The sequence below is a fragment of the Bufo gargarizans genome, chromosome 4 (assembly GCF_014858855.1).
Source record: "Bufo gargarizans isolate SCDJY-AF-19 chromosome 4, ASM1485885v1, whole genome shotgun sequence".
Taxonomy (NCBI): domain Eukaryota; kingdom Metazoa; phylum Chordata; class Amphibia; order Anura; family Bufonidae; genus Bufo; species Bufo gargarizans.
Window position 1 is genome coordinate 270,387,180 of NC_058083.1, and position 134,273 is coordinate 270,521,452.

General features: G+C 43.3%; 2 protein-coding genes across 11 annotated transcripts in view; both read right to left on the reverse strand.

Annotated features, from left to right (window-relative positions):
* Window positions 1-1,323: 1,323 nt before the first annotated feature.
* On the reverse strand, window positions 1,324-66,044 carry SNX14 (sorting nexin 14). Of its 5 annotated transcripts, none has more exons than XM_044288667.1 (29): window positions 65,875-66,044; window positions 64,355-64,475; window positions 61,400-61,473; window positions 61,245-61,323; window positions 60,498-60,541; window positions 57,054-57,141; window positions 53,187-53,271; window positions 50,511-50,667; window positions 49,391-49,466; window positions 48,237-48,281; window positions 48,061-48,141; window positions 46,883-46,997; window positions 45,263-45,418; window positions 44,489-44,613; window positions 43,878-43,936; window positions 42,967-42,993; window positions 39,326-39,458; window positions 37,335-37,542; window positions 37,124-37,207; window positions 35,210-35,310; window positions 34,220-34,331; window positions 25,316-25,356; window positions 25,119-25,238; window positions 24,905-25,028; window positions 20,694-20,858; window positions 8,818-8,913; window positions 4,922-5,013; window positions 4,512-4,568; window positions 1,324-2,151 (listed from the first exon to the last, which is right to left on the reverse strand). In XM_044288667.1, exons 1-29 carry the CDS (start codon window positions 66,009-66,011, stop codon window positions 2,113-2,115), a joined length of 2,841 nt encoding a protein of 946 aa, XP_044144602.1. In that variant the 5' UTR covers window positions 66,012-66,044; the 3' UTR covers window positions 1,324-2,112. The 5 variants fall into 5 exon arrangements, with proteins under 5 accessions (XP_044144602.1, XP_044144601.1, XP_044144604.1 ...); XM_044288666.1 differs by having other exon boundaries at window positions 61,400-61,476; XM_044288669.1 differs by lacking the exon at window positions 42,967-42,993.
* A 61,718-nt stretch (window positions 66,045-127,762) lies between these two features.
* The window catches only part of LOC122933637 (synaptotagmin binding cytoplasmic RNA interacting protein), a 39,457-nt gene continuing 32,946 nt past the window's right edge, over window positions 127,763-134,273 (reverse strand). For 3 of the 6 annotated variants that reach the window (XM_044288537.1, XM_044288535.1, XM_044288533.1), the window contains exon 12: window positions 127,763-131,581. In XM_044288537.1, coding sequence (XP_044144472.1) covers window positions 131,543-131,581 — 39 coding nt within the window. In that variant the 3' untranslated portion in view covers window positions 127,763-131,542. Of the gene's footprint in view, window positions 131,585-134,273 lie in introns of all 6 variants that reach the window. The other 3 variants (XM_044288536.1, XM_044288534.1, XM_044288532.1) reach the window with 1 other exon arrangement.

A 134,273-nucleotide genomic window follows, 5' to 3' on the forward strand; every position in this document is an offset into this window, starting at 1 on the left:
AATGCACCCCAAGGATTAGATCAGGGATGCCCAACCTGCGGCCCTCCAGCTGTTGCAAAACTACAACTCCCAGCATGCCTGGACAGCCTACAGCTATTGGGGCATCTTGGGGCCGCAGGTTGAGCAACTCAGGATTAGATAAACCAGATAAACTTTACAATAATAAGAGGCAATCCAACATCATCTTAAGGGACACAATGCATCACAATCAATATTGAATACAACTAAATGCATCACCGATTATGTAGTAAAATATTCCACAAGCAGGCCACCACTTCAGCCTATTCAGTCAGGCTAGGAGTCTCACATAATCGTCCTAGGCGGAGGGCACCCTCGCTCCTTAGGAGAGACCTCTAAACCCGATCTCTGGAATTACCTTGCTTTTTATAACCTAGTAAAAAAAAAACTCAAGCCCATATCTGTACACAAGCCTGATGGTTTTCATCAATCAGTGGTGGTATATCTGAGTTAAGTTTGCCAGGTCAAAAGAGCTATGAGATGCTGGCCAGGTGCCCAGAACTGTCTGAGCTACATCCTTAACCATCAAAACACACAATAAATATTGCCTGGAGACAGGTTGGTATGTCTTATCTATTTTCTGGGAATAAATCTATTTGGTCTCCTTATCTTGTCCGAAGGAAACATGTCAGGTTATACACAAAGCAAGCATTCCAGGATAGAGATACTGTAAACCACATTATGGTAGACTGAAATAAGATGGCCGATAAACTATATACCGTATTTTTTGCTTTATAAGACGCACCTGATAAGACGCACCTAGGTTTTTGAGGAGGAAAATAAGAAAGAAAAAATGTGCTTTTGCTAGGTTTTGAACTAATGGTGGTCTGTGGACGACACCCTGTGATGGGGGGGTGGATGGATCTGTGGACAACACCCTGTGATGGCGGGTGGATCTGTGGACGACACCCTGTGATGGCGGGTGGATCTGTGGACGACACCCTGTGATGGCGGGTGGATCTGTGGACGACACCCTGTGATGGCGGGTGGATCTGTGGACGACACCCTGTGATGGTGGGTGGATCTGTGGATGACACACTGATGGGGGGGGATCTGTGCATGACACAATGATGGGGGGGATCTGTGCATGACACACTGATGGGGGGGATCTGTGCATGACACACTGATGGGGGGGATCTGTGCATGACACACTGATGGGGGGGATCTGTGCATGACACACTGATGGGGGGGGATCTGTGCATGACACACTGATGGGGGGGGAGATCAGTTGATCACTGACATCAGTCTAAAAGGAGCTTGTCTTTATGAGAAAACTTAACAAGTATTATAGCCAGACAAAACAAATTACTTGTTAAAAGATTTATTCGTTTGAGGAGTGTTAATATACAGTGCAAATATTTACAACCTAATGTACAGGAACAATTCACATCAACACACCACATGACAACTTAAGGCCCTATTACATCTGAAGATAGCCGTGCAGATCATCGCTAATGAGCTTTCGTATAAACACTGGTTAACTATGATCTGGCAGTGTAATACTGCTGCCGATTACCCGATGAACGAGCAAACACTCGTTCATTAGGCAATCGGAATCTTTTAGCAGGTTTTAAAATCCTCGTTGTCGGCGGCAGATCGTGCCTTGTAATCACAATCTGCTGCCAGCAAACAGTGATTCAGTATGGGGATGGCATTAGTGATCGCTCGTCCCCATACTGTGGAGGAGATCGCTGCCTGTAATAGCAGCAGTCTCCTCAGTTAGCGAGCAGGCGATTGCCGGGAAGAAACGCTTCCCTCCTGACAATCGCCTGCTTCTATCTCTACCTTAGCTGGGTTTTAGCCTTTACGGACTTTTATGAAATCTGAATTGTGGTGGTATTTTTTCGCGATACACATTATTGGAGTGTTTTCTTAATTTTTCACAGTTTGTTTCATTTTAAAAGCGGGAATCAAACTTCTTTCACTGGTAGTTCAACCGCCAAGCTGCGCTTGTTACATTTTCTGAGTTTTGACTGACCTCAATACTTATTAACTCATTGTGCTTGTCTAGGTCAAGTGGTAGGAAAAAGCTGAGGTTTTTGGATTCCCAGCCAAAAAACAAAAGGGAAGTGTAAGAAGTTCCACATGTCTCTGTCACATCCAAGCAGGCAAAGAGGACAGCTCCTTCTGAGGCTAAGATAAAAACAAGACATATCTATGTGTGAATACAGGATATAATAAAGTATGGCATACATATCTTGCTTGAACATCAAAGGTAAACTTTGCAAGGCATCATCATTCCTTGCTGCATGCATCTCTGCACTTGACCTGCTTGACTAATTAAAAGGCAATCACTATAGATTTTAGTTACAGTTACAGTACAATTACTACATTTGGGTGTCAAAAACCATAGTACAACGAAGTGGCAAAGATTTAGACTATGTGCACAATATATTTGAGGAATGCAAGAAATTCTTGCAACATACATGCCAAACATGTCTGGCTAATGCCAAAATACTGTCAGATACTGGTAGATGTCAGATTGACTTTTTTCCCCTCTGTAGCAAAAGTGACAGCTGCAATAAGGGTATTCCACTTCTTTTTACAATGAGAGTTTGAGAGCACTATACAATATGGAACTGTATGGCGTACAATAGTGTAAACTGTATTTTTTCCTGAATGTAATACATTTTGAATAAAGAACATATAATAAAATGTTTCAGGGCTGTAACCCCACACCATAATATAGATTAGGGGTCTCAAAGACAGTACCTGAGGAAGATTTCCGTGGCCTGCGATACCTCAAGGGAAGGTTCTATTAACTAATTAGCACATAACTTAGAAATATAGAATGTGTCGGCAGATAAGAACCATTTGGCCCATCTAGTCACTTCCAGTCTGAAAGCGCTCATTAGTACAGGAAAAGGAGGCCCAGGGAGCAGCGAGTATGGCCACGCTAGAGACGAGCTGGCATTGCTAACCGCTTAACCGCTACCTAGTCCTCTTCATCTACCGTCAGCCGCTGCTCTATGTCCTGAAAGTGCACATGACCTGATGCTGTGTGACATAAGGACGCAGAAGAGGAGAGGTTTTTTTTTGTCTGCATTAGGGGATGGAGGGTTTGAGTGGGGTTTACGGGGGTAGCTGCAGTCTGATTTTAGATCTGTATAAATTTGGGCACTGCATGAATTTAGGGGTGGATTTGAGGTATTTGGACAGAATTCTACATCTACTATTATCATGAGGATTATCCTGGATCACCTATCTATATAGGTGTTTTATCTCTCTGTTACAGAAAGACAACGGGTTGTACTTAACCCCTCAATGACCACTGACAGCCTTTTGACTGCGTCTTAGAATAAGCCCTGCATGGGTCTCCTGTGTAGTGGAAAGCAGGAGCTCGGCTCTCTTATGATAGCTGGGCTCCTGCTCTAACAGCATGGATCAGGAGAAGCGGCAATCCAAGCTGTTGAATCCCTTCGTTGCTTCAGTCAACAGCGACCACAGCATCTAAGAGGTTTAGAGTGAGGGAGCTTCCTCTCTCAGGCAGCCGCACACTGCAAATGAGATCACTGGGTGGCCAATGTCTGTAAATTGTAGCCAGGAGCCTAACAAAGGACCCAAGGGATGCCTGCAGCGTATGCCTGTCAGGCTGTGCCAGAGGCGATGCCTGATGTTGCTTGCCAGTTGCTTATGGGGCTTTCCATTTACAAAATGATTTTCAATGGAAAAATTGCAAAAATAAAAACTCATCCACACATTTGGTATCTCCGCATTGCATTATGCAATTATCATGTAAATTATCTTGCATGGTGAATGCCGTGTAAAAAAAAAAAAAAAAAAAAAAAAAAAAGTAATAAAAAAAAAAGTGTTTTGTACCCTAAAACTACACATTTTCCCACAAAAATCAAGCCCTCACACATTGCTGTGCAATGAAAAAGGAAAAACAGTAAAAGGTTTTTACTGTGCAAAAGTTGTAAAAATTAAAAAACTATGGGTTTTTATTAAGCGTTTTAGACGCCGGTCTTAATAAAGGCCCACCGCAGGCCTCTCCATAACTTCGGCGCATGCAGCGCCAGTGCTAAATGTAAGACAGCTTCCGAAACTAACATTTGCTCCGCCATCTGCGCCTGAAATTCGGCTAGTTCAGGCGTATTTCAGAATAGTAAATGACCCCCTATATCTATTTGATATTGCTGTAATTGTACTGGCCGAGAGAATAAAGTTATCATGTAATATCCGCAGGTGAATCTAGTTCCTGACTCACCTCTGACATCTCGTGCTCCAGATGAGACCTTTTCTACATTTAATATAAGCTTCCATTCCGTCTCCTTGCACTACCTTATTTGAGGTTTATTAAGGCAAGTACTTTCTTGTTTGTTTGTGTAATAGCAGCAATTTTCTATAAGCCAGGTCCACTGCATTTAGCGGTTGTGCTAGAACATTGTCCTGGATTGCTACTGGCATACATGTGTGCTATTTAGTCTCCGTTTATTTCAATGAAAATAAATAACTAGATTTATAACGGTACAAACATAAAAAAGACATTGTACCTTTCCAAGCTCTGGGAATATCTCAAGCAGAACAATATCTAGTAGAACATAAGACAGCTGAAATGATAGACTCGGTGTTAATGCAAACGTAATTACACACAAAAGACAACATTAAATTCCAGTATATTCCAAATGATAGTGTGAACATCTATTACTATTTTATTCATCCATTCTGTGATTACCAATTGCTAACAGGACAGCAAGAAAAATTAGTAGTCCAATAAGAACACTACAGCACTGACCGACTGCCCATTCCAATCTTTCAGAGGTTTGCTTTTTTTTTTTTGTTCTAACCCTCATTTAACTTCTACCTCTACTAATATGGAGAAATGGGGGGTGAAAATCTGATTATGCAGGACTGCAAATACATGTACGATTACTTTAGGATGTGAAAACACACCCAAAATTACCTGCTTGTTGAGGACAGGATGCTGTAAGCTATCAAATAATAATCGAATGCCTTCAAACTTGGCTTCTTCCCCGATACATTTGCTTATTAAATCTATTTAAAAAAATGGAATAAAGAATTAGATGGTGATGAGTGAAAAGGTACTAAATAACAAGACATAATACAAGTTTAATGACAACAAAGCAAACTAATAGCTTGACCCTACTCCCCAAGTACCACCCAGCCAGATCCCTTCCTCTATAGCCCCCAAAACAATGAACTTGACTTCCAAGTCCACATAAAAAAGTTTCCGTACAAGTTTTTAATCTGCATACAACGAACGATCTCATTGCTGTAAAATATCATATAGAAGATTTACCGATATATCTATATTCATCGCCATATTACTGAGTTATAGAGAAGGAGCTGTACACTCCTGCAGAAAAGAGAGCAGGGGGTTAAACAAATATAAAAATAAATGGTGCAAAGACCATCTCTAATAAGGAAAGCAGGTGCCAAACCTTATTCATCAATGTCCTAATTTGTGATGGCTAGTCCAGTTTTTGTGCACCGGTTATCAAGGCAATCATCCAGTTAGCTTTATTAGGCTACTTTCACACTGGCGTTTTAGTTTCCGTTTCTGAGATCCGTTCAGCGCTCTCACAAGTGGTCCAAAACGGATCAGTTTTGCCCTAATGCATTCTGAATGGAAAAGGATTCGCTCAGAGTGCATCAGTTCTGTCTCCGTTCCATCTGACAAAACTGAGCCAAACGGATCAATGGGGACGGATCCGTTTTCACTGACACAATGCAAAACGGATCCACCCCCCATTGACTTTCAATGGTGTTCAAGACGTATTCGTTTTTGCAATGTTAACGATAATACAAACTGATCTGTTCTGAACGGATGCATGCGGTTGTATTATCGGTGTGGATCCATCTGTGCAGATCCAAGACGGATCCGCACCAAACGCGAGGAAAGTAGCCTTAAATGGGTTTTTCTGTATTTTAATACTGATGACCTATCCATTTGTGCCATTGCCTGCAATTAGATAGTCTGGATGGGGGTGGCGCACGTGTTTTTTTTATATTATAAATTGATTTATGTAACACAATGTGAATAGGCTTGACAAAGGCCGTGTATCAGCCGAAACATTGCCATTTGTATTTCTGCTTTGAAGTCCGAATAAAACGATGATGTGAGATGCTGCCGATACAGTCTGCATTTTTCTATCCTCAGGATAGGTCATCAATGTCCAATCGGCAGAGGTCCGACCCCCCCCCCCCCCCCCCTGCTGGGATCTAGGAAGACATAAACCCATGAGACACTTTCATTCCTGATCCGAGTGTGTCAAAGGTCATCATGAACTAAGGGTACTTTCACACTAGCGTTTTTCTTTTCCGGCACTGAGTTCCGTCCTAGGGGCTCTATACTGGAAAAGAACTGATCAGTTTTATCCCCATGCATTCCGAATTAATTTACATTGAAATGTATTAGTGCCGGTCCGGCATTAAAAATACCGCAATGCCGGATCCGTCCTTCCGTTTGCATGCAGATTGCCGGATCCGGCAGGCAGTTCCGGTGACGGAACTGCTTGCCGGATCACTCTGCCGCAAGTGTGAAAGTACCAAGTACCCTAAAGGTTATTCTTGTATTCCCAGATTCTCCTGCCCCTCTGAGATTTGAAATTCCTTTTTAATATTAATACTTTCATGTCTGTGATGTTGTGGTCATGGCTGCAAAAGTGTTTAGGTACAGGCAAATCTTTACTCATTTCTTATTGTGTGGCGATGAGCGTTCATTCTTGTTCTGAGTTTTTGACCAGTTTCACCGACATAAAGACCCCCAGTAGGACATTTGGTAAATACAATCAAACAGATTACATTTGACGTGGTGCAGGTGAATGTAGCTGGGATCTGGCACCTCGTCAGTGGCCATTATGTATGGACAGGTCTTACATTTGGTCTGTTTTTTGTTGGAGAGGACATTGAGCTGTCTGCAGAGTGTGAACCCATGCGGTTGTATCTGATGGCTTGACTGTAGATGGTGGAGTTTTTTTTATGTGTTTGGAGTGGAAACTGTCACATCTGAGGTATGTTGTACAGCCAGTTGTCTTCTGTAAAGAGCTGTTTCTATTTTATTCTACTGTATCTTGATGATGGTTTCCAAAACGTTCATTTCCGTAAAGGTGTATTTGAAAGTAAAATTGATGTTGGGCTGAAACTGATTGAAGGGTTTATGGAATGTTTTTAGTTGTTCAGATCCAGTCCAGATGATTATGAAGTCATCAATGTAATGGCAATAGGCCAAAGGTTTGATGGGGCAGGAGGACAGGAAGTCACTCTCAAGCTTGGCCATGAACAGATGTGCATATTGTGGTGCTATTTTGCTCCCCACTGCCGCACCAGTCTTCTGTAGGTATATGCTTTCACCAAATGAAAAGTAATTATGGGTCAGGATGAATTTTGTAAGTTCCACCAAAGAGTCGGTGCCAATTCCTTTAGCTTTCATAAAAACCTTGAAGGCGTTTAATGCTTCCTGTTGTGGGATGTTATATATATATATATATATATATATATATATATATATATATATATATATATATATATATATATATATATATATTCTACATCCATCGTAGCCAGGATAGTTCCCTCTGGTAGGGCAGACAGTTTATTCAGTAGGTCAGTTGTGTCCTGGAGGTAGCTGGTTGTATCTCCATTAAAGACACCTTCCCCCCTTCCCCATCCAGAAATGTTCTCACTGAAGGTGCCAACGCATGAAATTATCAGTCTCCCTGGATTTCCAGGTTTGTGAATCTTGGGAAGCATGTAAAATGCCCATGTTCTTGGCGTTTCCAGTATCAAGTTGTATGGTATAGTAGGCAGGCCAGTAATCTTTTTAAGTTCTTCAGAGTACTCCTGTGTCGGGTCTGATTGCAGTTTTGTATAGTAGTGTGTCTGTCAGTTGCCTGTTTGCTTCAGTCATGTAGTCAGATGTGTTCATTATGACTATAGTGCCTCCCTCGAAATGATGATTTCGTTATTGTTTTTCAAAGATTATCCCTCCTCTCCCAGGCACTCATGCTTTTTTGCATGCAAATTCAATCAAAGCATGGCTTATAATTTCCAATGTCTACCATGCAAAGTAATTGAACTCCTAAAGTCTCACTTCAGCAATGGTATTTATCATGTAGAGAAAGTCAATACAAGCCACTTACCTTCAATGTATAGTTATTGTCCATATTACCTCCTTTTTTGGCTTGTTTCTTTTTTCCTTCACATGGTTACGACCACCCTACAATCCAGCAGTGGTGGCTGTGCTTGCACACTATAGAAAAAAGCGCACATAGGCTGATGCTTTTTCCTATAGTCTGCAAGCATAGCCACCTCTGCTGGATTGTGTATAATGTGAAGGAAAAATGAATCAAGCCAGCAAAGAAGGCAATATGGACAATCACAATACATTAGTAAGTGCCTTGTATTTACTTTCTCTAAATGATAAATGCCATTAGCTGAAGTGAGACATTCCTTTTAACTGTAAATTCATTAACCTAATCTTTATAGAAGTTCCTCTTTCTCCACTTTTCAGATGCCCATTTAACCCTATACCTGCTTATGGCATGGTCTGAAACTGTTCAGGAACCCTGCACTCACTGAAAAATCACAAACCACAAAGTACTGCATTTCATTTTTATAGTCCAGAGCTTGATCATGGAGCACTGCTAAAATTTGTCAGTGTGAAATCCTATACAAAAAGATCTAACTGCTGGTGTGCGTGTGTTTAGGGGGACAGGGTGCAGTGCTCCAGAGTATAGGAGATAATTACAGCAACGGGTAAGGATACAACTGATAGATATGCATAACGTCATGTACTTAACTTTGTTTTTGGTAAACGTTGTTGTAAATGTCACAAACCTGGAATGTACACCATCATTTCCTCAAAGGTCTGTTTTGCCCGTTTCTGCTTTGCCGCTGTAGATCGTGGTTCAGTGGTTTCACAAAACACAGCATCTACAAAGAAGACAAGTACCAGTAATGCTCTGTACAATAAAAAAAAAATTCAATGAGCTATATGTCATGTGAGCAACTGTTGATTGGCAGTCATTTCCTTTTTGTTGAGGGGGACAGGAAAGGAGTCCTCAATAAGGACTTAGGGCTCTTACACACTTGTGTTGTCCGGATCCGGCGTGTACTCCATTTGCCGGAATTACACACCGGATCCGGAAAAACGCAAGTGAACTGAAAGTATTTGAAGACGGATCCGTCTTCAAAATGTGTTCAGTGTTACTATGGCAGCCAGGACGCTATTAAAGTCCTGGTTGCCATAGTAGTAGTGGGGAGCAGTATACTTACCGTCCGTGCGGCTCCCGGGGCGCTCCAGAATGACGTCAGAGCGCCCCATGCGCATGGATGACGTGCCAAGCGATCACGTCATCCATGCGTGTGGGGCGCCCTGACGTCACTCTGAAGCGTCCCGGGAGCTGCACGGACGGTAAGTATGCTGCTCCCCCGCTCCCCACTACACTTTACCATGGAAAACAGGACTTTAGCGTCCTGGCAGCCATGGTAACCATTCAGAAAAAGCTAAACGTCGGATCCGGTAATGCGCCGAAACGACGTTTAGCTTAAGGCCGGATCCGGATCAATGCCTTTCAATAGGCATTCATTCCAGATCCGGCCTTGTGGCAAGTGTTCAGGATTTTTGGCCGGAGCAAAAAGCGCAGCATGCTGCAGTATTTTCTCCGGCCAAAAAACTTTCCGGTCCGGAACTGAAGACATCCTGATGCATCCTGAACGGATTTCTCTCCATTCAGAATGCATGGGGATAATCCTGATCAGGATTCTTCTGGCATAGAGCCCCGACGACGGAACTCTATGCCGGAACAGAACAACGCAGGTGTGAAAGAGCCCTCAGAAAGCGTTGGCACAGGAGTGACAGATATTCTGCCCCCTTCTGAACAAATTTTACCAGACAAACTGTTTATTGGCATACATTTAGCCAGGACACATTACTATCCATACCACCAACAGTACTTAAAAGCTTTTAAATAAAACTATAGAAAAAAAATATGCAGTGTGTTAGCGTAACCTTTAAAGACAAAGCAAATTCAAATAGTCAACTTTTTTATTTTTATGTTGACAAGGCTGCAAGAACCATTTGACAGTTTATCATGTATTAAACAATTGTAAAAAATCATTTGTGGGATAGAAATGAAAATAAAATATTTTGCCTTTCTTTATTGAGTTTTGCTTTTATGGCATTCATGGTGCAGTAAAGATGACGTTACCTTTATTGTGGGTGTCAGTGTGATTACAATGGTACCAATTTTATGTGCAAAAAAATTGCTCGTGTTGCCATATTTTGACAACTATAACTTTTACTTTCCTGCTGATGGAGTTGTGAGAGTGCTCATTGTTTGCAAGGCAAGCTGTAGTTTTTAATGATACCATTTTAGGCTACTTTCACACAGGGGTTTTTGTGGATCCGTCATGATCTGCAAAACCACTTCCGTTACAATAATGCAACCGCCTGCATCCGTCATGAACGGACCCGATTGTATTATGTCTTATATAGCCATGAGGGATCTGTTTTCTATTGTGTCAGAGAAAATCGATCGGTGCCCATTGACTTACATTATGTCCGCGATTGGGACGCAACCAAATGGAAAGCATTCAGTTTCGTTCAGTTCAGTTTGTCCCCATTGACAATGAATGGGGACAAAACTAAAGCGTTTCCTTCCGCGATTGAGATCCTATGACTGATTTCAATAGCAGAATTGAAAACACTAGTGTGAAAGTAGCCTTAGGGTATGGCAATAATTTGATAATTTTATTAGTTTTTTGGGAAGCGAGGTGACCAAAACAAAATGACAATGCCAGCATAGGGGAGTATTATTATTATTAATATACTTTTTTTTTATAGTAGATTCTTTTTTAAATTATTTTAAAAACCTTATTTACCATTTTTAATCTTCTTTTCTTAGTCCCATATCCTTCACAGCAATACTTCTGTCTTGCTGTGAATATCAATTTTACTAGCATTCTATTACACCCTACCAGAGGCAGGCATAATAGGAGCAGTAAGATGGCAGGTCCCCAGCTGCCACAGCAACTGATCGGCATCCTCCAACTGCGTCAGAAGACAGAGGGAGCTCCCTCAGAAATAAAAGGAGAAAGAAGGTTTGAGGGTTAGTCAGATCTGATGGAAAGGACTCCATTTGATCTGAAAAACTTGAGGCGCCAGGGGTTTAGAGGAGTAATGTGGAGGAGAAAGTAGGTAGATAAGCTGCTTGGGGTTTGTCAAGCAGACTAATGCGTCTTGCTTGTATAGGATAATTGGGGTAGAAGAAATTGGGAGGACCAGTGGGTATGGGTAACCCCTCAAATCCACCTATTTCTGGAAACCTATTGTGAGCGCCAATCGTAATAGGTCGGTGGGAAGGTATGTGTTTGATATAAAGTACCAAAAAACAACAATGTACTACACTGGGTCTCAGGTGCCTAAGAGACAGTTAGCTGTAGTATTATACAAGCCAAGGTGTGGTCAATGGATAGAGCGAACAAGCGGAAACATAAGGGTAAAATACGTATAAAAAAGATACCATGTATCATAAAAATACTAAAGTATCGTATACTTCTTACTCACTTCACAAGGGGGGTGGTTTACCAGGATAAGTACAATACACCTGTAAACCAAACACCCCTGGATCGCTTCTAGGATTTTACAAGATGAAGGCAGCCAAACACAGGGGTGCTTCTGTTCACTTGTCTTTATTGGGCTAGATATCCGGCTTAACGCGTTTTGTGACAGGCACGTCCCTTCTTCAGGAGCAATGGTTTATTGTATGAAATAGCAGGGTATTTATACCCTGGTGGTAGTAGCAAAAGACCGCCAAAATACAAAAAAGACCGCCAACCTGTTGTGGGCGGATCGTCTGTCAAGTTCCTCGGCCTGCCGGAAGCGGAAATGCCCCACCGTGATGTTGCGCATGGCTGGAAGCCGATGTCTTGCGCATGCCCAGTAGTACTTGTATCCGGAGCGGCTAGCCGGCCTATGCGCCGGTCCGGAGGTTGAAACTGGAACGCAAGTTCTTATTCCGGCTCCTGTGATTCACCTGGTTATTCTGTCTTAGTTTCTTCTGTGTTTATCGGGGTAATGTTATTTAGGAGTCCTTAGTAGGCTATGTATAAGAGGCCATTTTATTTAAAAAAAAAAAAAAAAAAAAAAGTCACTATAATGTCTGTTTGTTGTTTGGTATAAAATGAGGAATAAAAAAAAAAATATCTAGATAATGGGGATTGGAATGTATTGAATCGATATATATTAAAGAAAAATAATAATAAATAAAAAGCTGTATTGGGCGACTTGAACTCTAACTGTATAGTTGGACAACATGACCCTGTTATTTCATGTGCTGGGTATATATAAACAGGTAGATAGATAGATGAATAAATAAATAAATAAATAAATAAATATAGTTTTAGCACATATGTACATGCATATAGGAGGGTTTCCTTAGGATATTGTATCTAAAATACGTAGAATATAAATACGTAGAATATATAAAATATTTTAAAAAATGTGTCTATATTATTTAAATGTGTCTGAAATTTTTGTATGCCTATATGTATACATATCTGCACGTGATAAACACATAGCTGGGTCATGCAAAAGTCTATCTAGAATCTATAGATGGGTAGAGGGGTTTCGGCGGAAGGAAAGGGGAGCAGTGGTAGGGGTATTGGTGGGAGTGGCATCTTATTAAGATCGGGATTTTGTTGTAACTGCAGTGTAGGTGGTTAATAGTTGGCGTGTTCTAGTGTTTTGCTTAAACCAAACGGGGTGATTGTGTTCAGCTGATATATCCAGAACATTTCCTTCCGACAAAGTTGTTGGAAGGAAGGGGATTGTTTCAATGGGATTACTTTCAGATCCAGAGGATTGCCCTCGTGTACCAAGGAGAAATGGCGTAAAACACAGTGTTAGAATTTTTCCTTTTATGTTTGATCTGTGTTCATTCATCCGTTCTCTAAGGGTTTGGGTGGTGCCGCCTGCGTAGTACAGATTACTAGGGCATTGGAGCAAATAGATTATATTTTTGCTTGCGCATTGGTTGCTGAAATGTTAGTTTCCCTATGGGGTGTGGAATTCCTTGAATTCTGGTGTTTTTTTTTAACACCAACATTAAATTCTATAAAAGATATATTGATGACATCATCTTCATTTGGCAGAGAAACAACGACCTCAGAACATTTATAGACCCTCTCAAAAAAAAAATGATTGGAACATAAATCTAACACTAGAATCCGACCCAAAAAATGCAGTTTTCCTAGACCTCCATCTCAACAGCAAAGACACTATCTCCACTAGCACACACTTCAAAAATGTAGACGCAAATAGCTTTTTAGATTTCAACAGTTGCCCTACCATAAATGGAAAACCATGTACATATGCATGTACATATGTGCGAAAACTATATTAATTTATTCATCTACCTGTTTCCAGCACATGAAATAACAGGGTCATGTTGTCCAACTATACAGTTAGAGTTCAAGTCGCCCAATACAGCTACCCGACACCACATGAGACCCCAATCCCATTGAATATGTCTACAATTAGTTTGGACCCCAAGACTAATTGCTACACTTCTAAAACAAACCCTCAATTCATTATATATCCCACTACATATCTCTCTACTTTTGGCGATTATAACACATCCCCACTTTACTATGTTCAGATCCAATGACTAACAGCTGCATAGACAACCCCATATATCCCCCCAAAAAAACCACAAAAGATATGAGCAACAAAAAAGTGAACAGCGATTACGATTTGTATTATTATTTAATCTATCGATTCAATACATTCCAATCCCCATTATCTAGATTTTTTATTCATCATTTTATACCGAACAACAAACAGACATTATAATGACTTTTTTATTTTTATAAAATGGCCTCTTATACATGGCCTACTAAGGACTCCTAAATAACATGACCCCGATAAACACAGAAGAAACGAAGACAGAATAACCAGGTGAATCGCAGGAACCGGAATAAGAACTTGCGTTCCAGTTTCAACTTCGGATACAAGTACTACTGGGCATGCGCAACACATCGCGATGCGTTCCACCTTGACACGCATCGCCTTCCAACCATACGCAACATCACGGCGGGGCATTTTCGCTTCCGGCAGGCTGAGGAACTTGACAGACGATCCGCCCACAACAGGTTGGCGGTCTTTTTGTATTTTGGCGTTTTTTTTGTGTTTGTTTGGCGGTCTTTTGCCACTACCACCAGGGTAGTGAGTAAGAAGTATACGATAATTTAGTATTTTTATGATACATGGTATCTTTTTATACGTATTTTACCCTTATGTTTTTGCTTGTTTGCTCTATCCATTGACCACACATTGGCTTGTATGATACTACAGCTAACGGTCTCTTAGGCACCTGAGAGCCAGTGTACAGTCGTGGCCAAAAGTTTTGAGAATGACACAAATATTCGTTTTCACCATGTTTGCTGCTAAACTGCTTTTAGATCTTTGTTTCAGTTGTTTCTGTGATGTAGTTAAATAATTACACGCACTTCATACGTTTCAAAGGCTTTTATTGACAATTACATGACATTTATGCAAAGAGTCAGTATTTGCAGTGTTGGCCCTTCTTTTTCAGGACCTCTGCAATTCGGCTGGGCATGCTCTCAATCAACTTCTGGGCCAATTCCTGACTGATAGCAACCCATTCTTTCATAAATCACTTCTTAGAGTTTGTCAGAATGAGTGGGTTTTTGTTTGTCCACCCGCCTCTTGAGGATTGACCACAAGTTCTCAATGGGATTAAGATCTGGGGAGTTTCCAGGTCATAGACCCAAAATGTCAACATTTTGGTCCCCGAGCCACTTAGTTATCACTTTTGCCTTATGGCACGGTGCTCCATCGTGCTGGAAAATGCATTGTTCTTCACCAAACTGTTGTTGGATTGTTGGAAGAAGTTCTTGTTGGAGGGTGTTTTGGTACCATGCCTTTTTCCTGATACCCCAAACAATCGGAAAGAGGCTTCATCGGAGAATATGACTTTGCCCCAGTCCTCAGCAGTCCATTCACCTTATTTTCTGCAGAAGATCAATCTGTCCCTGATGTTTTTTTGGGAGGGAAGTGACTTCTTTGCTGCCCTTCTTGACACCAGGCCATCTTCCAAAAGTCTTCGCCTCACTGTGCGTGCAGATGCGCTCTCACCTGCCTGCTGCCATTCCTGAGCAAGCTCTGCACTGGTGGCACTCCGATCCCGCAGCTGAATCCTCTTTAGGAGACGATCCTGGCGCTTGCTGGACTTTCTTGGACGCCCTGAAGCCTTCTTAACAAGAATTGAACCTCTTTCCTTGAAGTTCTTGATGATCCTATAAATTGTTGATTGAGGTGCAATCTTAGTAGCCACAATATCCTTGCCTGTGAAGCCATTTTTATGCAACGCAATGATGGCTGCAAGCGTTTCTTTGCAGGTCACCATGGTTAACAATGAAAGAACAATGATTTCAAGCATCACCCTCCTTTTAACAGGTCAAGTCTGCCATTTTAACCCAATCAGCCTGACATAATGATCTCCAGCCTTGTGCTCGTCAACATTCTCACCTGAGTTAACAAGACGATTACTGAAATGATCTCAGCAGATCCTTTAATGACAGCAATGAAATGCAGTGGAAAGTTTTTTTTGAGATTAAGTTAATTTTCATGGCAAAGAAGGACTATGCAATTCATCTGATCACTCTTCATAACATTCTGGAGTATATGCAAATTGCTATTATAAAAACTTAAGCAGCAACTTTTCCAATTTCCAATATTTATGTAATTCTCAAAACTTTTGGCCACGACTGTAGTACATGGTTGATTTTTGCATACAAAGGTAGCAGCGCTCACCTAAAAAACGACTCCCAGAATCACGGACGCAGCCAGGATCAGCTGCTGACTTGAATTATGAAGAAAAAAACTGAAGGTCCAGCGTCTAAAAATCCAATTTCTTTATTGCAGCGTTTTAAAATTTTCCATACACAGGACAGTAGTATACAATCTACACGTTCCAGACTCACACATTACAGTCCTTAGTCATGAGTAAAAACTGTAATTTGTGAGTCTGAAACGCGTAGATTGTATACTACTGTCCTGTGTATGGAAAACATTTAAACCGCTGGAATAAAGAAATTTGATTTTTAGAAGCTGGAACTTAAGTTTATTTCAATTGTTGTTTTTTGGCACTTTATATCAAACACATACCTGCCCACCGACCTATCACAATTGGCGCTCACAACGGGATTCCAGAAATAAGCGGATTCGAGGGGTTACCCATAGCCACCGGTCCTTCCAATTTCTTCTACCCCAATTAAACACTCAGATGCCACAGTTGCTAATGACCATGACATCCGATGGTTTCAGTGGTCAGGATTAGAGTTATCTAATCCCAGCTATTAGCTATGTAACACAGCTGGCTTCCACTGTGCACAGAGCCATACATTCTCTAGCGACCAATGACATACACGTACGTTCATTTATCGCTAAGAGGTTAATTGTACTCAAATTGCAGATGCATGTTGCATAGTCACACAGCTGTATATGTCTGTCTATAAGAGTGGAAAGAACAAACATGGAGGGAATTTAGCCTGTGACAAATGAATGAAGCATGGACTAGCGTCAAGTCCTTTTCAGCCAACACAACTAGAAGTTTGACATACAGTTAAAGGGATTCTGTCACCTCCCCTAAGCCAAAAAACGATTTTAAAGCAGCCATGAAGCACAGCTTACCTGGATTAGGCTGTGCTCTTTTATCTTGAAATCCGTCCAGCAGTTACTGCAAAAAACGACTTTGATTGATATGTAAATGTGTCCTGAAGGTGCCCAGAGGGGCGTTTTTTTCTTCTTAGAGAGCCCAGTACCGCCCCTCTTTCAGTGCCCAGCCCGCCTTCCTTGTACTGTCTAACCGCCGCCTCCAGCCTGCCACAGCCTCTCCTCCCTCTCCTCCCCCTCTCCTCCCTCTGCCGATCGGCTAAATACAATACAGCTTTACTTAATATAATAATACCTAATTTGCCCCAACAAATACTTATTTCTTTCCTGAAGGGAGGGTGGGGAAAGAAATCGCTGGCCGTCTTCACTGTGTCAGGCAGACTGGAGAAAGCGCAGGGTGCAGCAGCCGATCGGCAATCCTCTGCGCTTCCTACCAGGCTGACTGAGGGAAAGAGCGAACATCGGACGTCACTGGGCTCGGCGCATGCCCAGTGACGAAGATGAAGCTGCCGCCCTCAGTCTCCTGATGATCGCACAGGCGCAGCCCTCAGTGGGTACTGCGCCTGTGCGAGAGTTCGTTCGGCGTGAGGGAGGGGGAGGAGAGGGAGGGGAGGCTGTGGCAGGCTGGGGGCGGCGGTTAGAAAGTACAAGGAAGGCGGGCTGGGCACTGAAAGAGGGGCGGTACTGGGCTCTCTAAGAAGAACAAAACGCCCCTCTGGGCACCTTCAGGACACATTTACATATCAATCAAAGTCGTTTTTTGCAGTAACTGCTGGACGGATTTCAAGATAAAAGAGCACAGCCTAATCCAGGTAAGCTGTGCTTCATGGCTGCTTTAAAATCGTTTTTTGGCTTAGGGGAGGTGACAGAATCCCTTTAAAGGTTGGTACTGAATTTCACCCTCCCTTTTCCCCACGGTTCTTTAACAGATTTACTAGAAAATTCATATATTAAAGACGCAATAGTTATAGTCTGTGTTTTGGATCCTATATATACCAAGTAAATATGGAAATGTTTATAGACTTTGCAAAAACTAAAAATTTACTCAAATCTATCATGTAGAGTAACCCAATTTATGATGCTCCATCGATTCTATCTCACACCTAGATGGTTGGATAAATTGAATACTACTACACCTATGGTCTGTCCCAGATGTGGAATTTTAGAAGCAGATATTACCTATATGTGGTTCTCAAAGATCTCACCATTCTGGGATAATTTAACCGAGATTATAGGAGATATATATCAATGTAAGTTAGAAAAATGTATCATGTTATGCCTATTAGGAGATATACCACAAAAGGTTGAAGGGATAAAAACCACAAATGATATATAAATGTTTTTTCTATGCCCGCTTGCTTATGGCTAAAAGAAAGATGGATGCTCCCCGAGATTCCAACAATTCAGAAATGGAATCTGATATGAATAGATCTATGTAGAAGTGGTGGTATAATAGACAAAATAAAATAAAGAAACAAAAAGGTATTATGGAAGGCCTGGGAGAACTTTATAATCTCTAAGTATAAAAAGGTTTTGGTGTAAAAGGGGGAGAAGGGGAATAAAAGGGAATAAAAGGGAAAATGATTATTATGTTTGAAGGGAAAAAGGGGTTGATAGTAAAAAGACAAGTTTTTTGTTTTCTTTCCTGTACTGTCCAGAGTGTTGAGGAGGGGGTATAGGTAGGGATGGAGGGGAAGGGATTATAATATGGAAATGTTACTGCAGGGCAAAATTAAAGCATCTCACAGAGCTGTTAAATACATATATTGTAATAAACGAACATTGAAGCTGACAAGGCAATAACACATACAGTACAGACCAAAAGTTTGGACACACCTTCTCATTCAAAGAGTTTTCTTTATTTTCATGACTATGAAAATTGTAAATTCACACTGAAGGCATCAAAACTATGAATTAACACATGTGGAATTATATACCTAACAAAAAAGTGTGAAACAACTGAAAATATGTCATATTCTAGGTTCTTCAAAAGTAGCCACCTTTTGCTTTGATTACTGCTTTACACACTCTTGGCATTCTCTTGATGAGCTTCAAGAGGTAGTCACCTGAAATGGTTTTCACCTCACAGGTGTGTCCTGTCAGGTTTAATAAGTGGGATTTCTTGCCTCATAAATGGGGTTGGGACCATCAGTTGCGTTGTGGAGAAGTCAGGTGGATACACAGCTGATAGTCCTACTGAATAGACTGTTAGAATTTGTATTATGGCAAGAAAAAAGCAGCTAAGTAAAGAAAAAAAGAGTGGCCATCATTACTTTAAGAAATGAAGGTCAGTTAGTCTGAAAAATTGGGAAAACTTTGAAAGTGTCCCCAAGTGCAGTCACAAAAACAATCAAGCGCTACAAAGAAACTGGCTCACATGCGGACCGCCCCAGGAAAGGAAGACCAAGAGTCACCTCTGCTGCGGAGGATAAGTTAATCCGAGTCACCAGCCTCAGAAATTGCAGGTTAACAGCAGCTCAGATTAGAGACCAGGTTAATGCCACACAGAGTTCTAGCAGCAGACACATCTCTAGAACAACTGTTAAGAGGAGACTGTGTGAATCAGGCCTTCATGGTAGAATATCTGCTAGGAAACCACTGCTAAGGACAGGCAACAAGCAGAAGAGACTTGTTTGGGCTAAAGAACACAAGGAATGGACATTAGACCAGTGGAAATCTGTGCTTTGGTCTGATGAGTTCAAATTTTAGATCTTTGGTTCCAACCACCGTGTCTTTGTGCGACGCAGAAAGGGTGAACGGATGGACTCTACATGCCTGGTTCCCACCGTGAAGCATGGAGGAGGAGGCGTGATGGTGTGGGGGTGCTTTGCTGGTGACACTGTTGGGGATTTATTAAAAATTTAAGGCATACTGAACCAGTATGGTTACCACAGCATCTTGCAGCGGCATGCTATTCCATCCAGTTTGCGTTTAGTTGGACCATCATTTATTTTTCAACAGGACCACCATTTATTTTTCAACAGGACCATCATCTATTTTTCAACAGGACCATCATCTATTTTTCAACAGGACCAACATTTTTTTTTCAAACATAGAAGAGGATTCTTTACGGTAAGAGCAGTGAGACTATGGAACTCTCTGCCTGAGGAGGTGGTGATGGGGAGTACAATAAAGGAATTCAAGAGGGGCCTGGATGTATTTCTGGAGCGTAATAATATTACAGGCTATAGCTACTAGAGAGGGATCGTTGATCCAGGGAGTTATTCTGATTGCCTGGAGTCGGGAAGGAATTTTTTATTCCCCTAAAGTGAGGAAAATTGGCTTCTACCTCAGTTTTTTTTGCCTTCCTCTGGATCAACTTGCAGGATGACAGGCCGAACTGGATGGACAAATGTCTTTTTTCGGCCTTATGTACTATGTTACTATGTTACTTAGGAAATTGACCCCAAACACACCTCCAGGCTGTGTAAGGGCTATTTGACCATGAAGGAGAGTGATGGGGTGCTGCGCCAGATGACCTGGCCTCCACAGTCACCGGACCTGAACCCAATCGAGATGGTTTGGGGTGAGCTGGACCGCAGAGTGAAGGCAAAAGGGCCAACAAGTGCTAAGCATCTCTGGGAACTCCTTCAAGACTGTTGGAAGACCATTTCAGGTGACTACCTCTTGAAGCTCATCAAGAGAATGCCAAGAGTGTGCAAAGCAGTAATCAAAGCAAAAGGTGGCTACTTTGAAGAACCTAGAATATGAAATATTTTCAGTTGTTTCATACTTTTTTGTTATGTATATAATTCCACATGTATAAATTCATAGTTTTGATGCCTTCAGTGTGAATCTACAATTTTCATAGTCATGAAAATAAAGAAAACTCTTTGAATGAGAAGGTGTGTCCAAACTTTTGGTCTGTACTGTATGCATATGAAACGCAAGAGGCTAGCACTGGACATTAGGCCATAACAGCTGTAGAAAGAAAAAGATTTACAAAAGAGAATTTAAAACAATTTGCAGGTTGTCTTAAATGCCATAAGCAGAGAAACGATTCACGTACGCATACCTCTAAGACGTGTAATTAGTGAAACCAGCCGATGTTCCTGACAAAGATGTTCAAGTTTACATTGCAAGTAGTGGTCTGTGTAGGTCTCAAGGGTATTTTTCAAAAGGATTCGACCTCCCATTAAAAGGTGATGAAACCAATCAGAAATGTGGAAGACAACACGCCCTAAAAGTAATTTACATGACAAAATAATAACTTACTAGCTCATAATTCAAAGAGGGACAGAGAGAAGAAAAAACATTACTATTCTAAGAAAATGTACGTATATGGAAAAATTACAAAAAAAGTGTTTAAAATGGTTATGCCATCGCTTATCTGGAGGACTGTCTCCCCTTTCTGCGAGTGGGCAGCAGCTCATCAAATGAGATGAGGTGACAAGCACCTGCATCTCCCACTATGTTTGCAATTAGCTTTTGTTAACCCCTTCCTCCTCTACATACAAGATAGTCCCAGAGATTCATATAGTATGTATACATATACAGTGGGGAAAATAAGTATTTGATACACTGGCGATTATGCAAGTTTTCCCATATACAAAGAATAAAGAGGTCTATAATTTTTATTGTAGATACACTTCAACTATGAGAGACAGAATCTAAAAAATAATCCACAAAATTACATTGTATGATTTATTTTTAATTAATTAGCATATTATTGCATAAGTATTTGATCACCTACCATTCAGCAAGAATTCTGTCCATAACAGACCTATTAGTTTTTCTTTAACCACCTCAGCTCCCCTAGCTTAAACACCCTTAATGACCAGACCACTTTTTACAATTCTGCACTACACTACTTTCATGGTTTATTGCAACTTACCACCCAAATTAATTTTACCTCCTTTTCTTCTCACTAATAGAGCTTTCATTTGGTGGTATTTCATTGCTGCTGACATTTTTTGTTGTTAATCGAAATTTACCACAATTTTTGCAAAAAAAATAAGACATTTTTCACTTTCAGTAGTAATTTTTTTTTTAAACTACATATCTATATACATTTTTCTCAAAATTTATTGTTCTACATGTCTTTGATAAAAAAAAAAATGTTTGGGTAAAAGTTATAGCGTTTACAAACTATGGTACAAAAATGTGAATTTCCGCTTTTTGAAGCAGCTCTGACTTTCTGAGCACCTGTCATGTTTCCTGAGGTTCTACAATGCCCAGACAGTAGAAAAACCCCACAAATGACCCCATTTCGGAAAGTAGACACCCTAAGGTATTCGCTGATGGGCATAGTGAGTTCATAGAACTTTTTATTTTTTGTCACAAGTTAGCGGAAAATGATGATTTTCTTTTTTTTTCCCCCTTACAAAGTCTCATATTCCACTAACTTGTGACAAAAAATAAAAACTTCCATGAACTCACTATGCCCATCACAAAATACCTTGGGGTGTCTTCTTTCCAAAATGGGGTCACTTGTGGGGTAGTTATACTGCCCTGGCATTTTAGGGGCCCTAATGCGTGAGAAGTAGTTTGAAATCAAAATCTGAAAAAATGCCCTGTGAAATCCTAAAGGTGCTCTTTGGAATGTGGGCCCCTTTGCCCACCTAGGCTGCAAAAAAGTGTCACACATGTGGTATCGCCGTACTCCGGAGAAGTCAGGCAATGTGTTTTGGGGTGTCTTTTTACATATACCCATGCTGGGTGAGAGAAATATCTCTGTCAAAATGACAACTTTGTATAAAAAAAAAATATAAAAAAAGGGAAAAGTTGTCTTTTCCCACAAGTGACCCCATTTTGGAAAGAAGACACCCCAAGGTATTTCGTGATGGGCATAGTGAGTTCTTGGAAGTTTTTATTTTTTGTCACAAGTTATGATGATCACCCCCCTCGGTTTGGGGCTCCCTGCAAGATCTCGCCTCATGAGGTAAGGAGGATTCTGAGAAAGGTCAAGAATCAGCCCAGAACTACACCGGAGGACATGGTCAATTACCTGAATAGAGCTGGGACCACAGTCTCAAAGATTACAGTCAGTAACACACTACGCCATCATGGATTTAAAAAACGCAGGGCATGCAGGGGGAGCTGCCAGACAGGAAATGTAATGCACATAAAAAGCCCTATTCAGTGCACTTATGATGGGATAACCACTTTAATGCCAGCTTAAAGCTATCCTACAGTGTCCCAAATATGGGATTCAAATTTGTAATGTATACCACATTATGAGTACTGTACTGAATTCTGCATATAAATGATACATTCTTATTTGAATCAAAATTTTAGCTGATTTTCAATACAGATGAAAAAAGGGTGACATTTTTCCATTCACATAGCCTTATGAGGGCTTATTTTTTGCGGGACAAGTTGTACTTTCTAATAGCACCATTAGAATTGGCTGTTTTTATTTTTTTTTCCTGCTACGCCATTTGCCATTAATATTGTTATATTTTAATAGTATGGGCATTTTTGCACGCGGCCATGCCCATGATGTTTATTTTTATTTTTTTTTTAAATGGGGCGATTTGAACTTTTTTTTATATTTGTAAAAACTTTGGGTGATAACTGGCAATCATTCAATTGCCCATAGTACTTAGTGATGGCTAAATAGCCATCATTGAAGACTTTATTTGCACTGTATCAATACAAGGCTGCCACCTAGTGGCCTGTATTGATATATACATCTAATTGACTGAAGCATGCTTGAGGGTTTGGTCAATTAGCGCAAGGTAACAGGTTTCCCGATCTCAGCCGGGGAAAGCTGATACTGGACCAGAAGCACACGACTTCCAGTTCCGGTCTGCGCATATGCCGTGGTCACATTTGACCCCGGCATCTGAAGGGTAAGATGTATGCGATCAGCCTTATGGCAGAAAATAGCAGAAACCCCACGGCTAAGGCACCTGCTGCACGTGCGAGCGGGCGCCATGTTTAGGGATCGGACCCATGACGTAGAGCTATGTCATGTGTCCTTAAAGGGAACCTGTCATGTGGATATTTGATTATAATCTAACTAATTATATACAATCATTAACTACTAAAAGTACCTTAGATGTATTCACTTACTGGTGTGACAGATGGTTACCTAATAATACACACAAAGATGCCGCATGCTAATGAGCTGATTTGAGTCCAGTCAGTGAGTCCAGCGTTTTTTTTAATTCAGAGATATAGCCACTCCCCTGCCCACCTTCTACTGATTCATATGGGAAAAAACTGTCAATCAGCAGCAGGTAGTCGGGGAGAGTCAGGAGCTCATAAATATATATATATATATTTTTTTGCCTTCCTCTGGATCAACTTGCAGGTTAACAGGCCGAACTGGATGGACACATGTATTTTTTCGGCCTTATGTACTATGTTACTCCTCATTATCAGCTGGAGATTTTCAATACAAGATGTTGGCAGATTGACTGGGTCAATTAAAGAAAGTGACCCAGCATTTTGCTAAGAGAATCAGTCACTTAATTATGTTGCCCTTAGTTAGGACACCATAAAACTGGTGACAGGTTCCCTTTAAAGGGTTAAACCAGGCATACAGCTTGGTAGGACTGATCAAGGTTAATTAAATGAGGCCTCAATTGCTGCAACCTGATGTATGGTTGACACAAGGTTTATTTTGCAGCAAATCTTTACTATGCAAATTAGGTGCTCAAAGCACCGAGGGTCTGATCTATAAAAATATTAATTATGCGGCAATGATACATCAGACTCCAGCATTAGAGGGATCATTTAATTGACCATGATCAACATTACCAGGCAAAATGACTGGTTTAATAAGGCTTATTATGGTGACAGATGCTCTTTAAAAACAGAGGTCAGAATGTGTATAAAAAAAACCAAACAAACATACTCTTGTCTCCACTGGTCTATATGGCAGTGAAACAGTTCTTCAGTACCCAGAGAGCGTGGTCTTGCGAGATATGCCTGACCTCTTGAGACCACACTCTCTGCAGACTGACTCCAGATGGGAACAGGCAACTCCCTAGCCGCCCCCGCTGAATGGACAGTGTCACGTTGTAGAAACAGATTCTACCTTTGGAGGAAAGGCATTGTAACTGTCCCATTGGACTTTGAAGCCCTAGTCAGGGTGGGAAAAGAAGGCCATATCTCAGGAATGAGAGAAAGGGGGAAACTTGAATATAATAGAAAAACTGCAGGATGTTCAGAGGCCCAAGGAGATTCCAGGAAAATGGTTGCTTCACAAATTTCATAGTAGTGACAGGTTCCTTTTAAAGCTATAAAGTGTACACAATAACATTGCTCCTTACTTACCTACATACATTAGATAGTCATAGACACCCTCAACAGTCATAACCTCCATGAAACAATTCTGGTTATGCCTTCTCTCTATATTTTCAGAGCGGTTGGCGTTGTTCTTGAACAAATCATTGAAAAGCTACATGGAAAAAAGTAAGAGACGTGATGTACAAATAACACATGTTGCGTGCAAAAATTATCCAATACACGTCTCAGTCTTGTGGCAAACCTTTTTATCATTTTCTGAAGTAGGACTAAGTATTGTTAATTCAGGTCTGCTTGGTTTGGGTTTTGGAGATTCACAAGAGTTGATGAAATTCATGATGAAGGGCTCCAGATGTTGCCCTTTCTGCAAGACAAACATGTTATGACTTAGGAACTTGGAAGAAAAAAACTTATATCCCTAAAAAATAAATATAAAATCACCTCTTTAATTAATTTGCCAGGAACCGACTTGATCATTTTGCCTGAAAGTTAGAATACAAAGAAACATTTACATTACTACAGTAACATTAAAACAGTCATTTTACTCAAATCTGTCTCAAATATTATTATCTTCCTTAAAGTTCTTAAACCCCCAGCCCATTATACTAATGATAGGATGAAATAGCTGAAAAGCACTACGGACAAACTGCAGGAAAAAAATAAAAAAATCTACAGTACAGACCAAAAGTTTGAACACACAGTCTTATTCAAAGAGTTTTCCTTATTTTCATGACTATGAAAATTGTAGATTCACACTGAAGGCATCAAAACTATAAATTAACGTGGAATTATATACATAACAAAAAAGTGTGAAACAACTGAAAATATGTCATATTCTAGGTTCTTCAAAAGTAGCCACCTTTTGATTTGATTACTGCTTTGCACACTCTTGTCATTCTCTTGATGAGCTTCAAGAGGTAGTCACCTGAAATGGTTTTCACTTCACAGGTGTGCCCTGTCAGGTTTAATAAGTGGGATTTCTTGCCTTTATAAATGGGGTTGGGACCATCAGTTGTGTTGTGGAGAAGTCAGGTGGATACACAGCCGATAGTCCTACTGAATAGACTGTTAGAATTTGTATTATGGCAAGAAAAAAAGCAGCTAAGTAACGAAAAACAAGTGGCGATCATTACTTTAAGAAATGAAGGTCAGTCAGTCCGAAAAATTGGGAAAACTTTGAAAGTGTCCCCAAGTGCAGTCACAAAAACCATCAAGCGCTACAAAGAAACTGGCTCACATGCGGACCGCCCCGGGAAAGGAAGACCAAGAGTCACCTCTGCTGCGGAGGATAAGTTCATCCGAGTAACCAGCCTCAGAAATCGCAGGTTAACAGCAGCTCAGATTAGAGACCAGGTCAATGCCACACAGAGTTCTAGCAGCAGACACATCTCTAGAACAACTGTTAAGAGGAGACTGTGTGAATCAGGCCTTCATGGTAGAATATCTGCTAGGAAACCACTGCTAAGGACAGGAAACAAGCAGAAGAGACTTGTTTGGGCTAAAGAACACAAGGAATGGACATTAGACCAGTGGAAATCTGTGCTTTGGTCTGACGAGTCCAAATTTGAGATCTTTGTTTCTAACCACCGTGTCTTTGTGCGATGCAGAAAAGGTGAACGGATGGACACTACATGCCTGGTTCCCACCGTGAAGCATGGAGGAGGAGGTGTGATGATGTGGGGGTGCTTTGCTAGTGACACTGTTGGGGATTTATTCAAAATTGAAGGCATACTGAACCAGCATGGCTACCACAGCATCGGCATGCTATTCCATCCGGTTTGCGTTTAGTTGGACCATCATTTATTTTTCAACAGGACAATGACCCCAAACACACCTCCAGGCTGTGTAAGGGCTATTTGACCATGAAGGAGAGTGATGGGGTGCTCCGCCAGATGACCTGGCCTCCACAGTCACCGGACCTGAACCCAATCGAGATGGTTTGGGGTGAGCTGCACCGCAGAGTGAAGGCTAAAGGGACAACAAGTGCTAAGCATCTCTGGGAACTCCTTCAAGACTGTTGGAAGACCATTTCAGGTGACTACCTCTTGAAGCTCATCAAGAGAATGCCAAGAGTGTGCAAAGCAGTAATCAAAGCAAAAAGGTGGCTACTTTGAAGAACCTAGAATATGACATATTTTCAGTTGTTTCACACTTTTGTGTTCTGTATATAATTCCACATGTGTTAATTCATAGTTTTGATGCCTTCAGTGTGAATCTACAATTTTCATAGTCATGAAAATAAAGAAAACTCTTTGAATGAGAAGGTGTGTCCAAACTTTTGGTCTGTACTGTATATTACCATGTGCTTTAATTACAAATATTCAATGGTTTTACTCCCCTGACATCTTTTGGACTTTGAAGTCCAAACAATTCTTATATGTGAGGTTTCAGTGGAGTAAGATCGTGATTATGACTTCTTAAAAGGGGTTTTTTAACACTAACAAATGCTCCCCCATATGCCGGGCCCTACACAATGATTCTACTTACCTAGCTTCTGGTCCCCGCGTGGCCACTGCTGCTTTTCCCCGTGAGCAGATGAAAACATCCGGTGTCCCTAGCATCGCCTAGCACCTCCTGCTATTGACTGAACCCCACCAGACACCAGATGTTTTCATCCACGCACGTGGAGAAGCAGCAGGGGTGGTGCGGGGACCAGGAGCGAGCGGGGAGCCAGGTAAGAAGAATCCGTGTGAGGGGCCCGGCATTTGGGGAAGCATTTATTAGTGTTGAATAATCCCTTTACGCTGGGTTCAGACCTGAGCGTTCTGAAACGAGCGCTCTGTATGCGCGATTGTACGGGCGTTTACAATCGCGCATACAGAGATAGGGGTGCACACATTGTCGCGCGTTCCCGAATATCTATGTGCGGGAACGCGCGACAAACGCCCCAAAAAAAGCTCAAGCACTTGTTTGAGCGTCGGGCGTTTTACAGCGCGATCGTACGCGCTGTAAAACGCCCAGGTGAGAACCATTCCCATAGGGAATCATTGGTTCTTGCCTGTTGTGCGTTTTACAGCGCGTAGGAACGCGCTGTAAAACGCTCAGGTGTGAACCCAGCGTTAAGGAGCATCTATCGGCATGATCTACTCTAATAAACCAGGCACATTGTCTGGTAGGGTTGATGCTGAGTAAAACTACATATTTATTTTCTCTATAGGGGTAACAGTTGCTGAGATAAGGAGATTTTTGTGAAACTCACCTGTAAAATCTTTTTCTCGTCTTTTCCATTGGGGGACACAGACCATGGGTATAGCTTAGAGGTATTAGTAGGAGGGACACTATGCAAATGAAAGAGCTCCTCCTCCTCGGGCTATACCCCCAGACTCCACCAGGAGGAACTCAGGCGTTGCACAAGCAGTAGGAGAAGGAGCAAGAAAAAATCATGGAAACCATCGGACCAAGCCATAAGGTCCAACCAGAAACAGAAAAACTGAACTAAAGACCCCTCCTGCAACAGGAATAATGGGTGGGAGCTGTGTCCCCCAATCGAAAAGACGAGAAAAATATTTTACAGGTGAGTTTCACAAAAATCTCCTTTTCTCGTGCTTTTTTCCATTGGGGGACACAGACCATGGGACGTCCAAAAGCAGTCCATGGGGTGGGAAAAAATATCAGCACCGCCAGGAGGAACGCCCCAACGGTCAAACAGGAACCACAGCCTGCAAAACCCTGCGGCCAAAGCCGCATCAGCCGAAGCCAGTGAATGCAACTGACAAAAATTTGCAAAGGTATGCAAGGACGACCAGGTGGCCGCCGTACACAGCTGAGACGCAGAGGCACGACTGCGTCTTGCCCAGGAAGCCCCCTCCGCCCCAATGGAGTGAGCGGCAATTCTAGCCGGGGGAACTCCACCACAAGCGTGACAAGCCGCGGAAATAGCCAAGCAGATCCAGAGCGCCAAGAACGGCGGACGGAAGCAGTAGCCGCGAGACACACCTTCAGGACCCGTACAACATCCAGGGAATGCAGAGTGCGTTCCTTGGGGTTAGCCGGAGAAGGACAAAAGGAAGGCAGGACAAGATCCTCATCAAGGCGGAAGGGAGAGACCACCCTGGGCAAAAAGAAGGGGACTGGACGGAGCACAACTTAATCCTGGAGGAAAACCATTAAGGCTCCTGACAGGAAAGAGCGGCCAGCTTCGACACCAGTCTGACCTAAAAGCTCGTGATGGGACGTGAACTCACAGCCACTGCATAATAGCCCAGAACTTTAATCACTACGCTATGTAGCTGTATCAGAAGCTATGGTCACAAGGAAGTCCAGATGAGAACAGTCAGAGAGACCCTCCTCAAAGGCTCGAAGGGAGCCGACTGCAGAGCGCGCAGAACCAAATTGAGATCCCAAGGAGACAAAGGGGGAACATACGGGGAACCGAATGCGCCACCCCCGAAGAAAGGTCACCACCGGACCCTTAAGAGCAAGGGACCTCTGACGGCCCGCGCCGAAACCTGACCTTACAGGGAACTAAGCGACAGTCCCTGCACAAGCCCAGACTGAAGAAAAGACAGTACCATCAAGATGGAAAACCGAAGGGGGGGGAACCCCGAACCCTCAAAAAAGGATAGGAAGGCCATCCAGGTACGATAGTAAATCCGGGAGGAAGAAGACTTCCCCGGACTGATCATGGTCCTAACCACTGAATCCGAGAACCCCATCTTTATCAGGATGGCGGTTTCAACAGTCACGCCGGTAAACGAAGAGACCGCAAATTCCGGTGGAAGAACGGGCCCTGAGACAGTAAGTCCTGTCCGTCGGGAAGAGGCCATGGGGCGTCCGCCAGCAACCGAGCCACGTCCGAAAAACCACGCGCGGCGAGGCCACTCTGGGGTGATGAGAACGGTCGGAGTCCCTTCCGCCTCGAACTGGCGTAGACCCTTTGGCAGGAGAGGAAAACAGAGGAGGCTGAAGTCCTGCCACGGAGACACCTGCGCATCCATCCGTACGCCTCCGGATCACGGGCGCGAGCCAGGACCACTGGGATCTTGTTGTTGAACCCGGACGCCATTAAGTCCACATCCGGACGGTCCCATCTGTGGCAGATTTCTTCGAACCCTTCTGGATGCAGAGACCACTCGCTTGGATCCACCGTGTTGTGGCTTAGAAAGTCCGCTGTCCAGTTGTCCATTCCTGGAATGCAAACTGCTGACAACACCGGAACGTGAGTCTCCGCCCACGTCAGAATTCACTTCACCTCCTGCATCACCATCCGGCTGCGGGTCCCGTCCTGATGGTCGATATAGGCCACGGCCGCGGCATTGCCCGTTTGAACCCGCACTGGGAGGCCCGCAAGGAGAGAGGTCCAATAGGAGAGAGAGAGCGGAAAAAATCGCCCTCAATTCCAGAAAGTTGATTGGAAGGCGAGACTCTGCCGCCGGCCAAATTCCTTGAACCGTGCGAGACTGGAAAACGCCCCCCCAACCCAGGATGCTGGCATCGGTGGCGGCGATCGTCCAGGAGAATGCGAGAAAGGAACTCCCCGACCTCAGGTTCTTTGGGAACAGCCACCAAGGGAGAACTGCCCGAACCCGCTGAAAGGTAAAGGATCTCCTGTTGCGCCAGGCGAGTGTGAAACTGGGCATATGGAAAGGCCTCGAAAGAGGCTACCATAAGACCCAGGACCTGCAAGTATTCCCGAATGGAGAGGCACGGGGAGCGCAGCAGATGCGACACTGCCCCCTGGACCTGGGAGGACTTGAAGGCTGGTAGAATACTTTGGCAGCCGAGGTGTCCAAAATCACCCTCCGGAAGGAGAGCCTCTGGGACGGGAAGAGGCAGGAGTTTGGGAAAGTTACCAGGCAGCCGAACCGTTCCAGGGTCTGAACAGTGATCCGGACGCTGTCCGTGGTCTGCGGTAGAGAGGGGGGCCTCTATCCGGATATCGTCCCGACAGGGCAGCAAAGGAATGCCCCTGGTACGAAGAAGCGCCATGAGCGGTCCAGGACCGTGGCAAGGACCCGCGGGGTGGTCGCCAACCCGAAGGAAGGGCGACAAACTGACAGTGTCGACCCATAATGGCGAAGCGCAGGAATCGATGGTGGGATTCCGCAATCGGGACATGTGATAGGCCTAGGAGCAGCAGGGCGGGCTGACTGGGCCCTCTAGTGCCGGGAAGGCTGGTGCAAAGGAAGGCCTCTTTGCGGGCGACCTGAGACCCCCGGCGGAGGAAGCAGGCGACGGCCTACCAGATGAGAAACGGCAAAAGGCATGCAGAGACGAACTCGTCCAGCTGATCCCCACAAGGCCTGGAAACCCCAAAGGGAAGATTAGCAAGGGAACGCTTGGTGGAGGAGTCAGCGTCCCACACCTTCAATCAGATCTCTTCGCGCTGAGTGACAGAGATGGCCAACCTGCGGGCAAAGAGGGAAACAATGTCCCTAGAAGCTTCGCAAAGAATGTTAGAAGCCTGAGACATCTGGAGAACCAACTCCAGTGTGTTAGTAGCCGCATCTCGTACCGCCAGTTCCTGGTGGTGGTGTTGTAACCACACCGAGAGAGCACTGGCTACCCCTGCTGAGTGAAAGGTAGGTCACAGGGACGCGCTGCCAGCGAAAAAAGGACCTGGAAGAGAGTCTATGCGTCTGTCTACAGCATCCTGGAAAGAGGAACTGACTAAGACAGGAAGGGCCACATAATTGGCTAATCCGGCCACCGGAGGATCCACCTTAGGGGGAGGAGACACCTCTCCTCGCCGTCAGCAGGGAAAGGAAAGTATATTCATGCGCTGGGTGGTCGAGAACCTTATTAAGACCACCCCAGGCCCTGGACATGACCGCGGAAAAATCCCTCATGGACCGGGAACATGGTAGTCTCCGACTGCCTGGACGGAAAAAGGGGGAACTCCTGACCAGTGGAAGGAGGAGAATCCCCTTGGAGAATAAAGGTGTCTCGGACAGTCACCACTAAGTCAGCCACCCTGGTGGAGAGCTTAGGCGAGGGGTCCCGCTCCATGACCTAATCAGAGCCGGAAATTCTCCTTCAGACTTGCGCTCCCTAAGGGAGGGGAGAGTCGCCCGAACGCGCCTCTAGACGAGGGGGGGGGGGGGGGGGAGAGAGCCAGAGCCATCCGAGGAGGGATGCTGCTGCTCACGCTCCCTGTTAGTATTCGGGCGTCTTCTGTGGAAAACCACTTAGAGAGGTGGTTGGCGTCACAGGATTTGAAAATGCCCTATAGTCCAAAAAGGACGTGGCTCGTCCGAGCCGGATAATTCTCCTTCGGAGTACTCTCCCTAGGGAGGGGGAAGAGCAGTCCGCAAGCGCCACCGGCGAGGTGAGGGGGGTGGAGAGACAGAGACATCCGAGGTGGGATGCTGCCGCTCACGCTGCCTCTTCGTAGTCAGTCACCCACTGTGGGGACCACTGAGAGAGATGGAGTCGTTAGCGCCACAGGATTAAAGGACATGGTTGCCTTGGTGACTAAGACCAATTTAGCGGCCGCGCTGGACATGGCAGATGCCCAAGCGGGGACCGCAGGCCCCCAGGGACGTGGAGGAGGGGTGGAGGAGGGGGGTAAGGCAGGGATGCAGGCAATCCTTATCTGCTCCTGCAGAACTTCTCCCTCGACTCCAGGACCAGCAGGGATGCACCTCATCAGGCTTCTGACTCCTTGTCCAGGAGTGCAGTGTTCTGGTGGAGGGTGGCAGCAGGAGACCCAGTAGCTGGTGGGATACCGGAGCTGCAGGTCGAGCCCGGATCCACTTGTCTTCTTTGGGGGGCAATGGAGGCAGCCAGGCAGCGTCCAAGGACGGCAGCGGGCATTCCACGGGGGACCAGGAAGGCGCCATGCCGACCTGTGTCCCCATCTAGAATAATATAAACAATTTTTGAAGGCTGAAAGGGGCTTTGAACTCAGAAAGCCTGGACATGGGGCAACAGCAGCAGTACCACTGAGCTACCAGCTTGCCTGGCACAAAACGGAGTAGAGTGATGAGGAGCTGCACGGCCATGAGCAAACAGAGTCTCCGGTGTAAGGAGAGTCAGAGCGGCATGCCGAGGCTCCGCCTCCCCTAACGCGTCATTATGGCGCGAAAAAAGCGCGCGCGCGAAAATATGCGCGCGCGCGCGAAAATATGCGCGAGCGCGAAAATATGCGCGAAAATAAGCGCACCACGTGGAGGAGCGGCCTGCCGGCGGGCGCTGAGGGAGAGCAGCAGCCAAGGCCCGACGAGAGAAGCGCTGAAGCCCACAGTTTAAGGGGAAGAGATGCCAGTACTCCAGTGCCAAAATGAAGAAAGTGCCCCATCAGGATCCTTCTTCAAGCTCACCCAGGCAGCCACAGACAAATAGACACAGAGGGAGGGGGAGGGATTGTGCAACACTTATCTGCTCAGCATGCTCCCTCGATGTCCAGACCAGCAGGGATGCGCCTCTTCAGACTTCTGACTCCAATCCAGGAGAACAGTGCTCTGGAGGAGGGTAGGCAGCAGGCGTCCCAGCAGCTGGTGGGATGCCGGAGCTAACAGGTCGAGCCCGGATCCACTTATCTTCTTGGGGGGAAATGGAGGCAGCCAGGCAACGTCCCAAAGACGGCGGCGGGCACTCCATGGGGGACCAGGAAGGCGCCATGCCGACCTGTGTCCCCATCTAGAATAAAAATAACAAAAAGGAGTAGAATCAGAGAGTGTCAACCTCCTTCACCAGACACTAAGCAAAGACTGAGTTCCTCCTGGTGGAGTCTGGGGGTATAGCCCGAGGAGGAGGAGCTCTTTCATTTGCATAGTGTCCCTCCTACTAATACCTCTAAGCTATACCCATGGTCTGTGTCCCCCAATGGAAAAAAGCACGAGAAATATACATTTTTATAGTACAACTCCCCCATCCAGTTTGAGTGACAGGGGTAGACATCTCATCCAGCCCTGTGTTCATGCGCCAGTGCTAAGTGCCTGCGCAGTGGATGTGATATGCTTTGGAAGCAGCGCTAATCCAGATCCACTGTGCAGCCACCGAGTAGACCTGGTGCTTCTGCAATGGTTCTTCTGTTCCTTCTCAAGCTTAGAAAGCAGCATCTGATTCACTGTGCAAGTGTCAAGTCACTACTATGAGAACACAGGGTTGGAAGAGATGTCTAGCCTTGTCACTTAAAAGGGGAGGGGGTAGCACAGAGGCTAATGCAGCACTGCACTAGCGGTGCTCCTAGTGCTATATCCAGACCCGTAGTGCTAAAAATAGGTAATTTAGATAAATATCAAAATGAACATCTCATCAACTGTTATCCCTATTGAGAAAATAAATATATTGTTTTATTCAGCAGGATCACTCCACCAGGCAATATACCTGGTTTAATAGGACTGATCATGCTGACAGATGCTCTTTAAGTACATATAATGCTGACAACAGAGCATCCCATACCCAAGTTGACATCTGGAAGGATTTTGTCATGAAACTGAGTTTCCAAACTGTTAGGTGACAAAAAATCTGCTAATAATTGGCTATTACTCAGCTCCGGATGCTGCAGCAGTTTCTATAACAAAAGAACACAAAATATATAATTTTTTATAATCAAATAATTCTCTTTGGTACAGATTTATATAAAAACGGTCTAGAAAGAAATTTCCCTTGACCTAGCACATCTGTGTATTACATGGTCAGCCATTCACTTTAATGGGGTTGCCCAGGAATATGCTATTGATGGCCTCTCCTCAGGATTGACCACCAATATCAGATTGGCGGTGTCTGACACCCGGCATCCCCACGATCACACAGTTCTGGCCAAAGTGTAGTGAATTGAGCTAGTAACTGCAGCACTGCTTCTATTTAAGTGAATGTGAGCAGCGTTGCAGTTACCACCTTAGTCCATGATACAGTTACACGGTAATAGCAGACATGTCAAGAGGGGTGACAGGCCTTCTTTAAAGGGATTGTCTAGTATTTTGGACACCCAGCACCCCACCAATTATTTTCAAACTGGTAATATCTAGATGGATCTTCATGCCCGACTGCTGGCGACTCATTTCTAAACTCTAGAAGGAATAATAGAGGAATGAGACCGCAAAGAATCATAAAATAGATGTTCCTGAATTGTTATTACATTGGGAATTCAAGAAGGTCCTCTTTAATTGCTGGCCTGGCATGTAATGCTACATGCCCTGCCATATACAGAGTTTGTCTATAAAATATTAGCCGTTTATGAATAAGATGTCCCAAAAAAAAAAAACCCTGGCTGGGTTTAAAAAACCTGGACCTGTGGCTGATCACCGGGCCAGCAGTGGGAAAGCTTCTTCAGCACATGTAGACTGCAATGCTACAGTATGTACATAACCTAATACAACAGCATTATTTTTCTTGTATACTAACACCTCAATGACGATATTATTAATGGATATGAAAAAAAATGAATACCTGTAAATATTCCTGAAATTCTTCCCTTTTGGATTTTAGAAATTCATAGTTTTTGGGCCCAATTATCCTTTTTGATGGAAGTTGGGTATCTGGAAAGGTCCCTACACAACATTACATGGGAAACAGAAAAAGGAGGTTAAAAAAAAGGTAAGAAAGCAATTAGATCAGCTCACCTCATCACAGAAAATAACAATACAACACAGATAAGTTCAGCGCCTGATAACATTCTTTCCTCTTTATTAAGTCTTGGGACACATAGAAAAAGTTAAAAAAAAAAAAAAAAAAAAAAAAAAAAAAAAAAAGGGTTTAACTTTTTCTGTGTCTCAAAAAAAAAAATATTTTAAGGGTTGCTGAACTTATCCATGTTTACACATTTTTGGCATCCATTTAAGGGGTTGTGTCACTACAACAACTATTCCCGTACCGAGAGGATAGGGGATAAGTGTCTGATAGGCGGGGTTCGCGGGAGAGCGCCAAGTGCTTATACTCTGAATGAAGGGACAGAAAGCATACCTGTCTTCATGGGCCCAGTTCTATAAAGTATGCAAATGGCCTGCAATCTGCAGTCCCTACTCAAGGAAAAGTTAAGACCCCGAAAGCTACAGAATATTGCTACAGTCAGCAAGGTTCATTATAACAAATACTTAGTAAATATTAGTCCACTTGTATATGAATCTCTCTTCAGAAGGGAGGTTTCCATTGTTTGTTGATAAAAAAAACTAAAAAGCCGCCAATTAGTGTTCCAATAAATTAGCGTAACTAACGTACCCAAATGCCACTAGACAAATGCAGAATTCTGGGAAATTTTGCAGCGCTCAGGAGGGATTATTTGTGATTTGTATGTTAACATAAGGGCACCATGGTTTGCATATTAGCAGGTCATGTGTTCTGTAAGCACCCCTTTCTAAAAGATTTCAAGGGTAGTGTTATGTATAAGGCATATATTTTAGACCGTCTATTGTACACTTTCATTGGCCTTAGTTTAGACAGTGTAGTTCAAAGTGTTTATCAAACAGAGCAAGGAGTGCAAAAAAAAAACCCCCAAACTATTGCTTAAAGTGCAGTGAGTAGACATAAGCAAGGCAGTCATGATATTTTAACAGGCAAATCCTCTAAATAGGAGGCTTAGAATACTTTCACACTAGCGTTATTCTTTTCCGGCACTGCGTTCCGTCCTAGAGGCTCAATACCGGAAAAGAACTGATCAGGCATATCCCCATGCATTCTGAATGGAGAGCAATCCGTTCAGTATGCATCAGGATGTCTTCAGTTCAGTCCCTCTTACGGTTTTTGGCCGGAGAAAATACTGCAGCATTCTGCGGTATTTTCTCCGTCCAAAATTCTGGAACACTTGCCGGAATGTCAGATACGGCATTCATTTCCATTGAAATGTATTAAAATCTGCATGTGCAGACCTTTAAAAATGTGAAAATAATAAATACCTGATTCGTTTTTCCGGATGACACTGGCGAGATGGATCCGGTATTTCAATGCATTTTTCAGACAAATCTGCATCCGGATCAGTCTACAAATGCTATCCGTTTGCATACAGATTTCCGGATCCGGCAGGAAGTTCCGGCGACGGAACTGCCTGCCGGATCCTCACAACGCAAGTGTGAAAGTACCCTTAAAGAGGTATTCCGATTTCTGACACTTCTGGTATATACACACACACACACACAGTATGCTATAAATGTCTGACAGATGCAGGTTCCACTTCCCAGCCCTGCACCTATCTCCAGGATGTCAATGGAGAGTTGACCACACAGCCATTAACTTCCATGGAAGTTCCAAGAATAGCCGAGTAATCTTACTCGATAGACCCTTGTTCTTGAGGTAGGACATTTATTACATATCCTCTAGATAGGTAATAAATGTCCCAGATGGGAATAACCCTTTAAGAACACAACATACCATGAAACTCTGTGAGTTTTGACTCTAAAACATAAAATTCTATATATTTCCTGTAGACGGACCAGCGTTCAGCGTCATGTCCAACTATAAAAAAAAAAAAGAGCAATTTAAATTATAAAAAAAATAAACTTAGCAAAAGAAACACTCTTTTACATATGAAGTTGTCATATGGGCTTTTTACAGAATAATACACCTTCACAGTGCTCAGTACCTGCTTTTCTGTCATTTCTCTCTACGTCTATACAAAACACTGGAATTCTCTCTTTTTTATCTCTCTTTTCAGGACACGCATCTTCAAAGAAATCTACAAATGGAATGCTGATATTCCATGCAGAGAGATTACGAGGTGTGTTCGGAGTGGTTGCGGTGAGAACCTCCACAGGAGAATCATCTTCTAATACCATGATGCCTTCTTCAATCTGAGAGAAGAAATACACATTCAGTGTACAATATGTTTCTATCTCCTTCCTAAGTAACCATCATTAAACTTTACATTTCAACTGTAGTCAGTTTCAGAAGAGAGTATTATGAGAACATTACTGCAGCCATATTATGGATGAGCCGACTGCAAATGACAGCATCGCGGAGATCTCTGATGCTGTAGACCTGCACTTAGGCCAGGAGACTAATCCGAAACACGGGTGTATAAATGTACCCAATAAAATGAAAGTCAAACTAGCTTTGGACTATGTGCGCACATGACTGAAACGCTGTGGACTTGCAGTCACAGATTTTTGCGCGGCAAATCTGCAGCACTGTACAGTACCTGCAAAGTGGGTTACATTTTACGAAACACACTGCATACAAAAAATGCAGCTTAAACTGAACTGTGATGTGGATTGGAAATTTGCAACCTATCAATTTATGCTGTGGATCTCCCCTGTAGATTTCACCCTGTGCAGTGTAATGGGCGAAGTTCGCAGCCATTTCCAGGGCAAAATACGCAAGTAAGGCCCCTTTCACACGGCCCTGGCCCCATAGAAGTGAATAAGGGTTCAGTGAAAAACGCATTGCATCCGCAAGCGTTTTTCACTGATGGTTGATAGGAGATGTTGTTTGTAAACATTACGTTTTTTATCACGCGCGTGAAAAACACATCAAAACGCATTGCACTAGCGCGGAAAAAAATAAACAACTGAACGAGATCGCAGAAAAATAACTGACTGAACTTGCTTGCAAAATGGTGCGAGTTTCACTGAACGCACCCTGAACGCATCGGGATGTAATCAGTCACGCTCATGTGAAAGAGGCCTAATACATGCGTTTTTCTCCTTTGTGTCGAGAGCCACAGCAGACTTTTCCGCTGTATTTTCAGGCATGTGTCCCACGGCTAAGTCCCAATGCTGCAGAGTTCTTTGTTAGTGGACTTTACAGCATATTCTAGCCTATCCTTTGCTAAGGGTTAAATATCCAGTTTAAAAAAAAAAAAAATTCGGCTATAAATGCATATCAGAGTTGACGTGCAGCTCTGTGGAGTCGGAGTTTGCTGCAGATTAGTAATTCTGTCACATGCAGATTATACAGATTGCTTGGCCAAGACGTTCAGATTTGTATGCCCTGGGACTGCTAGCGCCCAGGAGGAAGTCCCTTGATGCGCAGTGCCCTGTGCTTTCTGTGCTGAACACGCCGCAGTCTCAGTGACAGACCAATCAGGACACCACCACAGCCATCACTCACATACTGGGGCGTAGAGCATAATATATACTTGCTGGCAAATCAGTAATAGAGAAAAGGATAACGGACTGGATAAAGACCAACATATGCTGCAAGTCTCGCTGAGACCCAGGTCCAGCAGTCCTTAAAGGGGTTGTCCCCTTTATTGATTGGCAGAGGTCCGACTCCCGGCACCTCCACCAATCAGCTGTTGGAGCAGAAAAGCCTTCTCTTCAGTTTACTTGCTCGCCGCAGCAATTGCAGTGGTGAGGAGGTGCGATTACAAGGACGGTGTCCCCATTCACTTCTATGGGACGGCTCTGTCTGTTCAAGTGAATATTACAGAGCCGTTCCATAAGATAAGATGGGAAATGTAGCTCTTGTTCCAACAACTAAAATCTTGAAGAAACTTCTTGAGTATCATTACTTCTCATACAGGACACAATTCTAATATATGTAGTACATTATGTACTACACCTAGCTACATTACAGTAAAGAAAAAGATATCCGGAAGGACAAACGACAAAAAGTGAAAAAGCCTTTACGTACTGCATTCTCATCTCCCTCCGCCATCCCATAATTAGGTAGCATTGCTCCCTCCATCGTTGTGCTCTTAAATACGCCTTTTATCCTGCTGCCAATCCTCCCAATTCCTGAGGGCTCACCTCCTCTCTTTGTTGTCCTGATATAAAATAGAAATCACACACACAAAGCTTATGAGCTTTCACATCAGACCTCCAAATCTACTTCAGACATATAATTAAAAGGGTTCTCCAGTAACCCAACACATTTTGGCTGCCCTCCCCCCTAACCTGTGGAGGGAAGCACACTTACCTGCTGCTTGACTCCGATTCTTTCGGGCCACCGCTGCATCTGCTGTGTGCCATTCCCCACTTTTGAACTTCAGTCACGGATGGGGGGTCATGCGTGCCCCACAACAAATGACTGGCCACAGCGGTGGTCTCCCTTTAAGTGCGGGCACGTCTGCACTGGAAGTTTACATATGGGGACCAGCACGCGGCAGGAGCAGCGGTGGGCGAAGGAAGACAAAACCGATCATCAGGAAGCAGGTATTGCTTCCCTCCACAGGTCTGGCAACGAGAGGAGGTAGCCAAAATTTGTTAAAGGGTTTCTACCACCAGATTTGGTCCTATTTAGCTGACTGACACTAGCGATGTGCTAGTGTCAGCAGTCCATAACAGTGTTCTTACTTATCTGTCTGCTGCCGTTCACCTTAAAAACGTACTTTTATAGATATGCTAATGAGCCCCTAGGTGCTATGTGGGCGTCATTAGCACCTAGAGGGCTCCGTCCACTAACCATTTCAGCCACCCATCGCGTCCCTCTAGCCCGCCCCGCTCCTGTTGATTGACGTGACACTTCTCAGTATCTCGTACCAATTCCCGCGCCTGCGCCGTGCGCTTCTGTATTCTCCCGGCGCCGGATTCCTCACTGTGCCTGCGCCAACTACGTTACAGTGAGGAAGCCGGTGTAGCGTTATATTACCCTACCTCGTGAGATTTCCCTACCTCCTGACTTCCCGTCGCACTGTTAATGACGTGAGGAGGCATTCCTGAGTTTTAACGATCTGCGCATGCGCAAACCGACAGTTTATGGAAAATCTCAGCGGAGTTCAGATTTACACCGGGACACTGAGCATGCGCAGGAGAGCCTCAGTAGGGAAATATTACGGCCCAGTGTGCAAGCGCGGCTAACTCCGGCCAGCGCATGCGCAGTGTCCCGGTGTGAAGCTGAACTCCGCTGAGATTTTCCATAAACTGTCGGTTTGCGCATGTGCAGATCGTCAAAACTCAGGAACGCCTCCTCACGTCATTAACAGTGCGACGGGAAGTCAGGAGGTAGGGAAATCTCACGAAGTAGGGTAATGTAACGCTACACCGGCACCAGGAGTGCGGCATTTACTCACTGCGCCTGGGCCGAATACAGAAGCGCACGCGCGGGAATTGGTACAAGATACCGAGAAGTTTCACGTCAATCAACAGGAGCGGGGCGGGCTGGAGGGACGCGATGGGCGGCTGAAATGGTTAGTGGACGGAACCCTCTAGGTGCTATTGACGCCCACATAGCACATAGAGGCTCATTAGCATATCTATAAAAGTACGAACACTGTTATGGACTGCTGACACTAGCACATCGCTAGTGTCAGTCAGCTAATTAGGACCAAATCTGGTGGTAGAAACCCTTTAAAAGGCTGTACAACCCCTTAAAGGGATTCTGTCACCTCCCCTAACCCAAAATCGGATTTTAAAGCATACCTTGAATAGGTATACCTTAAAGCATACCTTGAACAGCTTACCTTGAATAGGCTGTGCTCTTCTATCTTGTAAGCCGTCCAGTAGTTTGAGAAAATCGACTTTTATGATTATGCAAATTAGTCCTGAAGGTGCCCAGAGGGGCGTTTTGTTCCCCTAAGTGTGCCCAGTAACGCCCCTCTTACAGTGCCCAGCCCGCCTAACCTCCCACAGCCTCTCATCCCTCTCCTCCCCCTCCCTCACGGCCGAACGAACTCTCGCACAGGCGCAGTGCCCACTGAAGGCTGCGCCAGTGCAATCTGCAGGAGACTGAGGGCAGGAGCTTCATCCTCGTCACTGGGCATGCGCCGAGCCCAGTGACGTCCGATGCTCACTGTTCCCTCAGTCAGCAGGCTTGTGAGGGAGGGGGAGGAGAGGGATGAGAGGCTGTGGGCACCATTAACACATGTGAAGAAAGATACATTACCTGTTATAATGATCATAGCTATAAGGTTAAAAATAATACAAAATAAGCACTGAAAAAAACAGTAGTTAGTAGGAAAAGGGGCACAGCAGAAGACAACTGGTATCTATTAACTCAGCCAAAGTTACACAAAAAATTGTGGTCACAATAACAATCTGCAGCATGTGTATACAGTTATGTTATAGGACAACTGGGTCATCCAGGCAGCCAAGCTAATGGCGTTGTCCCTATACAACAATTTATCCCCTAACCACGGGCAGATAGTTAATGGAGCAGCAGCATGCATACAAGTCCACCGTTCCATTTAAACTGGGGAACACAGGCCCGTGTTCTTGTGCTTGTCGGAGCCCTAGCAATCGGACCCCCGTAGATCAGACTTTGTGGATAGGGGATAAGTTGTTGTAATGGGACAACCCCTTTAAGACAAAAAAGATGCATTAAGGGATCAGTACCGGACATGCCATCCATTTACTTATTGGTCATGCATTGTGTAATGACATACTGCCTTCACAGAGGAGTCTAAAGGTTGCCCACAGGTTGTGTCTGGTATTGCAGCTCAACTCATTTGAAGTGAGGAGGAGTGAAAAACCACACAGAACTTGTGGACAGGAGTGATGCTGTTTTTGGAAGACTATGTGGACTGACACCAACACTGGGAGAGGTATGAAACGGTCTAAAAGTAAAGAAAAACTAAAGCAACAACCAAACAAAGCACAGCTTTCCTTTCGTATTCTAGTCTTTAAAAAAACAAAACTAAAGCTGTGCTGTGATTGGGCAACAAAGACGATTTTTCTTTTTAGCCAAAATTGGTTCTTTTTTTAGATCTATAAAACACTGCAGGCTCTTCATCATGAGCAGTTCGAAGTAAAGGCAGTATATTGCTGTTTAAAGGGAACTTGTATCCTATTTTTAACCCTTCGTGGCACACACGACATATGTTTTGCCATAAACAAAAAAAAATATGAAAAAGATTATGCTCCCTTTCAAACAATAAAAAATTATGCTTTCATAATACCGTGCATGAATAGAATTAGTGACCGATTTATATATAGTATATAATCCCCGGATGTAACACTTGTATGCCATCTGTCCACTCAGGTCTGATCGTTCAGTAACAATATTGCTAAAAATGTCTTTGAAGGGTAGTTCCTATTACATAATATTATAAGATGTCGCTAGGATAAGCCACAACATTATGGTTGGTGGAGGTCCAACCTCCTGGACTCCACCAGTAATGAGGGGCGTCCCACCAATATCCTAGTGAATCCTGGTGCATCACTTGTAAAGTTCATCACTGGTGGTATTTGTACCATGAATGTACTAACTAGGAAAGGTAGAAAATAGGACACAATTCCCACTGAGGACAAAGGAATTCACACAGGATATATAGCACGAAAAGGCAGCCACAGGACTACACAGTGAAGCAATTCCAACATGCCTGTGTGGAAACTCACCGTATATCATCCAAACAGAGGCTATTTCTGCAATAAGTATATATAATTCACAATCAGTGTTAGATATGCTGCTTCTTCGTGTCTTTGGATGGGAAATCTACACACCTTTTTACTAGTTCTTGGCAATAAATGCCCCCTTTTAACATACTAGGTGACCATGCTAGTTTCAACAAGGGTGTGAAGGTCCAGTCACCAATATCAGAATGGTGAAGGACTGACTTCAAGCACCCCATCCGATGAGCTGTTTTGCCCTCATCAATTCTTACCTGCACATCGTCTACATTGTAGTGGCAGGGCAGTGTAATTACAGCAATGCATCCCACTCACTTGAATGGGAGCTGAAGCTGTAATTACAGTGCACTGCCGCCGCTACATGGGAGACAGCATGCAGGTAAGCAATGAAAAGGAAACAGCAATCTCCCGAGCACCGTGGCCCCTTCAAACAGATGATTGTGGGGGTGCCAGGAGTAGGACCCCCACCGATCTGATATTGATCACTTATCCTGATCACCAATATAACAAACCTGGACAACACTGTTAAAGAAGCATTTCCCGAAAAAAATAAAAAAATATATACACTTAGTGATTAATCAATGTCACTTCAGCCTCTGGTATATCTTGGTGAGACTTTCTTGATCCCAAAGAGTCTGCTGTGTGGAGTGGAAGTCAGGTTCTCTACTCAATCTTAGAGACTGACATCAAGGCTCTCATAGGAATAAATATGGTGCAGACCAATTGATTATGTATACCACAACATTTACAAATGTGGTAGGCGGATTTAAAAAAAATTGTGAATGCCTCTTTAGTGAAAATTCTGAAGCGGTAATAAGGTAACAAACTTATCAACCAAAGTATTATGCCCATATTCAAAATGAATATTCCACAAGTAGTATAGTCAATTGAAAACATACCTGTTGAATTTTGAGTTGCGTGTAGGGGATTCTGCACCTTCAAGCAACTGCCCAAAATACTAAGCAAAAAAGGGCAGAAACATTTTTAAAGATTTTGTAAAAATAAATAAGTAAAGCACATTACAAAACTTCATGGATGTCCAATGCTGGTGTGTCAGCATGCAAATGGCCATAAACAAGCATGTTCCTCTGAAGAGAAAGATGTTGGCTAACTTTAAAGGCATTGCCTAGGATTAGAAGAACATGGCTGCATTCTTTCAGAAACAGCACCACACCTATCCATAGGTTGTTTCTGGTACTGCGGCGTGGGAGCTCAGCTGCAATATCAGACACAGCCAGTAAAACAGGTGTGGTACTGTTTTTGTTACAAAAAAAAAAAAAACATGCTTAGTCTTACCCTTGACAACTCCTTTAAGAATGCACCCTGAGGCACCCAATCCACACAGCACCACAAAAATACTGTGCTCTAGAAAAAGGTCCCATGATGACTGCCATAAAACGGCCTTATCAGTGTGCTGAGTATCTACTGGTCAACTTCTGCAGTGCTTGCTCCTAGGTTTGCGTTGCATGGGTACTGTAACAAATACCTGTTAGCAAATACCACTACTTACCTCATCACTGTGACAAAACATAGGAGTGAAAACATTCTCAAGGAGGGAGAGGACGTGCTCATAGGCTTCAAACAGGCATCTCATAGTTTGAAGCTTCACCACTTCTTTGTAGGGGCCTTCTGCAACTAAAATATGAGGAATAAAAACATGTCCTAATTTAACTGGGTAATCAATCATCATCACTGATCCAGCAGAAGACAGAATAAAATATAGCAAGCAAAGATAGGCGGATATCTCACAAATGGGAATTGACTGTGAGACATCAACCAAATCAAGGTGCTGGAAGGTATGTCAGATATTGTGCCGTTCATCCATTATTTTTGTATGAGACAAGGCAAAAGAACCAGAAGATTATTAAACCTACTGTAAACTATTTGTGTACTTTCCATGTTCTCAATACGCACAAGGCTCAATTGAACAGTGCCTCTGAAAAACACATGAGGAACATACAAAACAAAGCAACCAGATGGTTACCTAAATGCACCTCCATTGGTCATCTAATAACAGTAACAAATTCAGCGCTTTACAATTGGGGAGCCATCAAACAAGTAAAATGATAGGGAAGATGCAAAGTCATCTGGGTGGGTCCACCTCAGGGAATTGTCATGCGTCTCGCTGTAAATCACGTCTTGAAATTTTACACTTGTCAGCTCTGTGGAATGCTCTGTCTTGACCTACTGTAGGCAACAGATTTCAGAAGAGAACCTGCGGACAACAGACCCTACAAATCTCTCACTATGACTAGAGGTCTTGCTGGAACATGTTTACACTTACTTCTTTGGATTTCATCCACGATGAAAGAGTCAAATCTGATTTTATCAATGCTTTCTTCCAAGCAATATGTAAGAAAGATCTTCTTAACTTCTTTATGAAGATCAAGCAATTCCTCCTCAGACAGCTCAGGCTTTAAAATCTTGTCATTAAACTCCTCTATAAAGAAATTGTCTATTAAAATTCTATTGAAGAGCTTTCCCTGGCTTATTTACAGAAGACAGTCTTAAGAAATGTCATAAATATTAGATTGGTGAGGGTCTGACTCCCGGCAGCCATGCTGAACAGCTGTTTGAAAGGGCTACAGTGTTTGGTGAGCATTTTGGACTCTTCACTGTATACTAGGCACATTGCCCTAACCTCCCAAGGATTCCTCTTCGGTCCCCTGACGTCACAGTGATGCGGCTCAAAATCCCGTGTCCTCTGCTGTGCTTTGCGCAGTACATTTCCTTTGGTGAACTATTGCCTCAGGTATATGTTCTGCGCAGGTGCAGAGGCAATAGCCCGCAAAAGAGAATGTAGTGCGGAAGTGCAACAAAAGGTGTCTGCACAAGATTTGGAGCCACATCACTGTGATGTCAGGGGAGAAGGAAGGAAGCCTTGGGAGGTTAGGGGAGGGGCAGATATCTGAGAAAGGTGGCACACTTAGGCACTTTGAAAAGAAAAGCCTGCCCAGCTGGGCACTTGGGAGCCAATTTGCACAGGAATAAGAGTTATTTTCCTGGACATTCAATGACCAACAAAATGTCATACAGGTATGTTTAGCATGCTTTTACCGCATGCTGATTGCCAGTAGTTTAATTAGTGAAAAGTCTGTGACAGACTCAGTCTTTCACAACCCTTTAGAGAAAGATATTGGTGACCTACCCATAGGATGTATCATCAATATCAGATTGGTGAGGTTCCACATCCAGCACCCCCACTGATCAGCTGCTACCTGTAGCCGCAGTTCCAGAAAGTGAACACTGTACAGAGCTGAAACAGCACCGTGTAGTGGTCGTTCTCAGGTACTGCAACTCCCCTCACGTTCACTTCACCGGAAAAAAAAAAAAAAAAAAAAAAATCTTGGGTGGTTTTCAGGGAGGCGGCTGTCGAAAACAGCTGATTGGTGATGGTGCCAGGTCTTGGACCCCACCGATCTGATACTGATGACATACTATATACAGGTTATTAATGTCTTAGTCCCGGAAAAAACTTCAAAGAGCAGCACTAAAATATACAGAATATAATACAGAAAAAAAAATAAAAGGCTAATTACAAACTTCAAATAAAATTTGAACCAAATTAACATTGTTAATTTGTCTGTATACATACATAGATCAGCCATCACACTTAAACCATCCTGTATAATATTGTGCACCCCATTTCCATGAGATAATTAATGCTATTCGCTTCAACAATCAGTGATTGTAACTTTATAGCCGACTGATGGATGTTTTTTTTTTCCCTTTAACAATATTTTTTGTCCCCCCAAAAAATTTGAGATGATACAAAAAGGTATTTTAAAGGTCATTTTTGCATAAGACTTCCCACATTTTTCACTTAACATCACATTGCAAGTAATCTCCTTGCTAACAAGGCCCCTCCAAAGATATATTTTATTAGGGTACCTCAGCGACTTACCGACTGTCAAGCAAAACTGTAGAACGTGTACAGCTCCTTCTTGTTTCAGAAAACTCATAAAGCGGAAAAGAAGATCCTGCTCTGCCCTGATCTCCTTCAATTCTAGTTTCAGAACCTTGAAAACAAATGAATCCACTACAACATTCGAAAGCTTGTCCAAAAATACATACGGTAAAGTAAAGATGATAGTCCGGCACAACAAGAATGATGTGGCAAAAATGTTAAACGCATTCTGAGGCGGACAAGAAAAAAAGTAATGAAGTAATAATATCATTGAAATAACATTAAAGGGATTCTTCATTTTTTTTTTTATCTTAACCTACACATCCGGAACAGAATAGCCCTTAAACATTTTACAGAACTTGAACATAGGGAGAGAGAGGTCAAGTTCATGATCGATTATATTCTTCCCCTTAGACATGGTAACTGGTGACCCATGGAGGAGATGAAGGACATCATTAGACAAGATATGTTGTCTGCTTTGGTGGACCTTTCTTTTGGCCCTTCTTCGTCTGGGAGGCAGCCAAATTTAGCTTCCTTTGGATAGGTCATCAGTATGTGATCAGTGGGGGTCTGATAACAGGGACCCCAGCCAATCCCTGTTTGAGAAGGCATCGGCCTTTTCACAGATTTGCCTAGGCCAGGATGCCCAAGCGCCGGCCCTCCAGCTGTTGCAAAACTACAACCCCACGCATGTCCAGGCAGTCTACAGCAAGGCATGGTGGGAGTTGTAGTTTTACAACTGCTAGAGGGCCACAGGTTGAGCATCCCTGGCCTAGGCCATATGACGTCACTGTACATCGGCCACATGGCCCAGGTGCAGCTCACCCGATTGAAGTGAATGAGGCTGAGCTGCAATACCAAGCACAGCCGCTATACAATTTGCATCGCTGAGAGAAGGCTACTGTGAGAGCTGGTGCCTTTTCAAACACCTGATCGACAGGGGTCCTGGGTGTTGGACCCCCACTGACCAGTTACCGATGACCTCTCCAGAGAAGAGGTCATTAGTAAAACATCTTGGAAACCCCTTTGAGCACAGTGGCATTCTGTGCAAAATTTTTCATAAAAAGCAATTGGGAAAATGTTTTATAACAGATGCAGTACAAATGTAATCAAAGGAGTCCATAGCCTTTAAATAAATCATGTTCTTTTTAGGTCATTTTAAGCATGGCAAGTACCGAAGGATTCTTGTTTTTAGGCTCTGCAAATTTTTGAAGGAATGGTACCAAAGTGGAGGTTGGCTCTGTGGCTTCTTCAGGCTAAAACAAAATTAAATGGACGCTTGTTAAAAAAACGAAACAAAAAAGACTTTGAAGACTAGAAGAGTAAATAGTATCACAGAAACGGTACTTACAGGACTATTATCAATGAAGATGAGTAGTAAGCGATTAACATTATCCTAGGGGGAAAAAAAACAGATATTCCTTAACTTTAAGGATGGATAACTCAGACACATAAAAACATATCAATTAGCTTCTGCGTCTGACGGCCACATCCCTGGAGCGACCGCAGCTCATCTGAGCCACACTCAAAGTAACATAGTGATCTATGAGTATGATGCTCTGAGTGCCAGACCAACCGTGGGTCTATTACAGTAACCCCTTCAGGACAAGGCCAATTTTCATTTTCTCACTTTCATTCCCCACCTTCCAATAGCCATAACCAATTTTAACTTTTTGGTCTGCATAGCCATATGACGGATGTTTTTTTGTAATGGCACGATTTAATTTACGATTTTTTTTGTGGTGGGGGGGGGGGGGGCTGGGGGGGGGGGGGCTGGGGGAAAGGGGGGGGGAAAAAAAAAAAAAAGGGAAATTTTTTTATTTGTGGGTGAAATTGGGAAATAAAAATGCAATTCCACCAAGGTATTTGGGGTTCAGTTTTACAGCATTCACTAATAATGCTGTAAAAAAAAAAATATATATCATCTGACACCCATAACAGTTTTTTTTTTCCCTCTAGACAGCCATGTGAGGCGGTGTCATGATGAAAAAAAATTGCAGCTGTTTTTATTTGTATTTCCATTATGGCATTCATCGTGCCTGACAAACATTTTTATATTTTATTAGTTCTGACATTTTCACTTCAAACACCATTCAAGCACCATGGATGTACAGCTATGCCCAAGTGCACTATGGGGTTAAATGAGAAACACACACTGTCCTAAGGTGAAAGTATACTTCCTACAATTAAACATTTTGGAGCACTATACGCCTGGCTTCAGTTTTGATGCAGTTTTTTTTAGCCAAGCACAAAAGAGTGAAGAAAAAAAAGTGAAGAAATGTCCTTAGGTTATACTTTATCAGGAGGCAGCATATGCAAACTAAGACTATCCAGAAGAGTCTGTCCGTACTTCCACGTCCCACATACTAGGATACTCGCATTTACTACAGTCAGTGGAAGTGGAGCAGCACTGAACAATTACAAAGATCCATTCTAGCATGTCAGCATATACTGTATTATACACCTACAAGGTTATAAATCTGCATTTTACTCATTGAAACCTACTGGATCAGCCAAGAAGTCCATAGAGGGGAGCAATACAGAACCAGAAAGAATCTCTCTCAGAAGCAATGTCAGAGGCCTGAAGAAATGAACATACAAAATACAAATACATAAATGTGTTGTCAGCAATGGACACATCTTCAAAATGATTATACTCTCATTAAAAGAAGTTTAAATGTGTTGTCTGGTGCAGATAACACCTATCTATATGCCCTATTAGAAGAGCCAAGAGAGTAAAGTCTCATTCACACGTCTGTGTCCATGCTCAAATACATGAAAAGGTGGTCAGTGATGCCTCTGTGAAGTTGTCCGTGTGTCATCTGTGTTTTATGGACACTGTGCAGCTGAAAATGGAATTTTCAAAGCATCTCTTCCTAATGATTCGTGAAACAGGGATGAAACACATATGGCATCAGTGGTTTTCATGGACCGATAGACTATATTGGGTGTGATGGAACTGTGAACACGGACAAAAGAGCATGCTTCCGTGCTAAAGCACAGATGTGTGGATACACACATTAAAGTAGAACATGTATAGCACACGTCTATGGAACACAGACGAGTGAATGAGACTTAAGAGCAGCTCCATCCTGATGAACTGGCCCATCCATGCTTTACATTCAAATGAATGTCTGTCATGCAATATTGAATTATCTTTGCAGCAGATGGTTGACTACACATACAGTGGCAGCCTTACATGGCCATAATATCAGATAGTTGGGGGTCTCAAGAGCACAGACCCTTAGAGAAACCACTGGTTTTAGAGATGTCTGTCCTTAAAAGGGTTCTACCGTTTGTTTTAACTGATGATTTATCCTCTGGATAGATCATCAGCATCTGATCGGCGGGGGTCCGACACCCGGCACCACCGCCGATCAGCTGTTTGAGAAGGCAGCTGCACTCTAGCAGCGCCGCGGCCTTCTCACTGTTTACCGCTGTCCCAGTGACGTCACAACTAGTATCAACTGGCCTGGGTCCGGGTGTCGGACCCCCGCCGATCAGATGCTGATGATCTATCCAGAGGATAGATCATCAGTTAAAACAAACTGCAGAACCCACATATAGATTCTGGCAGCTCTAATCCTTGATCACAATAAACTGAAAAGCAAAATGTGCAATTCACCTGCTGTCTGTTGCTTTTGGTGGTAGAATAAATGGAAATAGAAGTTCAGTAAGTTTTCGGAGGTAGCAAAGTTCATCTCTGCGACTTCTCAATGCAACATGAAGATCAGGTCCATACTCCTCTAGTGCGGCTAGCTGTAGATACTCAGAGTTTTTTACTAAATGGAAATAAATAATGCCATTTAAAAAAAAAAATATATATATATATATATATATATATATTTATTTTATTTTTTATTTCAACCAATAGTTTCTCTGCCAGGTAACAATACAGAATGGTCACCACTGTCCTCCTCCACACTGCAGTGGTCAAAGGCACAGCCTAGATGTGGTTCACATTACCGTTTGAAATTCTTGTATCCTGTCCTAGCAGAAAAACTGAAATGGCTCAATCAGGCATATTCCGGAGAGCAATCATTGATAATGAGGGTTTCTGGCAAGAGTAGCGGCATTCTGCTGGACAAAATACAGCTGCATTCAGTGGTATTTTGTCAGGGAGAATGCAGGTATTTATGTCGGAAACCCAGTGGGCCCTATTGTAGTAAATGGGCTCCGCCGGACACTGGTAGTGTCTGGCATGTGCCAGATCCGGCAACTGGAAGATAAAACAATGATGTCAACGTAGTCTTACTATATATTGACACTAACGATAATGGTGTGTATAACAAATAATAATCTTGCAGTAGATGTTACCATAAGTACAGCTCAAGACTCATCAATGTATTCTAGACTTATTCACACAGCGCAGTATTAAAGAAAAAGTCACTTATGCCCTTTACTTAAAAGAGGTTGTCTAATCTGAGACATTAATTGCAGATCAATAGGACATGTCATAAATTTTAATTTTAAAAAGGTGCAGGTCTCACCCCTGGGACTCACTTCTATCTCCAGAATGGGGTCCCACTGTGAACAGAGAGCATACCACACATGCTCGTCGTCTTCTCCGGGACATCCAAAAATAGCTGAGCGCAAGTGTGAACTCCCATAGTGGTAAACTGAGCGGTGGCCATGGATGCCCAGCTCACTCTGTTGGGCCACTGTTCTAGGACCTGCTTTTATCAGACATTTATGGCAGGGCTCGACAAATTTCCTTTGAATCTAGGAGCCAGCTAAAAAGGTTAGGAGCCAGTTTTTTTTTTTAACCTCATAAGGCTGCATTTACACGTCCGTGGTGTGTTGCGGACCAGCGAATTGCAGGTCCGCAACACACCAGCCCGTCACCCCCATAGAAATGCCTATTCTTGTCCGCAAGCTACAGACAAGAATAGGACATGCTCTATCTTTTTGCGGAGTTGCAGACCGCAAATTCGGATGCGGACAGCACACTGTGTGCTGTCCGCATCCATTCCGTACCCATAAAGAATGAATGGGTCTGCACCTGTTCCGCAAAATTGCGGAACGGATGCGGACACATTTTGCGGACGTGTGAATGGAGCCTAAAGCTGTATGGGAGGGAAGGCGGCTATGGTGTCACACTATATAATAGGCAGCACAGCGGCAAGCACAGTTCAAAATAGTGGTGGCTTGGTGCACATAAGCAGACAGCAAGCACAGTTCATAAGGAGGTGCCATCATAGCCCCCCTTTATGAACTGTGCCAGTGCCACCTTAGCCCCTCCATATGGACTGTGCCTGCTGTCTGCCCCCAACTCTGAACTTTGGCATTTCAGTGCACACTGCTGCTAACTTACTGTGCACTTGCTGTTGCTGTCACTGTGTGGCAGAGCGGCAGGCAGAGTAGATCTTCAAACAAACTGAATCCTGGAGGAGACGATAAGTCACTCTCTCTGCAGGATGACTGGTGTCTGGAGGGTGATGCTGGTTCGCGGTCACGGCAGTCAGGTCAGGTCACAGCAAGGCCAGCAGCAACAGTAGTCCCGCAGCACAGCCGGCTCAAGTTCCTCTGCTGGGTGCACGGCTAGCTAGCAAATCAACCAGCACCCAGCGGACAGAAGCGCTCTAGGCTGCAAGCAGGGACTGTGACTGCCAGCGGAACATGGACTGTGTAAGGGGCCCATTAGAACACAGGGGAAGCGGTAAGGAAGGACCAGGACAGACTGTGCGAGTAGCGGTCCTCTTAACTGCAGTGAGCCTGAGGCAGTAGCGATCCTCTTTACTGTTGTCTGTGGCGGGAGGGGCGGACCTACCAGACGCGGACTCGTGCATGACGCCGCGTCTACTGTGAACTCGTGCGCCCGTCTGGCTGCTGGAGTGCTGGGCGTATTTTGCATTATATTTTCATGCCATGACAAATACCCAAGGCGCCAGGACCAAATTCCTGGTCGCCATGGCGACCTGGCGCCCGGGATTTGTCGAGCCCTGATTTATGGCATATCCTATTGATATGCTATAAATACCAGTTTAAAAGATACCTATTAATTATCTAGAAAATTATGTTAAAAAAATTAATAAATGCTATCCGGGTTCTGTTCAAATCCTTTAGGGAACAATTTTCTAAAATGCGCCTGTTCAGATTCTGTCTCCTGGCACTGATCTAGGACTGAAAAGTCCCAAAATCGGTGAAGAGAGTTGCATTATGTCCCAGTTGGTGCCTACAGATTTTTAAACATTTTGATGTGTATATATATAACATGACCTAATCAGTACGGCATAAGAAAATAGAGTCAGACACTGCTGGGAACATGTGTAAAAGTGAAAAGCAAGAAGGCTCACGTTACCTTTCTGCCTGGCTTTTGAAATGATTTCAATATGTTTCATAGCAGCTTTCAATAGTTTCCTTGTTATAATAGATGGAATATCCACCTATAAATGAAAAACCATAAATAATACAATCTGCAGTCTTAGCCCTCACACGGATTAGCCCGAGCTGCGTTTATTCAAGCAGAGCAAGGCAATGCAGGATTACACGAGTCGGGCTCAGGCAGTACACCGGCACGGCCACTACACAGTAGATTTAGGTCCCTTTCACACGGGTGAGTATTCCGCGCAGGTGCAATGCGTTCACATCACGCATTGCACCCGCGCGGAATACTCACTGGTGTGAAAGGGACCTAAATCTACTGTGTAGTGGCCGTGCGGGTGCAATGCGTGATGTGAACGCATTGCACCCGCACTGAATCTGGACCCATTCATTCCTATGGGGCTGTGCACACGAGCGGTGATTTTCACGCATCACTTATGCGTTGCGTGAAAATCGCAGCATGTTCTATATTGTGCGTTGCGATAATCGCAAGTGCGGATGCGGTGCGATTTTCACGCATGGTTGCTAGGAGACTATCGGGATAGAGACCCGATCATTTTATTATTTTCCCTTATAACATGGTTATAAGGGAAAATAATAGCATTCTGAATACAGAATGCATAGTAAAATAGCGCTGGAGGGGTTAAAAAAAATAAATAAAAATAAAATAAAAAATTTAACTCACCTTAATCCACTTGCTCGCGTAGCCAGCATCTCTCCTGTCTCTTTCTTTGCTGATTGCAGTCAAAGGACCTGTGGTGACGTCACTCCGGTCATCACATGATCCATCACCATGGTAAAAGATCATGTGACGAACCATGTGATGACTGGAGTGACGTCACCACAGGTCCTTTGACTGCAATCAGCAAAGAAAGAGACAGGAGAGATGCCGGCTACGTGAGCAAGTGGATTAAGGTGAGTTAAATCTTTTTTTTTTTTTTTTTAGCCCCTCCAGCGCTATTTTACTATGCATTCTGTATTCAGAATGCTATTATTTTCCCTTATAAACCATGTTATAAGGGAAAATAATACAATCTACAGAACACCAATCCCAAGCCCGAACTTCTGTAAAGACGTTCGGGTACCAAACATGCGCGATTTTTCTCACGCGAGTGCAAAACGCATTACAATGTTCCCGCAACGCACCCGCACATTTACCCGCAACGCCCGTGTGAAAAAGGGCCTTAGCCTTTTGCTCTGTCCACTGTTATGTTTCAGGTGCTGCCAGCTTCCGCGCAGAGTGGGTCAATGGGGGTGCTGGGAGTCACACTTCCACAAATCTAATATTGATGACTTATCCAGAGGATAGGTCATTGATATCTAAAAAGGTGGACAACCTCGTTAAATGGACTTTCCAGCACTTTAATCCAATCCTCAGGGCAGGCCATCAATATCAGATCAGCAGGGGACAGTCACTCCATATCCCCACCAAGTTGTTCCAAAAAATAGCTCCATCCATTGTGGTGCGGTGTAGTTCTGGCGCCTGCTTCTGGTGCCAGAGTCACAGCAGAACAGCTAGTCAGTGGGGGTGTTGGCCCCCTGTCAATCAGGCAGTGATACCCCGTCAATATGAAAGTGCTGGACTACCCATTTAAGGCTAAAATTAAAGCACCAACTATATTTATTTGAGACATAAATTCATAATTTGCAATTGAAAAATGACATTTTGGGATGTTTTTATTTTTTTTCAATATTAAAGTGACAGTAAGGTCCCTTTCACAAGGCGAGTTTTCCGCCCAGGTGCAATGCGTGACGTAAATGCATTGCACCCGCACTGAATCCTGACCCATTCATTTCAATGAGGCTATGTACATGAGAGATATTTTTCACGCAACACTTGTGTGTTGGGTGAAAATCGCAGCATGTTCTATATTCTGCGTTTTTCACGCAAAGCAGGCCCCATAGAAGTGAATGGGGCTGCGTGAAAATCGCATTGCATCCGCAAGCAAGTGCGGATACAATGCGATTTTCACGGATGTTTGCTAAGGTGATGATGTTAATAAATAGGGATGAGCCCCGGGACCCCATTAAAGTCCATTTACTTTATTATTTTCCATTATAACATGGTTATAATGGAAAACAATAGCATTCATTAATACAGAATGCAAAGTAAAATGTCCATTGAGGGTTAAAAAATAATGAAAAAATTACTCACCTCATCCACTTGATCGCGCAGCCGTTATCGTCTTCTTTCTTCTTCTTGCAGGAGCTGCAAAAGGACCTGCGCTGACGCTGAAGAACCTTCACGGATGTCACCACGTGGTGAGCGCTGTGACATCAGCGCAGGTCCTGCTGAATGAAGATAAAAGGTTCTTCAGCGTCAGCGCAGGTCCTTTTGCAGCTCCTGCAAGAAGAAGAAAGAAGACGATAACGGCTGCGCGATCAAGTGGATGAGGCGAGTAATTTTTTCATTATTTTCTAACCCTCAATGGACATTTTACTTTGCATTCTGTATTAATGAATGCTATTATTTTCCATTATAAACATGTTATAATGGAAAATAATAAAATCTACAGAACACCGAACCCAAACCTGAACGTCATTGAAGAAGTCCGGGTCTGGGTACCAACATTCAGTTTTTTATTACGCGCGGGCAAAACGCATTAAAACGCTTTGCACTCGCACAGAAAAAAAACACTGAACACCACAACTGCAGACAAATTGCGTGTGAACCCGCCCACAACGCATCCGGACTGAATCCGGCACGCTCGTCTGCAAGGGGCCTTAAAGGGCATTCTGGTTGCATCAAATAAATATTAGTATAATGAAGGTCTCCACTTGCTATCACCCAACAGGAACTTACATTGTTTAATTCTACTGGATAAAATTCCAGTCATCTGATGGATGAACAGTTACACTGTCCTTTTTAGTTATACACGTGTATCATAACTTTTCATCGACCCAATTCTGTAGCTCGTTATGAAAACTGCAATACCAAAACATGCTGCGGTTTTATCTCCGTCCAAAAAGACAGAACACTTGCCGGAATGCCGGATCCGGCATTAATTTACATTGAAGTGAATTAGTGCCGGATCCATCATTAAGTGTTCCGGCAAAAAGGATCTGGCATTCCAGTCGGCGCATGCGCAGACCGAAAAAAAATGCAAAACAAATTTATACTGGATCCGTTTTTACAGATGACACCGGAGAGATGGATCCGGCATTTCAATGCATTTTTCAGACGGATCCGCATCCGAAACTGTCTGGAAATGCCATCAGTTTGCATACAGTTTTCCCAGAACTGCCTGCCGGAATCCTCTGCCGCAAGTGTGAAAGTACCTTAACAAGTCAACTTTTTACATCAATGCCAATATAGTTTTTAGATTTTCAATGGCTCCTGGTGCTGGATCACATTTGCATTGTGAAGCCAAAAAGGCCATGCCTGAGATACAGTAAATGTACAAGGCAGACCTGGGTGCCTTTGCATGGCTGCTGAGCCACCTCCATCCGGTTGAGTTCACATCTACATCACAGACTCCGTCAAAAATGGCAGACAAAATAGTGCAACATGTAGCAATGTTTGGTCTGGTAAAATAATGGACCACCTTAGAGTCAATGGGGTCCAAAGGACACTGCTGAGACGGATCAGTTTTTCACTTCAGTCCATTTTTAAGCTGCTATGATGGAACAGAAGAACAGAATGCCCTATGGAGACGTGAACACAGTAGATGTTGGGGTCACTATTGACCATGGCGTCTAAATGAGGTCAATGCTCAGTTATCTCCATTCCTACTCTGTACATTTATGACACTATCAATCCTTCCAGCATGGTAAAAAACAGCTTCAGTGTGCTAAGAGGTTACACATATAAAATGACACACAAAGAAATAAATCACGTGATCACCTTCTGTATCCTTCGCACAAGAACTGATGCAAAGAATCTCAATGTCAACCTCAGTTCATCCACGGAAGATTCATCTTCTGTTATGTCACTGCCATGAGTTAGAACAGGTAAGGTCAATACTGTGAACTGTAATATAAAATCTTTTACATATGGGAAAAAAATGTTAGAAAGGAGTGACCGAGACCACCCTCCATTTCTGTGCTCCAAGCAGTTATAAATGGCTATCAAATAGCCGTTATAGAAGCACCTTGCTGGCTGGTTTTAAGAAGGGCATCTAAGAGATGGCTACATGGGCACCTGGTCACTGCACACCCACAGACCAGCTCATGTAATACTCTGATCAGGAACTGCCAGGAAATGGGTATAAAGAAAAAAAAATATTGCGTGCTCCGAGAGAACCGTTTTGTGCATAAATGTTGCCATCAGTGTTGGTTTTACTATAATGTGGAGCAAACAACACAACCCATGAACGTGAACATCTGTGATTATCAACACTTAAAGGGAACCTGTCATCAACTTTATGCTGACTGTACTGAGGGCAGTATAAAGTACTGACAGAAATGCTGATGTCAGCGATGTGTCACACATCAGCTAAAAGTAAGTGGTTATGGGGGATCCTGTGGGTGACACTTATGGGGGATCCTCTGTGGGTGACACTTATGGGGGATCCTCTGTGGGTGACACTTATGGGGGATCCTCTGTGGGTGACACTTATGGGGGATCCTCTGTGGGTGACACTTATGGGGGATCCTCTGTGGGTGACACTTATGGGGGATCCTCTGTGGGTGACACTTATGGGGGATCCTCTGTGGGTGACACTTATGGGGGATCCTCTGTGGGTGACACTTATGGGGGATCCTCTGTGGGTGACACTTATGGGGGATCCTCTGTGGGTGACACTTATGGGGGATCCTCTGTGGGTGACACTTATGGGGGATCCTCTGTGGGTGACACTTATGGGGGATCCTCTGTGGGTGACACTTATGGGGGATCCTCTGTGGGTGACACTTATGGGGGATCCTCTGTGGGTGACACTTATGGGGGATCCTCTGTGGGTGACACTTATGGGGGATCCTCTGTGGGTGACACTTATGGGGGATCCTCTGTGGGTGACACTTATGGGGGATCCTCTGTGGGTGACACTTATGGGGGATCCTCTGTGGGTGACACTTATGGGGGATCCTCTGTGGGTGACACTTATGGGGGATCCTCTGTGGGTGACACTTATGGGGGATCCTCTGTGGGTGACACTTATGGGGGATCCTCTGTGGGTGACACTTATGGGGGATCCTCTGTGGGTGACACTTATGGGGGATCCTCTGTGGGTGACACTTATGGGGGATCCTCTGTGGGTGACACTTATGGGGGATCCTCTGTGGGTGACACTTATGGGGGATCCTCTGTGGGTGACACTTATGGGGGATCCTCTGTGGGTGACACTTATGGGGGATCCTCTGTGGGTGACACTTATGGGGGATCCTCTGTGGGTGACACTTATGGGGGATCCTCTGTGGGTGACACTTATGGGGGATCCTCTGTGGGTGACACTTATGGGGGATCCTCTGTGGGTGACACTTATGGGGGATCCTCTGTGGGTGACACTTATGGGGGATCCTCTGTGGGTGACACTTATGGGGGATCCTCTGTGGGTGACACTTATGGGGGATCCTCTGTGGGTGACACTTATGGGGGATCCTCTGTGGGTGACACTTATGGGGGATCCTCTGTGGGTGACACTTATGGGGGATCCTCTGTGGGTGACACTTATGGGGGATCCTCTGTGGGTGACACTTATGGGGGATCCTCTGTGGGTGACACTTATGGGGGATCCTCTGTGGGTGACACTTATGGGGGATCCTCTGTGGGTGACACTTATGGGGGATCCTCTGTGGGTGACACTTATGGGGGATCCTCTGTGGGTGACACTTATGGGGGATCCTCTGTGGGTGACACTTATGGGGGATCCTCTGTGGGTGACACTTATGGGGGATCCTCTGTGGGTGACACTTATGGGGGATCCTCTGTGGGTGACACTTATGGGGGATCCTCTGTGGGTGACACTTATGGGGGATCCTCTGTGGGTGACACTTATGGGGGATCCTCTGTGGGTGACACTTATGGGGGATCCTCTGTGGGTGACACTTATGGGGGATCCTCTGTGGGTGACACTTATGGGGGATCCTCTCTGGATGGCACTGTTATGAGGATGAGGATCTGTGAATGACACATATATAGCATCTTATGCTGTCATCCACAGATCCCCTCCATAAGTGTCCCTGTAGTGAATGACCCTCAATACAGGGGGTGGGGGTCGCATCTGCTTTAATGACAGCGGGGCCCGTGCAGTGACTATTCTACTACACGGGCCCCGCTTACTGTATAATCATATCTCTCTAATAGTTAATTGTTCTATGCATGTAATCGCATAATGAGCGCTAATGAGCGCTGTGTATTACCGTACTTAAAACTAGCAGCGCTCGCCGTTCGGAGCAGAGAGGAGGCAGGAGGCAGGCCGGGAGGACGGGCGCTTGCAACGTGAGTCATACGTCACGCGCCTGCGCCGCCTGCTTCATTCATAAGTGGGCGGTGCAGGCGCGTGACGTATGACTCACGTTGCAAGCGCCCGTCCTCCTGGCCTGCCTCCTGCCTCCTCTCTGCTCCGAACGGCGAGCGCTGCTAGTTTTAAGTACGGTAATACACAGCGCTCATTAGCGCTCATTATGCGATTACATGCATAGAACAATTAACTATTAGAGAGATATGATTATACAGTGAGCGGGGCCCGTGTAGTAGAATAGTCACTGCACGGGCCCCGCTGTCATTATAAATGCAGATGCCGCCCCCAGCCCCTCCTCCCTCACAGCTGATACACCCGCCGCGCGGCATCGCGGCGGGTGTATCATTGAAAACTGGGCAAAATAAGCTACATTCGCCGTATAAGACGCACTGCTATTTTCCCCCCACTTTTGGGGGGAAAAAAGTGCGTCTTATACGGCGAAAAATACGGTACCTGAGAAGAGTCCTGGTTATTCCTAATCTCCTGCTCTCTCGCCCATCTGCTGATGGTTGGCAGTTCTCTTCTAGAGAGAAAGGGAGAAAACTAGGTAGAAGCCTGTCAGTCATCAGCCGGTGGGCGGGAAGAGCAGGAGATCATGAATAACCAGGACTCTTCTCAGGTGGTCAGGACTCTTTTCCAGGCCCAGTCTGCAATGATTGTGATGTTTGTTCTCGGCAACCACTTACTTTTAAATTTAAAATGACCGACCGCTGAAATCAACTCTCCTGTCTCTACTTTATTCTGCCATTAGTATGGGCAGCACAAAGTTGATGACAGGTTCCCTTTAAAACTAAGCAGATCATGTATGTACCAGTTGGAGGTCTCATTTATAAATTAAGTAAGCCCCAGTTTCCTCAATGATATGCTAATTGGGTATATTCACCTACCGATACCAGGGGTAAACAAAGTTTTCCAGCACGAGTTCAAACACCTATGAAGAAAAGCAATGGATGATAAACCTAGACACAGTCATGACCACATTACCTTAAGTCCTGGAGTACAAGACGACTTTAGCCTTGCGACAATAAGATCACAATGTTGCACTCCTATATTACAACTAATCAGTTCATCTCATCAAGTTCGACACCACCAAGGGGGTGTTCTTAATGCTTGACTGGCAGAGCCGGACATCTCGGTGCCTCAACTGTTGCTGCGTCACCACTCGGAAGTGTTGCAGCACTTGCCCAGTTTCTGCTCCAGTAGCGGAAGCACAGCTTGTGTGTTTGCGCCGCTACTCAGAGCAGAGGCGCAGATGCAATATTGTCAGGGACAACCCCCTCGCGGGTGTAGAACTAGGGTTGATGAGACAAATCAATTCGCTCATCTCTACAACTAATGATAGCGAATGTGGTCGCACTGCAACCTGCAAGTGGTCAGAAATCCAAACCTGCTGGATTTCAACGTGATCATATTCATTTGTTGTAATTTAGCAGTGCAACATTGAGTCGTGGTGTAACCCTAGCCCCACATACATATCTCTGTCATGCACAGTACAAGGTATAACACAGGTGTATTAGTTCCACCCAGTGTGACTAAAAGCTAATTAAAAAAAATTCCCTGTTTGGGGCAACCCCAATGCCTTTGTAAGTACTCTCTATATGAAATAAGTAAATGTATACAGAAAACAGCAATACCTCAGAGAGTGATGCATCAACTTTGGAAGGAACCTTCAAGTCCAGCCATGGCTGATAGTTTTCCAGCTGCAGGGTTGGCCTGAAATCATGACAGTATTTCCTTGTAGAAAACACACGTACGGTTCAGCTTCATCTCACATCCCTTTTAAACTTACCTATGTCTTTTGCACTTAACTTTACCACACACGGCACAGCTATGGCCTTGTGGGAAGAGCTCTTGTAGTTCTGTCTGCTGGAGAGAAGACATTGGCTTTAATCACATTAAAGATCTACTAGCACAAAAAAGGGAGAGACATTGTAATGTGATCACTGGATTTTTACATTTTTGCCCATATGCTATTGGGCTACTTCGCCACCTTGAAGTACAAGGTTGAGATAATTTAGAGGGGTTATCCAAATTCAGCAGATGGCATTTATCATGTGGAGAAAGCTATTACAAGCCACTTACTAATGTATTGTGATTGTCCATATTGCTTCCTTTGCTGGCTTCATTCATTTTTCCATCACATTATAAACTTCTCATTTCCATGGTTGTAATCCAGCAGTGGTCGCGCTTGCACACTATAGAAATAAAGTGCTGGTTTAGGGCTCATTCACATGACCGTGGTTTGGGTCCGCTTTAGAGAAGCATTTTTTGCGGCTCGGGTGCGGACCCATTCACTTCAATGGGGCTGCAAAAGATGCAGACAGCACTCCGTGTGCTCCATTCTGTGGTCCCTCAAATTATGAGTCATGTCCTATTATTTTCCGTTTTGCGGGCAAGAATAGGCATTTCTATAAAAGGGCCATCCGTTCCGTAATTGCGGAACACGGGCGGCATCCGTGTTTTGCGGATCTGCAATTTGCAGACTACAAAATATGGCACGTTCGTGTGAACAAGCCCTTAAGAGCACTATTTGCAACAGCATGCAAGCACGGCCACCGCTGCTGGATCACAGGGTGGTCGTAACCATGGAAACAAGCAGTGTATAATGTGATGGAGAAATTAATCAAGCCAGTGAAGGAGGCAACATGGACAATCATAGTAAGTGCCTTATATTAACTTTCTCTACATGATAAATGTCATTTGCTTAAGTAAGACAACCCCTTTAACATTTCAGTGTTAGGAACTTTCCTGACATACACACCGAACCTGATGCACATGCAAAAGTATCCACAGGATTCATTTATCTGGCGTATACCAAAAGAGTGATTGATATGAGATCAGCAGGAGTCCGACTCCCAGCATCCTGCAGATAAGCTGGGTGGAAGCCACAATGCTGACTGGAGTTCTGGTGAGAGCTGTGGCCTCCTACCAGCTTACCAAACATAGCGCCATCTATTGGATTGTTATTGCAACTCAGTCCCATTCACTTGAATGGGCCTGAGCTGCGCTTGCCCTGCACTGTGCCATGTGACTAATGAACCTGATGGCACATGGCCTAGGAAGAGACCTAAGAGCTGATCAGTAGGGGTGCAGGGGGGGTCAGATCTCCACTAATATGATACTGATGACCTATCCTGAGGATAGGCCATAAATATCAAAATCATAGAGAATGCCTTTAAAGGTGTTGTCCAATTAAGACAACTTATCCCAAAGGAGCAGCAGCAGACATGAAGACAGTTATCCCCTATCCTGTGGAGAGACAATAAGGCTAGGTCTACATGACGACATTTGTCGCGCAACATTTTGTTGCACCAATGTCCCACAACAATTTGTATAATGGCAGTCTATGCTGTCGCATGTTGCAGTGCGACATGCTGCGACTGTGACGCGACAGTCGCAGAAAAATCCATCTCGAATGGATTTTCTGCGACTGTTGCATCGCAGTTGCAGAATGTTGCAGTGCGACACCATAGACTGCCATTATAAAAATTGCTGCGCGACATTGGTGCAACAAAATGTCGTGCTACAAATATCGTACTTTCACACTTGCGGCAGAACGATCCGGCAAGCAGTTCCGTCGCTAGAACTGCCTGCCGGATCCAGAAATCTCCATGCAAACAGACAGCATTTGTAGACTGATCCAGATGCGGATCCATCTTACAAATGCATTGCAAGAACGGATCCGTCTCTCCGTAAGTTATCCAGAGAAACGGATCCGTTATATATTATTTTTTTCAAATTTTTACCGGTCAGCGCATGCACAGACCGAACAGATCCGGCATTGCAGTATTTTTAATGCCGGATCTGTCACTAATACATTTCAATGTAAATTAATGCCGATCCGGCATTCTGGCAACTGATCCGGAATTTTGGACGGATATAATACCACAGCATGCTGCGGCATTTCCTCCGTCCAAAACGCCATTCAATGACTGAACTAAAGACATCCTGAACGGATTTCTCTCCATTCAGAATGCATAGGGATATGCCTGATCAGTTCTTTTGCAGTATAGAGCCCCTAGGACGGAACTCCGGAAAAGAAAAAACGCTAGTGTGAAAGTACCCTTAGATAAAATAATAAATTGTCAGAACTGCAATGAGCCAGATCTGAGCCTCTCTGCATCAATAGTCCCTTATGGCACATGGTTTTTAAAGGGATTGTCACCAGATTTAACCCTATTAAGCTAGCTGACATTAGTGATGTGCTTATGTCAGCTAAACCTAACTAGCCTATTCCTACTTTTATCTATGCCCCCGTTATGCCAGAAATCTAACTTTTATAATATGCTAACTAGCCTCTATGTACAAGGGGCATTGTCCCTGCTCTTAGAGGCTCCGTTCTCCCACCTTTTTTGCCTCCCTCCAAGTCCAGGCAGCGATCGCCTCTGTCTGCCAGCCCTGTGATCTGGTGAAATCTCGCGCAGGCGTGGTGAGGAAGCTGGCAGCCTGCGAGTGTCTTTCCCTTACCATGCCTACACCGAATGCTGAACGGTGCGAGGTGGGAGAACGGAGCTTCTAGGATTAGGGACAATGCCCCCCTCCTTAAAGGCTAATTAGCATATTATAAAAGTTAGATTTCTGGAGTAACGGGGGCATAGATAAAAGTAGGAATAGGCTAGTTAGGTTTAACTGACATTAGCACATCACTAATGTCAGCTAGCTTAATAGGGTTAAATCTGGTGACAGAAACCCTTTAAGAGGAGCACAAAAGGGCAATACAATGCAATTACGGTAAATCCTGTACCTTGGGCTTATGTTTTATATTAAAAAGAATATTCGGAAGGAGCGATTCAGGTTCCAGAGTGCAATATAATGTGACAACTCCAGCAAGGAAAGACCAGAAGATCATAAGAATATGGAGGTATCTGGAAAATGATGAGAACATGGTTAAACTAACATAATAGTCATACATAATGACCAGCTATTACGGCAAACAAGACTGGTTAAGGGTACTTTCACACTTGCGTCAAAGTTTTCCGGTATTGAGTTCCGTCCTAGTTTTATCCCCATGCATTCTGAATGGAGAGCAATCCGTTCAGGATGCATCAGGATTAGTGTTCAGCGAACTTGTGTTTTAAGTTCGACGTCAAAAGTTCGGGTTCTGGTTATCGAAGAATCGCGTTATGGATTCTAAATTTCGTTATGGTCCGTGGTAGCGGAATCCATAATGCGATTCTTCAATAACCCGAACTTAAAACACAAGTTCGCTCAACACTAATCAGGATGTCTTCAGTTCAGTCCTTTCACAGTATTTAGACGGAGGAAAAAAAACGCAGCATGCTGCATTTTTCTCTCTGGCCAAAAATCCTGAACACTTGCCTGAATGCCGGATCTGGCATTTTTTTGCATTGGAATGTATTAGTGCCGGATCCAGCATTAAAATTGCCGCATTGACGGATCCGGTCTGCGCATGTGCAGACCTTTAAAAATAAATACCGGATCCGTTTTTTCCAGATGACACAGGAGAGACAGATCCCGTATTGCAATGCATTTGTGAGATGGATCCGCATCCATCTACAAATGGTTTCCGTTTGCATACAGATTGCCGGATCCGGGAGGCAGTTCCGGCGACGGAACTGCCTGCCGGAATCCAGCAACACAAGTGTGAAAGTACCCCAAGAGTGTCTTCAGATAATGACACCAGGTATGTGAAACAGATGTGAAAACAGCCGTGTGAGAGACCCAATTCCTGAGAAAACAAACTTTTAACACTCATGCAAATGAGGCAACCATTCACTTCAATGGGGCCGCAAAATAAACTGAAAATGACTCCATGGGCATCCCGTGTCCATATATCATGTCGTATTATTGTCCGCATTACAGACAAGGATAGAACTGTTCTATGAAGGGCCAGCTGTTGCGTTCCGCAAAATACGGAAAGCACGTGGTCGTCATCAGTATTTTTTGCAGATCGCAGAATACATACGGTTGTGTGCATGAGCCCTTAGTGAGTTATCTAGATGACAGTATATATATATATATATATATATATATATATATATACACACATATATACACACACACATTGAGATAGGTCAGCCATAGATAGATGCTGATGTGTGTAAAGCGCTGCGGAATATAACAGCGCTATATAATGCATAGAATAAACATGTATATACGATAGCAGTCCCATCCCCAGCGTGATCATCACTGGACTGTATCACATCCACAGCGCTTGTCCAGATGACAGGCAGCCGCTGCCGGAAAGCGATCCCGTCCTGCAGGGCACCCCTGGGCTGTCATGCGCAGTACAGACCGCGTTACCTGAGGAGCAGGACGGTGGACAGGGAGAGCACGATGAGAATAAAGCACAGCAGCGGGTACTGGCGGCAGGTGTCCCGCAGCGGCCCAGCCCGCAGCAGCTGCCTCACATACTGCCACATCTTCCAGGCCGCGGACATGACTGCAGCCTCAGCGGCCGTCTTCCTGGAATGTGACTACATACGTCACTGCACGAAGCGCCGCCCACTCCGAGACCAACAACTGACTGGCCGCTGGGTGTGAACGTGCCCGTAGCTCTCACTGCAGGGGCGTGAGAGAGAGTGCGGTGCCGCGATATAGGGTGGCGTTAGCTGCTGCGGTTTCTTCACTACAGCTGCAATCTTGTGGACTGCAGGTGTCACTCAATAGTTAAAAGCAATCAATCAGGCTACAGTGTAGCCCAGGCCTTACCGTACAGTTACAAGACGAAAAGGTCGCGTGGCATTTCTTGTAATAACAGTCAATGGTGTTGCGCTCTGAGACGCAACAGTTGCAAAAAATTCAAGTTGGACTTTTGTGCGACTGTCGGTCACAGCGCGACACCATTGACTGTTATTACAAGAAAGGTGGCGCAACCAGATTGGCATCACTAGATGCCATGGACACTGCACTAGGCCTACTGAGACAGCTGATCGCAGGGGTCCCAGGCGTCGGACCCTCATCAGTCTGATAATGACATCCTGTCCTGATGATGGGTCATCAAAACGCTTTAACCCCTTCAGGACCGGGCTCATTTTCACCTTAAGGACCAGGCCATTTTTTGCAAATCTGACCAGTGTCACTTTATGTGGTGATAACTTTAAAACGCTTTGCCTTATCCAGGCCATTCTGAGATAGTTTTTTCGTCACATATTGTACTTCATGACACTGATAAAATGGAGTTTAAAAAAAATCATTTTTATTTATCAAAAAATACCAAATTTTCCCAAAATTTGGAAAAATTAGCAAATTTCCAAGTTTCAATTTCTCTACTTCTATAATACATAGTAATACCTACAAAAATAGTTATTACTGTACATTCCCCATATGTCTACTTCATGTTTAGATCGTTTTGAAAATGGCATTTTAGTTTTTGGGGACGTTACAAAACTTAGAAGTTTAGAAGCAAATCTTAAAATTTTTAAGAACATTTCCAAACCCCAATTTTTTCAGGACCAGTTCAGGTCTGAAGTCACTTTGTGAGGCTTACATAATAGAAACCACCCAAAAATCACCCCATTTTACAAACTACACCCCTCAAGGTATTCAAAACTGATTTTACAAACTTCGTTAACCCTTTAAGTGCCCCATGAGAATTAAATGAAAATGGGAATGAAAATTCCAAATTTAACTTTTTTTTTTTTTTTTTAGCAGATTTTAAAATGAGTGGAGTGGAGAGCATTAGAAGAATGCCAATAAAGGAGGAAGAGATTAAACAAAAGAAAATGAGGACATTTTATAGGGACGCTATCCCAATTAATGCCAGTTTTAATGAAGAGAGCACAGATAATATGGAAAACACTAATGCATTTGAGACATTAGATGAATATACAGCAGAAAAGGATAATAGTCTGGACATAAATGAATCTATCCTCACAACCCATAGCGAGAATAGTGCCATAACCACTAGGAGGAACTCTAACACCATGCCCCCCATATCATCATTAGTGACAATTAATCATCCGAACATTTCAACCCAAAATCGCTTTAGCCCCTTGGATGAAATAAATGATAGGGATATGGATCCAATAACGGAGAGAGGGGCAGCAACAAAAGAACCAGTAGGTATTGAGGAGGGAAGTAATGATACTAAGGTAGACACTAAACAGCAACCAAAAAGGAGGTCAACCACTAACATCCCTAAAAAGACAGTAAAAAAGGATTTTTTTTCAGCCACAAAAACATGGAAGCAAAAAAGGTGATGTAGGGGGAGGGAAACTCACCAAAAAGAAGAAAAAAAACTAAAGTAAATAATTGAGGCAGAGGAGGATTCAGCCCAAAAAATCTATAACATATAGCAAACTATAGGAGAGACCAGTATTTTGAGTAAGGGTCTCAAGTTTGCCCCCACTACATTTTTCAATAAAGTTGAAGCCTTCGTGAGCATTAGAAAATTCATGCGGAAGCTGGCCTTAAAAAAGTACCGTACTTTATAAAAAAGAAAGGAAAATAGATTAAAATAGACAGAACCAGGTAAGGGAAATAGTAGAGACTAATGCTAACACGCTTTTATTCACACTGATCTAAAACCTAAATCAAAATACAACCCCCTGCAAGAATGCTCGTCTGCATTCAATACTTTTAGGAATTAAACAACTAGGGAAATCAGGAAATTTCAAATTACCCAAAAATCCACAATCCATGAGCAACATATCGCAAGAGGAGAAAAAGGCCATCGTTTCTATGCAGCAAAATAACAATGTCATTATCCGCCCAGCTGATAAGGCAGGTGGCATTGTTATTTTGGACAAGGAGCAATATCATAATGAGGCCATGAATATATTGAATGATAAGAGGACTTACCAACGTTTGAAACATGACCCCATGGAATTATTCAAGAAACAGCTGAAAGAACTTGTCCAGAAAGGGAGGGCATTAGGTATTCTGCAAAAGAAAGAATCTACCTTTATCCAACACCCGAAAATTGCAGCGTTTTACCATAACCCTAAAATTCATAAAGATCCCAAAAATCCACCGGGGTAGGCCCATCGTATCTGGAATAGATTGCCTTACGAGTGCACTATCCAGATACGTGGATCAATTTCTACAGCCATACGCACAAGCACTCCCTGCATACATCAAGGATACGGAAAATATCCTAGAAATATTGACTAATGTAATATGGAAGGACACCTATATAATGGGCACATTAGACATCAAATCCCTGTACACCATTATTGAAAACCAGAAAAGATGTGAAGCGACCAAATTCTTCCTAACCGCCAAAGGTGAAATGACAAAGGAACAAATTAAATATATGGGGCAGTGTATTATGTTTATTTTAAAAAGTAACTATTTTATATATGATGGGAATTTTTACCTCCAGACATGGGGAACCGCGATGGGGACGAGGTTCGTTAATCTGTATGTGGGACAGTGGGAACATCAATCAGTCCATTGCAGCGGCGGACTCCAGTCGAACCTCGTCCTGTGGCATCGCTTTATCGATGATATAATTTTTATTTGGGAAGGGGGGAGAAGATGCATTCCGGGAATTTTTTAATGAACTTAATAAAAAATAATTTTATCTAGAATTTACCCCAACATACAGTAAGACACAAAATTATTTTTTTAGATTTGACAATATTTATTGAAGATGGCAAAATATGTACAAAAACATACAATAAACCCACTGACGTGAACAGCTTCATCTCTATTGAGAGCTGCCACGTGCCTCGGTGGCTAGAAAATATGAGGGGCATCCATTATCGCGACATTATAGGGATAAACACCTTGGGAAATTCGCAGGATCAACTTTCTGTGGGATAGAGATTGTTAGAAAAAAATAGTAGAGGTGGGGACTATATTAACCCCTTAAGGACCGGGCTCATTTTCACCTTCAGGACCAGGCCATTTTTTGCAAATCTGACCATTGTCACTTACGTGGCCATTCTGAGATTGTTTTTTCGTCATATATTGTACTTCATGACACTGGTAAAAAAAATTGGGGGACGTTACAAGGCTTAGAAGTAAATCTTGAAATTTCTCAGAAATTTTCAAAAACCGACTTTGTAAGGACCAGTTCACGTTTGAAGTCACTTTGTGAAGCTTACATAATATAAACCATTGACCCCATTCTAGAAACTACACCTCTCAAGGTATTCAAAACTGATTTTACAAACGTCGTTTACCCTTTAGGTATTCCACAAGAATTAATGGAAAATAGAGATACAATTTCAAAATTTCACTTTTTTAGCAGATTTTCCATTTTAATATTTTATTTTTTCCAGTAAGGCTAGTTTCACACTTGCGGCAGGACGGATACGACATGCTGTTCACCATGTCGGATCCGTCCTGCGGCTATTTCGCCGTGCCGCCGGACCTTCCCCATTGACTATAAGCCGCCGGACTAAAAAGCCTGACATGCAGTAATTTTAGTCCGGCGGCCTTTCGCCGTGCTGAGCCAGAGCTTCGCCGTGCTGCGCCGGAGCTGGGGCTGGGCCTCCTAGGCCTCCTTACATGCCAGGCCCCAAGCCTTGGAATGGCTTGGGGCTGCCATGGCAACCATCAAGTCCCTCCCACAGCAGCGCGGGGACCCGATGTATGAGGTGAGGGAGCGCAAACCTCCCATATGCCACGGTCATATGAGGGGTTAATCCACCGGCATCTGCGTTATCTGCAGTCAGTAACCGCCGGATCTCTGCTGCTGATCGGGGGACCGCACGCGGGGGGGGGGGGGGGGGGGGGGGGGGAGCAGACCTTTAGCTCTAATTGCCGGCGATTTAGGACGAGCATTCTCGTCGTTAAGGGGTTACGGAGATGTCAAGATCAGAAACGAGATGGATCTTTAATATGGACACACTGGCCCCATCAGGTTTTAATATGGAAATAGAACTCTTTGCATTTGAATGAAAATAAAGAACACATGCTTAACAGATGTCAAAAGAGGAAACATAACAAGCGGCACTCGTAGGGTTAAATCGGCGGGGGTACAACAGGCACATATAAGGAAGGGGGAATATGCAGGAACAGCCATCCATCTTTCCTGATGAAGGATAGCAAATCTATCCGAAACGCGTAGAGAGGTCTTGTGGTACCTGTGACTCTCCGTAGTCATAGTAGTGACGTCACTCTCGCTCTGTGCGAGCGCGTACCACTGTAGGGTTTCAAGAGCCGCGCCACCGGCGGGAGTGCGACTATGTGTTCTTTAGCACCCGACCTGTGCCTGCAAGATCCGAGGATTACCCACCGTGCAGAATACCCCGTGTTACATGAAGCTCCTCCACCAGGTAACGCAAAGTCTACTGAGTTTGTGGAGTGCTTTTAAACTAGGAGGCGGGGGCATTAGGTCTTGTGATTTATATAAGTTACAGCGCAGTATCATCGATTTTCTCATTCGATTTTAAAATTTTATCTATTTTTTTCTGCAACACATTAAGGTTTAACAGCCAAACTCTAAATATATTACCCAGAATCTGGAGTTTACAGATACACCCGTGTGTGCTCAAAAACTGATGTATGGGCGCACAGCATGCTTCAGAGTGGAAGGAGCACCATATGGCTTTTGGAGGGTGGATTTAGCTAATAGTAATTGTTGCATATGAAGACACCCTGAGGTACCCCTAGAGTGGAAACCCCCAAAAAGTGACCCCACTCTGGAAACTACACCCCTCAAGGAATATTTCAAGATGTGTAGTGAGAACTTTGTCCTCAAAGATGATTCATAGAATTGGCTGTGAAAATTAAAAATGCAATTTTTTTTCAGAAAAATTGACTTTTGGCTACATGCACACAACCGTATGTCATCTGTTTTTTTGCGGATCCATTGTAACCATGCCTAAAACGGACAAGAATAGGACATATTATATTTTTTTTGCGGGGCTATGGAACGGACATACTGATGCAGACAGCACACGGTGTGCAGTCCGCATTTTTTGTGTGGACCTATTGAAATGAATGGGTCTGCATCCTATCCGCAAAAAGAACGGAACGGACACGGAAACAAAATATGTTCGTGTGCATAAGGCCTTAGGCCCAAATTTCTCACTTTCGTAAGTGAAAAACTGGAGAAAATGTACCACCTAATTTATTGCCCATTTCTCCTGATTACAGCAATACCCCATATGTGCTTGTATACTACTATATGTGCGTTCCACAGGGGTCAGAAGGAAAGGAGCACCAAATGGCTTCTGGAAGGCAGATTTCACAGGAATAATTGACAGGCGCCATCTTGCAATTGAACACACCCTGAGGTACCCCTAGAGAGGAAACCCCCAAAAAGTGACCCCATTCTGGAAACTACACCCCTCAAGGAATATTTCAAGGTGTGTAGTGTGCACTTTGACCTATCGGGCGTTTCACAGAATTAGGAAACGCTAGGCTGTGAAAATGAAAAATTAAAATTTTTCCCCAAAAAAGTTGCTTTATTCACTCATTTTTCACTTTCACAAGGGGTAAAAAGACAAATGTACCCCACATTTTGTCCCCCATTTTCCCCCAAATACGCCTAACACCCCATATGTGCTTAAAAAATTATGTATGGGCGCATGGCAGAGCTCTAGAGTCAAACAGCTAAATATGTATTTTGCTGACCTGAATTGGCAATAAATTCCTGAAGTCCCCAGAAATGAGCCCATTTCGGAAAGAGCACCCCTGTATGAACATTTTAAGTGGTAGAAAAGGTAATTTTTTTTTCACAGAAAATGCACCCCATGTTGTGTTCTCCATTTTCTCCTCATTCAGGAAACACACCATATGTGCTTGTAGCCTGCTGTATGGGCGCACAGTAGGTAAATGGCAAAATGTGAATTTTGCTGACTGGCCTGAATTGGCAAAAATACGGGTGGACAGCACTCCTTGGTGATACTGCTTCGGGTGCTCGTCTCCAGGAGGGGTGGTAAAAAGCCCCTAAAAAGCAACTGATAGATGTAAAGAAAAATAAAAAAATGGAGACAGCACTTCCAAAAGGTGGAATTTATTATTTACGTTTTGACTGTGTGGTAGCCTTTTTCAAGCAAGGCCTGAATTGGCAGACATGAATTTTAGGTGCCATGTCACATTAAATAAATTCCTAAGGTCCCTAGAAATGAAGAAGTGACCCCATTTCGGAAAGAGCGCCCCCATACGAACATTTTAAGTGGTGGAATGGCTACTTTTCAGCAAACAGGTGTCTCATAGAAGGCAGAAATACTAGAGAAAGGATTTCAAAGTATTGTAAAAATGAAAAATTTATAGCAGACCCCAATTTTTCACTTTCACAATGGGTTAAAAGAGAAATGTGTTCCCCATTTAGGAAACACCCCATATATTTTTGTAGCCTGCTGTATGGGCGCACAGCAGGGCTCTAGAGGCCAAATGTAAAAATATGGATTTTGCAGGCCTGAATAAACAGACATGAATTTTAGGTGCCATGTTGCATTAAAAAAAAATTCTGAGGTCCCCAGAAATGAAAACCCCCAAAAAGTGACTATATTATGGTAAGTGGACCCCCGTACGAACATTTTAAGGGGTGGAAAGGGCATTTTTGACCTAACAGGTGTTTCACAGAAATGAATATGTAGTGGTTGGTGAAAAGTGGATCTGTAAGCTATGCGGACTAAATCAGAGTTAAAGGTGGTAAAATTACAGGGTACATCAAGGATGAAATTAATACTCCATGGATGTGTGGTGTTAAAGATGTGTGAATTTTATTCTATATTTTGTATATCTAGGATTGTAATGAGTTAACTTTTTCTACTTCCAAGTGCCCACCCACCCCCTCTTTGTTTCAAGACTGGAGAGAGGGGCGGCAAAGGGCTGTGCTGTGGGCAGCGTCTGTTTTCTCATCCTTGTACAGGCGTCCCAACAAGGGAGCTATATTGAGAGTGAAGGAGTGCATAAGCCAATTATATGGCTCGATGATATGTATATATTATTCACTGCCTATAGAGAAGCACCTCTTTGAAGTGTCACATATGACGTAGGCAGTATTCTTGTTAGGATAAACTCCATTACAAAATGACGATGGTAACCAGATGTTTACATTAGTTCACATTCCAAAGTAGGACCCAGTGCGCAGAAGCCAGGGTGCTATCTCCTCTCTCTTATCTCTTCTTCCTTTTTGACCAATGAAACTATGTTTAAGCCTCAGTGAGGACTGCCCTCTTCTGAAGATGTATATACGCTTACCCCATGTAATAACAGTTATAGATTGCATTGACCATCTATGTGTCAGCGTCTAGTCTCTCAGCCACGCGTGGATATTAACCCCTGGGGGGGTACATTGATTTGGAGCACCAAAGTGTATCTTAAATGCCCTAATTTAGGGCGTCTTTATCAAAATGGCACCCCAGATGGGACGCTGAGCGAACGTAGCATCAAACAGCTGACAAGATGGGCCCCTGAGCTTGACGAACGGCAGAGGGGAGAGGATTGCAACCTCAAAGGAAGGTGAGAAAACTTTTTCTCTCATCTGCCTTTCTGCTATTTACTTTGTCATGCTCAGATAGCTCAGTCTGCTGTGAGGTGGTACCGATGTAAGTATAGTAGTCGGCTGTAATGCTGAAAGCTTGGAGTCTATAGAACCAATAGTCTGAATTTATAGATCACTCTGGTGTGTATATGTTTTGTGTGTGTCTGTGATTTATGTGAGGAGTGAGTTGAGCACAGACGGTAAGACCAGAGACAAAGGGAGGGGACAGTAACCTCCTGGTTGGGAAGGGGGCGCTGTAGCGCTGAGGTGTGGGACAAAGTAAACTCCGGCTGACCTGGTAAGGGAGACGAGTGGATCCGTATGACTCTTTGAGATAAGGGAAGACTGCAGAGATATTCTCCACCTGACCTGACCCCAGGAAGACGCTACGGAGCCCACCTGACCCCTGGTCTTGGGGAAGACGTGCGGGGAGTCCCAGCTGACTAGTCAGACGTGATAGTCAGATTTGAGCCAACCAGAGGGGAGGGTGAATCCTTTGTCTGCGGAGGAAAGGGTTATGAGGATAGATGTAATATCACCATTACTTTGTGGTTCAAAACTATCTCAGAGCTTTCATCAAGCATAGCTAGTACAACTACTACAGCTCTGAAGCAGGAAGGGGCACCTCTGGCCACAGGATCAATTTTGGCCACACTGGGCCTATCAGATTACTACATTTAGATTGTATTGTTATGAAGTGAGTGGCCATGACTCAGCTGTTCTCACCCAACTGCATGGCCAGCAATAACGCCCCGTAGCATATTATTCAGTCAGACTTGATCCCGTGGCCAGAGGTGCCCCTTCCTGCATCAGAGCTGTAGTAGTTGTACTAGCTATGCTTGATGAAAGCTCTGAGATAGTTCTGAACCACAAAGTGATGGTGATATTACATCTATCCTCATGAACGTACAATCCAAATGATTGTTTTGTTGCCCGTTATTTGAGAATGCAGTGTTCCATTTTGTTGCCTGACAATGTTGCTCTCCAAAAGGTGTAATACGTTGGACCCAGCCACCCTGTTGCCTCTGGACCAAGGGGGGAGGGAAGAGTTAGGGCACCGCACTTTACACTTTTCTTCCAGATTCAAAGGAAGAGGCTCCTGACTGTTTGCAGATGTCACAAGAGGTAGTGGGATTTGGTAAATCAGCCATTAGGTAATCTAAATCATGTGCTCTTTGTGAATGGATCGAGGTATGGCCAGGATGGCAGGTACTACACAGGTTGGGCAGTGGTGATTAAACGTGAACTACCACACATGTCGGCTCAAGAAGTGGAGCTAAAAGACTCTGAAGATGGCTTGCAGATATGCAGATGGGAAACAGCCAACATTTACACTGATTCCAGGTGTGCTTTGGGATAGCCCATGACTATGGGCCCATATGGAAAGCCAGAGACTCCTTGATCGCTTCAGGTAAACCCATCGAAAATGGGGAAGCAGTGAGGTCTCTGATGGAAGCCCTCTTGTCACTAACATGAGGTGTGATGATAGCAACGAAAGGCCACTGTAAACAGATGCAGAGGAGGCAAAGGGGAAAGCCACGGCAGATCAGGCGGCAAAAATGGCTGCCAAATTACCTAAGCAGACCCCTGTCTTAAGTGGCCACAGTTCAGGTCCCTGAAATAACTCCTCCTGTCTCCCGGAAGTTCTTAAGACCTTACAGAACCAGATGGGGAAGGAGGAAAGGGACTGGTGGGTGGAAAAGGGGGGACTACAAATAAGAAGGGAAACTTTACCTTCCCAGGTCCCTCTACTCCACGATGGCACAGGCAACCCATGGAGTGATGCACCAGACAAAAACTGCTATGTGTGATTTAGTACGTAGCATATGGTACGCCCCAGGGTTCAGCACTGTAACAGTCAGACATACTCAAGGATAAACGGTTTGTGCCCAGAACAAGGTGGTTAAGGTACCCAAGAAACACGTCTTGCTTTTTGTATCTGTTTCAATGTTTGCAGACTACCTTCAACTACCCAAGGTGGGCATGTATGAGTATGTATTGATATGTGATGACTTGTTTTCAGGATGGCCAAAACCGTACCCAAAGAAGTAAAGAAGATTATGGCCAAAGTTGTGTGCAAGTATGGGGTACCTTAGATCATTGAAAGTGACACAGGTGTTGATGGAGATGATGAAGGTTTTGGGTGTAGGACAGGCCTTACATGCTTCGTACCATCCACAAAGCAGCAGTAGAGTAGGGAAAAGGAACTGAACGGGACACTAAGTTAATGATTCAAAGCCTTAATAGAGTGCCTGCTGGTAGCCCTCTTTTAGTAAGGTATACGCCTAACCGTGAGACAGGCCTTTGTCTCTATAAGGTCCTTTTTGGGTCAGCCCCTAGGATAGGATTTTATTTCCCACAGCAGCTTCAGATGCAACATGGTTGTCTGACAGATTATGTGATCAGTTTTGCATAAGCATTTGACTAAAGTACATTTTCGAGTTTTTGCTTCACTTCCAGGTTTTGATAAAGTACCAGGAACCCACCCACTTGTGTCTGGAGATTGGGTGGTAGAAAAAGACACGTTAGAAAAGTCCTAAAACCCTGGTTTGATGGTCCATTTCGACCACAAGCACAGTGAAGCTCAAAGAAAAGCATAATTGGATTGATTTCAAGGAAGTGTTGAGACTGGTTTTCCCTTGTGTGACTGTTGATCATGACTCAAAAGAATATGGAAAATTGTATGAAAACTTCGGTCCAGTCAAATCAGAAGCACTGATGACCTCCAGTCCCCCCATATAATGTCAACGCCAGTTAGGAAAAGATCATCTGACTTCCCCGTGCTCAAATCCAGTGTCACGAGAGGCTGTACGCTAGGAATGGCTTGTCGTGGAAGCTGGTGAAGAGGAGGCGGAGCATTGGGACAGATGTTTAGGTTTAGGAAGAGAATGAAATTCAAGGGGGGACTGTTAAAGATGTGTGAATTTTATTCTATATTTTGTATATCTAGGATTGTAATGAGTTAACTTTTTCTACTTCCAAGTGCCCACCCACCCCCTCTTTGTTTCAAGACTGGAGGAGAGAGGTGGGGCAAAGGACTGTGCTGTGGGCAGCGTCTGTTTTCTCATCCTTGTACATGCGTCCCAACAAGTGAGCTATATAGAGAGTGAAGGAGTGCATAAGCCAATTATATGGCTCGATGATATGTATATATTATTCACTGCCTATAGAGAAGCACCTCTTTGAAGTGTCACATATGACGTAGGCAGTATTCTTGTTAGGATAAACTCCATTACAAAATGGCGATGGTAACCAGATGTTTACATTAGTTCACATTCCAAAGTAGGACCCAGTGCGCAGAAGCCAGGGTGCTATCTCCTCTCTCTTATCTCTTCTTCCTTTTTGACCAATGAAACAATGTTTAAGCCTCAGTGAGGACTGCCCTCTTCTGAAGATGTATATACGCTTACTCCATGTAATAAAAGTTAGAGATTGCATTGACCATCTATGTGTCAGCGTCTAGTCTCTCAGCCACGCGTGGATATTAACCCCTGGGGGGGTACATTGATTTGGAGCACCAGAGTGTATCTTAAATGCCCTAATTTAGGGCGTCTTTATCAGTGGTATATTCTAAAACACTCCTGCATGCACAGGCCAGGTTTTTCAGGGCAGGTTTCGCAGTGGTAAATGGTGTCTTTTCTTATCCCCCTTTTGGAACACACCCTGCTTCTTTTTTGAGTACTTCCCTTCCTTGCTGTCTGGGGGAAGACCTGGAAAATGTTGCCCTGGTACAACATGGACACCATGACTCCCTGAAGTACTGGGAGCCTCCCCGGCCTGGCTTTGAAAAATTAGGGCCTTGATAACCACCTCTTGGAACTGGAGGAACGTTCCTGTGTGGCCTGCAGATTGAAATAGCACATGTGCATTGTACATTGCCACCTGTATAATGTGTACTGCCAGCTTTTTGTATCTCACTTTTGTTTTTCGTGTGGCACTGTAAGGCTTCAGAACTTGATCTGAAAGATCAACCCCTCCCATGTGCTTATTGTAGTCCAGGATGCAAACTGGTTTGGGGACAGTGGTACCTCACACATGAGCAGGGGTACCACTGGTATTTGTGTGAACGGTGGTCAGTAAAAGGACATCCCTCTTGTCCTTGTAATTAACCGCCAGCATGTTCTCATGGAGGAGAGCCCTGCTTTCACCCATTCTCAGTGGTTGCCCTATCAGGGATCTAGGGATGCCTCTCTGATTTGTGTGCACTATGCCGCAAGCCACAGTATTTCTGGCAGTTAGGGACATGAATAGGGGTATGCTGGTATAATAGTTATCTACATAGAGGTGGTAACCCTTATCCAGCAGTGGGTGCAGCAAGTCCCACACAATCTTTCCACTAAGGCTATTTTCACACTTGCGGCAGTGTGATCCGGCAGGCAGTTCCGTCGCCGGATCCGCCGAATTGGATGTGACTGAAAGCATTTATGAGACGCATCCGGATGCGGATCCGTCTCACAAATGCATTGCAAGAACGGATATGTCTCTCCGCTTGTCATGTGGACAGACGGATCCGTCTTGTATCTTTTTTCACATTTTTACCGGTCTGCGCATCCAAAGACCGGAAGGAAGGATCCGGCATTCCGGTATTTGATCCAGCACTAATAACTTTCCTTTGGGGAAAAATGCCAGATCCGGCATTCATTCACGTCTTCAGTTTTTTTTGCCGAAGATAAAACCATAGCATGCCACGGTTTTATCTTTTGCCTGATCAGTCAAAATGACTGAACTGAAGACATCCTGAATGGATTACTCTCCATTCAGAATGCATGGGGATATGCCTGATCAGTTCTTTTCAGGTATAGAGCCCCTGTGACAGAACTCTATGCCGGAAAAGAAAAACGCTAGTGTGAAGGTACCCTAACTCCTAGGATGGGGGGGCAGTCTGGGGGTTCTATGCGGGAATCTTTCCCTTCATAAACATTGAACTTTGTTTTTAAATTTGTATGCCATAACTTGCCTGTTTGCTAGGTAGGTACTGGTGGAATCTAATCCTCTCTTTGAAAAGTAACAGGGACTCATCTACACAGACATTTTTATCAGGGGTGTACACCTCAGCAAACTTGGTGTTAAAATGGTCAAGGACGGGCCTAACCTTGAACAGATTGTCAAATGTTGGGTTATTTTGGGGTGGGCACTGTGTATTGTCGTTGTAGTGTAGGTTCAAAATTGGAGTCTGGTAGAAAATGTCTGAACTCCAATATTGTCTGACGTTTGGCTTCTTGCCCATATGCAGCACGAGTCCCCAATATGTCATCATCTCTGCTGCACTTACTGGGGTCCAACCTAGGGGTCTAGCATATGGCGAGGTAGGGTTCTGAGCTATAAATTGCTGTGCGTACAAATTGGTTTGGGCCACCATTACATTTAGAAAATCTTCAGAGAAGAAGATTTTGAAAAAATCTTGTTCTGTGAAGCCCACCCTGTCTATCTGTATTCCGGAGTTGTCCACAAAATCTGGAATTTGGGGCTCATAATAGTCAGGGGGTGGAGTCCATATGGGGTCACTCTGGGGGCTACCTCCGCTGCTACCCTGGGGCGCCTTCTAGAGGGTCCCTTATCAGCGGATGATGATGAGGGGGTGGAGGAGTAGAGGAAAGTGGCATTCTCTTCTCCCTCACTGGCAGACTCAGTATCAGAGGCAAGATACGTGTATGCCTCTTCAGTTGAGTAAACTCGTTGGGACGGACAGGCAAGTTTTATTTTATTGGGGTGTTTTATGTGAAATGTATAAAAGTTTATTTAGTATGGGGCGTGTATGTAGTGTTTTCACACGTGAAGGGGCTTGTTATAAATTTGAAATATAGAGAAAAGAGTAGAACATTTTTTTGGGCTGGATGCACACACGGACAAACCTACACTAACACTACCTACCTAATATTGATTTCTATATATATGTATATGGAGATTTATATACACTGCTGTCACCATCTCAATTTAACTAAGCAAATTGTTATGAGCCTCCTATTGGATAATTACTGCATGGGCGATTATCTTTCAGCTGGCAACAAGTTATTTAACCCCAACTGGTGCAATGAGTTGCTTCTCATTTCTTAAACAACCATGTCGAAAGACACATCTCGTGGTCATGGAAAAGATGTTAGTCTGTTTGAAAAGGGTCAAATCATTGGCATGCATCAAGCAGAGAAAACATCTATGGAGATTGCAGAAACTACTAAAATTGGATTAAGAACTGTCCAACGCATTATTAAAAACTGGAAGGATAGTGGGGACCCATCATATTCGAGGAAGAAATGTGGCGGGAAAAAAATCCTGAATGATCATGATCGGCGATCACTTAAATGTTTGGTGAAATCAAATCGAAGAAAAACAACAGTAGAACTCAGGGCTATGTTTAACACGCACAATGCGAAGCAAACTGAAGGGATTGGGACTGAACAGCTGTGTAGCCGTAAGAAAACCACTAATCAGTGAGGTAAACCAGAAAAAAAGGCTTTCATTTGCTAGGAAGCATAAAGATTAGACTCTGGAGCAATGGAAGATGGTCATATGGTCTGGGGTTCAGATTTACCCTGTTCCAGAGTGATTGGCGCGTCAGGGTAAGAAAAGAAGCAGATGAAGTGATGCACCCATCATGCCTGGTGCCTACTGTACAAGCCTGATGGGGCAGTGCTATGATCTGGGGTTGCTGCAGTTGGTCAGGTCTAGGTTCAGCAAGAGTATGTGCTCCAAGAATGTGCTCATCCAAATGTCGTAAACTCATCAGAGATCTTAACGATTATGCTAACAAAGGAATACGATTGTGGGATAGAAAAACATTTTCAAAAAAACACGACCACCTTAGGGACAGCAGATCCCGCCAACCCACTATTTTTGCCTACTGAACTATCATCTAGAAATCAACCTCTAGCGTTAGATACCAGTAGACCACTTTCATATGCTCAAGCAGCTCATAATGGTTTGAGATTCAGAACTTTCTATAATAGCAATACCCAACACGCTAAACCCCCTGCGATCAGACAGGCTAGGAGCACGCACCCTAATACCTGGCCCTTACCATCTACTGTTGTATCAGCAGCATCACAACCCTCCAGATCCCTGAGTTTTGTCCAACTCCCTGTTATCAGACACTGTGAGAAGACTACAAACACGACCCAGTCCCAACTTCTCATCGCTAAGTCTACACCACTGCAACCCACTGGCCCCGTAGCTACTCCCAATGCGACCACTGACATTAATCTTTCTGTTTATGTTACACCATTATCTTACAGGGAACCAAGAATTGAGCCGGGTACATTACCAGACCCTCGCATTCCTCCATTAGATAAACAGGTCAAAACGGATAAATCATCACATGATCTATCCTTTTCACTACAAGATATCACTACTCACTCCCTATCTCAGTCTAGCCCTGATGCTTTTTTAGCCCTTCCCTCCAGCTTACAGGAAAGTCCTTTTTAAGACCAGATATCACCTCTGATCACCCAGCGACATCCAACCACTCCAACCTCACTGCCTCCGAGGATCAACTTATCCAGCACCCAAGATCTCAATACATTAATTTCAACACCGAGCTCCATTCAGGTCACTCCCAGACCACTCCTAACCTCGAAAATTACACAATTCTATACACCGATCCAGAGTACAAGAAAAAAACAAAAATCCGTCACAGAGGATGTAGAGGAGGCCAAAAGAGACATGCCGGTCCCCAAAAAGAACAGACCCAAATTGTTGCCCCAGTAATTACCCTACCAACACAAAAAGAACTACTAAGAGATAAAGGGATTTTCAATCTATCCAGATACCTATTAGAACCATATGAGATTGAATTACTCAGTAAAGGACTATCCTTCTGCCCCTCAACAGAGCCGGACGTCTTTGAACTTTTCATCGATTTAAATAAATTTGTCCGTAAACTTACCCTCCAACATCATTTCTCCATAAGAAATTCTTGTATCCCCAACAGTGGCGTACCGCCCATAGAGGCAGACCACGCCATTGCTATGGGGCCCGCGGCACTGGGGGGCCCGGAGCGCAGATAAGGCCCCGCCCACACTATTTGGCCCCGCCCACTGACATGCGGCTATAGCGCTATGCGGCTGCTTTTATTCTCAGCCTGCCCTGAGCCAACTATTCTTCCCCCCGGTTCCCAGGGCCCCCTCAAGCCAGGAGAAGTTAGAACGCAGCCGGCCAGCCGCAGCTGAATAACTAAAATAAGATTTACAGGGGGCGGAGCGGAGGCCGGCGAGAGGAGGGGCCCTGCGTGACGCGGCGAAGTGAGGAGGGGCCTGGGGAGCGGCTTCAGTTGAGATGTGACTTTTAGTCACGTACCTCACTGTGACCTCCTGCGTCGGATCTCGCGAGATGACGCGATGACGCGGCGCGGGAAGGCACAGTGAGCGATCCTGTACCAGGATGCCACAAGCTGTCCTTAGAGAGGTAAGTAATAATTTTTTTTTTTTATGTACCCTACGTTCTACCCTTATTGCAGAGGCACTGGGGGCACGAGAGGAGGACCACTGACAGTACTCAGTCAGTGGACATCATAGTATTAATAAGAGTGGAGAGACGACCATTATATTAACCCCTTCACGACTGCAATCTGTATATATACGTGATAGCTGCACATACCCCGTGCAGCTACCACGTATATAAACGTCAAACAAGCTCTTTAATCCAAGCGCTGCAAAGCGCTTGGATTAAAGCTTCTGCCCCTGCACTGTATGCTGTCACGGACAGCATACAGTGCAGTAATGCCGGCAAGGGACCAATTAGAGTGGCCCCTTGCCGGCAATCGATCCGATTGGTTAGTCTGTGCAGACTAACCAATCGGATCGCGGCAGTGTTAAAATGCCGGTTTCAGGCTCTGATCTGCGCTCTGCAGATCAGAGCCTGAAAGCCGATAAGTGTTCCTCATGCACCCCCCCCCCCCCCCCCCGATCTGTGCCGCTCTAAGACCATGATGCCCCACTGTGCCTCGCCGATCTGTGCCCTCATCTCCTTCCTGCCATGCGATCCGCCCCCTCCCCGCCCCCTGCATTAATTTTCTGTCCGCCCCTCCGCCCCTCCTGTAGTTTGTACCCCCGATTTATCCCCCCCTCCCTTCCAGCGCTGCCCCCGATTCCCCATTCTGTGTGTGATGGCGGCGGCTCCATTCCTGAGCCGCCGCCATCAGCAGAGTGTCAGCTCTATGCTGACACTCTCCTGTAACCCCATAGATGCCGCGGTTGCGGCATCCATGAGGTTAACAGAGGGAGGGAGCTCCCTCTCTCCACCATCGGGGCTGCAGCGCTGTGATTGCAGCACCCGATGGTTGCCATGGCAACCGGACGCTTTGCAAAAGCGTCCGGTTGCCATGGCAAAGGTGTCCAGTGCTGCCACCTACAGGCAATCTGGAAGTACTATACTTTGGAATGCAAGAGCATTGCAAAGTATAGTACAACTATCAGCCCCACTGGATCTTCAAGATCCAAGAGGGAACTGATAAAAAAAAAAAGTGAAAATAATAAAAGTAAAAATAAATCAATAAATAAAAAAATGTAAATAAAAAAAGACATTGCCTTTTCCTATAAAAAAATGAAAAAATAAAATAAAATACACATATTAGGCGTCACCGCGTCCGTAACGACCGTCTCTATAAATATATCACATGATGGACCCCGTCCGATAAACACCATAAAAATTAAATTAAAAAAACAGTGCCAAAAAAGCTATTTTTGTCACCTTACATCACAAAAAGTGCAACAGCAAGCGATCAAAAAGGCTTATGACCCCCAAAATAGTACCAATCAAACCGTCACCTCGTCCCGCAAAAAATGATTCCCTATTTAAGACAATCGCCCAAAAAATAAAAAAGATATGGCTCTCAGACTATAGAGACACTAAAACATCATTTTTTGGGTTTCAGAAATGCTATTATTGTGTAAAACTTAAATAAATAAGAAAACGTATACATATTAGGTATTGCCACGTCCGTAACGATCTTCTCTATAAAACTATCACATGACCTAACTCCTCAGATGAACGCTGTAAAAATAAATAAATGAAAACTGTTCCAAAACAGCCAATTTTTGGGTCACCTTGCCCCATAAAGTGTAATAATGAATGATCAAAAAATCCTATGTACCCAAAAATGGTACCAATAAAAACCTCAACACTTTCTGCAAAAAACGAGCCCCTGCACAAGACGATCGGCAGAAAAACAAAAAACATATGGCGTTCAGAAAACCAATCCAGCACAATCTACCTTCCAAAAACCATATGGCATTCCTTTCCTTCTGCGCCCTGCCGTGTGCCCGTACAGCAGTTTACGATCATATGTGGGGTGTTTCTGTAAACCGCGGAATCAGGGTAATAAATATTGAGTTTTGTTTGGCTGTTAACCCTCAATGTGTTAAAGAAAAAAAATATATAAAATGGAAAATCTGCCAAAAAAGTGAAATTTTTAAATTTCATCTCCATTTTCCTTTAATTCTTGTGGAACGCCTAAAGGGTTAACAAAGTTTGTAAAATCAGTTTTGAGTAACTTGAGGGGTGCAGCTTCTATATTGGTGTCATTTATGGGGGTTTCCACTATGTAAGCCCCACAAAGGGACTTCAGACCTGAACTGGTCCTTTAAAAGTGGGTTTTGGAAATTTTCTTTAAAATTGTAAGAATTGCTTCTAAACTTCTAAGCCTTCTAACGTCCTAAAAAAATAAAATGACATTTCCAAAATGATGCCAACATAAAGTAGACATATGGGGAATGTTAAGTAATAAATATTTTATTAGGTATCACTTTCTGTTTTAGAAGCAGACAAATTGAAATTTGGAAAATTGTGAATTTTTCAAATTTTTTTGTAAATTTGGGATCTTTTCATAAATAAAGGTGAAATATATTGACTCAAATATATGACTATCATGAAGTACAATGTGTCACGAGAAAACAATCTTAGAATGGCTTGGATAAGTAAAAGTGTTCCAAAGCTATTACCACATAAAGCGACACATGTCAGATTTGTAAATTTTGACCTGGACACTGGGGCATCAATGACCCTTGGTCATGAAAGGGTTAATAATAAAGAGGGGGCCATTACATTAATAATAAAGAGGGGGGCATTACATTAATAATAAAGAGGGGGGCATTACATTAATAATAAAGAGGGGGGCATTACATTATTATTAATATAATGGCCCCCTCTTTATTATTAATATAATGGCCCCCACTTTATTATTAATATAATGGCCCCCTCTTTATTATTAATATAATGGCCCCCACTTTATTATTAATATAATGGCCCCCTCTTTATTATTAATATAATGGCCCCCTCTTTATTATTAATATAATGGCCCCCACTTTATTATTAATATAATGGCCCCCACTTTATTATTAATATAATGGCCCCCACTTTATTATTAATATAATGGCCCCCTCTTTATTATTAATATAATGGCCCCTTGGGCCCCTCTTTACTATTAATGTAATGGCCCCCCTCTTTGTTATTAAAGAGGGACCATTATATTAATAATAAAGAGGGGCCCTTATATTAATAATAAAGAGGGGCCCTTATATTAATAATAAAGAGGGGCCCTTATATTAATAATAAAGTGGGGGCCATTATATTAATAACAAAGAGGGGCCATTATATTAATAACAAAGAGGGGGTCATTATATTAATAACAAAGAGGGGGCCATTATATTAATAATAAAGTGGGGGCCATTATAATATACAGGGGGAATAATATTATGGGGAATGGGGGACTATCTGTCTGGCTCTAGCACAATATTGGGGGGCAGCAGGAGGAGTTGTTGAGACACCAGGAAGGAGAGGTTTATAGTAAAGTGAGGAACCTAAATTTTTTTCTGTGAAACTCTGCAGAGACGAGAAGCGGCTGAAAGAAGGTATCATGGCGGTCCTATCTCCGAATGAAGACGTGGGGAAAAGTCTACATCGCAGGAGACGTCACTGGATGTAACAGGTATGGTGCGGCATTCTCCTGTAATAATATTATCCATGCACATATCTGTATTTTCGGTAGGGTAAGGGGTATATAGAATTTAACCCACACTGCCTCAGCCCGGCCCCAGACTTCAGGTAACACTGTGTGTGTTCTGAATTCTGGGGCCTCACACCCATCTACAACATTATCTGTACTCAGAGAGTTATCACTGTGTTACATAGGACTGCTAGTGATCTACTACAGTATTTGTTAAAAGGGGCGTGCCCGGGGTAGGGGGGGGGGAGTAGGAAGAAAGCACACTGTCCTGAGAATTTTGGGGGGGGCATTAGGGGTTGGGGGGGCTCATAGAGGACAGTGTGCTTTCCTCCTACACCTACTCCTTCCTAACAACCCCCCACCCCCCCACACAAACACATGCGTATATGTGCACACTCAGCAGCAAGGAGTTAAAGGGGTTTGGGGTAAGAGAAGTAAAGACAAAATGGCGCAGGTAGCAAAGGGGTTAAGATGTGGGGGATGGCTTACGTCCGGCTTTAGCACAGTGGACAGAGGCAGGAGGAGTGATGTGTATGCGCTCCTGCCCTGCACTCACTCAGTTGTATGGCATACATATTGCGCCCTGTGTCCACTCTGCTAAAGCCTGGCAAGTGACATGCCCATTGTATGAAAATATAAAAAAATAAAAATGTTTATCCCTAACAGTTTCTGTAGGTCATGTATAAATTTATTTAATGGGGGTGTGGCATGGGAGGAGCCAGGTCAGGAAGTGGGAGGGGCCATGGTGGGTAGTGGGCGGGGTTAAGGGGCCCAATTCAGATTTTTGCTATGGGGCCCAGTGATTTCTATGTACGCCCCTGACCCCCAATATAATGATACCGACAGAAAAGCAATCATAACATCTCTCTTCGTTAGTTCACCCAGTCCCTCAACTAGAAGGTTTAGATACTGCTAGTATTACCCCCCTTAAACCACCACTAAAAAGAAAATCGTCCTTTTACCCTTTGGAGAGCAGGGGCCCTCATATTGAGAGCTTCTATAATATAGTTATGGAGGAGTTTAAAGATACTTTCTCCCAATTAGGTCCATCCAACCAGCTTACTGTTAGTAGTAAGACCAAAAAGAAGACGTCTGCCCTATCGGTTCCGGGACCAAAAAACTTAAACCGGAATCTCCAGCTAGCTCTCAAAAATCTGAAAAGGAATCGGGACATAGTTATAAAAAGTGCAGATAAGGGTGGAGCAATAGTTATTATGGATACCACATACTATGAGGCTGAGTCGGCCAGAATTCTGTCGGATATGGAGTACTATAAGGAACTCAGTTATGACCCCACCAAGGAATATATCCAAATACTAAACGGACTGATTGACAAAGGACATCAAAATGGTGTGATTGATAAAAAAGAAAAAGCATATCTTAAAGCTCTACACCCTTCAACAGCACGCTTCTATTTCTTGCCCAAAGTACACAAGTCCCTGCAGAACCCCCCTGGGCGGCCAATTATTTCAGGGATTAGTTCACTCACGTCCAATCTGTCTGAGTATGTTGATGGCCTACTTCAAAAATATGTAACTTCTCTGCCCTCTTATCTTAGAGATTCTGCCCAATTAATCTGCACTCTAGAATCCTTCGAGTGGAGAGATGAGTACATGTGGGCAACCCTTGATGTTACAGCACTTTATTATAGTTATATAGATGATATCATTTTAATTTGGAATAGCGATGTTGAGGACATGAAGTCTTTCATAAATAAGGCTACTTTCACACTAGCGTTCGGGCGGATCCGTTCTGAACGGATCCGCCCATAATAATGCAGACGGAGGCTCCGTTCAGAACGGATCCGTCTGCATTATATTAGCTAAAAAAAGCTAAGTGTGAAAATAGCCTGGGACGGATCCGTCCAGACTTTCAATGTAAAGTCAATGGGGGACGGATCCGCTTGAAGATTGAGCCACATTGTGGCATCTTCAAACGGATCCGTCCCCATTGACTTACATTGTAGGTCTGGACGGATCCGCACGCCTCCGCACGGCCAGGCGGACACCCGAACGCTGCAAGCAGCGTTCAGCTGTCCGCCTGTCCGTGCGGAGGCGAGCGGAGCGGAGGCTGAACGCCGCCAGACTGATGCAGTCTGAGCGGATCCGCCTCCATTCAGACTGCATCAGGGCTGGACGGCTGCGTTCGGGTCCGCTCGTGAGCTCCTTCAAACAGAGCTCACGAACGGAAACCCGAACGCTAGTGTGAAAGCAGCCTAAGGTTAATACAAACGACTGGAACCTTAACCTTACATTAGAACACCACCCGAAGGAAGCTGTTTTCCTCGATTTGCATCTGAATAGTGTCAATAACAGAATTTTGACAAAAACCTTTTTTTAAAATGTGGATACAAATAGTTACCTAGATTTTAATAGCTGTCACCATTATAAATGGAAGAGTAACATACCCTATAGCCAAATGAGACGTATTAGGCGGAACTGCACTGAAGATAGGGTGATGAGGGAAGAATTAGACCTGTTGGGTGAGAGATTTATGACCAAGGGATACCCACTACAACTTATTAAAGAATCCAAAAATAGAGTTCTCAAGGAGACACAAATGACTAGTCTTAAACCAAAAACCAAGAATCAGACTAATCCTTATGTGTACAAACCTAGTCTTATTACAAGATATAACTCCAAACATAAAATCATAAGACAGATTCTCAATAAGTATTGGCCAATTATACAAAAAGACCCTATTTTAGGTAAACACATCCCCCAACAACCGAATCTAATTTACCGTAGAGCCAAAACACTCAAGAATATAGTAGCCCCCTCTTGTCCTAAGCTAACTGGTGAGAAGACCATCCAGACATGCCACGACCAGAAACTAGGAATTACTAAAGGTGTATTCAAATGTGGAGTACAAAGATGTAAGTGTTGCGCTATGTTACATTGTGCGACAGGCGAATTCCAACTTCCAGCATCTAACAACAAAATCACTTTCGAAACACCACATGAATTGTGGCACAACAAACGTTGTATATTTACTGTTGTGGCCCTGTGTTCTCTATTATGTAGGTCGTACCACCCAAACCCTAAGGGAGCGCATGAATGAGCACCGCTCCAACATTAATAGAAAAATTACAACCCATAGTGTATCACGCCATTATGCTCTTAAGCATGAGGGAAATTCGGCTGCGCTAAAAATGATTCCTCTAGAACATGTATCCTCTTCCTTTCAGCAACTCAGCCTCAAAGAGATGTTTTGGATATATCACCTCAATACACTAACACCCTTTGGCCTTAATGAGGCACTCGAATATGTCAACTATTGATGGGAGTCTCTTGTTTTTAGGTAGATTATTTTACTTTGTTTTTAGGTAGATTATTTCACTATTACCTTTTTTTAGGCATCTCCTAATTACCACCAAGTAACTATAGTAATATAACACTTCATGACATTTTTATATAATCTTATTTTATTGTTTTATATAATCTTATTTCACTTTATATGATTACAATACCTTTTTTTAGTCATAATAGTCTTAACCTAAATACTGGGGCCCACACATTTTTTCCCCACATCTATTCCCTCTTCATTATATTTTATCATTAGTATTTTATATATATATTCTTTACCTATGTACTGTATATACATATGCATTTATTGGTTGTGTGGGCATGTGCAGATGTGTGCATATGTGTGCACACATGGGGACATATATGTCTTCTATGGTATGGGATATGCATGCATTTGCATTTCTAGTGCACATTAATATCCGGCCCATTTTTATATGATTACTTTTTTATATGATTACTATTCTCTACTGCATTGTCCTGAAAAATCTGTATCACCCAGCGTTTTTCGCCGGACCGGAAGTCCATCCATGCGGTCCAGCGTGAGGCGCACAAACAAGATCCGGAAGTTCATGATTGAGCACCTTTGAGGGAGAAACTGGAAGTTTTCACTGCGTTCCAGGTTGGAGTGCTTGCCGGACTGGAAGTCCTAGATGCGTTCCAGGGTGGAGCGCATGGTAGACCGGAAGTTCGGCTTCCGTCCCTTCTTTTTACTGGCTAAAGCCGCGAGCGGGCTTTTCTAGGAGGCGGAGCGTTACCTTCAGCGTCCCATGTGTTCCCCTTTTTGGCGCCAAAAGACATTTTACTAGCATGTTCACAGCCCTATATATAGGGTCCCCAGGTAAATACTACAATTGTTATCATAGGCATTTTTTATCTGTACTTGCTCCTGATGAAGGGGTTTGCATACCCCGAAACGCGTTGAGCCTTTTATATACCAGTTTTCTACATTAAAGAAGCCAAAGCCTTCAACAACAATACTGAGGTGAAGCCTTATCTTTCCTACTGGGCAACTATCAGTTTTGAAGATTCTACAAGCGCTCCTGGCTGGGGGGTTATTGGTCCATGCTGGTGTCTTGAGTTTATCCAGCTGGCCACCCCCCGTGAAGTGAGTTGATTATTTTCTTTAGCTACTTCAATATACCGTCATATGGCTAATATATGTGATTATTTTCACATATTGTGACTATAGGTATGCTATAGTGGTGTGTCTATTGTCCACTCATTCTCTTCCTTTTGGTCACCCTGAATAGGGGGAATGCCCAACCTTTTTTACAGCTAATCAGCTTTTAATCATTCTATTATATACAAAATATTTAATGTTATACACTTTGGGTTTTGGCGCTTCTCATAGGGGTGTAACCTCCTTGACTTGTTAAGTCTTTTTTGTTCACCTCCAAGAATGAGGGCAGCTGATTACCTGAACATACTGAATGACCAGGTTATTCCATCAATGGATTTTTTCTTCCCCGATGGCACAGGCATATTCCAAGATGACAATGCCAGGATTCATCAGGCTCAAATTGTGAAAGAGTGGTTCAGGGAGCATGAGACATCATTTTCACACATGGATTGGCCACCACAGAGTCCAGACCTTAACCCCATTGAGAATCTTTTGGGTGTGCTGTGCGCAAAGCAGCAGTCAGACTCTACCATCATCAATGCAAGATCTTGGTGAAAAATTAATGCAACACTGGATGGAAATAAATCATGTGACATTGCAGAAGCTTATGCGTGCCGTAATCAAAGCTAAAGGAGGTCCAACAAAATATTAGTGTGTGACCATTTTATTTTTAATTTTTTTTGGGTGGCGACTTTTTTTTGGGACAGGCAGTCTATATAGATAAAACTACACGAAAAAAAATATATAACTAACTACTTGGAAAAAAACAACAAAAAACGTACAGTAAACTGAGCAGACTAATCAGAAAAATCGATGTTTCTGATCAGCGCTCAGCAGGTGCCGGACTCACGCACATACACAGATATTATGTGCGTGCAAAAATCTACACCAAAACTACCTAAAATTGATTTCTATCTAACATTAAAAGTACTTCTTACACAAAAAAAAAATGAGCACAAAAGCGACCAGTAAAAAATGAAATTGTACTTATTGGTGCTCAGGGCTGCAGAACGCACGCAAACGTGCAGATACAAAAAAAAAAAAGAACACTAGCTAAAAATTTACATATATATATGTATTGTAGGGATTTGCTCTGGTAGGCAGGTTAAGCGGACGCAGTACAGAGGAAAGAACACGGTAGTAAAGCAAAAGTTCAGTGTTTATTCACACAAAAGGAAAAAAGTAAAACAAACACTTTGCAGAGTCCTGGTGTTAATTCACACAGCACAAAGTCCACAGAACAAAGATGTCACCTGGCAGGCTGATTTATCCACGGCGGGCTTTAGGGCGCCTGATTCCAAGCGTGTGGCTCAGCAGCACGGTACCAAAGCAGAGCCTGACAGAGCTCCACTGTCAGATGGAGGATCAATTCCACCCAGCTGAGACTGTTGGCTGGGTTTTTATAGCCCAGCCCAAAACCCAGCCCAGATCGTGGGGAACAGCCACCCACCCTGCTCTTTGGCTGCTCTCAATAAAAACCGGCCCGGATCGGCTTTACAGCCATACTAAGTACAGTGTCAGCCAGCACTAGCTGCTGCTGACACGAAATTACCGGTTCTTATCTCACCGAGACCAGGAATCTCGGCGACACGTACCTTCCGTCAATGACAGACCCTTGCGCCCTCCTACAAATATATATATATATATATATATATATATATAGTGGCAATGTGAACATTGAGGTGTTGTTTCCCTAGGTTCCAGTCCGGGACTTAGGGCATGCTCATGTCCAGGGATCCTATTTAATCCTGCTACTGGATCTTGGGTGTGTCTCACTCTGGAGAGTTTGTGTGCAGCAGAGGCCTGGGAAGGCTCTGTACAAGTGGGCTCAGCCGAGCTGGCTAATGGGCCACGGGGCTAGGTGTTAGGCCTCATGCACACAACAGTTTTTTTTCACGGTCCGCAAAAACGGGGTCCGTAGGTCCGTGATCCGTGACCGTTTTTTCGTCCGTGGGTCTTCCTTGATTTTTGGAGGATCCACGGACAAAAAAAATGTCATTTTGGTGTCCGCCTGGCCGTGCGGAGCCAAACGGATCCGTCCTGAATTACAATGCAAGTCAATGGGGACGGATCCGTTTGACGTTGACACAATATGGTGCAATTGCAAACGGATCCGTCCCCATTGACTTTCAATGTAAAGTCTGGAGTCTCTTTATACCATCGGATCGGAGTTTTCTCCAATCCGATGGTATATTTTAACTTGAAGCGTCCCCATCACCATGGGAACGCCTCTATGTTAGAATATACTGTCGGATACGAGTTACATCGTGAAAACTCATATCCGACAGTATATTCTAACACAGAGGCGTTCCCATGGTGATGGGGACGCTTCTAGTTAGAATATACTACAAACTGTGTACATGACTGCCCCCTGCTGCCTGGCAGCACCCGATCTCTTACAGGGGGCCGTGATCAGCACAATTAACCCCTCAGGTGCCACACCTGAAGGGGTTAATTGTGCGTATCATAGCCCCCTGTAAGAGATCAGGGGCTGCCAGGAAGCAGGGGGCAGACCCCCCCCCCCAGTTTGAATATCATTGGTGGCGAGTGTGCGGCCTCCCCCGGCCCCCCTCCCTCCCTCTATTACATTAATAACATTGGTGGCAGTGTGCGGCCTCCCCCGGCCCCCCCTCCCTCCTATTACATTAATAACATTGGTGGCAGTGTGCGGCCTCCCCCGCCCCCCCTCCCTCCCTCCCTTTATTGCATTATTAACATTGGTGGCAGTGTGCGGCCTCCCCCGCCCCCCCTCCCTCCCTCTATTTCATTATTAACATTGGTGGCAGTGTGCGGCCTCCCCTCTCCCCCCCCCCCATCATTGGTGGCAGCGGAGTTCCAATCGGAGTCCCAGTTTAATCGCTGGGGCTCCGATCGGTAACCATGGCAACCCCAGGACGCTACTGCAGTCCTGGTTGCCAAGGTTACTTAGCAATAGTAGAAGCATCATGCTGCTAGGGAGAAATCTTCTCTGGGTAATAAAGTTATTTTTATGTAATCTTCAGCTAATAGGACCACATGCAAACTTCACAATCCAACACTGGTAGGAAACCTGTAATGTGATGAGAAAGCGCACTATGGTGTAGTAAGCCTCAAACACCTAACGCACCATGTGAATGGGCTATACTCACAGAACTCTGCTAGTAAAGGCGTGTAGATATCTGAATAGTGTCTTTCTTCGAAATCTGTTACAAAGAAGAACACTATAGTGTAGTATGTAGCAACACTTTGCACTCCTGCAAACAGATTGTACTCACAGGACTTCGCTGATACCGTGCGTTGATGGTAATGTTCCGGAGCAACCTAAGCTTGGTAGATGGAACAAGCGTGGATCCCAGCACGTCGGTATGTTGAGCTAATTCAGCAGGTTGATTGCCGTAACACCTGAATGACACCAGACCCCAGCTTCCAAGGATCTCATAGGAAGGAAGTCGGAGGTATGGTGAAGTACGCACCAGTAGGTCAGATAAAAATAATTTAATATACTCACAAGAATACAACTTAAAACGTGTTATAAAAATCTCTATACTGCCCGACACGGATTTCGCCGTGATGCTTCGTCTGGGGCGTTAATTGGTAAATGGATACCACTGGGTTTAAATCAACAGGGAACCTCCCCTAAACCACGTCATGATCACATCCAAAAAATATAAGGCATGAAACACACATATACAAGCAGATTAAAATACACAATTAATAAAAAATACACAATTAATAAAAATAGGCAGAGGGGATCTTAACCAGCATGTGGCGAATAATCACACTAAGCAAGTATTAACGTCACACTCAATATTTAACCCTTGAGGCTGAATGGTGCCCAAAAGGAACATCCACTCAACCTCCTTTTTATTTAAGAGAGCAATAAAATCTCCTCCTCGGATGGGGGTACAGTCATGTGAAAAAATTAGGACACCCTTTGAAAGCATGTGGTTTTTTGTAACATTTTTAATAAAAGGTTATTTCATCTCCGTTTCAACAATACAGAGAGATTAAAGTAATCCGACTAAACAAAGAAAACTGAAGAAAAGTCTTTTCAAGATCTTCTGTAAATGTCATTCTACAAAAATGCCTATTCTAACTGAGGAAAAAGATAGGACACCCTTGCCCCTAATAGCGAGTGTTACCTCCTTTGGCTGAAATAACTGCAGTGAGACGGTTCTTGTAGCCATCTACCAGTCTTCGACATCGGTCTGAGGAAATTTTACCCCACTCCTCAATGCAGAACTTTTTCAGCTGTGAGATGTTTGAGGGGTTTCTTGCACGTACAGCCCTTTTCAAGTCACCCCACAGCATCTCAATGGGATTCAAATCTGGACTTTGACTTGGCCATTCCAGGACTCTCCATTTCTTCTTTTTCAGCCAATCTTTGGTTGATTTACTAGTATGTTTTGGGTCATTGTCATGTTGCATGGTCCAGTTCCGCTTCAGCTTTAATTTTCTAACTGATGGTCTCACATGTTCTTCAAGCACCTTCTGATACACAGTAGAATTCATCGTGGATTCTATGATGGTGAGCTGACCAGGTCCTGCTGCAGCAAAGCAGCCCCAAACCATGACACTTCCACCTCCATGCTTCACAGTTGGTATGAGGTTCTTTTCTTGGAATGCTGTGTTTGGTTTACGCCAAACATGTCCTCTGCTGTTGTGTCCAATTTTGGACTCATCTGTCCAAAGAACATTATTCCAGAAGTCCTGGTCTTTGTCAACTTTATCTCTGGCAAATGTCAGTCTGGCCTCGATGTTTCTCTTGGAAAGCAAAGGTTTCCTCCTTGCACACCTCCCATGCAAGTTAAACTTGTACAGTCTCTTTCTGATTGTAGAGGCATGTACTTCTACATCAACAGTAGCCAGAGCCTGCTGTAGTTCTCGAGATGACACTTTAGGGTTTTTGGAGACCTCTTTTAGCATCTTGCGGTCTGCTCTTGGGGTGAACTTGCTGGGGCGACCAGTCCTGGGCATGTTGGCAGTTGTTTTGAAAGCCCTCCACTTGTAGACTATCTTCCGGACAGTGGAATGGCTGATTTCAAAATCTTTTGAGATCTTTTTAAATCCCTTCCCAGACTCATAGGCTGCTACAATCTTTTTTCTGAAGTCCTCTGACAGCTCTTTTGCTCTCACCATGGTGCTCACTCTCACTTCAACAGTCAGGAGCACACCAAACTAAATGTCTGAGGTTTAAATAGGGCAAGCCTCATTCAACATGCAGAGTAACGATCTACTAATTATGTGCACCTGGTGTGATATACCTGTGTGAGATCTGAGCCAATTTAAGAGGGAATACATGTGAGGGTGTCCTATCTTTTTCCTCAGTTAGAATAGGCATTTTTGTAGAATGACATTTACAGAAGATCTTGAAAAGACTTTTCTTCAGTTTTCTTTGTTTAGTTGGATTACTTTAATCTCTCTGTATTGTTGAAACGGAGATGAAATAACCTTTTATTAAAAATGTTACAAAAAACCACATGCTTTCAAAGGGTGTCCTAATTTTTTCACATGACTGTATGTACTAATTCCAATCCAATGAAGCTCAAACCTCTTGGATTTTTATCATGATTAATCTTAAAATGCAGCGAGACACTATGTGTCTCAAGTCCTTTTTTAATGTTACGGATATGTTCCTGAACCCGCGTTTTGAGACTCCGTGTGGTCCTTCCAACATATTGAAGACCACAAGGGCACTCCAAAAGATATATCACACCGACATTGTTACAGGAAAAATCACCTCTAATTTTCAAAGTTGTGTCTTTCATTTTAGTAGATGTGATTTTATCAGCAAACCTTTCTCGGTCTTTTAAGATACGGTTTTTGCAAGGTAAGCAAAAGCCGCACCATGTGAACCTGCCTTTATTTGTGGTGATGCGTTTTTTATTGGTTGCAAGACTGGCACTACGGACCAATTTATTTGCAAGATTGTCGGCTCTTTTAAAAACTACAGGTGGTTTAGCAGGTAAATCTTTACTGAGTATAGGATCATTCTGAAGAATGTGCCAATTTTTATGGATCATATTCATGATACATCCTATTTTACTGTTGTATTGGGTTAAAAATGTATATCTAAAATCTTTCTTTTTCTGTTCATTCTTATTTTTTTATCCGTAACTTGGTAACGTGCGTTTTTGTTCAATTTCTTCTTTACAGTGATCTAAAAATTTCTCTTCATAGCCTTTTTCTAAAAATCTCTTCTTGACCATCTGTCTCTGTTCCCTATAGTCCTCTAACTTGCTACAATTTCTTGAGATACGTTGGAATTGGCTTTTAGGTATGTTATTAAGCCATATAGGGTGATGACAACTATTGATCTCAATATACGTATTGACATCCACGGCCTTGAAAAAGGTCTTGGTTTTGAGTCTCCCCTCTTCCATAAAAATAACAAGATCAAGAAATTCTATAGAAATATCGCTGATATGGCTAGTAAATTTGAGATTGAAATTATTGATGTTAATCCCCGCTATAAAAGTATCCAGACCCTCCTTCTCACCTTTCCAGATGAGAAGGCAGTCGTCTATATATCTTCTCCACACTAATAACCGCCCCCCTCCTAAATCCTTTTTAAGAATCTGGTCAATTTTCTCCCTTTCCCACATGGTCATAAAAAGATTGGCGAGGCTTGGGGCGAATTTCGCCCCCATCGCCACGCCAGAATGCTGAAGATAAAAAGTGTCTTTATAGAGAAAATAGTTGTGTGTGAGGCAAAACTTCACACACTCCAAAATAAAGTTTTTTTGATCAGACCCCATATCAGAATCGTTGTCCAGAGCTTCTTGGACCCCTCTAATACCCAAATGTTGGGGAATGCAGGTATAGAGAGACGATACATCAACCGTGGCTAACCACAGGGACCCCTGAGTGTCACCCATCTCCTCAATGAGATCAATGACGCTGGTGGAATTCTTAAGATAGAAAGGTGCCACTGTTACATATTTTTGCAGAAAAAAATCTATATATTCGGAGACTCTACTGTTCAGGGAATTAATCCCTGAAACAATAGGTCTCCCTGGTGGATGGATAGGATCCTTATGGATTTTAGGCAAAAAATATATAACAGGGGTAACTGGACATTTTAGAAGGAGGTAATCAAATTCCTTCTTATTTGAAACTTCTTTTTCTAAACCCTTCTTCAAAATAACCTCCAATTGTTTTTTATACAACATAAGTGGGTTACTCTTCAGAGTCGAATAGGTATCCCCATCCGAAAGCAGTCTATCCATTTCCATAGTATAGTGTTCGACATCCATTATAACGACTCCCCCCCCCTTTATCGGCCGATTTTATCACTATCTTATCATTTTTTTCCAGCTGTTTTAATGCCTCCTTTTCCCCTCTAGAAAGATTCATTTTTTTAGGTTTACAGTCAATCTTCTCTAATTCGTTCAGAAGGCTTCTTTTAAACGCATCAATGCATTCATTATTTTTATTTTTTGGGCAAAATTTCGATCTATTCCGGAGGTCAGTGTGTAAGACCCCCAAAGTTGTTGAAACACTGGCCGGCAGGGGTGGTTGTGTATTCAAATAATATTTCAATATATTTAATTTCCAATGAAATTTAAACTGGGGAGGGAGGGGGGTCTGCCCCCTGCTGCCTGGCAGCCCCGGATCTCTTACAAGGGGCTATGATACGCACAATTAACCCCTTCAGGTGCAGCACCTGAGGGGTTAATTGTACGGATCACAGCCCCCTGTAAGAGATCGGGTGCTGCCAGGCAGTAGGGGGCAGTCATGTACACAATTCGTTGTATATTCTAACTAGAAGCGTCCCCATCACCATGGGAACGCCTCTGTGTTAGAATATACTGTCAGATCTGAGTTTTCACGAAGTGAAAACTCAGCTCTGAAAAAGCTTTTATGCAGACGGATCTTCGTATCCATCTGTATGAAAGTAATCTACGGCCACGGACACCAATCTTGTGTGCATCCGTGTTCTTTCACGGAAGCATTGACTTGAATGGGTCCGTGAACCGTTGTCCGTCAAAAAAATAGGACAGGTCATATTTTTTCGACGGACAGGATACACGGATCACGGTCTCGGCTGCAAAACGGTGCATTTTCCGATTTATCCACGGACCCATTGAAAGTCAATGGGTCCGCGAAAAAAAACTGAAAACGGCACAACGGCCACGGATGCACACAACGGTCGTGTGCATGAGGCCTTAGCCTGAACTTTGGGGGACTCCGCGAGGTCTTGTAATCGACGGTCGCTAGGCCAGTCAGGAGGACCTCTGGGCCACAATCCCCCAAAAGGTACTGGACTTTGTTACAGCCTGGAAGTGCTGGATTGTTAGGCTGGGAAAAGCCACATGTTCTTCCCGTGTGAACGGGGCTTTCAGTGAGGTAGGGAGTCCTCATGTTTAGTTAGAGCCCAGCCGGGCAGGTGTTTTATTTGTATTGTTTGTTTTGGTTTTGCTGAGGTGCCAAATAAAAGCAATGTTTGGCCCCTAACCCTGTGGTCGATGAAGATCATTGTGAGAATGACCCCCGAATAAGAGGCATTCCCTTACAATTGGTATCGGATGCGGGCAAGTTATCCATGAGAGAAGGGCAACTGTCGGTTGCTAGGGGCAACGCTGAGACTGCAGTTGCTGCTAAAAGGTGTTTTTTTTTTTGCCGTGTGTGGAGTTAAAGGGTCGGAAGCTTTTTTTTTTTGTCCAGTGGGGCAGGTGCTGCTCATAAGAGTGTGGACTATTTTGCTGTGGTGCAAGTAAAACTGCAGTGAATTAAAGGGCCAGTAGCCCAGCAAAAGTGGACTTGTGGCTGAAAGTTTTTCCTGCTACCATGGGTCTCGGGGAAGAGTACGTCCGGCAGCGCTGGCACATACAGCAGGCAGAAGAAATGGCCATAGCAATTGGCTACACTAAAAATTAATTGGTGAAATTTGATGCAGAGCGAGAGGCTTTGGAGGCACAGTTGCAACTGGCCTCGAAAAAATGGGTTCTCAACACTGTATGGACCCTGTACAAAGTACCAAGAGGTTGGTGGTGTGCCGGGACTATCGGGGAAAAAGTAAAGATATGCCGTTGCCAAGGGCAACCGCCGGGAAGATAAAGAGGGGGAGAGCAATTCGGCTCTCAGGATGTCGAGTGTTCCCTACCAGTGGAGACAGAGTCCTAGAGAGGATGTGCCGAGGATCTGCAAGGCTGTTGCTAAGGGCAACAAACCACAACAGTGTGCGGCTGCCCAGCAGTTATGGAGCGGAGCAGGTGGCTCATATTCTGGGGGTGGAGATCCCAAGGACAGGTCTCCCGAGAGTGTGACTCCACATCTGTAAGGAGGATGGAGTCATGGCGTTTCTCGTAGCAACCACTGCAGTCAGGAGGCTGCAGGTGATTTTGTAATAGAGGATCCTGGAGTATGCTTGGATTCTGGGACTGCCGAACCGTGACATCGCTGGGTAAGATTGCTCCTGTTATTAATTATATGACAGACCCAGTGACAGTGAGCCGACGGCAGGTTATACCTGCTGGGACGGTGAGTGATGAATCACCGAGGCGAGGAATTGTCTCGGAAGTGTGTGACATTGGAGAAATCGCAGTGTCTTAACAGGCGGGTAAGCCTGTTGCAGTTTCTCCCTCGCAGGACTTTGCAGAGGAGAAGGTTGTTGTGTTGCCCAAAATGTCCATGACCAAGGCTAGGCATGGGGTGGAGAACATTAGAGACCCTATGATGGCCCGGGTAAGAGGTAGCACAATATGGAAACCTGAGATAAAGTGATAAATATGCTGGGCAGACATGCGGTTAATGAGGACTGTCAGGTAGTTCTCACTGAGTGTGAGGCTATAGTGACAGCTGGAAAAGATGGACTTGCTGCCGTAAATTCGCCCATACATGAGAGAAGGTTGTTCTGTGATTTGTCGGGTAGAAACACTTCTGCGGTCGGTCACGTAACTCCCACAGAACTGGTAAATGAAGTGACCATTAGAAACAGTGGAGCTGATAAGGTGCAAAGTGATGGTACCATGTTTGCCGAAATGCATAATGAAAACAGTGATGTAGTTGAAGTAAAAAATTAAAATGTGAGGTCATGTGAAGTATATGATGATGACCTGCCTTTTCCTTTTCAGGATGTGATCAGGAGAGAAGTGCCCCCTCCTGGTAAAAATATATGATACAAAAGTGCTGGTTAATGTTGTAAGCCCAGAGGGTGTACCACACGTACCAGAGGTGGATATGCAGTACCCACTGGGTTTTTTGGTTGCTGGGGGAGTGTCCAATGTGGGGACTAGCACATCTGTGCCCCTAGAGGTCAGAACTGATAATGATGACACAAGTAATATAAGTGACGCATGTGCCGTGGCCGATAGCAACTCAGAGAGAGAGGCTGTCATGTCGAGGACTTGCCAACTTGACGTAGTTACAGGTAGCAACCAGACGATAGTTGTACCCGACGTGACTAGAGTTGAGTGGGTAGACGCCAGCCTAGTGTCTGAGACCCATATTCAAGCAGCGGTAGATGACCTGACCTGTCAGTACAGCTGCAGTCATGAAGATGATTTCTCTCTCTCCACAATATCCCTAGATACGATAGAGAAGGGACTAGTTGTCATCAGTTGTCATAAAGACATTGAAGAAGGCTGCAGAAGGGTCAAAAGAAGAGACCCCGGAAAAGATGAGTGAACTGAAGGGTCTACTGCCTGGTGTCTCGGAGAAGAGGAAAGACTCCAGAAAGACTGTAATCGACATTGACAATGGGCTTGAAGAGTCCCTGGGTGGAAATCATACAAAGTGTCTAAAGGAGAAGGGTGGTACTCCTTTGGCTGATGCGGCAGCAGAACAGAGTAAAGAGCCGCTGGAACAGGAGGCCCAAGAGTGGGGCGCTTCCAATAAGCTAGTGCAAAAAATTAAAAAGGAACAGAAGTTTGGCCAGCTCCTGGCTGCAGAGAAATACATATCGGCTCGGTATGCCTTAGAACGTGACCGAGCGGAGGCTGATGCTCGGGAGAAAGAGTCCAAGGCCCTCTCCTTGGCTAGAGCCCTTGAAGAAGTGCTTGAGGAGCGAAATGAATTGGAGAGGCTTAACAAGCAAGAGCAGAAGTGGAAGCTCTCATGAGCTCAAAAGATGCCATCTATGAGTTGGAGAAGCCTAAGCATGCTCCTGCACAGCAGGTGCAAGAAAATTATAAACCGGAAGAGTAAGATCCTCTGGAAGGTGCCAAGAAGTCAGAGTCTGTTAAGAATGGGACTGGAGATGGTGGTGCTGGCCGAGGCAGAGAAGAAGATAGAAGATGTATCTGCTGAACCAGTTGATGGGGCTGATGTGGAAGAAGCAGAAGACTCTGATACGAAGCCAAACCTGAGGTAACCCCTGTGGGGACTAAAGAAAAAAGAGAAGTGCTATCTGGTGATAGAATAAAGAAACAAAGTGAGTGGGAACACCAGGTGACATTAGAGCGGCTGAAGGGTGATTTAAAACTGACCAGCCGGATCTCTAACAAAAGCAGGAGGTGGGAGCTCCCCGTGGAAAATGTGGCTGTAAAGGTTGCTGAAGTTAAAGGTTGTGGGCCGAAGAAGAAAGCTAGAAAAGAAGCAAGCCAGAAAGCCAAGTTCTCCAGCGAAGAGGAGACAGAGGAGGCCCTTAGACATTGTACTCTAGGTAGGAAGGCAGTGTTTTTTTTTTTTTTTTTTTTTGACAAACCAAGCTCTGATGGCCTGGGTCTGGCAAAATAAAGGAAAGCATGTGACGCTGGCCATCTCTTCCAGGGGGAACATTGAGCCGGAAGATGGCAGTATAATGCGGATGCCCTGTCACGAGCATCCAGTTGGTACATGTGTTCACCCCCACAGGTTTAAACAGAGGGGGGATATGTGGCAATGTGAACATTGAGGTGTTGTTTCCCCAGGTTCCAGTCCGGGACTTAGGGCATGCTCATATCCAGGAATCCTATTTAATCCTGCTACTGGATCTTGGGTGTGTCTCACTCTGGAGAGTTTGTGTGCAGCAGAGGCCTGGGAAGGCTCTGTACAAGTGGGCTCAGCCGAGCTGGCTGAGGGGCCATGGGGCTAAGTGTTAGCCTGAACTTTGGGGGACTCCGCGAGGTCTTGTAATCGACGGTCGCTAGGCCAGAGTCAGGAGGACTTCTGGGCCACAATCCCCCAAAAGGTACTGGACTTTGTTACAGTCTGGAAGTGCTGGATTGTTAGGCTGGGAAAAGCCGCATGTTCTTCCCGTGTGAACGGGGCTTTCAGTGAGGTAGGGAGTCCTCATGTTTAGTTAGAGCCCAGCCGGGCAGGTGTTTTATTTGTATTGTTTGTTTTGGTTTTGCTGAGGTGCCAAATAAAAGCAATGATTGGCCCCTAACCCTGTGGTCAATGAAGATCATTGTGAGACTAACCCCCGAATAAGAGGCGTTCCCTTAAAAAAATTTATATATATATATATATATATATATACACATACATACACTCATCTAAAGAATTATTAGGAACACCTGTTCTATTTCTCAATAATGCAATTATCTAGTCAACCAATCACATGGAAGTTGCTTCAATGCATGTAGGGTTGTGGTCCTGGTCAAGACAATCTCCTGAACTCCAAACTGAATGTCAGAATGGGAAAGAAAGGTGATTTAAGCTATTTTGAGCGTGGCATGGTTGTTGGTGCCAGATGGGCCAGTCTGAGTATTTCACAATCTGCTCAGTTACTGGGATTTTCACGCACAACCATTTCTAGGGTTTACAAAGAATGGTGTGAAAAGGGAAAAACATCCAGTATGCGGCAGTCCTGTGGGCGAAAATGCCTTGTTGATGCTAGAGGTCAGAGGAGAATGGGCCGACTGATTCAAGCTGATAGAAGAGTAACGTTGACTGAAATAACCACTTGTTACAACCGAGGTATGCAGCAAAGCATTTGTGAAGCCACAACACGCACAACCTTGAGGCGGATAGGCTACAACAGCAGAAGACCCCACCGGGTACCACTCATCTCCACTACAAATAGGAAAAAGAGGCTACAATTTGCACAAGCTCACCAACATTGGACTGTTGAAGACTGGAAAAATGGTTTCTTGAACATGACAATGAGTTCACTTTACTAAAATGGCCCCCACAGTCACCAGATCTCAACCCAATAGAGCATCTTTGGGATGTGGTGGAACGGGAGCTTCGTGCCCTGGATGTGCATCCCTCAAATCTCCATCAACTGCAAGATGCTATCCTATCAATATGGGCCAACCTTTCTAAAGAATGCTATCAGCACCTTGTTGAATCAATGCCACGTAGAATTAAGGCAGTTCTGAAGGCAAAAGGGGGTCCAACACCATATTAGTATGGTGTTCCTAATAATTCTTTAGGTGAGTGTATATATATAATTCTAACTATTCTTAAAAAAAAAAAAAGGGACAGATGAAAAAAAGATATATCTGCGTCAAAAAAAGAGCCCATGTGCTGAGCAGTGAAGTACGGACTAATCACCAGAAAAAAAAATTATAAAAAAGTGGAGGGGGGATAGGGACAGGGATTAGGGCTTGGGTAGGGGGGTGGATTAGGGATCTGGAGCTTCTGCTACAGAAAAAAAATATATAAATCATTGCAGCAGATGTTCCAGATCTTCTTCTTCTCTACAGGAGCAGTAAAGGCAGTGAAAGCTGTGGTAGAACCCAGCAGATCGAGCACAGAGAAGCACAGAACCTCTCAGCATGCAGTCACCAGCTAGAATGGCTGCATGCAGGGAGGTTCTGCCCTTTCCTATGCAGCTATAGTGCTACAAGCATGTAAAAATCCACAATAGAAACACAAATAATCTACACAGCTTTACTGGATATTATTGGGGTTATCCAGGAATTGATATTGGCGGCTTATCCTCAGGATGGGTCACTAAGATCATATGGGCAGGGGTTCAACTCCTGGGACCCTCACCGAACAACTGTTAGGCTAGAGCTACACTCGCGCAACATAAATTGAACAACTACACAGCAACATGTCGCACAATGGCAGTTGCACAGAAATACAACTTGGATTGTGTCGCAGTCACAGTGCGAAACCATTGACCATCATTCAAAAAAATGTTGAGCGGCCTACTTGCAGTCAGTGGAGCTGAGTTGCAGTACCAAGTACTGCCACTATACGATGTACGGCGCTGTGCTTGGAAAGCTGCTGGGAGCCCATAGTGCTCGCCAGAGCTCAGACCTACATCCGCAGCTTCCTCAGGGAGGGAAACTCATGGACTCCAGTGCAGGGTTGCCAATCTGAATTTTTATTTTTTTTCTGGACAATTTATCACAAAATCACAGACAGCGAACACTTTTTTTGCGGACAAATTCGTAAACTATAATGAAAGATAAAGATTAGAAGATTATATTATTTTTACGGACTGTCCAGAAATTTCTGGACGGTTGGCAACCTTGCCCCAGTGTAACAATCCGCTGTGCAAATCTGCAGCATAAGACCTCTTGCACACGAGATATACGGTCCGTGAGTGCCATATGTCCCGGAGCGGCATTGATCGTGCGCACGGGAGCACACAGCATCATAGATTACAATTATGCTGTGCATGTTGGGCCGCCTGCTGGACTATTAATGCCGCTCCGGGACATATAGCCCACTCACGGACCGTATATCTCGGAGGGCATACGGTTGTGTGCAAGAGGCCTAAGGGTATGTTCACAAAGTGGACTTTCCATGCAAATGTTGATGCAGAATCTGCCCCCACGGCTTTCAATGGGAATCTGCACTGTTGTTGTGTGGATTGTGTTGCGGGAAAAAAATAAAAAGAGTGGATGGATCCGCATCATACAAAAGACCAAAACTGGGGATTCTGCTGCAGATTTCACCCTTTGTATTTATATCTTCGGCATAAGATGTTCACACAGTGGATCAGAGATCCGAAGTCAATTCGTTCAAACACTTCAATTTTAATGCCGTACGAAGACCTGTTTCCATTTACAGCATTAAAATGTATTGCCTCCGTGTAGGCAAAATTCATTTATCCAAAGACGTGCAAGACTCTAGTGAATCAATTCAGTAATCACATCTGCGCATTTTAAAATAGGAATCCGAAGTCAGGTTTCGTACTGGCTGTTACCTTGGTACCAAAGCCAACTTTGGATTGCTATTTTAAAATGTTTTTTTAAGACACAGATACGAATACCGAATTAAATCGCACCATTGCATCTACCGGTGAAACGAATTTTGCATACACAGAAGCAATACATTTTAATGCTGGACAGGTCGCAGCATTACAACCGAAGTGTTTGAAAGAATCGACTTCAGATCTCTGATCCAAAGCTCGATTCGTTCAACACTAGTCGTGATGTCTTCATAGGAGTGTGGGCTCCCTTAACCACTTCACATCCGGACCATTTCCCCCTTCCTGACAAAGCCATTTTTTGCAAATCTGACGTATCACTTTATGTGTTAATAACTTTAAAACGCTTTTACTTATCCAGGCCATTCTGATATTGTTTTCTCGTCACATATTGTACTTCATGACACTGGTAAAATTAAGTCCATTTATTTATTTTTTATTATAAAAAATAGTTATTACTTTACATTCCCCATATGTCTACTTCATGTTTGGAAAATTTTGTGAATGCTATTTTATTTTTGGGGGACGTCAGAAGGCTTAGAAGTTTAGAAGCAAATCTTGAAATTTTTCAGAAAATTTCCAAAACCCACCTTTTCAGGACCAGTTCAGGTCTGAAGTCACTTTGTGAGGCATACATAATAAAAACCACCCAAAAATGACCCAATTTTAGAAACTACACCCCTCTAGGTATTCAAAACTGATTTACAAATATTGTTAACCCTTTAGGTGTTCCACAAGATTTAATGGAAAATGGAGATAAAATTTCTAAATTTTACTTTTCTGGCAGGTTTTCCATTTTAATATTTTTTTTCCGCTAACAAAGCAAGGGTTAACAGCCAAACAAAACTCAATATTTATTGCCCTGATTCTGTAGGTTACAGAAACACCCCCCATATGTGGTCGTAAACTGCTGTATGGCCACATGGCAGGGCGCAGAAGGAATGGAACGCCATATGGTTTTTAGAAGGCAGATTTTGCTGGACTGGTTTTTTGACACCATGTCCCATTTGAAGCCCCCCCCCCCCCCCCCCCCCCAATGCACTCCTAGAGTAGAAACTCCACACAAAACAACAACATCTTGGAAAATACACCCCTCAAGGTATTCAAAACTGATTTTACAAACTTTGGTAACCCTTTAGGTGTTCCACAAGAGTTAATGGAATATGGAGATGAAATTTCAGAATTTCTATATTTTGGCAAATTTTCCATTTTAATCCATTTTTTTTCCAGTAATAAAGCAAGGGTTACCAGCCAAACAAAACTCAATATTTATTGCCCTGATTCTGTAGTTTACAGAAACACCCTATATGTGGTCATAAACTGCTGTACGGGCACACAACAGGGCGCAGAAGGAAAGGAGCACCATGTGGTTTTTGGAAGGCAGATTTTGCTGGACTGTTTTTTTGACACAATGTCTCATTTGAAGCCCCTCTGATGCACCCCTAGAGTAGAAACTCCAAAAAAGTGACCCCATTTTGGAAACTATGGAATAGGGTGGCAGTTTTGTTGGTACTATTTTAGGGTACATATGATTTTTGGTTGCTCTATATTACACTTTTTGTGAGGCAAGGTAACAAAAAATAGCTTTTGGCACTGTTTTTATTATGTGTTATTTACAATGTTCATCTGACAGGTTAGATTATGTGCTATTTTTATAGAGCATGTTGTTACGGATGCGACAATACCAAATATGACTACTTTTTTGGGTTGTTTGTTTTAGTTTTACATAATAAAGCATTTAAAAAATATATATATTTTAGTGCCTCCACATTCTGAAAGCCATAGTTTTTTGGGGGGGCGATTGTCTTAGGTAAGGTCTAATTTTTTTTCGGTATGAAAAGACGAATTTATTGGTACTATTTTGATCGCTTGGTATTAAACTTTTTGTGATGTAAGGTGACAAAAGATTGCTTTTTTGACACTATTTATTTTTATTTTTTCACGGTGTTCATCTGAGGGGTTAGGTAATGAAATTTTTAGACAGCAGGTTTTTATGAAAGCAGCAATACCTAATATTTATACTTTTTCTTTTATTTATTTAAGTTTTACACAAGAATATCATTTTTGAAACAAAAAAATGTATCATTTTAGTGTCTCCATAGTCTGAGAGCCATAGTTTTTTTTTTTTTTTTCTGGGCAATTGTCTTAGGTAGGGTATAATTTTTGCTGGATGAGATGACTGTTTGATTGGTACTGTTTTGGGGTGCATATTACTTTTTGATCGCTTGCTATTAAACTTTTTGTGATGTAAGGTGACAAAAAATAGATTTTTTTTACGGTGTTCACCTGAGAGGTTAGGTCATGTGATATTTTTATAGAGCAGGTTCTTACGGACGCGACGATACCTAATATTTATACTTTTTTTTTATTTAAGTTTTACACAACAACCATATTCTGAGAGCCATAGTTTTTTTATTTTCTGGGCAATTGTCTTAGGTAGGGTATAATTTTTGCGGGATGAGATGACGGTTTGATTGGCACTATTTTGGGGTGCATATGACTTTTTGATCGCTTGCTTTTACACTTTTTGTGATAAAAGGTGACAGAAAATGGCTTTTGACACAGTTTTTGTAATTTTTTTGCGGTGTTATGTCATGTGGTATTTTTTTGGGGGGAGAATGTTCTTACGGACGCGGCGATACCTAATGTCTACTTTTTTATTTATTTAAGTTTTACACAAGAATATAAAATTTTTGAAACAAAAAATAAAAAATCATGTTTTAGTGTCTCCATGGTCTGAGTGTCATAGTTCTTTTATTTTTTTGTCTTAGGTTGGGTCTCTTAGCTTGGGTCTCATTTTTTGCGGGATGATTTGATTGGCACTAGTTTGGGGTACATATGACTTTTTGATCGCTTGCTATTACACTTTTTGTGATGTAAGGTGACAAAGAAAATGGCTTTTTGTGGCACTAATTCTATATTTATTTTTTTATGGCGTTCACCTGAGGGGTTGGGTCACGTGATATTTTCATAGAGCTGGTTGTTACGGACGGGACGATACCTAATGTCTACTTTTTTAAATTTATTTCACTTTAACATAATAATAGCATTTTTGAAACAAATATATATATTTTTTTTATGTCTCTATGTTCCGAGAGCTATAGTTTTTATTTTTGGAGCGATTTTCTTGTGTAGGGGCTAATTTTTTTGCAAAATGAGGTGACTGCTTTATTTGGTACCATTTTGTGGGACATATACGCCTTTTTGATCACTTAGTGTTGCACTTTTTGTGATGTAAGGTGACAAAAATGGCTTTTTTGTACACAGTTTATTTTTTATGATATTTATCAGACACGGTGGATCATGTGATATATTTATAGAGTCGGCCGTCACGGATGCGGCAATACCAAATATGTCCATTTTATTTATTTATTTTTTATTACTTAATTGGGGAATTTTTTATTCTATGTGAAACTTTATTTAATTTTTTTTTTATAAAACCCTTTTTTATTGTACACTTTTTGTCCCCCATAAGGTCATACAAGATCTCTGGGGGACATTTGACTTCATCTTTTTTTTTTTTTTTTTTTTCACTATTGCTTTCTCCTGTAACTAGGGCTGACATAGTAGCCCCAGTTACAGGGGAAATACACCCCCAGAGAGGCTATACAGCACTATACTGTGCTGTACAGCCTCAGTGCAGGGTTGATCAAGGTCTGTGAAACACCCGACAGCTCCTGCACTCTCCCGGCCCCCGGCGGTCACATCTGTACACACAGCGCTCTAGAAGGCAGGGACACTTGGGAACAGCCCCTGCCCTCTCTCTGGGTTGCCCTGCTGCAGCTGCGATCTCTAAATGGACGTTACAAAACGTCCATTCAGGGTTAAACATCCACCCATAGGACGTTTACATCCTATGGGCGGATGTGAGGTGGTTAAGGAGCCTAAAATTCGCACATGGATCCATGGCAAAATCCACATGTATTACAGGAGTTGTTTTCCGTGGGAATCCAGTTTTTCTGTGCACTGCAATGCTTAGGGTGAAATCTGCCGCATATCTGCAGGACTGTGCGAATATGTTGCAGATTTTTTGGCTGTTTGGACAAATCATAAGACACCATAAGAATGCAACTGATTCTACTGGTCTAGATGCTTTGTGACTGGTGTCTCGCAGTGGGCTACAACACGTTCTCCTTAACTTTTACTAGTTGCAAACTTGCAATGCTGCAGAGCTACGCTAAAATCAACAGTCACTGTGCAGCCCTAACCTGAATGTTCTGTTCTTTTCATCCCAAACTTTTACTTTATGTAGTATCCAAAGATTCAGGGGACCGGCCCCATAAGGAGTATAGTTCCTGGAAAAAAGGTTTAGTATCCGCACAAATGATCTCTAATTCATGTACAGATATATAAGAAGCCGGACACTTTTTATAACCAGCACTGGTGTGCAGCTGACATATTTACACAGCACCACCTGCTGGACCATCATGGAATACCTCTGATTGCTCATGTTATAGGGGTTGTCCTGGTTCTGAGCATACCCCCATTTTCACCCCTCTATATAAGCATCAGAGTATTTCATGCTCTGATGCTCTCCCTTGCCCTGCAATGGATTGTGCAGGGCAAGAGCATTTTTGTTTATGTTTTTAACACTACTAGGCAGAGGCTTCAGCCTATCAGTGTTTCCGGTGACGTCACTGGCTCGGATGGGAGAGCCCGGCACATCACCGTATCTCGTAAAAAAGATGAAAATTACTCTTACCGATAATTGGATTTTCCTTTAGCCTCCACAACGACACTACCTGGAGGATATCCCGCCTCCTCAGGGACAGGAAACCAATAAAAACTCAGCACATAAAAGCCTCCTTCTCCTTACCTGAGTCTGTTAACCACTTCAGCCCCGCTAGGTGAAACCCCCTTCATGACCAGAGCACTTTTTACACTTCGGCACTACACTACTTTCACCGTTTATCGCTCGGTCATGCAAATGAATTTTACCTCCTTTTCTTCTCACTAATAGAGCTTTCATTTGGTGGTATTTCATTGCTGCTGGCATTTTTACTTTTTTTGTTATTAATCAAAATGTAACGATTTTTTTGCAAAAAAATGACATTTTTCACTTTCAGCTGAAAAATTTTGCAAAAAAAAACGACATCCATATATAAATTTTTCGCCAAATTTATTGTTCTACATGTCTTTGATAAAAAAAAAATGTTTGGGCAAAAAAAAAATGGTTTGGGTAAAAGTTATAGCATTTACAAACTATGGTACAAAAATGTGAATTTCCGCTTTTTGAAGCAGCTCTGACTTTCTGAGCACCTGTCATGTTTCCTGAGGTTCTACAATGCCCAGACAGTAGAAAAACCCCACAAATGACCCCATTTCGGAAAGTAGACACCCTAAGGTATTCGCTGATGGGCATAGTGAGTTCATAGAACTTTTTATTTTTTGTCACAAGTTAGCGGAAAATGATGATGATTTTATTTTTTTTATTTTTTCTTACAAAGTCTCATATTCCACTAACTTGCGACAAAAAATAAAAAATTCTAGGAACTCACCATGCCCCTCACAGAATACCTTGGGGTGTCTTCTTTCCAAAATGGGGTCACTTGTGGGGTAGTTATACTGCCCTGGCAATTTAGGGGCCCTAATGTGTGAGAAGAACTTTGCAATCAAAATGTGTAAAAAATGACCGGTGAAATCCAAAAGGTGCACTTTGGAATATGTGCCCCTTTGCCCACCTTGGCTGCAAAAAAGTGTGACACATCTGGTATCGCCGTACTCAGGAGAAGTTGGGGAATGTGTTTTAGGGTGTCATTTTACATATACCCATGCTGGGTGAGAAAAATATCTTGGTCAAATGCCAACTTTGTATAAAAAAATGGGAAAAGTTGTCTTTTGCCAAGATATTTCTCTCATCCAGCATGGGTATATGTAAAATGACACCCCAAAACACATTCCCCAACTTCTCCTGAGTACGGCGATACCAGATGTGTCACACTTTTTTGCTGCCAAGATGGGCAAAGGGGCACATATTCCAAAGTGCACCTTTCAGATTTTGCAGGCCATTTTTTACACATTTTGATTGCAAGGTACTTCTCACACATTTGGGCCCCTAAATTGCCAGGGCAGTATAACTACGCCACAAGTGACCCCATTTTGGAAAGAAGACACCCCAAGGTATTCCGTGAGGGGCATGGCGAGTTCCTAGAATTTTTTATTTTTTGTCACAAGTTAGCGGAAAATGATGATTTTTTTTTTCTCTTTTTTCCTTACAAAGTCTCATATTCCACTAACTTGCGACAAAAAATAAAAAATTCTAGGAACTCGCCATGCCCCTCACGGAATACCTTGGGGTGTCTTCTTTCCAAAATGGGGTCACTTGTGGCGTAGTTATACTGCCCTGGCAATTTAGGGGCCCATATGTGTGAGAAGTACTTTGCAATCAAAATCTGTAAAAAATGACCGGTGAAATCCGAAAGGTGCACTTTGGAATATGTGCCCCTTTGCCCACCTTGGCATCAAAAAAGTGTCACACATCTGGTATCGCCGTACTCAGGAGAAGTTGGGGAATGTGTTTTGGGGTGTCATTTTACATATACCCATGCTGGGTGAGAGAAATATCTTGGCAAAAGACAACTTTTCCCATTTTTTTATACAAAGTTGGCATTTGACCAAGATATTTTTCTCACCCAGCATGGGTATATGTAAAATGACACCCCAAAACACATTGCCCAACTTCTCCTGAGTACGGCGATACCAGATGTGTCACACTTTTTTGCTGCCAAGGTGGGCAAAGGGGCACATATTCCAAAGTGCACCTTTCGGATTTTGCAGGGCATTTTTTACACATTTTGATTGCAAAGTTCTTCTCACACATTTGGGCCCCTAAATTGCCAGGGCAGTATTATGTGGGGGAGAAAAAAAGAACTGGGTCGCACATCCACAGTGCTTGGCTTTGACCTAAAAAGTGTACAGCCCCCCGTATTGCATGCTGTACAAGAGGCATTAGTGTACATTTTGATCAGTGGCAGTATAACTACCCCACAAGTGACCCCATTTTGGAAAGAAGACACCCCAAGGTATTCCGTGAGGGGCATGGCGAGTTCCTAGAATTTTTTATTTTTTGTCGCAAGTTAGTGGAATATGAGACTTTGTAAGGAAAAAAGAAAAAAAAAGAAAAATCATCATTTTCCGCTAACTTGTGACAAAAAATAAAAAATTCTAGGAACTCGCCGTGCCCCTCACGGAATACCTTGGGGTGTCTTCTTTCCAAAATGGGGTCACTTGTGGCGTAGTTATACTGCCCTGGCAATTTAGGGGCCCAAATGTGTAAGAAGTACCTTGCAATCAAAATGTGTAAAAAATGGCCTGCGAAATCCGAAAGGTGCCCCTTTGCCCACCTTGGCTGCAAAAAAGTGTCACACATGTGGTATCGCCGTACTCAGGAGAAGTTGGGTAATGTGTTTTGGGGGGTCATTTTACATATACCCATGCTGGGTGAGAGAAATATCTTGGCAAAAGACAACTTTTCCCATTTTTTTATACAAAGTTGGCATTTGACCAAGATATTTTTCTCACCCAGCATGGGTATATGTAAAATGACACTCCAAAACACATTCCCCAACTTCTCCTGAGTACGGCGATACCACATGTGTGACACTTTTTTGCAGCCTAGATGCGCAAAGGGGCCCAAATTCCTTTTAGGAGGGCATTTTTAGACATTTGGATCCCAGACTTCTTCTCACACTTTCGGGCCCCTAAAAAGCCAGGGCAGTATAAATACCCCACATGTGACCCCACTTTAGAAAGAAGACACCCCAAGGTATTCAATGAGGGGCATGGCGAGTTCCTAGAATTTTTTTTTTTTTTGCATAAGTTAGCGGATATTAATTTTTATTTTTTTTTTCTCACAAAGTCTCACTTTCCGCTAACTTAGGACAAAAATTTCAATCTTTCATGGACTCAATATGCCCCTCACGGAATACCTTGGGGTGTCTTCTTTCCGAAATGGGGTCACATGTGGGTTATTTATACTGCCCTGGCTTTTTAGGGGCCCTAAAGCGTGAGAAGAAGTCTGGAATATAAATGTCTAAAAATGTTTACGCATTTGGATTCCGTGAGGGGTATGGTGCGTCCATGTGAGATTTTATTTTTTGACACAAGTTAGTAGAATATGAGACTTTGTAAGAAAAAACAAAAACAAACAAAAAATTTCCGCTAACTTGTGCCAAAAAAAATGTCTGAATGGAGCCTTACCAGGGGGGGGTGATCAATGACAGGGGGGTGATCACCCATATAGACTCCCTGATCACCCCCCTGTCATTGATCACCCCCCTGTAAGGCTCCATTCAGACATCCGCATGATTTTTTACGGATCCATGGATACATGGATCGGATCCACAGAACGCATGCGGACGTCTGAATGGAGCCTTACAGGGGGGTTATCAATGACAGGGGGTGATCATGGTAATCAGGGTGATCACCCCCCTGTCACTGATCACCCCCCCTGTAAGGCTCCATTCAGACATCCGCATGATGTTTTACGGATCCATGGATACATGGATCGGATCCACAAAACGCATGCGGACGTCTGAATGGAGCCTTACAGGGGGGTTATCAATGACAGGGGGTGATCAGGGTAATCACCCCCCTGTCACTGATCACCCCCCCTGTAAGGCTCCATTCAGACATCCGCATGATTTTTTACGGATCCATGGATACATGGATCGGATCCACAGAACGCATGCGGACGTCTGAATGGAGCCTTACAGGGGGGTTATCAATGACAGGGGGTGATCAGGGTAATCAGGGTGATCACCCCCCTGTCACTGATCACCCCCCCTGTAAGGCTCCATTCAGACATCCGCATGATTTTTTACGGATCCATGGATACATGGATCGGATCCACAAAACGCATGCGGACGTCTGAATGGAGCCTTACAGGGGGGTTATCAATGACGGGGGGTGATCAGGGTAATCACCCCCCTGTCACTGATCACCCCCCCTGTAAGGCTCCATTCAGACATCCGCATGATTTTTTACGGATCCATGGATACATGGATCGGATCCACAGAACGCATGCGGACGTCTGAATGGAGCCTTACAGGGGGGTTATCAATGACAGGGGGTGATCAGGGTAATCAGGGTGATCACCCCCCTGTCACTGATCACCCCCCCTGTAAGGCTCCATTCAGACATCCGCATGATTTTTTACGGATCCATGGATACATGGATCGGATCCACAGAACGCATGCGGACGTCTGAATGGAGCCTTACAGGGGGGTTATCAATGACAGGGGGTGATCAGGGTAATCAGGGTGATCACCCCCCTGTCACTGATCACCCCCCCTGTAAGGCTCCATTCAGACATCCGCATGATTTTTTACGGATCCATGGATACATGGATCGGATCCACAAAACGCATGCGGACGTCTGAATGGAGCCTTACAGGGGGGTTATCAATGACAGGGGGGTGATCAGGGAGTGTATATGGGTGATCACCCGCCTGTCATTGATCACCCCCTGTAAGGCTCCATTCAGACGTCCGCATGTGTTTTGCGGATCCGATCCATGTATCCATGGATCCGTAAAAATCATGCGGACGTCTGAATGGAGCCTTACAGGGGAGTGATCAATGACAGGGGGGTGATCAATGACAGGGGGTGATCAGGGAGTGTATATGGGTGATCACCCGCCTGTCATTGATCACCCCCCTGTAAGGCTCCATTCAGACGTCCGTATGCTTTTTGCGGATCCGATCCATGTATCCGTGGATCCGTAAAAATCATACGGACGTCTGAATGGAGCCTGACAGGGGGGTGATCAATGACAGGGCGGTGATCAATGACAGGGGGGTGATCAGGGAGTTTATATGGGGTGATCATGGGTGATCAGGGGTTTATAAGGGGTTAATAAGTGACGGGGGGGGGGGGGGTGTAGTGTAGTGTGGTGTTTGGTGCTACTGTACTGACCTACCTGAGTCCTCTGGTGGTCGATCCTAACAAAAGGGACCACCAGAGGACCAGGTAGGAGGTATATTAGACGCTGTTATGAAAACAGCGTCTAATATACCTGTTAGGGGTTAAAAAATTCGGATCTCCAGCCTGCCAGCGAGCGATCGCCGCTGGCAGGCTGGAGATCCACTCGCTTACCTTCCGTTCCTGTGAGCGCGCGCGCCTGTGCGCGCGCGTTCACAGGAAATCTCGGCTCTCGCGGGAGGACGCGTATATGCGTCCACCCAGAAGAGCAGGACCGCCGGCAGGACGCAATCCTGCGTACGGCGGTCCTGAGGTGGTTAATAACCTAGGAGTCTATATAGAAGCCCAAAAAAATAAGAAATGTAATTGGATCATACTAATATACACATCCACATATAAGAAATAAAAAGATATGAGTCTCTATTTGAAATACTTGTTTTCTCTAGCGCTGCAAATCCGAAAGACGATGTGGGAAAAGTCCGCTATGTAGATAAATGTGGAGGAGGATTGCGCTGCAGGAAAAAAATCTTCTTGTAAATATAAGCTCCTTATGGAAGTCCTAAACCATTGGGATCACAGACCAACTTTACAACCTTCACTGGTATGGAAATCTGTGGTATAGAAAACGCACTATGGTGTAGCGAGTTCAAACATCAAACGCACCATGTGAACAGGAAAGCCCGACCCGGGTTTCGCAATGCTGCTTCGTCTGGGGCAAGGCCAGACGAAGCGGCATTGCGAAACCCGGGTCGGGCTTTCTAGATATTTTATATGTAGCTGTAATTAATTGTTTTTATCAAGTATATTAAATACATTTTCATCTGACCTCTTGGTGCGTATTATACATGCGATTCCTCTACTTAGAGCGTCCTGAAGGCTGTGGTTCGTTACCATCTAGGCATAGGAGTATTCAATCGGTTGATTGAAAAATCCTATGCTGACGTCTCTGGACTTCCGTCCGTTCGATCTGCCCGGCTGCTTGTGAAGATTCTGCCAGGATCCTTTTTGCATTTCTCCAGAGAAGTTCTGTAAGTACAATTGTCTTGCAGGCGTGCACCGTGTCCTTTCTTACTACACCATAGTGTTTTCCTTCCAGCAGAGCCCTATAGGAAACATCGTTTAGATCTCTACGTGCACTTACTTATCTGGAATCTTGTGAGTATATCCTGTTCACATGGTGCGTTTGATGTTTGAACTCGCTACACCATAGTGCGTTTTCTATACCACAGATTTCCATACCAGTGAAGGTTGTAAAGTTGGTCTGTGATCCCAATGGTTTAGGACTTCCATAAGGAGCTTATATTTACAAGAAGATTTTTTTCCTGCAGCGCAATCCACATCCACATATAAGATTACAAAATAAAATAAAAAATTATTTAAGCAAGATTTTTCCTCAAGGGTGGGAAATTCCCTTGGCGTTGTGGAGGCTAAAGGAAAATCCAATTAATGGTAAGAGTAATTTTCATCTTTTTCCCACACCTTCACAACGGCACTACCTGGAGGAATAACAGAGAAACTTAACATATTAGGGCGGGACCACAGCAGACAAGACCTTTCTGCCAAAAGTAAAATCTCTGTTAGAAAAAAACATCTAACTTATAGTGTTTGAAAAATGTTGAAAGACTGGACCCGGTATCAGCTCTGCAGATCTCCTCCAATGAGGCCGAGGCCTCCTCCGCCCAGAAAGTAGAAACTGCCCGGGTGGAATGAGCTGTTATAACACATGACAATGCAAGACTTGATCCACCGTGCTATGGAGGCTTTGCTTGCTTCCTTCCCTTTATTAGCACCGAAAAACTGGACCAGTAATTGGTCAGATTTGCTGAAGGAATTTGTGGCTTCTAGATATTGCGAGACATATCTTCTGACATCTATGTGATGGAACAGTCTTTCTTTCTTTCTCTAATAATGCTTGTGAACAGAAAGAAGGGAGAAATCTTTTTTGTTGACTGACATTTTGACACTTCTTTTGGAAGAAATTTAGGAGAGTGTTTTAGAACACTTCTATCTTCCAATACAGTCAAGTAAGGTGGCAAGGCTTAGAAGGTCTGAATTTCACCTACTCTTCTCAGTGTTGTGATGGCTAATGTTAGTAACATAAAAGAAATGTCCGAAATAGGCTCAAATGGAGATTCAATAAGGGCTGAAAGGACTAAATTTAAGTCCCAAGGGGGAACTGATGATCTAAAAGAAGGATGCAGTCTACTAGTGCCCTTGAGAAATCTCTTACAAATCTCTTATATCTAACTCTGCCAGTCTTACTCCTGTGAGAGCTGTCACCTGAACTTTTAAAGTGCTCACCCTGAGACCTTTATGTAGACCAGACTGTAAAAATTGAAAAACTGTACTGACTTTTAGTGGCATGGAAGGATCCCAGGAATTACCCACTGATCGTAAAAATGCCTTCCAATTTCTTAAGTAGATTTTTGATGTAACAAGCTTCCTACTGTTCATTAAAGTATTAGTCCCTTCTTACTCAGGATGGAACGCTCAACATCCATGCAGTCAGTCCAAACTGGGGAATGTTTGGGTGCACTACTGGACCCTGGGATAGCAGATCAGGAAGAGGCGGGAGAGTCCAGAAATCTTCTGCCGACAGGTTTCTGAGGATGGGAAACCAAGTTCTTCTTGGCCAACAGGGTGCTATCAGAATTACTCTGGCTCTCTTCTATTGTCTTGGTTAGAACTCTAGGAATCAGGGAAATTGAAGGAAATGCGTATAACAGATCCTTGGGCCAAGGTACTGCCAAGGCATCTACCTGGGTTGGTTGATCCTGAACAGAGTGGTCAAAAAGGTGGTGTTGACTTTCTTGTTCTTTCTGGATGCAAACAGATCCACTGCTGGGACTCCCTACCGAGCTCAGATCATATGGAACACCGACCTGTTCAGACTCCACTCTCCTTCTCTTAACTTCTCTCTGCTTAGAAAGTCTGCCAGGTGATTCTCTTTCCCCTTCACATGGACCCCCCCCCCCCCCCAGGCAAAGATCCTCTGAGATACTGCAGCCAAAGAGACTTCTTGTTCCTCCTTGCTTGTTGATGTATGCTACTGTAGTAGTATTGTCTGAAAGGATCTTTACGTGGGTGTTTTGAATGGAGGTAGAAAAAGCCTTTAGGGCTTGCCAGACCGTGGAAAGCTCCCTTAGGTTTGAGGATGCCTGGGAGAGTTGTTTCTGCTAAGCTCCCAGATGGGCTCCCCAACCTTGCCTGCTTGCATCCATAGATAGGACTATTGTTTCTGATTAGCGCCATTCTATCCCGAGAGAGATTTCTTTGGGAACACCACCAGTTTAAAGACTGCATTACCTTCCGTGAAATGTTTACTTTTTTGTTCAAGTATGTCTGACTCCGGTCCCAGGATCTCAGCAGAAAAGCTTGTAGGATTCTCATATGAGCCTGGGCCCATTTTACCGCGGGGATAGTAGCTGTCATGAGAACTAGAATCATCATAATGTCTCTGATGGAAGACCTTGAATGACAAAACCTATTTAAATTCTGAATTAACAAGACTCGTTTCTCCTCTGGGAGAAAAGAAGACATCAGACTGAAGTCCAAGAGTATCCCCAGAAACACTTTCTTCCGAGAATCCCCCTCCTGCAGGTGCCCTCCCGACACAAGCCAGGCTAACAAACCCAAAAGGCAGTGCATCCTTTTCTCCATGTGCTGGATCTAATGCTTCCTAAGGGCTCATGCACATGACCGTATGCCCTCCGAGACATACGGTCCATGAGCGGGCCATATGTCCCGGAGTGGCATACATCGTATACACGGGAGTGCACAGCATTATAGGTTTACTATGATGCATGGAAGAAAACCACAGAAATACGATAATAATGCACTTAGTAAAGTAGATGCAAGCACTATATATGGACAAAGTCCTCACTCTGATATGATAATATCTGAGACACTTAGTCAATATATTTTGATCAAAACACATCTAAGCCCGCCTACCGAACGCCATGGTGGTCTCAGGTCAGGCGGGTCCTACGCTAAACCTACCTAAGCCGTTGGGCTTCTATGTTCAGGAGCGCAGACGCCGCACATATGGTGTGCTGCTCCTAGTCACCTCCATGTGCATCAAGCAACCGATTTTTTTGTCTATGTAGTATTTGCTTGAGGGAGTGGCACCTTCAAGTGTGAATGCGCACCTATTTTATCTTGGGTGTAGCATTCCTCTGCACTTTTGCCTTTCCTATCCAATAGAGCGCCTTGATTAGGTGGTACATATGGCTGTGCTTGCTCCTCCTCCCATTGGTTGCTTGATGATGCACATGGAGATGACTAGGAGCAGCACACCATATGTGCGGCGTCTGCGCTCCTGAACATAGAAGCCCAACGGCTTAGGTAGGTTTAGCGTCGGACCCGCCTGACCTGAGACCACCTTGGTGTTCGGTAGGCGGGCTTAGATGTGTTTTGATCAAAATATATTGACTAAGTGTCTCAGATATTATCATATCAGAGTGAGGACTTTGTCCATATATAGTGCTTACATCTACTTTACTAAGTGCATTATTATCGTATTTCTGTGGTTTTCTTCAATAATATGGCCAGGGACATATATCATATCGTGCAGGATGTTTTTATCTTAGTTTTTTTCTGTGGATTTTTTTTACTATGATGCATGGGGGTAAAAAAAATCCTTGGCTCATATTGGGGGGCTGCTCTGAACCCAGACAACCCCTTTGAGTGCATTGTTCTGAAATGCAGTTAATGGAATTTTTGCATTTAATTTTTTATTTAAATTGTTAAACTCCTCTTTCATCTCATAAAAAAAAAATTCTAAAGTAATTCCAGGAAGTCGATTATTGGCTAAAATGGCCGTGGCTGTAACATCACTTGCTGTCATCTCTCTGGGGCTCGCACTGTGGCTATTTATCTATGTTTAGTAAGTTTTACACGTTATAAGAAGGATGATTATGGCGTCTTTATAGAGACTGGTGAATCTCCTCACCCGCCATGTTTTAAGTTCAGGTTAGAAATATCGGGGCTCTTTTACAAAGCCCACAGGGACCCTCCATCATGATCCGCACAGCAGGTCAATTACCGCACAGGAAAAAAAACGCAAAGTGTACATTCAAAAAATTTGCCTAATTCGCTTTGCTGGTACTGTATTATGGTCTGGTTTTTCCGCATGTAATCCACGTTTGCAGTTAGCCGAAATAAGTTTTCTGGGGTTTAATAATGATCACAGGTCATCAATATCGGTGAGTTGCAGTTATCCCATAGAAATGAATGGGATTGCTGCAGCAGTCACAAGAAATTTAACACAGCTGGATTTCTTGCGACTGCTGCGGCAATCCCATTTATTTCTATGGGATAACCGCAACTCACCGATATTGATGACCTGTGATCATTATTAAACCCCTATCCGCGACCAGTGTCACCACCATGTAGCCCTAACCTTTAAGATGGATTTTTTTTTCCCTCTGCACAGCCATAGAATTAAAGAGAACCTGTCACATTGGAAATGCAGTACAATCTGCAGGCAGCATGTTACAGAGCACTATCAATGCATAACTTTATTTATTCATTTTAATTTCAGCTTTTGGGCTTAAAGGGGTTGTCTCACGTCAGCAAATGGCATTTAACATGTAGAGAAAGTTAATACAAACCACTTACTAATGTATTGTGATTGTCCAGTTTTCTTCCTTTCCTGGCTTGATTCATTTTTCCATCACATTAAACACTGCTAGTTTCCTGGGGTTACGACCACCCTGCAAAGCACAGGCCTAACTGGTGGCTGGGAGTGCGCCTAGTCCAGCACTTTTTTCTATAGTGTGAAAGCATGGCCATCACTGCTGAAATGTAGGGTGGTCGTAACCATGGAAACGAGCAGTGTATAATCTGATGTAAAAATGTGTCCATATTGCCTCCTTTGCTTGCTAGATAATCACAATACATTAGTACATATTTTGTATTAACTTTCTCTACATTATAAATGCCACTTGCTGGAGTGAGACAACCTCTTTAAAGGGAACCTGTCACCAGGATTTTGGGTATAGAGCTGAGGACATGGGTTGCTAGATGGCCGCTACCACATCCGCAATACCCAGTCCCCATAGCTCTGTGTGCTTTTATTGTGTAAAAAAAAAACATTTGATACCTATGCAAATTAACCAGAGAGGAGTCAAAGCTTGAAAATATGACTCTTCTCTGGTCACACAAGTAAGATATGACCCTTTTATGTTACTTTGCATATGTATAAAATAGTTTTTTTTACTCAATAAAAGCACACAGAGCTATGGGGACTGGGTATTGTGGATGTGCTAGTGGCGATCAAGCAACCCATGTCCTCAGCTCTACACAAATTCCTGGTGACAGGTTCCCTTTAAAGGGGTTTTCCAGGTGTATAGTCCATCTGTATCTGATTGGTTGGGGGGTCCAACTCCTGGGATCCCTGCTGATCAGCTGTTTGAGGAGGTTGTGGCACTCTGTTGAGTGGGATGGCATCCTCGCAGCTTACCAGGCACAGCACTGTCCATTGTATAACAGCTGGGCTTGGTATTGCAGCTCAGTCCTATTAACTTGAATGGGACTGAGCTGTGTCTAGGTCAAGCTGCGAGGATGCCATGGGTGATCAGTGGGGGTGCCAGGAGTCAGACCCCCCTACTAATAAGTAGAAAACCCCTATAAGAGTCCAGTGACCGACAGGCTTCCATGTATAAGTGTGCATATAGACATGTCATTCACCAAGTAGGGTTGCCCACAGGACTAAGACCAGAATGAGTAGATATTTAAATGAATGAAAAAGAAGTTATACTGAATCTATTCTAAAACTTTATATCAATCTGCGGTATAACATCGTGCCTGCAAGTTAGGCTACTTTCACACTGGCGTTTTGGTTTCAGTTTGTGAGATCCGTTCAGCGCTCTCACAAGCCGTCCAAAATTCTGAATGGAAAAGGATCTGCTCAGAATGCATCAGTTTGCCACCGTTCCATCTCCATTCCGCTCTGGAGGCAGACACCAAACCGCTGCTTGCGCTTTGGTGTCCGTCTGATGAAACTGAGCCAAACGGATCCGTTCTGACACACAATGTAAGTCAATGGGGACTAATCTGTTTTCTATGACACAACCTGATAAAAAAAATAAAAATAAAGACCAAAAGGTGGCAAATTGGCAAAAAGTGGAAGACAGTGTCCACCCGGTGCAACCAAAAGGACACCCATAGTTGTAACTCGGTGCTAGCTCCCGAGTGAAACAAGCGAAAAAACAAGGAAACAGAGATCATAGTACCGTGTATAAAATATTTTATTGTAACATGTTTAAAATATAAAGCAATAAGTAATATGCCGTTAAAAAGTGAAAAGAAGCAGAAAAAGAACGTCACCCTGGGATAGCACACGTGTCAAATATAAAAGATAATGATCAATGATCAATGAAATGGATTATATATGGTACAGTGACCAGCCATTGACCAAACAATGCAGCATCGGTAACAGTTGAGTCAGCACCCAAAGGAGAACCTACATGGCAAAAGGAACTGGGTTTGCATGCGAGTGCAGTATAAGCGAAATGAACGCAAACTCAAATGATGACCAGGTATCAAATAACCTGAATCTAATGCTGTATAGGTAAAAAAGGAAAGCAAAGACTCGCCAAAAAAGACCGTGTGCTATATCACCCAGGATGGCGTTACCCCAACTCGCGTTTCGGCGTGCCTTCGTCTGGGGGTAACGCCATCACTGTGAATCATCTATTTACAGGCTCTCTCCACCAATCAGATGTTAATTGTACGTACTTGTCCCCAGCTGTGCATTTTGCAATGATTTATCAAGGTATTCTTTTCATTCTATTGTGCACTGTCACTTTAGGCTGAGTTCACATGAGCGTGACGGATTAGGTCCGGATGCGTTCAGTTAAACTCGCACCATTTTGCAAGCAAGTTCAGTCAGTTTTGTCTGCAATTGCGTTTAGTTTTTTCCGCGCGGGTGCAATGCGTTTTTGATGCGTTTTTCACGCGCGTGATAAAAAAACTGAAGGTTTACAAACAACATCTCCTAGCAACCATCAGTGAAAAACGCATTGCATCCACACTTGCTTGCAGATGCAATGCGTTATTAACGCAGCCCCATTCACTTCTATGGAGCCAGGGCTGCGTGAAAAACGCAGAATATAGAACATGCTGCGATTTTAAAGCATTGCAGAAGTGATGCATGAAAAAAAAAACGCTCATGTACACAGCCCCATTGAAATGAATGGGTCAGGATTCAGTGCAGGTGCAATACGTTCACCTACCGCATTGCACCCGCGCGGAAATCTCGCCCGTGTGAACGCAGCCTAATTATTATTTTTTCACTTTGTGTAGTATTCTACTACTTCGGTGCTATAATATGAAAGGTCATTAATTCTCATTACTTATTCTTTTATTTTATTTCTTATTCATTATTATTTTTTATATATATTTTGTTGGGGTAACGCCATCCTGGGTGATATAGCACACAGTCTTTTTTGGCGAGTCTGCTTTCCTTTTTTTATCTATACAGCATTAGATTCAGGTTATTTGATACCTGGTCATCATTTGAGTTTGCGTTCATTTCGCTTATACTGCACTCGCATGCAAACCCAGTTCCTTTTGCCATGTAGGTTCTCCTTTGGGTGCTGACTCAACTGTTACCGATGCTGCATTGTTTGGTCAATGGCTGGTCACTGTACCATATATAATCAATTTCATTGATAATTATCTTTTATATTTGACACGTGCTATTCCAGGGTGGCGGTTTCTGCTTTTCACTTTAACGGCATATTACTTATTGCTTTATATTTTAAACATGTTACAATAAAATCTTTTTTATATACGGTACTATGAGCTTTGTTTCCTTGTTTTTTTCACAACCTGGCACAATAGAAAACAGATCCATCCTCCATTGACTATCAATGGTGTTCAAGACAGATCCGTCTTGGCTATATTAAAGATAATACAAACGGATCCGTTCTGAACGGATGCAGATGGCTGTATTATCTGAACGGATCTGCACCAAACGAGAGTGTGAAAGTAGCCTTAGATGATACTGATAATTACAGCTCCCTCTGAAGTCTACAAATGTAGTGCTCTTCCCCTAGTGGCCACTGCTAGTAGCATTTTCAGGCGTTTTCCCTGCTTTGCCAGGGAAAAAAAAAAACTGTTTACCAGGCAAAGAAAGTATGTCCTAAATAAATGGCCGCAGAGGATGTAAAATGCATGAAAACCTGCAACAAGTAAGCAGATATAGCCATGGATTTCACCCTCTGCACTGCAAAGACAGGGGACTGTGGTGCGGGCCCATAGCACAAATTGACATGCTATGGATTTAGAAACTGTAGATCAATTTACACTGCAGATTCGTTCCTCCCGTATTCAGCACATATCTGAATACATAGGGAGACGTGCTGCCAATAGACATTTTTCATCCCGATGAAAGATGCTATCAGCCGACAAACAAGTGACTAGGACCGTAAGGCCTCGTTCTCACATCACTGATTTAGGGCTCATGCACACGATGGTGCATTCACACGTCAGTGTTTGGTCAGTGATTTCCATCAGTGATGTGAGCCAAAACCAGGATTGGAGCCTCCACAGACAGGCATAAGGAAAAGATCTGCACCTGTTCTGTGTTTAGAGCCGCACCTGGTTTTGAGAAGACAGTTAACCCTTTGTCACAGACCAACTGAAAGTGATTTTTTAGCCAATGAGTAAAAATGCTAATAAAAAAATGTGTAAATTGTTACGGATGCGACAATACCAAATATGACTCAGTTTTACATTAAAAAAATCATTGTTTTTTTTTAAAAAAAACTGTCCATATTCTGAAAGCCATAGTTATTTTTTGGGCGACTGTCTTATGTAGGGGCTCATTTTTTTTTTCGGTATGAGATGACTGTTTGGTACTATTTTAGGGTGCATATGGACTTAGTTTTTAGTTAGGTCATGTGATATTTTTATACAGCAGGTTGTTACGGACCCGGCAATACCTTATATGTATACTTTAAGTTTTACACAATAACAGCATTTTTTGAAAAAATTCTAAATAAATCATGTCTTAGTGTCTCCATATTCCGAGAGCCATAGTTTATTTTTTGGACAAATTTTTGCGGGATGAGATGATTGTTTGATTAGTACTACATTTGGGTGCGTATGACTTTTTAAATCGCTTGGTATTACACTTTTTGTGACATAAGGTGACAGTTAGCACAGTTTATTTTTATTTTAAGGAGTTTACCTGAGTAGTTAGGTCATGTGATATTTTAATAGACCTGGTTGTTACGGACATGGCAATACCCAATATGTCAACTTTGCTTTTGTGTTAAAAATGAAAAATATTCTTGAAACAAACAAACAAAAAGTCTGTCTCCATATTCTGAGAGGCATAGTTTGTTTATTTTTTTGTGGGATGAGGTGGCTGTTTTATCGGTACTATTTTGTGGGGGCATACGCCTTTTTGATCGCTTGGTGTTGCACTTTTTGCGATATAAGGTGACAAAAAAAAAATATGGGTTGTTTTAGCAGTTTTCATTTTTTCTACTGCGTTAAGGTGAGGGACTGGATCATGTGATATTTTTGTAGAGCTGGTCGTTACAGACGCGGCAATACCCAATATGTCTGGTTTTCGCATAACTCCAGAGATTGATTTATACTGTAAAAAGCCATTTCCTGAACTCAGGAAATGTTTTGTTTTCGTATGTTTCATCCGAAGTCGATTCGCTCATCCCTAATTGTAATGCATTGGCTGACAGCCTGCCTGTGAGACCCAGCCTAAGGGCTGGATCTCAAAGGCAAGCCCCGATGCCTATGGAAGTCATTGGGCTTGCCTTCTCTGCCATTGAGTTCCAGCCACTGCAGCGCGGTGACCCGATGGGGAAGCGGAGGGTATTTTCACAGATGCTGGCGTATGCAGCAGTTGCCCGACTGTCGGTGACTGCCGGGCCTGTTCCACTGATCGGGCGGGCGCAGATCCTGCACCCGCCCACTGTACATGTATGGCGCTGGTCCTCAAGTCACATCCACCAGTGCCATACATGTACAGCAGGGCCCTTAAGGTGTTAAAGGCCCCTTCACACAAATGTTTGTTTTTAACATTTTTAGGTACTTGTGTTTATTGCTTTAGTGACTTATTCTCCTCTGTGTGAATGCAGTTTTTCTCTAGCATTATACTCCCTATAGAAGCACTTTTACAGCAAAACACAGAACTGCGAGAAAAGAAATTCACCAAAAACCTGTGAGAATTCACTTTAAGGCCTCTTTCAGACGAATGTGTCAAGTTCGGAAAACACTGAGCGTGATTTCCCGTTATGGACACAGCTCCTTTCACTGGATTGCACGGAATTTTGATTTAAACCTTTTAGTAAATGCTTGTATTCCCTATTAAATACATTTTGGATCATCTTTTCTTAGAACTGTTATTCCTCCTATAAATATTTATAAATTGGACAACTGGATTTTTCCAGTTGGGCTACCTATGTCCATACATTGTCCAACTAATGCCGCCCATAAAGACACTCCCCTTCTTACAAGTTCATGGGCATTACCTCAAGGTAATGCCCAGCTGTGAATTTATTCATAAGTATCTAGGGAGGAATAACAGAGGAACACCACAATGCAGAATTTTAGGAAAAGATGCAAAATTGTTTTTATATTATGGGGAATGCAGTTAGTTATTAAAAATAGACAAGTCAGGGGTGGTGACAGGTTCTCTTTAAGGGCTTTTTTTGTCCAAGACATTGATAGCACTAATATGCTGTCTATACATGTATCATACATACAGGGAATGCATCATCTATATTTGGTTAATTAAAAACCATTTTTTACCTTAATCTGGCTTTATCATTTATTTTCTCTGTTCATTATAAGGGGGCAGCCATCTTACCTGAGCTAACAGTATTCAGAGATGTACTTTAAAGCAGCCACATGGAGCATGTCTGCCTAGAAAATCTCTGCAATCATGTCTGTTGTGTTTATAGTCTGTGACCTGTGTAGAGGTAATTGTGCAGGAAGGGTAAGTAAATAAGCCGTGACCACCAGCTATTGTGAATGGTGCGATCCAGTGCCTTTTCTACGGCAAGATGGGATGAAGCACTGACCCAGTAGCTGGGCTTAAGGAACCTGCCAAACGAGCCGAGGAACCAGTTTCCGTAACTGGCATTGCAGTGAATGGGAGCTACATAACCAGTGTAGCAGAACATGCTGCTTCCGTATCTCCTGAACAGCATGTAGTACAATGGGAGACACCTGGTGGTTTCCGTAAGCCCAGCCACCTGAAATTGGCACTTAGTCCCCTCTTGTGGAGAAAACCCTTTCAGTGTAATCCTACTTGTGATGACATAACTGCTGAGTATTGATCTCTACAGCACAAAGTGTCAGCCTATTGCCAGGCCTGGAGCAAAAACTGAAAGACTGATTCTTTTTGAAAGATTGACATGGAAAAAAATAAAAATAAACAAATATTCTTAAAAACTTCATTTCAACAATTTCATTTTTTAATTTAAATGCCATATTTATGGGAGGGGGAAAAAAACAAAACAAGAAAACATGACTTGTTTTTGTAAATCACTTTATTTTATATACATTTAAAAATATGTATGGAAAATTCAAAGCCAGTAAAATGCAAATCACTGGTGCAATCCCAAATCCAAATGTATGTTATAAAGTCATACAACCCTACTGGCAAAAGGCAGCTAATAAAAATCTTTCAAGGTTGGTATTTTCTCATCAAGTTCTGCCAAACCATTCTTATGTATATATTCTAGCAGATGGAGAGGGGTTAGGAGCAATAACCCCACTACCCACCCCAAAAGAGGGAGAAGAAACACTTTAGTATAATATCAATGGAAACAGATTTCGTCTTGGACATTTTATCAGCAGATGTTTGTCTATCAAATAAGTAAACCACAAGATCCAAACACTTGCTTTATGTAGTGGTGGATACAGGAAGAAAACGTGAAACACTAACTTCAATACTGAGTTTAGTCGAGAGTTCGTTCCCCAATTGTAGCATGATGTGGTTTCGGTATAAATGCACAAAAGTGAATAAGCTGGCAAGCACAAATAAGGGCAACCAAAAATAAATTTCACAAAGTAAAATAACTTCAATGCAAGTTTTGCAGCACAAGTAGCTTCATGGGAACTATAATTACTCTACCCTGCTCATACACTTATTTTCCAAAGTGTTAACAGGCAGTGTATATATATATATATAAAAAAATCCCTGCTTGTTGAAACTTTGGAGAATACTTGGCAGTTTATTGTAATCATTTTTACTAAAAAAGTTAGGCATAATAGTTTCTTGTAATACTATAGGTACTTTAAAAATACATTTCCATAATGTTGCTTGCAACACAGTTAATCCTGGTCGTCGGCTTTAAATTTTTTTGTTAAAATTTTTTTTTTATATCCTGGAAATGAGCACAATAGAAAGAGAACCTGACATTGAAGAGGCTGTGGCAGTATTAAGACAGACATCAAACACATGCTTTGACATCAAACATATCACACAACCAGTATATAATATCACAAAAGTGAGAATTTATTTTTTTTGAACTTGAAATGTAATACTTTATCGCAAATATAAAAAGTTCTCCATCAAAAACTGTAAAGGGTGGGAAAGAGGGATGCTAATCTCTCCTTCCTTATCTACTAGTTCCTTGATGTGTAGAGTAGTAATGAGCAAATTCATACCAATCAAAAAATAAAAATCAGCCTGAGCAGCGAGGGACTGGCCCTGCTAAAGAGACCCCCCCCCCCTCGACAAAGCCAGACATTTCGGGCCTGCAGAGTTGCTCAACTGCTACCTGTGCAGTGCAGATGCCGGCTGAGCAAGCAATTCTCATGTCTAGAGACACCCAGAAGTGCAGCTACTCCAAGCAAGAGTGAGATTGACAGGGCCAGGTGACATATCTGGCCATGTTGATCAATGGGGCAGTGGGAGTCTTCAGCAACGGGGACAGGCTCTTGCTGCTCAATAAGGCTGATGTTTGAACAAATTCGATTTGTACGAGGCAATTTGCTCATCACTAGTTTACCTTCCATGGCTTGATCCATTTTGGATTGTGGTTTAAAAAAGGGAAAATGCAGCAGATCTACACCTCAAGGAACCTACTGCCCACTGGAAAGGGGCTGCACATTTTGTTTCCCCTCAAGTACTTCTAGCTAAAGCATATTGCTAAAAAAAAAAAAAAAATGGTGAGAATTATATATATAAAAAAAAAAAAGCCACAAAAAGTAACAGTATTTTTGACACGTAGAACGTTCTGCAACCAGGTTTGTTGAACCTTGTAGAGATGTATTTGCCATTGTTCTCAATCATATGTGCTACTGATTGTTTGGCCTAACAGATTTAATTCTGCAGACTAACTGGCAACCAATATGCTAAAATGAACAAAAAAAAAAAAGCACAGTACACGAAAACATACTGCAGTGAGACTATAAAGCAAAATAATCTCTGGACTAACATACACTTATATTAATGACACTTAAAAAAAATAAAAACTTTTATTACAAAAATAAGTTACACTCACCTCCAGCTTACAGTATAAAACAATTTTATTTGCAGGAATGCAAAAAAAATGATTGTTTGTCATGAGCATTTTGAACAGATGACAGATCTACCGTATTTATGCTGCTTAAAAATTTCAGTTGCTGGGGAAATAAGAAACTACTATTGGGTAACAGGATCGATCAACTATTGTGGTGCCTAATGAATATGTAGTTTCACTGCAGTGTCCCTTTAAGGTGAAGTGTTTTATACAGCGGAAACTGTGCTCCATTAAAAGATGTATTTGCCATGTTTCCCCTTATCAAGGTGCTTAAGAAAAAAGTAGATAAAAACAAAAAAAAGGCTACATAAATAACTGTACTGCACAGTATATCTATGACCCATTTTCTGAGAAACAGATGGCTTGTCCACAAACTGGTCAGCACAGAGGTGAGGGAGTGTGTGAAGAGAAACCCTTCATTGTGCTGACCAGACTTGGTGACTGCCCATATGCTTTATCTAATCATTTAGGAAAACCATATTAAATAGCATCAGAAAAAGGTCAACTGCATGTTCAGCTAAAGCCTGACCGACCTGAGGGGACACTGCAGTGTTTAGGACAAGTTGCTGATGTACTTTTTTTTGGAACATTTGATGTCTTAGAAAAGTAACATCTCGCTAAACTATTTTACAGCCAAATAACTACAATATATCTGAAAGAGCAAAGGCTGCTTTTTCAGCCACAAAATACGACAAAAGCTAGGCTTGTTGTGGGGCCCATGGCGAAGTCTCCAAGGCCTTTAACACTAAAGGCCAGAGAACATTACATTTGGTACATTTCAAAATGACTTCCCCATTGGCACACTGAACAAGCCTGGCTTTCATCAACAAAGATTTTCTATATACAGTACACACAGGGTATAGTTCAATCCTCTGCTACTGAGGTAGTTAACCAACCCTTTAAAAAAGGTTCTGAAAAGAACCACTATCTGGAATGCCTGACTAACCGGCTCTGATGATTACACCCGAAACTTCAAGATTTCAGCACAATTCATGTGGCACATTTAATTAAACCTTTGGGAGCAAAAACGTATATAAAACGGGTACCAATGGCGATATACATACATAAGTAGTTAACCTTGCTTCCCACACAATTTTAAGCATTTTTTTTTTTTTTTAAGAGAACAAAAACAAGACATCCTAAACCATCAAAATGCAAAAGTCACCTTGCCATTTTTAATCAAGATGTTCCATTAAACGTGAGCTTTAAATACCTGCATATCTGCAGTACATCAGCCCTAAAACTGCAGGGTCTGGGTTCCAATGTAACCTTAACATTGGACAGTAGTCCTACAGCTGCAACCATTGAAGCTTAAGGAAGGCAGGATTCCTGCAGGCTTAGAAACACAATCAAATGTTGATTAAGATGCTCAGATCGAAATGGTCAAAGCAAGCAAAATGGACAACTTGCTTAAAAATGGCAAAGTACACACCATTGGGACCCTGTATTAAAAAAAAATTATATATGCAGAATTTTTTATCTTGCTTATAGAAGAGAATTTTACCAATATACCATGCCAGAGGCCATGAAGCAACTCCGCTGAACACGTGAAGATTTAGGGAAACAAATTTAATAACTTGCACTGCAAAAAAATGTTAAAGGAATTCATATCAAAAGTCCACATATTAGTTCAAATGTCCAATATCAGAATCCATGATTTTTGCTTGAAGGTCTTCTGCGACAAATGTTCCTATACATCTCAGACATTTTAAAGGTTTCTTCATTTCCTTACCAGTACTCCATTGCAAGCTTCCGGTGTAATCCCACATAGCAAGTCAGTCTTCATTGTAACAGGTCAGGACCGGCCTCGACCCCTTTTCCCTGCTAGCCAGGTAACAAAAGGCATCAATTAGACATAGAACACATTGAAAAGTAAAAAAATAAATAATAATAAAAGTATTAAAGAGATCAACATCAACAAAACATATACCCATGCATGGAATAACACAATATTGAAATTAAAGCATGCAATTAAAATATGATTGCCACTAACTTTCTAATCTGGATTATTATCTTTTTCTCTTTGGTCATTTTTATATTTTGACGTTAAAAACTTTACGTTCGCTCACAAACTGATTTTATTTTTACAACTACACCTCATTCTGCAAAACTAGCATACACCAGTGCATGGCGCATCATTCAAATAAGTCAAAAGATTTATGGAACAACTGAAAAGGTTTAAAAAAACTTAATGCACTTGTAATAGCATGCCTACAACAGCGGTTCACCTACAACAAGGGGGGTCTGTGTATGTCTATGGTGCGCACATTCCTTTACATATTCTAGCATTTTTATTCACACATTACTGGATTTCTGCTTCTACAATACAAATGTCACGTGGACAGACAACAAAAGATGTCTGGCATTCACATAAATGACAGATATACATTCCACATACCCCATCTACCCTAACCTGCCTGCCACCAAATAAGAGTAATGTAAAAGATATCAGCGGCTCCCCACCATATAACCCGAAGACTACAAGAGCAGTTCATATTCTTCTCTTTGCTAAACAGAATCTTTATCTCAAGAAATCTGAAGATGACATTATGAAATGGCAATCGGAATGGGGGAGACTTACTAAGCTAAATGCTCCAGAACTCTAGGCCTATTTGGGCCAAAAAGAAACCCTGCTGTACACACCTTGAGAATTTTAGACTCTTGGGGGTGGTGTGACCAAAAAAAAAAAAAAAAAAAAAAAAAAAGGTGTAAATTATGGAAATAGTGTGTGTCTTAAAATGTCTGCCAAGTAAGCCAACTAAGGGTGGGTTCACACCACTTTTTGCCATCCGTTTAACGTATCCCAAAAAACAAAAAAACAAAAACAAAAAAAAAACACGTTAACAGATTCAGACTCCGAGTAATGCGATCCGTCACCATTGCAAAATAGATATAGAGATATATAGATATATATATATCTCCATTAACACAAATCGTTTATTACTGGACCCTGCAAGATACAAGAGTAGTGTGCTACACCTTTGTATTAATAATTTTTTTAAATGTATCCGTTAAACAGATGGCAAAAACGTGATGTGTACCCACCCAAACTGGTGGTTTAAAAATTAAAATAAAGTGATCAACATGTCTAGCAGATGAACCAAATGTATCATACAGGGTGAGCCACGGTGATGCACTTAAGATTAAAAAAAATAAAAATAAAAAAAATCTTTCCCTAAAAATAAAATACTGAAATGTTTAACATCCCTCTCCCTACACTGTATTAGAAACTAAGTCTAAGATCATACCATCTACACATTAAACAGATTAGGCTACTTTCACACTGGCGTTTTGGCTTTCCGTTTGCGAGATCCGTTCAGCGCTCTCACAAGCGGTCCATAACTGATCAGTTTTGCCCTAATGCATTCTTAATGGAAAAGGATCGCTCAGAATGCATCAGTTTGCCTCTGTTCTGCTTTGGAGGCGGACACCAAAACTCTGCTTGTGTCCATCTGATGAAACGGAGCCAAACGGATCCATCCTGACACACAATGTAAGTCAAAGGGGACGGATCCGTTTTCACTGACAATAGAAAACGGATCAGTCCTCCAAGTGACTTACAATGGAGTTCAAGACGGATCTGTCTTGGCTATGTTAAAGATAATAAAAACGGATCCGTTCTGAACGGATGCAGACAATTGTATTATCTGAACGGATCCGCACAAAACGCAAGTGTGAATGTAGCCTTAGCTAATCCACCCCATTAATATTTTTTTTAGAGCTTTCACCTAATAAGAACCTCTTCCTACAGCACCAAGGACTTTTCTTGGGAAGTGATCTAGACAAGACTATAATGCAATCAGCCTATAACGTTTTCTTATTCTAAACTACAACTTAGCAATCTAGGCTTAATTGTTCCTATCGTTCACTCTACAGAAAGTATATTCGGACAACACAAGAGACAAGATGAATGCTGGGACAAAACAGACACTCTGCAACACCTCATAGTGGAGTGATGATAAAGCGCCATCTCTCCTCTCTAGAAGAGACGGACAGACATTACTGAGTAAGCACTTCTTCTCGGTTTCTCAATCATTTGGGGCCTCGGCACTCGGACCCCAACCGATTAAAACCTTTGATGTGTCACTACGACATCAGACGTTTGTATTAGGTACGGTTACCCTTTAAAGGGGTATTTCCATCTTAGACAATGGGGGCATATCGCTAGGATATGCCCCCATTGTCTGATAGGTGCAGGTCCCACCACTGGGACCCGCAACTATATTGAGAACAGAGCGGGAAGAGCTGTGGCTGGAGGACCCCAGATTTCCCGGGGTCCATCCACCACCAAGCGCTAATCCCTGCCTCTCTCATAGAAGTGAATGGGAGCGTGTTGCGCATGCTCCCACTAATTTCTATGGGGCTGACGGCATTAGCCAAGCCAGTGCTCTGCTAGTTTCAGCAGCCCCATAGAAATTAATGGAGGGCGGCTGCGCATGCGCTCTCCTTCACTTTGGGGGCTCCGTTCTCGATATAGGTGCATATCCTAGCGATATGCCCCCATTGTCTGAGA

What these genes read in the sequence shown, in the direction of transcription:
- SNX14 (XM_044288666.1), bottom strand. Translation starts at nt 66,011, where the DNA reads ATGTCCGCGGCCTGGAAGATGTGGCAGTATGTGAGGCAGCTGCTGCGG. An exon ending in TTGATGCATCACTCTCTGAG is followed by an intron (nt 60,542 to 61,244) that starts GTATTGCTGTTT and finishes TTTTCTTCATAG; the next exon opens with GTGTTTGAACTCGTGCTGGA. An exon ending in GAGAAATGACAGAAAAGCAG is followed by an intron (nt 37,208 to 37,334) that starts GTACTGAGCACT and finishes TTTTTTTTATAG; the next exon opens with TTGGACATGACGCTGAACGC.